Source organism: Apus apus, chromosome Z, assembly GCF_020740795.1.
Source record: "Apus apus isolate bApuApu2 chromosome Z, bApuApu2.pri.cur, whole genome shotgun sequence".
In the NCBI taxonomy this organism is placed as follows: domain Eukaryota; kingdom Metazoa; phylum Chordata; class Aves; order Apodiformes; family Apodidae; genus Apus; species Apus apus.
Window position 1 is genome coordinate 69,705,977 of NC_067312.1, and position 144,179 is coordinate 69,850,155.

The window sequence follows — 144,179 nt, forward strand, 5'->3', positions numbered from 1 at the left end:
TAACATATGAAGATCAGCTGCATCTTCAGTGCTTCAGGAATGTTGTAAGCTTATGTCAATCACTCGTCACAGAAAAACACTGCTAGCTGTGCTTATGGAAATATATTATGGATGTTGCCTGTGAACACCTCAAGAACAATTTGTTTTGCTAAGCAAGTTAATTATATTGGTTCTATTTTAATTAGCAATAATCCCAAATCCAACTCCATCCTTAAATTTTTCTAGAAATTTCATAAAGCAAGTAGTGAGCTATGAAAAAACTTCAAAATAAGTAGTTGGAAAAGGAAGAAAAATAATCAATAGCATCATTTGAATTGGAAACAGGTAATTTTAAGTATAAAAGTGTGGAGATCCAGTTTACGTATACACAGTGGACAAAGATTCTGTTATCAAGCTCCAAAGACTGTCCTTATTAATTTGCATGAATCAGCACACAAAACTAGGAAGTAACATCTCAGTAAAACAGTTTTGTCCTCTGGCAGCAAGGTTTCACTTCGGAGTACTGGTCTTAAAACCTCTGCTACTTGTTTAGGGGAACTCTGTCTGAGAGAAGAGCAATAAAATGAAAACACCATCTCACCTTAAGAGACAAAGAGAAAACCCACCTCACCTTCAATATATGCTTAACTAAAACCCATAAAAAGAAATTTTAGAGCAAAATTTATGTGAATATGTACCAAGAGAACTACAAATCTGCAATACCTTTAATAGGATATGCTTGTGAGAGAAGTTATAGTTTTCTCTCTGGAGCTTTAGAAGGAATGAAAGTTGACAATATCTGTACAGAAATCCTAAAAATAATAAAATATTTTCTATTTATAGGTTCCTGCAATTCTCAGAAATAAAAGAATTAATGAAACTCAACTAAAAAAGTAATTTAGACTCCATTATGGATAAATACATTACTAATATTCAAATTAATTAATTCTAAAAATGCAGCAGCAAATATATATATACGTATGTACACACACATATATATGTGTATTATTTTTGTTGCTTCAGAAAAATAAATGAAAGGCAGGCAAATTGGATATTTGTACATTTTTGTCCATAAATTTGTTCTTAGCTTAGGACCTTGCTATACCAAATTGCAGCCTGAAGCAAATTTTCATGGTTTAGAAGAAGTTATAAATCTCTAAAATTATGGTTTCATCATGGAAACTGTGGCAGATCCTTAGCTATAGCAGCAATAGCAAGAGATTTTATAATACAAATTAATACATCTCCCTAGAAATATATAATTACAAAGACATTAGGCATGAGGCTCTCTACCCACCAGCTTCCCAACCCCCTCAGGCAAATGTTGACAGTGATATTAATTTTAAATTAGGTCTGAAACAATCATGCTGGCTCTGCAGTGCAGCAGAATATTGGGTGTCTGCAAAACTGGCTCCATTTGTGCTGAGGGGTGGGGAAGCAGACAGGGATGTCCCTGACAATTTGCAGGATGACGGCTAACCACCACAATAGAGGGCTGCTTAACCATCAGCTTTTAAGAGTCTTTTGGACAATGTTTCTGGTATCTGGAGAATTTACTCCCTGTCATCAAGCTGTGGGGCAAAGTACCAATCAACTTGGCTTTTTGGGACCACGGTGTACCTATTAGTGAGTCAGAAAAATCTCTGTCTCTCCTCTCACCCCAATGGGTTGCACTGGCAAAACTGCAACATTAAAATCAGATGCCAGAAGTATTTCCTTGGTGGTGTTTTTCAGGATTTCATTACTATTGATGTTTTGAGTCCAGATAATACAAAAGGCAGAGTCCCTGATACAGTACAGTAATTATACAAATGAGAAGACTTAAGAATTCAGCTTCATTGGTTTTGTATTAATTGCCTGGATCCTGGTAGTTTTTGCCCATGGCATGCTTACATCACTAGCTGACTATTCCTGAGCACCTCAAAAAGCCAACATCATGGAAGTTCCAGTGCTGCCACTTATATGAGCAGTGCCCTGACTAATCGTGTTGAAGATTCAGTGGTCTGCAGACATGCAGAGTCTAAGAATGCTGTCTTTCTATCATCATCCCTGATGAAGAAATGACTGAGGAAATGCTACAAGATCAATGAACAGGTGAGCAGTCAACAAGAATTCTAATGAAGCATACTGACAAAGACTTTGTCTGAAAAGTTGAATTAATTCAAGAATCAATTAATTTGCAGACTATAGAAAGTGGCTGATGCTGTAAGGTGCAATAAATTCAGTGGATTGTTGATACATTTAATAGACTTCCACAATTCTTTGTGTAAAAAAATTTATTACCTACAAAATGTAGATTAACGGGGGCAGGGGAGGGGAAGAAAAAAAAAAATCACATTGTCTCTTCCAAATCATATTGCTAATGCTCTGGGAAACAGGAAATGGGTGACTGGGTCTAGAATGGATGAATTAACAGGTAACCTGAGTGGTATCTCCACTTTGCAGAAAATGAACATACAGAAAATTAGATAAGAGTGGGTTATATCTGTAGCACTCAGTACCTTATTCCAGCTAATGCAAGTTCTCAATGTGAAAACTGCCTCCCTGCTGTCGTGTCCTTCTGCAGGCTGATTGTGCTGCCCAGGATCCTTACAAGGTTTCCTCCTGTCCCTGCAGACATGCCAGGTCAGGACTCTGCAGGTACTTCATCAGCACAGGCTTTCCAAAACAAGGATTCAGACTCACCATTCCAAGATGAAAGCAGCAAAGGCTGCTTTAGAAAAGCTGACCCAGACCTTGGAAAATGTGGGAATTCCTGTGGAATTCATGCCAGGTACAGTGCTGGGTGCAGATGCATCATTGTCTCCTGCTGTGCAAAGCCTTTGCTTCCAGCTGCCTTGTGGCCCAGGGCAAACACCTTCAAGCGGCTGAAGAAAACCAGTCTCTGAAGCTCTGTTTTGTTTGTAGGTACCTCTGCAAATGCACAGGATAGTGGGCAGACATGGAAATATGTGCAAAAGTTTGTTTGTTGGTGTTTTTTTTTTAACAGAGCTAGTGTTTTTTTTCAAGAGAAAAGCGGTAACATATAGTTCCCCTTCTCACAGTAAGAGGGAAACATGTTTCTCTTTTTAAAAAATTATTTATTTCATCCAAATAAATTGTGCAAATAGCTCCTTCATTACTCTTGCTCTATAGATGTCTTTAAAAACCAACCAATTAAGCAGGAGCATTAGAAGATTACAGTCTAGGTTAGGACGGAGGAAGTCAAAATATTTTCAGAGTTCTGAATTTTGTTGGATGTAGAATAAGTTTCAAGAGCACCTGATGCAATAAGACCCTGCACGTCTTCTTAAAAAAATCAGCCAGATCTGTGTAGCTTTGCCAGTGCTCACAAGCTAAGGATCTGGCTGCAGAAAGCTTCAAAAAGCCTCTGAAGATTAGCTCTGGAAGGAAGATAAAACTGGGAAGGATGCTCACAGTAATACTCTTTTATTGTCGCTCTTATTTTGCCTTATACCCTGAAGAAGATGTGCATTCTTTTCAAATGTGCACAAAAAAGTTTTAACTTCATTAAAGCACATGTTTGGGAAACTACCAGTCTATATGAATGTGGGTTTGTGTGCATAAAAATCCTGAACCCTGAATGCCTGTTCCCATGTCAAAATAAATGCAATTGCTCCTCCTAGACCTGTGATCTTCCTTCCAGCTTCAACTAGTATATGCAAAATTATGGAAATTAATAATGCAGTTCCATATAAATCAAGGGAATTTCCACTCAAAATTACAGCATAGAGCAAAATAGGCAAGGATGCTCTGCTAAATTAGAGGCAGGAGACTTGTAAGTGCAAATGCCACCTGCTTGAGCAGAGTTATTCCTGCTCACATGAGGAGCAGAATGTACAAAAAGCCACGTGTGTTGTCCTGCTTTACAAGGGGATGTATCTATTAGGGCCTGTTTCAGGCTGTACTGCTTATTTTTAATCTCCAGCTTGAATTTGCTCTGCAGGGCCTGGATAGAAGCTGAATCGGAGAGGGGAATCTTGCTTGCAGAACGGAGAGAACATGCCCAGAGAGGAGCAGCAACCCTCAGACAGCAGAAATGTTTCTTCAAGGGGTGGAAGAGGGCAAATCTCAAGTACAACCAGTGCTACCTGAGCAAGTTGCACAAAGTTCTTGCTTTATTGGAAGAAAACTGAAGAATGAGCCATTTGCATGTAATACCACCATCCAGCAACATGATCTCCTGTTGGTTCCAGCTACCTCATGCAAGAGAATACACTTCTAGACCACCAGCAAACAGCAACATCTGACTCCTAGACACCCTTGGAAACCAAGTGACATGTGATATGTGTGAGACTGTTTAATTTTATTAATGGATCCTAAGGAGGAAAAGAATGTTTATCATGAAGGTAAAAGGAAAAAAAAAGAATAATGTGAAGTTTAAGATGACTCACCAAAACCAATCAAATCAGCCCCAAGGAAAGCACAGCTGACTTGCATATTTGTGTCTACTGGCTTTAAGGGACAGGCCCTGCTGCACAGGCAGAGAGAAAAATTAAAGACTCTAAGATGGAAGATGCTTTGGTTGCTTCCAGAATCTCTGTGTTGGCACACAGTCACACAGAGAAGAGGCACCATGCCCTCCATCCCATCTTCTGCACTCAAACTTCTACACAGACTAGCCCAGTCATACTTATGACAGCAGAAAATAAATAAAAGCCTGGGGACAATGAGAAGCCTGCTATGGACATGCCTATAACCCATCACCAACAGGTTTTTTAAGATAAAAAATTATTTTGTAGTCTGAAGAAGTCTGGCCATTTAGTACAACATTGTTTTCTAAAGACTAAATATTTTGAAAGCTCAGTCTTTCAGACTAAGTACTTTTGTTTCTTTCTCAAATCAAGTGAGAGCCTTCCCTGGTGCTGTAGCTACAGACCTGCAGCCTGTCCCACCTGATTGTGCTGCCTGGCTGAAGTCAGGAACATCTCTGTGTGACACAAGTTTAAGGAAAGTGTTCTATCATAATGTACTTGCCCATCCAACAGTCAGGGAAGCCAATACTCAGTCATCCTCTGGTTATGCTCATACTGGGACTGATGAAACACGGGAAAAGCTTTAGCAGAAAACACAAACAAGAGAAGTTGTTGCTTGAAGTAGAATTATAGCACCAAATACACAGCAGGAGCTATTAAGCTGAGAAGGAAGTGTGAGACATTTTCTCTTCTTCTCTCATTAATATGCACTCTGTTATTGCACTTAATCAGCTGTTGGCCTTTCTAGGTAAACAATTATTTACCCAGACAATCAATCACCTGTCTCCTCTTCAACCTGATGGAGGGAATATGTTCTTCTTTCATGTCTTGGTCCCTTACAACATGACACGAGTTTCTCTGAGTAATTTATTTATGCTTAATTTGCAACAGCACTAAGAGCAGAAAGTTACTTTCCTTCCTTCCCTGCTGCTTTTAACCAGCATTTACTCAATTAAGAAAGCAAGGAAAGAACTATATTGGGTATTGACTCTTTAAAGCTATACAAGTAATAATAATGGCTTTATTACAGAATAACAAAACCTCCCATGGGAAAGTAAAGCTCTTCAAGCACAAAAAAAAGAATCACCCAAACAGATATTTACATTCCATTTCAGAGCTCTTTATCGCTGACCTTTTAAAGGATTGGAGATTTGGTTTAGTACTTAATGCTCCTTGGGATTTTTGTTCTTTCAAGGCTCAATAGCCCATATGATTTATAATCATACTTCACACATTCCTGACAAATACCCAAAAAGAATTTCAGTTATAACTCACTCTTGGCAAGAGGGAGAATTGGCAGTAATAAAATTGTGATATAATTAGTCGCAGATCTGAAGAATGAATTCAACAACACATGGAGTGTGAACGTTTTACACACAAAGAGGTTAACAACAGTTGCATGTGCACACGGGCCTTGACTCAATGACATAGTTAAAGACTTCTGCAGCTCTAAACATCTTTGAAGCGAATGGAAATATGAAAAGACTTTATGTCAGATCCACGATAACAGTGCTTTGCTGAAAAATACTGAAAGATGTAAGGGTTTTTTTCCCCATGAAAAGTGTCTGTACTCAATCCCATCTCTTTTCAAATCACAAACTGAATGTGAAGAAAAGCATTTGCACTGTAATAATCAGATGCATTGAGTGTAAGGTGTTCACCTGTTGTGGTTTCTTGTGGGTTTTTTGCTGCAAATATTTGAATGCTAATGGTGGTGGACAAGGTATTTACAGATTTAGTTGGTTGGATGTAGACACACAGGTACTATAGCAACTGCATTTTTTCTTCAAATCCTTCTCACCTAATGGAAAGATACTCCACTTCTGCAGACTAAAAGCTACATTTTGAGAAATACATATCAGGCAATTCTGAGCTGTATTTGGTAAAAAAAATGGCAGGATTAAATGTGAAACTGAACAACCAGATAAAACTACCAGCTAAAGCTAAACCACTGGGATTTTTAGCTCAAGCAAAGTATTCCACTTAATTTTCAGGCTATTTTACTGTTTTTCATTTTCTGGTGTAATGGGCTGGTTTGATGAGACCAATGCATTTCAGAAACAAGAGACTTCCTGAAAAAAAAAACAACAAACCCACAACAAAACAACCAAACCTGAAATCAAGAATACTTCCCCCAAAGTCTTGCACCTAAAAATAATTCCCACACTCAACTTCCAAACCTAATTACATTGGAATACCCTGTTTCATAATATATACTGTCATAATTGTATATAGCTGCTGAAAAAAATAGTCACCCAGTTGCTGTGAGCATATAAAGAATGCTAAATTGCTCAGTTTTGTCTCCTGAAATGCAACTTATGACCATCAGCTCTAAGAATGACTACAAAAGCAATAAAATGGGCAACAGACAATAGTTCAGTTGCTGCGATTACCATTTCATTTAAAGACACTTCTGCAATCCTAACTGTGCCTTACAGTGTATTCTCTGTCTACAGGCTCATTAATTCCAGTGAATGTCAGTAGGCAGCAGCAGTCACATCCTTAATGCTTCAATCACAGATGTTTAAGAGGCCTGAGAGTATTACCCTCTAAAGTCTTTTCAAATTGCAGTAACACTGGAGACCGTGAAGTGCCTTCAAGAATCCTGTGTTTTTAATTTTTGTTCTGTAAGAGCCTTCTCTGTAGCTAAATTAATAGTGCCCTTGGCCCTAGGAAGCAATAGCTACGACCACATAAAGTTCTCTGTCAGACTGAGCTGAAAGGTTGAACTTTGGGGTTACCTGATCTGCACCCAAGGAACTGGTATCAACCAAGGGTCTCGTATCAACAGTCGTACAAGCTGCTTGCAACACCCTTTTGCTTCTGGTGATTCGAGACTGGGTTGTGTGATGGGTGCAAGCTCTAGAGTTCTCAGAGTGCCCAAAGCCTCTATTACCTGGAGTTTAAAAATGCTACAGTAGTGCTGTTGGAAAAGTAAAGGGCATTTTGTGCCTTCTAGATCTAAACACACAGAGAAATATTTGACACTCTCTTGCCTGGTCACATATCCAGTCTTCAAAAAACCCAAAATAATGACTGTGAGGCTGAACATTTGCATTTCATAAAATCTTAGGAAAACTGCTTTTTGTTCCATTTGGTGACAGAGTGATGACAAGGAGACCTGTCAAGGTGTCATCATGAGGTTCAGTGATTTGAGCCTGCTGAGGTCCAAAAGGAATCTACACCCCATGAACCCCTATTGTACTAACACGTCTCAGAGACAGCTCATCTGCCACTTCCCTTAGCAAGCTTGCCTACTCTTGACTGGGAAAATAAAGCTGTCTCCTTCAATCTAGCAAGTTCTGTGGGTGATGTTAGGTTCAAGCAAACATAAAAGTCTCCCCACAACAGCTGTTGAACCAACCTGATTGAAACTGCATAAAAACCTAAACATACATTTTCAACTGGTTCTTACCAAGCTCGTCTAACACTCAACCCCAACACCTCAAAAATTTTCTGTAATTCAGAAACTTCTGGACCTCTGAAGCCTGCAGTCTGAGTTGGCAATCAGCAAGAGCAGAAACATTCTCCCTTCTTCCATTGAGCCTTTACAAAAAGCAACTTAAGCTTTGCCAGGAACACCTGCCTTGGTAAGATTTCCAAATGAAGGAAGAAATGGATGAGCAGTTTTCTCTCATTGTGATTTAAGAGACTGTGAAACTGAACAACCAATGATAAACAAATAAAGAGCAGACATTAAAGGAAAATCCAGAAGTTCAGTCTAGCTCTAACTATTTAATTCTTACCAAATTTGGTCAACTATAAGGGTCTTTGACACGCCTCATATTCAAACAAGGCCAGAAATACCTTTGCTGGAGTCAATACAGAGGAGGGCAACGAAGCTGGTGAAGGGCCTAGAGAATCAATCTTATAAAGAACGTTTGAAGGAACTGGGAATGTTTAGTTTGAGAAAGAGGAGGCTGAGGGGAGACCTCATCAGTCTCTACAACTACCTGAAAGGACATTGTAGAGAGGCTGGTGCTGGTCTCTTCACAGGTAATTAGTGACAGAACAAGAGGGAATGGGTTCAAACTGCAACAGGGGAGGTTTAGACTGGACATTAGGAAAGATTTTTTCACAGAAAGAGTGGTTAGACACTGGAATAGGCTGCCCAGGGAGGTGGTTGAGTCACCATTCCTGGATGTGTTTAAGGGTCGTTTGGATGTGGTGTTGGTGGATATGGTTTAGGGTTTAGGGGAGAACTTTGTAGAGTAGGAATGATGGTTGGACTTGGAGATCCCAAGGGTCTTTTCCAACCTGAATAGTTCTATGATTCTATGAAATATCCTAACAGTACTATTCTTGTGATTATTTGCCATATAGACTCCCAACATGAATCAGAAAACAAAAAAGCAAAGTTTTTAAGTGATTGCTCCCATGTTGAAGAACCTTCTTCCTACATTTAGATGAAATGCTGGAAATAGAGACTCAAAAATGGACACATTATTCCTGGTGTGACCTGCTGAGTGGTGAGTGAAGTGGAATAATCACATCCTTTGATCTGCTGGCTGTCTGTGTTCCAGTTCAGACCAGAAAGCATTCTGGTTGATAAGGGCACAATTTATCTTTTATTGCACCCAGAGATTTCTTTCATGTATCTTTTTGTCCTGGAAAGGACTTCCATAATGTCTTGTTCCACAATACTGCCAGAGACTGAAGTATGGCTGACTAGTTTCTCAGTTAGTCCTTTTTTCACCTTTTCAGAGCTGGGCAGCCATTTACCCTTCTCCAGTTGTCTCCACATCCTCATCTTTTCAAAGATGATAGAGAGGCTTTGTAACTATGTCAGATAATTCTACTGACAGCCCAGATGACACCATTAGGTCATCTCTGTCCATCTTGTGCAAATGATCCCTTACTGTACCCTCCCTACTTGAAGGAAAGCTGTAATTATAGAGTCCTAGAATGTCTTGGGTTGGAAGGGACTTATAAAGGCCACCTAGTCCAACCCCCCTACAATACTCAGGAACATCTCCAACTGGAACAGATTGCTCAGAGCCCCATCAAGCCAGACCTTGAATGTCCCTAGGGATGGGGCCTCCACCACCTCTCTAGGCAATCTGTTCTTGTGTTCTACCCTCCTATTAAAGAACTTTTCCTAATGTCCAACCTAAATGTACCTTTCTCTAGCTTAAAATCATTACTCCTTGTTTTGTATTGTGAACAGGTCTACCCCAACCTTCTCTTAGGCTCCTTTCAGGTATTGGAAGGTTGCTATAAGGTTCCCCTGTAGTTTTCTCTTCTTCAGGCTGAACAATCCCAACTCTCCCAGTCTGTCTTCATAAGAGAGGTGCTCCAGTCCACTGGTCATATTTGTTGCCCTCTTCTAGACAAGCTCCAACAGATCCACCTTCTTCTTGTGCTGGGGCACCAGAGCTGGACACAGTACTGCAGGTGAGGTCTCACCAGGGCAGAATAGAGGGGCAGAATCAACTCTCTCCATCTGCTGGCCACACATTTTTGATACAGCCAGGATGGAGTTGGCCTTCTGGGCTGCAATTGCACATTGGTGGCTCATGTCCAGCTTTTGATACACTAGTGCCCCCAAGTCCTTTTCCACAAGGCTGCTCTCTAGCATGTTTTCCCCAGCCTCTGTTCATATCTCTGGTTGCCCTGGCCCAGGTGTAGGACCCTGCACTTGGCCTTTTTGAACCTCATGAGGTTCACCTGGGCCCACTTTTCCAGCATGTCCAGGTCCCTTTGGATGGTATCCCCTCCCTCTGGCATATTGACCACAACACCCAGCTTGGTGTCATCAGCAAACTTGCTGAGGGTGCTCTCAATGCCACTGTCAATATCGTTAAGGAAGATGTTAAACAGCACTGGTCCCAGCACAGATCCCTGAGGGGCACCACTTCTCACCATTTTCCATCTGGACATCAAAACATTGACCACTACGTTCTAAATACAAACATCCAGCCAATTCCTTATCCACCAAAAAGATCACTTAATCCTGAGTAATACAAGCTCAGGACTTAAATGATCCTGTTTTCTTTCTTAGACAATGATAGTGCCTTTCTACGTATAATTTAATGAACTGAATTGACTATTGGCTCAACTTATCAGTTCTCAGTTAATTGGAGTGGTCAGAGAAGAACAACACGTTTTGGATATTTTCCCCAGCTTCTGCACATTAGCAAACACATAGAGTCTGCTTCAGAGAAAGTGTGTTGAGGGAGGGATATACCAACATTTTCCTGTTCCATCAAGATTCAGAAAGCAGTAGTTTCTACCAACATGTTTTATAAATGTATAAAACTTGCAGATAATTGGCTAAAGACATTGACTTACCAGTGACTGTTTCTACCAAAAGAGACAGAAATGAATAAAATCCTGGATTTCAAACAAGGAAACTAAAAATCCCAGAAGACAACAATCAATTCGAGCAAAACAAAGACCATCTACATCCAGAATGTTTTGACAGAAATACAAAGATACTGACACATTTTAGGAAAAAAACAGACACAAGAACACCTCAGGGGAAGGAAAATTCAACAAGAGAGGTAACATCTCACAAAAAAAAAAAAAAAAAGAAAGAAAAAGAAAAAGAAAAAAAAAGAGAAGAAAGCAGTTTAATGTGAAGAGATTAGAAATTTCAACACAGCCCCTTTGACTTCATGTGTGTCTGGCAGCAGCTCGATAACAGACAAATATCCAAGTCTCTGCTAGCTGTGCCTGGTAGTTTTTCTGAGTGATTCTGCTGGTTTTCTGTTATTAGCTTGAGTTGTCTGGGTATCGAGCTTCATTTTGCCTTTCATGTTGGTACTCAAGAGTATTTATTTTTACTTTCCAATCCAATAAAGAGAATTGGATTAAAACCTCTAATAATAAAGTACCTTCAAAAATGAAGTTTTTGGTGAAACTCATAAATAGTAACCTAATTATCCCCATATGTATATAGTGGAAAGAAAAAAAACCCAAAGTGTTTGCTTAAGCAGACCTAGAAGTCCTGCATCTATACAGATCTTGGTAAAACTAGCAATTTCCAGGAGCAGTGAATGGAAATAAGGGTCACTGCTATAAAAATCTCACTGATTAAAGCTCCAGCTGTAGTTCTACCTATTATTTGGGTTTTAACTCGGTGTCCCTTATCTAAACTGGTTGGAAAGGTCTCAAAATTACCTGGAGACTGGGAAGGAGGGGCAGAGATGAGGGGAGACTAAAACATCTAAAGACTAGTAAAATGTCTTAGAAGACTCACTGCAGATTTTAGGCTGAAAATATACTCACTTTATATTTACGATCACATTGGTTGTATACGGAGTATGTGGGGAGGAGACTGGTGTTTCAAGTTCTAAGCATATACATTCAAAGTGTCTCATTAATTTAGTTCTTTAAGAAGAGAGAAGAAGGGGAGAGACTTTCCAAGTTGAAAACTAAACTAGACAGCTTTAATTAAACACTAATGATAATAGAAATATGCACAAATATATACAAGTATGTTCAGGAATGTGCAAAAGCTCTGTCACCTCCCCCATCCCCAGCAACTCCCCCAGCATCCCCTGAGCTGTGAGCAGCTCTGAAATGTCCCGGAGCTGCCGGAGAGAGGGCAGAGCAGGCAGGAACTGAGGGGAGAGTGATGAGGGTCAGGGATGCACGAGCCAAGGGATCAAAGGAGATGGACAAAGGGTGGATGAGGAGGCCTTGGTCTTAGCCACACAGCCAGGCTGTCTGGCAAACACAGAGTGTAACAGACTGAGCAGGAAAACAAACACCTCTCTCTGTCATGAGGCCTGAGTGTGTGGTGCTAGGCACTTGCCCATTCCACTCCTCACCCTGAAGGACAAAGTGCTGCTTTAGAAACCAGCTGGGGGGAAGTGTCTAAGGTCAATCTCTGTTCAGCCACCCTTTCCCTCCCTGTATCTGGCCTTAGGATAACCAAAAGATTTCAAAGAAAGATGATTCTGACTTCCGTTGACCCACCCTGAAGCTGCAAGAAAAATATAGTTATGAAAATGGAGAAGATGAATTGCTCTCTTATTTAAAAATTCTGTTCAGGGTTTACATGTCATTTTTAGTTAACACATGTATGCTGCACTCTTCTGTCTCAAAAAAATATGGAGCCAACACGGACCATGTGGTGAAAAGACACCTCTGGATTATTTGGTTTAAATTCTTGTTGGTTAAATTCTAAATAAATACACAGAGCAAGGTACAAAATACCAGGGTGAAAGAACAGCATTCTGAGAAAAAAAGCATATTTTAACTATATGAGATCCTGTGTAGTAAACACTACAGTAATGAAGCATTTCAAAATAAAGCACACTGAAATCAAGATTGACTGGTAAAGGAAAATATTACACAGCCTGCTCTGAGGTGACTGATTCTCTCCATGAGTGTAACCAGCACCCAAGGGAGACTGGAGTCCTGATTCTGGAGCCATGCCAGGCACAGGATCTGTAGCACTGGGACATCTGCTCTTCAAGCACACACAAACCAAAAAGTCTTTGGAAACACCAGCTTTGGTAAAGGCTTGTATGTGTAAGCCAACGCCTGTGTGAACTTGTACTACTGAGGATAAGATGTCATGCTCTGATCAATTGGAAAGGTGATTACTTTAAGATATTGAGTCCTGCAAGCTCAGTGTGTTTGTCCCTGATCTGGCAGGGCAGGTAGTTCAGATTCCTGGTTTATACTCATTTGACAGCACTGACAGCAGCACCAGGAAGCCCTTGAAAATCTTGGCAATGTATACAAAGACTTACAGGTTATGGACTCTGGACTCAGACTGTCGTTTCCTTTGCAAAATGAGATGAAATCTCATGATTCTTCAAAAATAAAAAGGGTGGGAACACTGTGAGAAACACCAGCATAAGTGAAGAAGATCATAGCTGGTGTAGGAGGGTAAGCAACTGAAAATAGATTACTTATTGGCCAGAGCAGTGTTACTGTGACAAATTGGAAGCACCCCAAGGAAATGAATGGTGAAGGCATGCACCTGCTAGAAGGGCACTGTAGCATGCCCTTGCAGCACGGCTGTTGTGTTTGGTGTGAGGGGTGGGGAGGTGCCTGTTGAATATTCAGCTGATCTACCTGGTAAACTCATTTAGGTTTTCCAGTGTTCCCAACAATGCAGCAAACGTGGCTCCTTAAGACATCACTACATGGAGTGACAGGTGATGGTTTTCAGAGCAATTTCAGCACTCTGTGGGCAGACTCATCTCTCCAGGAGCTGCACTGCTATTAATGCAGTGCTCTGGGGACTCTGGCTGGACAGGAACCAGGGCTCCAGAGGATGGCAATGACTGAACTGCTGCTTGATCATTCCACTTCAGGGTTAGTAAAGAAAGGTACTTAAAGCAGGTTGTGTTGAATTGCTACCCAAATCACACCCTGGTGATTTTTTTGACAGGAAAATAACTTTTGAAACTTTAGTCAAACCTGAGAATGGAGAGGTACATACTGATGCCAGAAAAAGATGCCCAAGGTTGCAATATTATTAAACCCAGCACCGCACATTTGATGAAATTCTAAGAATTAGAAGCACCTCTTAAATCCCAAAAAAGATACTAACTTGAACATCGTAATTTTTAAGGTACTTCATCTTGAAAATAGTGTTGGTTTTAAAGCCTAGTACCAATCAGAAAAAAAAAATAAACCAATCAAAACTAAATTCAACCAGGCAAGCAAAACCAGAAAAAAAAAAAACAACCCAAATGTTGTCTAACTCAGCAAATGTGTTCCCAGTATGTTTTAGGTCAGCCAGCTCATTTTAATAGAAAACAACCAAGATACAACTTTAAAGAAGTACAGGATTCATGAGCTTATATAGCAATATGAGGATGGTGTGCAGACTTGCTTAGAAAGAATCAGTCAAAGTCCCAATGCACAAGATCTGCTCAGTAAAATATTTTCATCCCAATTTTTCCAGAAGAGCAACACCTAGTGTCCTGGTTTGAGCCAGGATACAGCCAATTAGTGAGAATTTTAAACACTCCCAATTGACAAGTGCTAAATAAGGAACTGCATAGCCTCTAATATTTTAAAATATATAAAAATATGAACATCTTCCATTTTAAAAATACTCAGTTATTTTCCCTTCTTCATGTAATGCTTCATATAATGGCAACCCAATAGTGTCACTGAGATAACATAGACTGCTTCAATTATGAGATGCCTTTAAGAGATACTGAGAAGTCTAAAAGCATTTTTAAAAGATCCTTCAAGATTTTCTGGAGGACACATCTCTGTGGTGGCCGAGTTGCAGAAAACTGGCAGCTCCTTAGTCACTGGAACTCATTAATAATAAATTGTGTGTTGTAGATTTTTTTAAACTCACTCTGTGCAGCCATTGACAATACAGCATCTCCTGGGATTTGGTGTACTATGTTCTAGCTAACAGCTTGCCCAGCAGGTCTGTTAGAAAAGCACAAAGATCCCTCTCAGCTGAAGTACGCACACCATTCCACTTCTCCAGGGCAAACAAGGAATTGTGGAACCAGATGTGAACAAGCTGTTTGCTGCTTGTGCAGGCTGTTAAATCCATGGTTCCTTGAAACAGTTGAGGAACACACATTCCCCTTTAGGGGAAATTCTGGGTAACTGCATAAGATGGAAGAAAGACAACACCTTAACTTTGGGGCAATAGCTAAGCTACCCCAGATGCTGGGGTGAGGATGCCTGTGAGCTGAGCAGTCAGTCTGTTGAGCTTGCTGGCACGGTGTCTGGCATCTCAGTAAGACACAACAATTTTAGGAGCAGAGTTTTTTCCTCTTAAGAAAATAGAAAAATCTGGCTAATAATATAGTTGAAAGTGTTCTAGGGGCTATTATAACTATGCTTCATATAAAAATAAAGCTGTTTAGATATACATTATTAAGATTCAATTTGCAGAAGAGAAATCCTAATTTGCTGGCTCTCTGCAGTATAATTAATCTCCAAAGCAGGGGGGAAAATTGCAATGAACTCTAAAGGGTTCCACTCATTATATTTTTATTAGCCACTTTTTGTGTTTAATAAAACAAAGGAAAAAGCTTTTCACATACTTCAGGTAAGAGATCTAGAAATTAGAGAGAAAATGCTGAAGAGGGAAAAATCATTTATGGGTTCAGGGCTCACCAGCATATGTTTTGGAACAAGTCCCAGGGTATGTAACACAAAGGTGTGCACAAAGCTGTTACTTCATGTGAATTGGTATTAATCTGTCATGGAGTAAACGTGCAATGGATGGTTTCATTCCCTTGAGATACTCAAGCCAGAAGCAGGTTCGGTTCCATAAGGATCACAGAAACTTTGGCTGGGAGGTCCACACTACAGGGCAATGGGAAACACTTAGAGCATTACCTGATATTAATGGCAGTTCTGGGCTCTCCTCTGTCCCCCTTCCCAGAAAGCATCCCAAACCCACACCTGGACAAAAGTCCAGTGCCTGACTACTCTTTCTGTAAAAAAATTCTTCCTGATATCTCAACTAAACCTCCTTGGTGCAATTTCAGGCCATTTCCTCTAGTCCTGTTATTCATATAATTAAATGCTCACGTTTTTTTCCTCCTTGTGGACATCCAGAATACACACCTGAAGTCACTGAACAACAGCAGAAGATGGTTCCATCATTTTTCTCCATCTAAATCCCAATGTTGTGTAAACACATTCCCATTAAAGACACTGTTGGGTTCTCTCTCCTTTTCTGTTTCTAGATAATGAGCAGCTGGCGTAGACTCACCAAAGAGAACACACCATGATGGAAAGATAGGAAAGTTGCTTCCAAGATCTTGTCAGCATTTCTCTCTCTGCCACAGCAATCTGCTGGCTCTCTGCTGCCAGAGCACCATGGCAGTTTTGGTCACATTCATCTGTTGTGTTAAATGTGGATGATCGCATTGAAAGGTTGTTTTTTTCATCTCCTACATGCTAACAAATGTGTGGTTTTTGTTTTTTTTTTTCTTTCCTTGCTGGATGAATCCAATTCCCACTAAACTCTTGTTGCTAGCTGTGGATTTTTACATCCAACCTGTAGATAAGACATGAAAAAGCTTGGAAAAAAAAAAAAAAAAGAGAAATGTTTGGAAACCCTCCGCTTCCAAAACTCTGCATGACTGACAGAACTCAATGACCAAACTCTGAATTTTCAGTGGATATCCCTTTAAAGACATGAGATATTTACAGAGGGCATTTGTTGTCCTCAGCATTGTTAAATACTCATCCATATTACTTGTAAGGAAAGAAGGACTGACAGAGGACAATTATGCCTCAAGTTGTTAGTTTTTATTTGTTTCCATTCTTCAAGGCTGGTTTTGTTTACTAAAGACAATTGCTTCCATTTGCTGATTAATAATACGAAGGGTTGATTTCCAATATACAAAACTGTTTTGAAATGGCTCATTCCTGAAAAAAACCTTTCTGTAATAGCAGAACATGTGACACAAGGAAATGTGGTCTCCTGTATTTAGTAGTAGTTTAATAAACCAGCAAATTATTTTTCTTTATTCCTTGCTACTTTCTGCTTTTCTGGCTTTGATAATCTCTGTAAACAATACAAAAATTTATAAGGTTCTCTACCACAAATGTTTTCCTTTTTTTTTCTGGCTGAATGAATCCAACTCCCACTAACCTCTTGTTGCTGGCTGTGGCTTCTTACATTCATCCTGTAGATAAGACATTAAAAAGCTTGAGAAAAGAAAGCTGAGTTTAGAAACTGATAAAAATTCCTGAACTTGTAACTAACACAGAAGAAAGACCTTCCTGTTTTTCAGCTAGTCCCTAAAAACATAAAAAGGTGGAATGAAAATGAGATACAAACAGGGACACAAAATCCTAGTTGGCTGTGGATGATTGTCCATTTAAAAATGGATAAATAGTAGCAATAATGGTAGGTTAAAGATGAATGTGAATAAAAAACAGTTAGTGATGGGGATTTAACATCTGACCGCAGGAAAACTGAAAGCCTTCAGACTGAAGAAGATCTGAAAGAATGGAGAAAATAGAAATCTGTTGAGGATGGAGCTAAAGACTTGCTTTCCTCAGCAATGTTAGACATTCAACCATATTAAATTTATGTAGGAAAGAAGGACTGACAGAGGGCAATCATGCCTAGAGTTAATTGTTTCCATTCTCTAAGGCTGGTTTTGTTTGCTAAAGACAATTGCTTCCACTTGCTGATTAATAATATAAAGGGTGGATTTCTAATAAACACCATTGTTATAAACCCTTTTTGAAAAAGAACACATGGGATTGATCATTGGAGTTTATATTAGTAGAAAACTGAAGAGTTAGCTTGTGGTCTCCTGAACGTTACAGTAGTAGCAAACTACTGTGTTTTATTTCTTGCCATCTTCTCATTTTCTGGTTTTGATAAACTCCTTAACTCCTACAAAAATTTACTAGGTCCTGTTCCATGAGGAAGGTTGCAAATACATTATATAGCTCAGTACTGGCACATTGCAGTGAAGCGAGAGATTCTCTCTCATATTTTTAACTTCTCCAAACTTTCTAACTGGAACAAGAAGGCCCTGATTCAGGGGGAAAAAAAAAAAAATAATAAAAAAAGAAAACAAAACAAAACAAGAAAAAAAACCAACAAAAAAACCAAACCAACAAACAAAAAACAGCTCATTTTTACATACTCACTTAATGTAAACTATTACACCTTATAAAAAACCTTCTAACAGATCCCCTACATATTAATACATCGCATCTTACTTCTCCAAATCATTAGGTGATTTCTGGAAACTACTTTCCAAGGAAATATTTTCAACTTATGACTATTTATCCAGGAGCCATGGAAAAAAAAAAAAAACTGAGCCAGCAGTTAAAAAAACCTCTAAGGGGTAAAAAAAATGCTTGTAATGCCTGCTGTAGGTCTCCCAATATCTCCCTGCAGCTGCTATCCATGTCCAGAGAAGACAGGGTGGTTTCTCCACAATGCACTGAGGAAAAATACAGACTGTGCCACCCTTGTGCAGGGCTGACCACACTTCCCAGAGTCCCCCACATCCCTGGCACAAGAACAGGAGGTTGAATATTCCTTCACCACGTGGACACCAAACCAAGATACCTCAAAGGAGGGAGCTGATAAGAGTTCATGTTACCCTGCCCTGATGGGCCCAAGGAATCTGAGGTTTACCAAGAAAATCACAGCTTTCATAGCAAGGAGGTTGATATTTTTAAAGAAAATTTTCTTCTTTGTTTCAAGCAGGTAAGTCTGTTTCTTTTCCAAATGAAGGAAAGCTGGCCCAGGGAATGACGGAGGGTTGTAAGAGCTGGGCTGATCACAGGAGACACAAACACACAGGAACACCTGACTAACAAACAGTCTCTGTGACTCACGTAACCTGTGTTGACAGGGCTTCTTCTGCCAAGGCCACTCCCTGCCTGGGACTGCTGTTCCCAAATATAGATATTTGGACAACAGTCATAAAATGATTGTGCTTTAAGCTATCCTGAAAAGGAAAATCCTTGGAGTTTATTGTCCTGATTTAGAACAAAACAGGCTTGGAAAAAAAAGAGGTTTTCTGCTGCTTAGACCTTTATGTAGTTATGGACTGAACTATGTCATGTGCAGCACACCTACACTCTCTCAGGAAGACCTGAGCTTTCTTTTTCACACCTGAATCTTTCTGGAAGCTGAGTGGCCTCTATATGCCAGTCAAGGAACTGAAGTTTACACTACCACAGACATCGTTATCTGTTTATAGAGGACAATAAACAGATGACCTTAGATAGTTTAATTAGTAAAGCGTGGCTCAATGCTACTTCGATTCAGAAACAGAGTAATAAAAAGCTGGCAGTTCTATTTACTCTCCTGTTATTTCTTGAGGGCAGTAATTTCCCTTCTGCTGCTATCAGTCAGCATGGAAGTGTCTTGTATTTTCATCTGTGCCTGAAGAGGAAAACCTACAAAACCTACCACCTAAAAGTCCAAATAACATGCAGAGTGAACTTTTAAATTCAAGATGCTAACTTGTATTCAACAGCTAACAAGAAAAGGGTATAGATTTGGTATAGGTCTTTAAGTGCTGTGCTGTCCTGCCACTCTGTGTGTGTCTGTGCATGCAGAGGATGATGTTGCAAATGAAAAAACATGGATATATATGTTCATACGTGCTTATCTTGTCATTTGTCTTGAAACTTAGCTACATGGATGCTTTCCAAGTGCAACCACAATGTCATTGTTTGCCCTTTTGTTACTCATATTTTTCATATTAAAGTGCTCATACGTTGTGTCTACAAAATACTTACATATACTTGAAGTTACACTATTTTAATATGTCTATGTTTGCTTCAAGACAAGATAACATTATTTACATCTCAATGAGTACACTTGAGCTGATGAGGGTCACGGGTGACTGATTTATCTACAGCTACATCTTTTAATGATACACACTACTCCAACACTCTACACACATTGTATGGCAAGGGATACATGTTAGAAGAACCTTTTTGAACAAGCAAATAAACCAAACCCCAGAGTTTTGGTTTATGACAATATTTAAAAGTGGCATAGCATGGTTAAAAGCCTTTCCTAAAGAAAATACAGTAAAGTCACATCAAGGACAGACATGCTCCTCAGTTTGCAAAACACAGAATTTCACTTAAACCCCATTCAAATATGAGTAGCAGCCATTGGATTTTCTTTAATTAAAACACCACTCTTCCTATCTTCCATCCATCAGGATTAGCAGAAACAATCTCTTTTTGTTCTAATTACCACTTTGCAGAGATAAAAATGGACCCCAAACACTAGTTGAAGCCTTTGAACATAAACACGGAAACTACAGTACTGAATGCAAGGCAGCAAAGTCTTAATTTCCATTTTCCTTGACAGAATGCAGCTCTCTAGGTGGCCCAGGAAAAATGGGTATCATCTCTCTTGTATCCTCAAGGCCAGCAGACTGTGCTTGAAAACTTTAAAGCTGTTTGGCTTCTCATGTTTGTGGCTGTGGTTACAGCCATCACAGTGGTGAATCTATAATAAAACCGTGGTGGTGAGAATCTAGGACTGAAAGACAAAAACTTTTGGTAAAAAAAGTCCTGGCAGGCTCAATTTTGGAAGCTTGTGGAACTTAAATCACCCAGGTATGTTTACTTTCTTTCATCCATATATTTTTAAATATGAGACTGAACAGTCACTGATTCCTCAGTATGTTCCCCCATGTTTTTTTTTTCAATGTATTTGGCTTTACTCCTAGAGGTAGGTTCTTAACAGGGTTTTCTTTAAGGTCAGAGTCACTAATGACTTGGAAATTCTGCCTTCAAAGGCTAGTTTACCATACCTTTACCTATTGATCTTTCTTTCAATAAAGTAGACTGGTTTTGCTTCTTCACCATATGCTGCAAAATATTTTATTAATACATTAGGAATTTAAACACTTTTCTGTACAACCAGTCCAGACTTGCAATCTTGATTTCAGAATGCTGAAATCAGGTATCAGATCCCAGATATTTGTCTTAGGAAAGCTGTGTATCTCTTTCCTATATTCTCCTACTTTAGTCTATACACTCAAGGACAGGATGCTGTCCAGAGGGACCTGGACAGGGAAGAAGTGGCTGACAGAGACTCCGAACAGTTCAGAATCCTAGTGCGGGAAGACAAAACTGGCAGGTGGATGGATGTGATAGTTTTCCTCCACTTGTGAGGCCGGTTAGTTTTCCTCCACTTGTGAGGCCGGTTCTAGATGCTGCATCCTGTTTTGGGCCACCTGGTGCAGGAAAGCTGTCAGCAGATCTGACAGAGTTCAAGATAGGCCACTGAGATGCTGAGGTTGGAGCACTCATCGTGTGAGGAACAGTTGCAGAGCTGAGGTTGGTCCAACGCAAGTGGAGATGACTTCCGGGGAGATCTCATTGCTACCTGTAATCCAGCAGGATGTAAAGAAAATGGAGTGGGACCCTTTTCAGAGATGTACCGTGGGAGGAAGGAAGGCAGCAGGAATGGGTGGGTGCACAGGAAATCCCAGCTTTAGATTAAAGAAAAATTAGGACTGGGAAAGTCAAACAGAACAGAGGCCTTCAAGAGGCCACAGGATCTCCATCCCTGGGGACATTCAATATTCAGCTGGAGGTAGCTCTAACCCACTCACACTGGCTGGCGCTACTCTGATCAGCAGGTTGGACAGGTCTCCTAATGACCCTTCCCCCACCCTTGAATTTATAATTCTGTGATTCTAAAGAGCATATTCTTTTTTTTTTTTTTTCCTCAATTTGAAAGGGGAAAAGTTGTTCAGGTTTTTTTTAAGATACTATGTTGTATATTAGAGGCATTCCAGCCAACTTGTAAAATTTCTTTGCAAATGCTTGATCAGTTCTCAAACCAGAACACAAAGCCCTGCTGTCTGCTTGCTGAAGAACAGAAAATGGAAAAACAATAGCATATAGACATCACCCATTAAATCAATGTTACTTATTATTTTAAATACTTTTGTGTGTTCTGTATGTATGAACATTTCACAAGAGAGAAGTGGAAAACAGTTTCCATATACTCAGAAAACTGCAGATGCTGAAATGATAAATAGCTCAGGTTAAATATTGTTTCCAGCAGAATAAGGTGAACACTACAATTTCACCCCTTATTGCTCCCCCTTACTCCTGCAACAGACCAAGGCACTTTGATTAGATTCCAATTTCAGAGTTTGTTTCCCTGGGTAAGCATCACAATTATCAGCCAAATCAAGCAACTAGTGATAAGCAGAAATATGTGATGAGCACAGCGAGCCACCCTGAAAGATTTCAATTTCAGAAGGGCTGAGCAGGCAAGCCCTCCGTGTCTCTCTCAGACCAGCAGATTGATCTGTCAGACACAAAATCAATGCACATTGTGGGCCAGGGCACAGGCTCACTTCCAACAATGATACATCCCACCATGTTAAAGAGCAGAGGTGTCTCTGCTGCTGAATATGATCTCTTCAGTTTCACTCTGGGCAGAAAAACAGGTTTGGAAAAAAAAGCCACAGAGCTTTCACAAGTTGTACAGGAGTCACACTGAACATTACTGAGGTGAAACAGCAGGGCAAGTGTTTTTCCTGTGAAATACTGGTACATATCTTCTGCCACTGAAGCTCATCAGTTACTCTTCTGAAAGAGGAGGCTGTGGTTTGTAACAATGTCTTTGCCAGAAGTTGTAGTTATGATATGTCCTCTGGGACTGAAAATAATGTTCAAGCTTTCTTAAGATTCCTCAGCTCAAAGACTCCTTGATTGGAGTGTGAGGCAAAGAAACACTCAGAGCTCCGACATCTTGCAGTCGTGGAACTGTGAGAGGACATTGAGTCCTACACATTTTATGAGGAGAACTGAAAACTTTATGGAGGTTAAATGACTAAAATATATTGCTTCTAATTCTTAAAATCCATGTAAAATTATTGCATTCCTTAAACATCTCTTAATACAGCTCTACCTACTCTCTGTATACATACATAAATACATTATTTTACAATATATAAAATACAATCTTCATTCGATGATTTCAGAAGAAAATAGTGCATACTAATAGGAAGGCTGTGTGAACTGTTTATTTATTCATAATGTAAATAAATTACTTAGTATTTCTAATAAATTGAAATGTAATTGCTTATTATTTCTCCATTATAAGTCCGAAGAATCTTCTGTTATCATTGGTTTAATACTGTCAACATGAGACAATTTCTTTTCCTCACATCATGAGTATTGTAAATTTCATTCACCCTGACAAAGGAGACTTCCATGGTGTGATTATTTATCTGCTGACTTGTAATCAAGAAGAATTTCAGCTCCTCTAAATCAGAATTACTCTTCTGATGGGTTAGTAACTGCTGAAAGTCTGGTCCTGCTAGTATTTCTGCTTCCTTCTTCTTTAAAGATGGACACAAAATGAACATTTCCTACAATACAAAATATTGCCTGCAGATCAAGATTGAAGTTTTGTTGGTGGATGGATGTTTTGGCATTTTTACAACTTAGGGTTATTTCAAAATGTAATTTGATGAGAAATACTTTAAATGTGTGTATCCCAGTGCTTACTTGCCTCCATGTGTAATTTGGTACCTCTGCCTTCAATTATTGCAGCAATTAAAACATTGTTTTATTTAATGGAGGTTCCTTGTATTCTTTCTGCTAACGAGTATTTAGATTACCTCTGACTTTTATGCACATTGACTTTTCAGAGGAAGTTTGCTTTTGTTTACAAATTTTTAAAACAATCAGGTTTAAGCTGGCAAGTAAGTGCACACAGATGAACTCTTTGAGTTAAATTCCTGCTAACTAGACTTGATAGCTGCACACCATCAATAAGGTTTTAGTGGCACACATTTGTATATAAACTAATATTTAATCACATATTTTGCCACTAAAGTGAGATCAACCAAGGAAATCTCAAAGCATTAGACGTCATTGAGGAACTACTGACTAAGATTTGCAAATCTTAAAGCTCCATTGGTAATTTTCTGCTTTTTTTAGAGTTGACAAAACCAAGTTTTATTTTACCCAGTAACAATAACAAGCTAGTTCACAAAACTATACTCTTAGAACATGAGGATCAAGGACCTGTGCTTAATCTAGTTTTGTTCATCTGAGTGATGATTTTGAACACAGCTTTGTAATTTGAATTTTGCACATGAAGCGAAGAGGCTCTGGTTCTACTATGGGGGTGCCTTCAACATAATTCTATTTCAAGTTTCCTTTCAGCTCATTGACAGGAAAAAAAAAAAAAATCTTTCATTGAATCTTTCCAGATGAAAGCTCTTAGAGAAACTATAATTTCCCCTGATGACAAACAGCTCACCATAGTACTTCAGATAGATTCTGTTGGTGGAAGAAAATTAAAACTAGAACAACTACTCTATAGTCAAAGGAGTTAAAGTTTATTTTGAGTTCACATGAATTCTGGCCATAATCTAATAATTTTGTCTGTTCTTCAGACACTTGATGGTCCTGTCTGACAGTCCTGTCTGACAGCAGATGTTCTCTATTGTTTCATGTAATTTCTGAATTGAAACTCAGTGTAATATGAATACTGCAGATGTACATTTCCATTTTTATCTTTTCAGTTACAGTGAATTTCATATCCAATATCCATGGTAAATACTCATATTAAGGAAAAATTCAATTCAAAATGGAGTCCTTTTAAAGTTTTATTCATGTTATTTCCAAGATTCATTTTGTATACTCATAATTCAATACAATAAAGTCTCCAGTCCTGCATGTATCACTTTCTATTGCTAAGTCAATGCTCCTCACAAACCAGTTCAGGGTTTTTTCACACGTATCATCTCCTGTTCTCCTATACCAAGTGCTGCAATAATGGAATAGTCACTTTTGTCACAAGCCCATTTCTTCCTATGAGGCAATCTTCCTCCCTGAAATCTCTGAATTTACAGGAGAAGATTGAATTCATGAGAGAATGAGACCTGGTTTCACACCGTACTTATTATCTACAATATTCCACAATTAAATAAGAAATAGTCCTGGGGAGTGCTCTGCTCCACTGATCTTAAAGACATTTACATTCCTAAATACCTTACAGAATTAAGTATTTACAGTGAAATGATATAGAACCAACATTAGGAAATATCGTCCCCACCAGCTGTTATTCAGAGTAGCTAGAAAGCCAAGTTCTCTGTTTGAGTAAAGGAACAAACTGGAATGTAATAACTTGACTTTAAACAGCCATTTACTTCAGTTGAGATAATGGCAAGACTTTTGATTTCCTGAAAAAGCATCCCTCCTGAGTGTGTGCTGAGTGGGTAGCAACAAGCATCCTTCAAGGTGGTTTTGTCATTAGGCAAGTTGTCAACATTTTCCTCTTACAGAAAACAGCTCTGCTCTCTGCTACATTGTGTGCTACTGCTTCAGCTTTCAGTGAGAACGAGAACACTTCTCTGGGAGGATGAAAGAAGCCACGCTGTTAATTATGGACTAAATGGATGCAGGTATTAGCTAGTCTATGAGAAAGATTCTCCCACAGAATTCTTCTTTTAGACCTCCAGACTGCTTGGATACGAAGTCTGGTGGACCCACCTCCAGCAATACAAGTTCTCCTACCCTCACATCCTTTGTCATGGTAGAAGTTGCTATCTCCTCCACGGCAGGGGCCCTGGAGAGGAATGTATGGCTGTACAACTGCCGGGCCAGCTCACTGAGGTGCTCGAGTATAATGCTGACAGAGAAAGGCATCAGGTTGTGAGCTGAGATGGCAGAGATGTAAGTATAGGCATTTTTCCTCTTCTGCTTGTCCTGGTTTGAAGCAGGATAGAACCAGCATTCTTTCTGGTAATTTTACTTTCAGTCTTTTCTAAGCAACTGCACTTGCTGAAATGAATGGCATGTTTTTCAGCAGCGTCTGCTTCCAGGACTGATAACACTCAGATATTGCTGGAGAATGGGATGCAGAAGAGCTCCTGCCAATACTTAATCCAACAGGAACCAAGGTCACTGCTTGGTTCTGCTAAACATCTTATATGCCAGGAACAAAAGGGAGGAAAGGGGTGATACCCAAGCTCCTCCTGCAGGGAGGAGCAAAGCAGACAGGCGGCCCAAGTTGACTGAAGGAAGTATTCCATGCATACATGTCATACTGGGTATAAATCTGAGGGAGCATGAAGACCAAGTTTTCTTTGTCCACAGCTGCTGTCCTGGGAGGATTCAGCTTGTTCTTCAGCCTTTGATCCTGATCCATGGGTTCCTGAATCTGTACATTCCGGCATCCAGATCCTGTCTGCCATTGACTCCAGGACCCCAGCCTGGGACTATCCCAGATCGTGCCCTGCAGCCTCAGTGCTGATGTGAACCTTGCTGAGGGGGGGAGAACTCCAGTGGTTCTGCAGAGATTTGTATATATTTTATTTTCCTTTTCATTATTACTGTTTAATTAAAGCTACGTAATTCAGTTTCCAACTGATAATTGTCTCTCCCTTATTCTCTTTCTTTTCCCTTTCTGGGCTAACAGAGACCATCTGTCATTCATTTATTTGCCAGAGCAGAGTTAAGCTTTCACACCTCTGGACAGGTGGGCAGGAGGGGCACTGCAACATACTGAATGCCTACTGGAGTTTGCTGCACAAAACTTTAGACAAAACTTTGGGTTTTTCAGACTCAAAATTGCTCTTAAATACTTTTTTTTTTTCTCTTATTTTCTGTTTTTAAAATATATTTCTGATATTTAATGTAATGTCATTAAGGCAAAGATATTTGCATTTCTGAGAAAGAGCAGAGAGATAAAACACTGGTTTAATATCTGCAGAGGTCAATGCAATCTCAGCCTGAATCTGAGGGTTGCAGAGTTTCCAACTTTTCCTCTCATAAGTTCTAGAGAAATGCACCAGAAGCAATCTCAGAGAGATGCTGGTGGCCTAGATGCAGCAAAAGTGACTTGTCCCTACTTTATTTTTCCTTCTCATTTATTATTTTTTCGTGTTAAAAAAATTATCAGACACAGAAAAGGAGCCTAAGATGTCTACAGTTTTCATATTTTAAGAGCTTTCTGCTGAGGTATTTTCTCATTCTCTCTCTTCTGAAAGCCAAGTCCTACTGAACCACTGTTGGTAAGTGAAGGCCTGCCTGCCTCTTATCTTCTAGCATTTAGAAGAAAATACTCTTGTGCTTCCATGACCATCTAAAAATGAAAAGAGAAACACAACAGCAGTACCTCCCAGAGGGGAACATGTACAACACCCCCTCTGAGTCTCAAGTCCTCTAAAGTCAACCTTTCCAAGGGAAGTAAATGTTAGAGCTGGTTTGTTCACGGACTGTGTTTTTCAGATACTATTTCAGCAACAAACTGCTTCCCTGGAAAAAAAAAACAGAACAAACGAAAAACAAGAGGCTATGCTGAGGAAGGTTTGTCCAGGAACATAACCAAGACGCTTCCTCAGCTCTGTAAGAAAGAGGTGGTTTATACATTGTGTGTGAGCGTGTAAGGAAGTTTCCCCATTGAGAATGTGTGGAGCACCAAAGGCAGGGGGGCACTTGGGTAAAAAGCAAGCAAATTATCCCTCTCTAGAAAACTTTTATTTTAGCATTATCTACCATATAATAGGAAACATACAACAGCAGAAATTTTGTTTGTTTGTGTTTTTGCCTTCTGAAAAAAAGCAGAAAATTATTTGGGTTTAGGTTTTGGGTTGTTGCTATTTTTCAGTACAAGTGTGTGCTTCTCAGCCATCTGCAAACCACAGTTAGGTGGCTTTGACTCCCCTTGCTACAGAAAGGCAGAATAAGCTGCATAATTGCCAAGAATACTGGGATACAGCTGCCTGCATGAAAGACCAAAGGATGACCTTCAGGCACTGATGAAAGTTTCTTCAAGTCAGAAATGTGTCTTTTAGAAGAAAATGTAAGCGTGAAGCACCAAAACTGCATCTCTTGCAGGAACCATTCAAATGTTATGGATCACAAAATACCTCAACTCTCAGCTGCAACGTTTGGAATAATGTCCAAATATGTAAACGTTCCCAGGGAAGAGAAATCCCCTCTATGGTATTTATTTTCTGCAGTCTTTTGTGACACCATGTTGAGCTGGACATTTTCTTAGAAGCTGGTCAGAACAGAAATTAGACATCAAATGGCTACTGAATATTTTTTCTCCCACTGATAAGAGTCGCCTTAGAGAGTCTCTGCTTATCAGGGCCAGTGGTCGTGCTCAAATATGCAAACGAATTAATAAGTATGAAAAATATGCTTGGTTTGCTGGTGAGTTCTTCGGATGAAATGGAGGAAGAAAGATCTCTAAAGTAGTTAGACCCAGCCTCTCCTCTGACTCCCAAACACAACCCAGTCCCAAGACTAGGTTCCTGGGCAAACTCACCTCTGACATGGTACTGGCCCTGGACTGCCTTACTAATGTCTTCTCTTGTGATTTGTTCTTCCCTTTTCTTCACTCTCGTTTCTTTCCTCCATCAACCTTGCTTCTTATTTTCCTGCTCCATTTCCCACATTCATCTTCCTGCTGCTGTTGTGATACATTTGAGGTGGCTTTCTGTTCCTCTGGAAAGTCATGCAAGATCTCATTGAATTGCACTGGAACATGAGGAAACGAGACCTTCAGGCGGTGTTTTTGGAGCATCCTGACATGGTCATATTAGTGATGGCTCACGATAGACTTCAGTCACAGGCTGACACAAGGCTCCTTTGATCTCAGGCACTTCTGAGTGTTCATTCCCGTGAAAATCAAGTTCTAAGAAGGAAAAACAATTTCCCTGTTCTGATCCCTGAGTCAAAGCAGTTATGCAGACCTACCAAGGATGAACAATTTTTTCCCCATGATGCAAACTACTTTTATCTGATTCCTAATGGCCATTCCTCTGTTGGCCTGTTCTGCCAAAGTGGATGCTCTCTCTAGTGTCGTCTTAGATGGACACTTTGCCTCTTGGGTGGAACAATGGTGAGAAATGCTGTGCTTCCTACGTGTTGTGCTGTGCTCTTTTCGCAATCTTGCCTACCAAGCTGTGGATTGCAGAGTTAATTCATTAAGTGCTTAGGTCTGGTGTGTGTACAGCTGAGCAATTCTCTCAGTCGCTGCCACATGAGATGCAATTTCAGGCATACTTAGTACAGCTTTCTATCAACTTCAGTTTCCAGCAGTCATCATTCACAGCTGCCCAGGCTACTTGCTCCTGAAGCATTTTATGGGACCTATCTCGAGACCAGTCTGTAAAATTATTCAAAAATAGCTAGAAGATTTATTTCTCCTTAAAACTGTAGGACTTGTTTACAGGAAGGAGATGTGCAGAAACTTGAAATATCTGGGGAGTGCAGCAGGAGTGCTGTTTTCCTCTGACCCAGGAGGTTGCCTTTTTTTATGACTATGGTATTTGTTCTCACACAGGCAGGTCACAAAGTACAACACGGTTTCAGAACAGGAGGGCTGAAGGACCAGGATATATGTAAATTTGTTGTTAAGTGCTCCTTGTCTGCAACTTGCTTATAAAATGCACGTTAGGAAGGAACTACAGCATTGTATGGATAAACACTTTTGTAAGGGGAAAATAGCAACAACATCGCCAGACAGTCCCAACATCACCAGCCCCGTTAAGTATCCCCCCCAGATACGGCCGTATGTGCAGCAGGAAGCAAACTGACAGCTTTTGCAGTGCCACAGGCTGTCCTGTCCAACGGGCCATCTGTGGTAGTCCAACTGCTAAAATTTCTCAGGCTGCAAAGCCTCATTAATTCCTTCTATTCCTACATTTCTATTCACAGGTTCCTACTCAGCTCCTACCTACCCAGAAAATTGCTCTCTTACAGCTTACTACATCTTTCCCAGAACTCACTTTTCCCACTGGTAATTTCCTCATCTTACCTCTCTCTGTTGTCCAGAAGACAGCCATGGTTCAGATGTCCCCTCTACTTAAATCAATAGGGAGATTCCTGGCAAATGCAGCTTTGTTTCCTTCCCTGAATGGGCACTCAGTATAAAAGCATCTTCAAAATAATCTCAAGTATGTGCTTTTTCCCATGACAGGTTTAATCCTATGACTATGTCTAGGATACACTTTCTTCCTCATGTTTAATGGTGGGAATACAGCTGTCTCGGTAACATACACACTGAAATTTGTGCACAACCCTGTCCTTTCCAAGACATCATTTCCCACCACTTTGCATGGAAAATATGCACCAACATGAATCACTACCTAGGACACCATTCTAGACAGACCAGTTCTGCTGTGTCCCCAAACAAAAGTTTTCTGCTCCACACACAGACACAGAGAACAGTTTAACAAAGTAGTGCCTTTATGTGCCTCTGTGCACATAATGTATTTGTTGCATTTGGTTTAAAAGAAAAAGGACTTGACAATACCTTTTCAACAGCAACAGTGTATGGTGGGGGGGGGGGGAAGAAAGGTAAGAGAAAGGTTATATCAATAACAATTTGTTAATCTTGTGTTCCATTCCAAAACCTGAGAACACTAAGGAATATTTCCACTCTCTCCTTCTTTAGGTTTGGCTCTGGTTAACTGTACAGGGAAAAATGGAAGATTTGCATCAAAGTCTGGTACCCACAAGGGAATGACAAATTGCCCTGCCTTCAAGGAGCAGCAATGTTTCAGCTATAAAACTGGACTGTGGATGTAAACATTCTGCCAGGTCTGTCTTTATGAAGTTAGGCCATCTCATAGCAGCAATTGTATTCTCCCTCCTCACATTCTTACTGTTACAGAGCTGATCTGAATGGGAAACCAGAGCTTGAGTACAGGAGGTCTGCACCTTATCACCCTATTCTGTGCTTGACAACATCCCCTTTGGTTGCTGTTACCAGATAAGCAAGGCAGTGATGTTTGCCTGTCCTAAGGCCCTGCTGGGCTTTGTCAGCTAGAGCTCTTCAATGGTCATTTGATTAGTCTCCTTCCCCACTGAATTATGGTACAGCTCATCCAGCACTGGTGTCCTGCACCTCCCTGCCCTTGCTCCAGCTCACACAGACCCCTTCCAACAGACGTGGGGAGGCTGGTGCTCAGGTCCTTCCTTGTGCTGTCTCTGATGCACAAGGTGACAACAGTCATCATGTAAGGGTAGACTACAAAGGCATGAAAATAGTGTCACCGTGTTCAGGTAGGATTAATCTGTTTCCTAACTGATTGAACAATGCTTTGCATTTCATAAAATCATTGTGTGTCATCTCTGGGTATGCAGGAAACACAGCACTGGGAGGCTGTTCAGTACCATGATGAAGCAAAAATCAGTTGTTTGCTTGATTTTTCCTTGTGAACCCTCAGCACTGGCAGATCCTGCTCTGTCCAGCCTACTCCATCTTTAACTCACCTCCACTCTTCCAGTCTAACTACCTGAAATCCCCCTTGCTACTTTAAACTTATTGCTTCTCATTGTTTGTTTACACAGGACACCAAGAACAATCAGTTTCATTTTTCTTTTTCGCAAACCTTGACATATTTGAATGTTTTAATGTCTCCCCCAGGCTATTGTGTTGTTAACTAAACAATCCTGACACTTTTGATCTTTCCTCAAAGCACACTCTGAAGCTGTTCCACATCTTTATTTTGCATCCAGACAAACAGCTTCATTACCTTCCTGTGAAAATGTTTTGGAAGATCACAAGTTCACATCCTGCTGTCTCCTTGGTTAAAATTACAATTTCTTTTATACTTCTGCAAAAGAGAGAGATTTTAGAGTTTAGGGAGAAACCTTAGGTGGTTTTCTACTGTATGCCATATTACAAGATTGAATGGGGAAATATCATTAGCCTTTAGAGCCCAAGAAGACACCATTCCCTAAGAAGCCTCCAAGTTCCCGAAGATCAGTAGTTTAGGAGCTTAACTCAATCACTTTTTAAAGCAGCTGCTACTCCTAAACCACTTAGAGTAGTCATGGAATCCCTCCCTCTCCCATCCTCCATTTTCTAGTTATCTGTGCTTTGATTTTGCTGAGCAGGCATCCCCTGCACCGTCAGTTATCTTTGGGCTCTTGAAACACCAACAGTCTAATAAAGAAAACCAATTTGTGGAAGCATTTGTATTCTGCACTTCACATGTCTGTCTGAGTTAAAACCTCCCCACTATGTAAATAAGGTTTAGCATTAAAATGTGTTCAAAATGAATGCACAGCCTGCAGCTGAAACAGTCCATGTTAAAGAAATGCCACTCATCATTAAGGCTAGGTGACTGTCTCCTTCTCATGAGGCCAAAAATGTAGTTTAGTCATAGGCTCAGACCTCCTCCTATTCCAACTCTCTTTCTTTCTTTCTTTCTTTCTTTCTTTCTTTCTTTCTTTCTTTCTTTCTTTCTTTCTTTCTTTCTTTCTTTCTTTCTTTCTTTCTTTCTTTCTTTCTTTCTTTCTTTCTTTCTTTCTTTCTTTCTTTCTTTCTTTCTTTCTTTCTTTCTTTCTTTCTTTCTTTCTTTCTTTCTTTCTTTCTTTCTTTCTTTCTTTCTTTCTTTCTTTCTTCCTTTCTTTCTTCCTTTCTTTCTTCCTTTCTTTCTTCCTTTCTTTCTTCCTTTCTTTCCTTTCTTTCTTTCTTTCTTTCTTTCTTTCTTTCTTTCTTTCTTTCTTTCTTTCTTTCTTTCTTTCTTTCTTTCTTTCTTTCTTTCTTTCTTTCTTTCTTTCTTTCTTTCTTTCTTTCTTTCTTTCTTTCTTTCTTTCTTTCTTTCTTTCTTTCTTTCTTTCTTTCTTTTCTTTCTTTTCTTTCTTTTCTTTCTTTTCTTTCTTTCTCTCTTTTTTTTAATGATATCCTTATAACTACAGTAAAGGTAGGTTAGTTCATAAATCACAAAGAATGCAAACAAGATCCAGGGCAATATTCCTATTGCTGATGTTAATTCACACCTGAACACTGACCCTGCAGAACTTCCTGGCTTACAGCATTTGCAGAGCTGTGGACCTCAGCTCTTGCTGCTTCGTGATGCATTATCTCCCATTACCTCTCTGCAGACCCAGGAGAACCATGACTGGTGTGCAGTTCCTTGCCTGATTACAGGCTGTCCGTGGCTAATCTGAGCACCGTTCTACAAGCCATTTACAACACCCACTAAAATACACAAGCCTGACTAGGGTCACCTGAGTCCGTTTTCCATCACACAAAACATGTGCTGGACATGGTTCTAGGAGTGTGCTGCAGAATAATCTCCAGTGCCCAAAGCTGTGATTACCCCAGCAAGAGAAAGGCCCAGAGAAATGCCTTGCAAGCTGCTTTGGCTTAGCCTGTGTTGGACTGAAGGCTGTTGTAGGCACAAGAAATAGGCTGAAACCGAACGTGTATTAAAAGTACACACGAGAGGCTATGACTCAGAAAGGTGTTAGCTGATTAACCTCTGGGGTTGTTTCCTGACTCACTCCATTATTCACTGGTTAAACCAGCATAGATTAATGAGGCTCCTTCTTTGTCGTTAAACACTCATTAAAGTAAACAACCTTTAATGAACTTCAGATTACTGATTATTTCTTAGCAGAAAAGTGATATAAATAGAGAAATAATCACAGTAGAAACCTTTGTCTTACTAAAGTCAATGAGGAAAAATTTAATTGATTATGTGCCTATGGCCTCAAAGAGACAACGATTTCACACAGCCTGTACCATTAGTGAAAAACTTTTCACAGTCTAGTAAACAATGCATTGCTTATTATCTTCTGTCTGGCCAAAAATCCGCTGTAAGATATTGTCACAGTTTAATGCTGGGCAGGAAATCGTATGAATGAGAGATGGTCTGTATTAATCCCTCTCCCTTCCCAGAAATTGAAGGAAAGGAGTATAAGGGAGAAAGGCTTATGGGTTGCAAACGGAACGACACAGCTTTAATGAAACAGTAATGACACAAGAGAAAATAATGAAATATATACAAACGTACACAAAGCCGCTCTCATGCTTCCCCCCAGTAACACTCATGTGCCCAGTGGGGCTGCAAGGCAGGACCTGGGAAAGCCCCAGACAGGGCTCCTGGAGTCAGGAGAAGTTGGGAGCTGTATGCAGGAACACATGGGTGCAGGAACATGCAGATCGGGATCAAAGGCAGACGAGAAGACAGAGTTCTCCCAGGATGCCTGCCGTGGACAGAGAGCTTGACCCTCACGATCCCTCCAATTTATACTGAGTATGACAACTATAGGATGAAGTACGTTGTTCTGTCAAATTTGGACACCTGCCTGCTCTGCTTCTCCCCCCAGGAGGGTCTCAGGTGTGACCTCTTTACTCGCCTTTGTTTTGGGAGCATAAGGTGTTTTTCAGAATCAAGCAGTGATCTTGGTCCTGTATACCCCTCTGCAGCAGTAAGGATAAACACTGAGCATTGTCAGACCTTGAAGCAGGCACTGACTGAAAAATATGTTGTTAATTTCAGTAAGTGTAGCCACTTGGAAGAGACTTGACCAAAAATGAAACAGCTAAAAAAAATTGTTTCTGTCTTGGCTCAAACCAGGACAGATTGTTACATAAGGGATCACAGAATGCCATGTTGGAAGAGACCTCAGGGATCATCTGGTCCAACTTTTCTAAGTAAGAGCATGATTTAGATTAGACAGCCCAGCAGCTTGTCAAGAGGAGTCTTTGAACTGTCCAGTGTTGGGGAATCCACCACTTCCCTAAGGTCCAGCTCTTCCCATAATGAAAAATTTTCCTATGCTGTCCAATTGGGATCTCCTCAGGAGTAACTTGCACCCATTACCACTCATCGTTTCCATCTGACTCCTTGCAGAAAGAGACTCTCCATCTCCTTGCTGGCCACGGTTTAAGTACTTGGAACTTAAACATTGGAACATGACAATAAGGTCTTCTCTTAAACCTTCTTTTCTCCAGGCTGAACAAGCCCAGGTCTCTCAGCCTTTCCTTGCATGGCAGGCTTCCCAGTGTTTTGATCTTATTTGTGGTCCTTCTCTGGAACCTCTCCAGCCTGTCCACATCCTTTTTTTATAGCGGGGACCAGAACTGAAATGCAGTATTCCAGGTGTGGCCTGATAGGCACTGAGTAGAGTGGGATGATGACTTCTTCAGCTCTGCTGGCAATGTCCTTGTTAATGCAAGCCAGGGTCTTGCTGGCTTTCTTTGCTGCTGCAGCGCATTTCACTCATGTTGAGCTTCTTTCCTTACCGGGACCCCCAGGTCCATTTCCACAGAGCTGCTCTCTGGCCAGGAGGATCCCAGTCTAAGCTGAACTCCTGGATTATGTTTTCCCAAGTGCAGGACCTTATACTTGTCCATGTTGAACTTCATAAGGTTCCTGTTAGCTCGCTCTTCCAGCCTGTCCAGGTCTTCTTGGAGAGTGGCTCTCCCTCCTACAGTGTCTACTTCCCCACTCAGCTTGGTGTTGCCTGCAGAGGAAGCACTGAAGTAGTTTACCAATTGAATGTTTCTTCTTCTTTTTGTGTACTCTTCTGAGGCAGAGATATATCTAATAGAACCTGTAATTTGGTTTTGGTGAAGCAGTGCCTATTAAAAAAGCAGATGAATTGAAACCACAAAAAGCTCGTTCTCCACAAACACGCCACACAGAACGACAGTTTAAAATGGGGGAAAAACCACAACAAATCATTCAATAGCTTTGAATTATTGCATAAGCAGTTCTAACATTAAATTGAATGAACTCGGGCATATATGAAGCACATCATCATAACATTTTATATATTTCATGCAAAATTATTACAAAATTAATTAAAACATTACAATGCTATCCTTCAAAATTTGTTTCAGTTTTGGTATTGACAGGTACAGACAGAGTTTGTTGATTGATTTAATATAAACGACATTGAAAGAAAAACAGTTGAGTTTATTTTACCAATAAAATGCAGGTGACCAACACGTAAGTTCTTTTTACATTTCAGCAGTTGGCAACATTTGCTCTTACCCCCAGCACTGCCAAGCAGTGATGACAATGATCAGAGGCAGACAGCTTGGGGAAAGAAGTTTGCATATTCAGAGAGAGATTTTCTGCCTTATGTGCACTAATCTTTGGTGTCTCAAATTGTCACATGCTAATTAGACTTGCTCCTGGCTTTGAAGATGCTGTCAGTGAAGATTTCTCCTGAGCTCACTTCCTCTCAGCGACAACTGGAGACTCTCACCCTGCCCCCAGCTGAAATACCCACTGTCAGTTCTATCCACCGTAGTCTGCACAGCAGCTGGGGTGTCTCATTGTAGGGAGTATCTCCAATATATTGTAACTGAGGCAAAACATGTTTATGGAAAAGAACGTCATGCTTTACCAGAAAACATGTTTGATGCCATCCTCTCATTTCACTGGGATAAGGAAGCAGGAAAAATAAAAGACAAAGTCTGAAGTTTGGAAGAATGAATTGCTTTTTTGAGACATGTGGAAAAACATGTAAGTGTGCTGATGGGCTCAGTTTTGGCACGTGGCTCAGCTGGGCCAGTAGTCTTTGCATCTTTCATAGAATCATAGAACCATAGAATCATAGAATGCTGGGTTGGAAAGGACCTCAAAGATCACCTGGTCCAACCTTTCTAGGTAGTGCTATACTTGACATGAGATGGCTCAGCACCCTGTCAAGCTGAGACTTCAAACTGTCCAATGTGGGGGAATCTACCACTGCCCTTGGGAGACTATTCCAGTGTTTGACTGTCCTCATGGGGAAAATTTATCTCTTTTGTCCAATCAGAATCTCCCCAGAAGCAACTTGTGCCCATCACCCCTTGTCTTTTCCATGTGACTCCTTGTAAATAGGGAGTCTCCACCTTCTTGGTAGCCACCCTTTAAGTTCTGGAACATGGGAACAAGGTCTCCCCTTAACCTTCTCTTCTCAAGGCTGAGCAAACCCAGTTTTCTCAGCTTCTCCTCATATGGCAGGTCCTACAGTCCTCTAATGATCCTTGTGGGCCTTCTCTGGACCCTCTCCAGCCTGTCCCATCCTTTTTGTAGAGCAGAGACCAAAACTGAATGCAATGCTCCAGGTGTGGTCTGACAAGGGTCAAGCAGAGAAGGGTGATAACTTCTTTATCTCTGCTGGTGATGCCCAGCAGAAAAGCTGGCACATGAATTTAGGTGAGCTAATACAGTTTGGGCAGAACCTCATCCTGAAAGGCTAGTGATTAAATATGCTACCAGCACCCACCATATTAATTATGAGGTATAATGAGGAAAATAAGGCAAAGAGGAATGGCTGGTTCCCTAGTAACCACAGGTAATATTTTTGCTGTAATAAGACATTGCAATTAGTAAGACATAACTGTAATTCCATCTGTTTAATGCTGTTTTAGAAACTCAAAGCTTATTCTTAGAGCTGCAGTCAGGAATCTCTAAATATTTGGGGGAATTATTTAGATAAACACATGGGAAAATGGCCTCAGATGTTCCAAATGTTGACTGAAAGCCAGAAGGTTATTACCCCTACCCCTTCAGTGTTTTTCCTTCTAATAAACAATTTAATTATGTTTATGGAAATGGCATATTCTCAGAGAAATTGATGTGGTAAGTGGGATAGATTGTTTGTGTGCAGAGAGATTCTAGATAGTGATTGGAATTGGCTAGAACAGATGTCACATTAACATTTGACTGCTGAGATGACAGATGAGTGTTTGCAGCATGGAGATGTTAAGCAAGTTGATAATGGGTTTCCTGACACATACTGAGGTCGTTTCGTATTGCAGGACTGAAAGAGCACCTCAACTGAGTAGAGGAGTGAAGCAGAGGAAAGGCACATTACATTCAGCCATATACCACAACCTTAAGCAGTATTCAATAATATTCAGTCAAGTTCAGCATTTCAGCCATTTCCCTATTTATCAAGCACTCGTCTATTATGATCTAACCCAAGATATGATTAACTTACTGGAAAAAAAGCAAGTCCACAGAGCAAGGGCAAAAAACCCAACCCCTTGAGAAACCCGTGTTTTCTGCTAGAAGGTTCCTGTTTAAGTAAGCAGCCATACATTTCCCAATGTAAAACAGAACATAAACAAAACAAACCATGAAAAAACCCAACAACCAACAACCTAGAAAGCCTCACTCATTCAACAAGTAATTATGTTTTAAAAGAAGAGAATATTTCCAGCTGGAAGAGACCTGCAGTGATCATCCAGCCCAACTGCCTGAGCACTTCAGGGCTGCCCTGATACTTAGTTAAGATGCTATCCAGGCTAGGCTCAGTTTTTTTTAATTTGGTATAAATCCAACTCGGCCAAGTAAAGCAGCTTGATTTTATATCCCCAAAGATTCAACTGTTCCACCCTAGAACAACTTCTAAGTAAGTGATAACTTGATCTTGGTTGGGATCTCTAAGGTTATTGTGACCACAGGCTCTTGTGATCACCCAGTAAATGACTACATTTTTTCCAGAGGGAAACTGTTCCCAAGACAAATGATCCACAGGGGTGAAAATCCTAGATGACTTTCTGAATCTTTCTTTCCCCAGACTAGAATTTTTCCAGCACTTCAGATATGAAGGTCCATGAATTAAATAAGCCTGGTAGAACTGTGGGGTCCCTTTCCCTGTGGACTTGCCCCACTGTAGGATGGCAAAGGAAGTCCCCAGGGTATCCACCACCTGATTCCTACTGCTAGATAAATAAATTCTAACATGACACCCCCAGGAAAACTGCCTCATGAAGGGCTTGCAAGTGAACGAGACTCTATCAAAGTAAAGACAAAACATCAAAACTAAATATATATTCCTTCCCACTGAAATCTGACTTATTAGATCATTTCCACAACATTGACCTTCGTTTCTAGACTTCACATCCCATTGGCCGTTTTGTGTCTTTATGGAGTCTTGATCTTTTTGTGTGTTATCACTCAGCTACTTTGCATCTGCCTGACTTAACAACCCAGAAACAGCCCCATACTGGCAAGGCTACTCAAGGTCATTTAGACGGTTCAGATGTTGTCTGACTGTTGTTTGGAAAGTACACAGATTCATTATTAAACCTGATACTTCAAAGGCTTGTACTGTATCCATTCAGCCTTTACCTGAAATGTTATTTTCAAGTCTGCTTAACGTATATCTGTTAATTTAATGGTCAGATCTTACAGAGTATTTGGGCTTTTCTTCACAGGTAGAATTTTACTCCAATTAGTGAAAATCTCTGTTTCAATTTAGGTGATGACTATTTGTCTGCTAAGTGCTGTGGGAAAAATAGTGAAGCGACTGTTTTCTAGCTTGTTCCAGACTCTAATTTCATTCCTGATGTTATTTCTTCTAGCCATATCATTTGTTAGAATATTACCTTTTGTAAATACACATAAAGCCATTTGCTTTTAGCTAGTGTGAAGTGTGTGTGTGTAACAATTTTGATTTTGAAATAGAAGTTACACCTGAACAACCTTTACAAATAAAGCATGACCACTGAAAACTTCTTAAAATTTCTCTGTATTAACCCATGCTGACAATGAATAAAAACAGTTCATATGAATGGATGCTTTGGGCTGGACTAGGTGTGCTTTATGTATTGTTTCATATTTTGATCTCCAGTTCCAGCTGGGAGCTTGCCGGTTCTGGGAAGACTGAGAGGGTCCTGTGTTTCTCTGACAGTCTCACTGCCCATAGCAGCAGGTTTGCTGATGTATTTCCATTAACTCAGCTGCCACATTCAGGCTGAATCTCTGCAAAGCCAACAGAGAAATCATCTACTGCTCTGGACCAGCTGGAAGCAACCTCTCCTCCTTGCAAGGCAGCCAAATGCAGGGAGCTCCTTTGAGCCACCAGCAACAAAGCCACTTTCTTCCTGGCTCCTGTGCCAAGACAGCCAAGGAGGTGGCTGAGGACCAAGCAGCTTGCTCCAGAGACTGTTTGTGGTGCAGGCTCAGATTCATACCTGGAGAGGAAAAAATAATACTTGGAGCACTACCGGCATTAATGGTGGCCACTGCTATGTGCCTGTCAGTGAAATCAAGATTGAAAAAGGAGAGGAATTGAGATCAAATTTCTTAAAGCAGCATTTCTGCTACCTGTAAAGCCCATTAAGTACCAGTTCCAAAGCTCCTCTTGGGGACTTTTCATTGCACTCATCAAAATGTAGTTTTTCTGAGACAAAAGCATGAGGTCTAAAGTATTAATTCTTCTCCTTATCCATTTTTACCACTTCCCCTTTTTCTTTCACCATTCCTTTTGCTTCATTGATATTCTACCAGGTTGTCTTCTTACAAATCTGAAGCAGACTTTGAATCAAGCTCTTGGCTTGTTTCCCTTACCGCAGAGCTCACACGCTCTTCATTAATCAAAGAAGGAAAAGGAGATTAAAGCATCAGGTGAAATGAACTATGTGTATAAAGAGAAGGAAACAAGACTGGACAGAGCGGGTACAGGAGACACACAAGGCACAGCACAGATGCCATCTGTGCACTCCCCAGGTTTTATCTCACATTACAACAAAACTTTCAAGGCTTAATAATTCACAATGTATCATGCAATGACACGTACCCATCAGCTGTAGAGATGAATGCCTTCAGATAAGATTCTTATTCCTGCAGTTTGGTTAGTGAAAATTGTTTCCTGCGTGACTCTAACTGGAGATCACAGTGTCCATTGCAAGGAACCTTTTAACTGTCTGAAGCTTGTCTCTTTCCTCTCTTCCAATATAAGGTCATATATCCAGTACAGTAATTTGCACTGGGAATGCTGCAGGGACAAGGTGGCTTTATAATCCTCCAGCAAAGTATGAAGTCTCATGTTAGGGGCTGGGAGAGTTCTGCTCCTGACTTTCCCCATGACTTGGAACAAGTTATATTCAGCATTTTCATCCAAGTCCCTTCATCTGGCTGCTCCACAGAGGGAGGGGATCCAGGAGTGGAGCATGGAAACAGGTCAGGTGTGTTTTGATGTATGTTAATGGAGAAACACAAACCACCCGACATCTATGATAATCTTATGGAGACAGAATTTGTTTTCTTTGGTTTTGAAGGGTCATTTATTAGTCCTCATTAGCATGATTTTCCCTTTAGTTTATATGCATAGCTTTCTGTGCAGCTGCAGGCTGGTTTTATGTGGTTTCCTGCCATTTTATTAATTTCCATTCAGTGTTCGTACTTGCTCTTTGCGACTGATGAAGGATTGTGTTCATGCACCCTTACAGCTGTCAGGTCTCATACAAGGTGATTTATCCCAGCCATTTCAAGCAGCACTTTGGAGAACACCTTAGCACAATTTGACACCTTACTTCAGAGATAATCTCTCTTGGATCACAACTGTGCCTTTTATTTATAGCATCTGCTGCAGAGGATATCAAATGATGTTTTGTTTTCTAAAAACAAGAGCAGCACAAAACCTTTTCTTTTTGTGTTAGAAAACCCCAAACTGAAGCAAGAGAAAGACACTGGAAGTTTTAAAAGTTGTAAAACATGAGAAAGCAAAGATTTGTTCCTGGGAGTGACTCCAGCATTCATGATCCTGCTTGTGTGGTGACAGCCACCTCTAAGTAAAGTAGACCAAGGTGCATCAAACAGGTTTTTCAGGCAGCAGATTAAATGCAGTAAAACTAGACTAATTCAAATAATCACAGTTGATGTTGTTGTACAGGAAAGTAACATTATTAGTGTAAGATATCTCCCAAGTACACCTGTAGTCAAGTGGAAATGCTATTTGCCTTGCAAAAAACCAAGGGAACAAATTAGCTTAACAAATTGTGCTATGACTTAAAAAGGATTGCAGGAACATTTGCCATCAGTCTGCAAAAATATATGTTCTGATGCATATTAATTTAGTGTTTGCTTTTCTTAAAAAAACACCACAAAAACAACAACAAAACAACAACAACTCCTCCTCATCTACTCTCCCCTCATAAGACCACATCTGGAGTCTTGTGTCTTCTGGGTTCCCCAGTTCAAGAGGGACTTGAGAGAGTCCAACAGAGCCTACAGGGCTGATTAAAGGACTGGAACATCTGCCTTACGAGGAAAGGCTGAGACACCTGGGGCTGTTTAGTCTGGAGAGAAGACTGAGGGGGGATCTCATTAATGTCTATAAATACATGAGGGCATCAAGAAGGCAGGGACAAGCTCTTTTCACTTCTGCCCTGTGATAGGATGAGGGGCAATGGATTCAAACTCAAGCACAGGAAGTTCCACCTCAGCATGAGGAGGAACTTCTTTACTGTGAGTGTTACAGAGCACTGGAAATGCTCCCCAGAGGGGTTGTGGAGTCTTCTTCCCTGGGAACTTTCAAGACCCAACAGGATGCCTTTGTGAGTGATCTGCCCTAGTTTTTTGTTCCTGCTCTGGCAGGGAGGTTGGACTCGATGATCTTCAGAGGTCCCTTCCAACCACTAATATTTTGTGATTCTGTGATTCTGTGAAAACAAACAAACAAACAAAACCCTCACACTTTCTATATTACTCTGAAAAATATCTTTTTTACTTATTCAATCCTGATCCTTTGAAACTTCTATCACCTCAGGGAGCAGATGCCTGGTTCCATCTTCTCTCTCAGAGGCCTGAGACCCTCCCTCTGCCCAGGTACACACACTAGTGACCATCACTGTAACCATCGCTGTGGAGCCCAGTCAGATCTCAGGGTTTACTCTTGGGGAAGACGTTGAACAAAGAGGGAGGAGTTATTTCTTTGGCTTTTACCTTTTCCTTCAGAACAAATGCATGTTTCCAGATGTTTGAATTCAAGCTTGTCCTGCTTCCCAGGAAGTGGCTGTTTTCCTTTGCAGTCCCCAGTTACACTGGAATTGGAAGTGCAGATTGGTTTTGGAATTACTCTCAAACTTCAAAGTCTCTTTCCTTATTCTCTCTCTCCTTTCCCTGTCTGGAAGGGAGAGGGGTTAAAGATCATTATTGTCATTGGTTTAATTGCCGGTCCTGTGTTAAACTGTGACAAGCAGATACCTGCAATTTATGACTATGCAAATTTCTTTCCTTATATGTAACTACTTTCCATGACATTTCTCTTTCTCTTCTTCAGACAGTTGAAAACTCTGTAGATCCTCACGGAAGCTCCTGCTTGTTTATGGGCTCTAGATTTTTCACAGGATAATGAAAATGTCAGATTTATTTCAGTACACATACTTAAATGTGCAAATTGCACCTGTAATAATGTGGTGTGCTGGGAGAGCAAGGGCAAAATCACCAAAAAAGCATGCTTGCCTTTCTTCCAGGGCAATCAATACATTCCCACCAAAGAACCACCTACTGAAGGGTTTTAATATAAAATTAATCTCAAACATTTAAATTACACCGATTTTTTTGGTGTTTAATAGTACTTGCTATTGATATTCTGTTTAGCTTGTTTTGACCTTTTTATTTGTATGGGTTGTTTTCTGCCATTCTTCCTCATGTGCTATGCATGAGTGTGACAGGACACAACTGGCACCTCTGTGACCAGTTTCTGTTGGTAACAGCAATGCAGTGAGCCTGTCTCAGCCCTGCTCTCTGCCAGTGACGCTGTCTGATTCTCCTGGGTACTGGTAGCACTTTTTAGCCTCCAGCCCCAGGAATATTCCTCAGCTTTTGTTTTCACTGAATCTTCTGCTCAGAGAATGGGACATTTTACTTGCTAATGACCTGTGAGGCTGTATCTCAGAAATCAAAGAGTGAATTTAGCTGAACTAGTTCTGCAGTCTTTGTTCCATGCATTATTCCTCTCCATCCTCAGCAACCAGAGCAGCTGAGACTCCAGCATGCCCAGGACAAGCTCCTGCAGAAATAGAAGTCAGTAGCTTATGACTAAGCTGTGCATATGGAGAAGTCTTTCCCACTGAGAGTCCTTTGTTAAAGAACAGGATGATGTTTATATTTTGAACAGTGTAGCAACCAGCCTTTTGTGTGGCATTGTCAATCCTGGGATACCAGGATTTGTCTCACAGATGCTGGAGAAAGACCCTTGTCACAGGTCAGCCAAAGGTATTATATTTTTTCCTTGGCTTGGTGGAATATCAACAAAGTGTGTTAGGAAAAGCTGTATTTATTTACATCTTGATCAGGTAGCCTTCCAATACACAGAATGAGTCCTCTAAGAAACCAGTAAAACTAGAGAAATGAAAATAATCACAGTTCCTATTATAGTACCAGAAAGCAGCATCATTAGTTTAAGATGATATCTCCCCAAGAACACCTGTAGTCTAACAGAAATTTTTGCTTGTCTTGCAAACAAACAAAAAAATTAGCTTAACAAGTTGTGCCATGACTAAACAAGGATTACAGGACCATTTGACCTGTCTGTAAAAGTATATTCTGAAGTGTATTTAGTGTTTGCTTTTCTTAAAACAAACAAACAAACAAAAAAACCTAAAAAAAACTAAAAAAAATGTTTTTAAGACAAATTAAATAAAATGTGAGAATTGAAACTAACACTGATTTCAGCTTACTATGAAACTAATGTTGGATCACCCAGAACATGGAAAAAATTACACCAGAAAACTGCTTTGAGAGATCCAACTTCAAGAGGGAAAAAGAACAACTTGAGCAGTTTATGTGACCAGTTACATAATTTGTTCAGAAATATACACCTACACATTTTTTTGTTTCATTTTGGTTTTGATATTTTCTTCCTTAAGAAATTTCAACACAATATTTCCATGTGTTCTCGTGAAAACATTCTATATACTGAATATTCAACATAATCAAGGCCATCTACTCTTTCTTCAAGCTGGAATAAAACCAGATCACAATCAAGAAACATTTAGTATATTCAACCTTAAAATATTAATGTTTATCTGCCCTTTTTCATTAACTCTCCTTGACAACAACCTTGAAAATCCAGAGGTTCAATTATGGACAAGACACTCTATTTTTCTCTTCCATACCTGAAAAAAATTTACAGCAGAAAAGCAGGTGAGTATAATATACCTGCCAGATGGGCTAATGTATTCACAGTACACTAGAGAATGGTGCTTAAAGAGACTGCTGAAAAATTGTGCTAATGCAGTTCTAAAAATGCCTTTGCAACTGGCCCATTTTGTGTACCTGGAGCCTCACTTGTAATAATGCCATGAAGTGACGTTTACCAGGGCACAAAACAGATATTGGTTTGGTCTGCTACATATGAGGAAGCAATAAGCACATCATCAGAATTCGGAAGATCTCACTATAAAAAAAGAACTGTAATTATTCCAAAGGGAGTGGTTCATTTCAACCTTCAACACAACTGAAAGAAAGATAATTGCATTTTGTAATTATTTTTTTACAATCCATTATTTCAATTGTTGAAATTTAATTGTCTTGATTCATTCAGTATTTTCATTATGAGTTAGTAATTCACTCTCAGAAAAACAAAATGCAATTGTAGAGATTGATTCGTTTCTAAATAATTAATATTTCTAGATCTACTATTAGTCATGTAAGTAGTTCTGAAATCACCATCATAACACCAGATGCCGGTGAGTTATCATGTCTCCATTATTCTGGGAACTGAACATACCCAAGTATGTTTTCAATGGACACCTTTCAACCTGTAGAGATACTTAAATTTGAGATGCTTCAACAATTGGTGTTACCTCATAATGTGAAAAAGCCATTAGTCTATTATGTTGCCAGAGTAGAAAGTTCTATAGAAACTGTTCATCACTCTGAGAACTTGACTGTCAGTTTCAGAAGGATGGGAGCAAGGGTAAGGCAGAGTACTTTAGAAAACTCATTACCTAGATATTCACACAAACTTGGCTGTTCACACATTCACTGTGGCTAAGGGAAAAAATATCATTCCCTAGAACCCCATTCCAGGGCTATTTCAGGAAGAGTGCAGCTGCCTGTTAATTCACAGTGTGAATTTTTCTGTATTTTCTCCTCTGAGTGCTCCTCTATGGGGTAAAGCCCAGAGGACATTTTTATGACTTCCTTTACTTTCCTCTGTGGTTCCCAAAATCCTCTTTTAGGAACAGATCTGGCAGCAGAGGCTTTTACTCAAGCTCTCAGTACTGGCAATCACTCTGAGCTCTTGTGATGATACATTCAACAAAACATGAACATAGGCCAGAAAATTCTGACTTTTGTATCCTTCTTGTTCTCCCAGTCCCTACAGGGTCACCCCTTCTACATGCTGGTGACCATTGCTCCAGTGTGTTTATAAGGCTGGTTGCTGATAACACGTGCACACTGGGCAGCTCCTGTGTCAACACTCCCATCTCGTAGTCGTCTGATCTGCAAAACGATAAACCCCTGCCCAAAGTAAAAATGTGAAGTGAGAGGGTTTATAGATACAGAGTGCAAGCAAATACTACAAATATTTCTACATCTGCTGATTGCTTCCACCTCCAGCACATTTACAGGCTGTTTAAGTTCTTCTCACACCACAGCTCAGCTAAAATTACCCATGAAATTTGGTGTTCCTTGGTATATGTCACCTTGTGCAAAGATCTAACCAGTGTCTTTCAGAAAAGAGTGGTGGGCAAATAATATGGTGGGCAAACTGGGCTGTAAGAACCATGAGATCAAATGCCAAGACATGAAGAGAAAATTCTTGCCGGAATTGTCTTTTAGTTTCAAAAGGTAGGCTAGGGAACAAAGCAGTAGCCATCAGTACTTTCAGTATCATGGTTGGAAGAGCACATCTCTTGTCAAAGTTATTTGCCCTCATTTTCAAGTTTTTCCCTCAGATGAAGTTTAATTCCGGAATACTTTCTCTATGTATGGAGATTTTACACACAATAATTTTTAAAAGAACTGTTGATTTATTATTTTTTTTAATTAAATTAAATGAATCCTTTCTAAGGAGGTGCTTGACCTACAAGCTATTGTATAAAGGAAAGAAATATAGTACAGTAGTGTTCTATGCTTGCTCTGTTCTTCAGTTTTTCTTTCTGTATCTGTTGTTTTTCTCTTATGCAGACAGGCTAATGAATGGCAGAGTTAAATGAACATTTGGTCTGACCTAGTAAAACTATTTTTATTTCCTTGCATTTAATTCTGGATTTGTGGGATTAACAGTCCCAATTGAGTCTTCTGTTGTTGATGGCTATTCATGTTGACTCTATTTTGGACTTGACATTTGTAGACACATAGTTCTGTAAGTGCAATACCCAAGAGGGACCAAGAACTTCAGTTGAAACTTTACCAGAACAAAATCAACAAGAGTACAAGCTTCTGGACAGTTAAATGCTTTCCCATTTCTTGTCAACACAAGTGAAAGGCTTTCCTACAAGACCCACTAGAGCTGGAAGAGAAGTCTGCTTTTTGTAAAGAAGGTCACCTTAGGTTAGCAAGATCTATGAGAAAGAAACATAAAAGCAAAAAATCTCTGCATTGTACAGATTTAAGAAATTACTGGCAGACAGGTAAAATGAAGGCTTTAGACAAGCTGTGCAACATTGACTTAAGTACCATTTCAGGTGAGATCTCATAATCTTTGCATGTCTGTGGGCACCTTTGAGATTAATTAGATAAATGGCCCACATCCTTGAAATGTTTAAACAAAACCAAGAAATCTATTTCCCCTAGAGGAGCTAAAAGTTATTAATCTTTTATGCTATATCAAACAGACCTTCTAATGTGCTTCAGAGCACACTGGCTTCTCAAAAGACAAAAATCACCTTTGTATGAGAAGAAAGATTTTATAAATTTTGACAGAAAGGTGAGACAACAATGTAAGCATCTTTGTGATGACAGTTTTGGAGGCATATTTCAATTTAAAAACAAACAAACAAACAAATTTTTAACATTTATAAAGGGCAGCTAAATAGTAGGCCCAATTCAAAATATAAGCAAGTAACCGACAGGGCTCTCTCCAGCTTTAATCTATGTTCTTTCTCATACTGTGAGTATTGTCACAATGCACCAAGGGCAAAACTGCAGCTTTATTTTCTGCGCATGCATACTTTTTCATGCTGTGCACTTTTTGGTCCATTCCTCTTGGATTTTTGCTCTGACCAGTCTCTAGGCTGCTTGCCAGCATCCATAGACATCTCTTTGCTGTAGCCTTCTTCTTAAAATTTTGCAGCACACACTGGGTCCTTGTCACTATAGCAATTCCCATCTCGGCCTTGTCTCTTCAACCTTCTGGCACCAGGATCTCTGCAGTAGTCCCATCAAGCTCTACAGGGAAGTGAGCAACAGGATATTAACCCCAAGGTGTTCTGCCACTCACTGGACTGTGGTTGCTGTGGCTGACCACCAAGACACCTCTAAAGTGGAAGAAGTATCAGTGGAGATGAGCAAGAGCAATTTGCCTATTAGCTCAGGGAATAATGTAGGATGTGACTGAACACAGCTGTTGCAAAGAAAGCTGACTTTATCTCAACATAAAGGGAACCACTGGAGAGTGGTCTTTGTTTTAAATAAATAGCTGTCAAAGTGGGTCACCTGGCAGTGTAAATATTTCTCCTTGAGTTCACTGAAACAATGTGAATTTCTCTAAGAGTTACCTAGGCTAGTGTGGAGGGACTGAATATGTGGCTCAGCTTAATGCAGACTATGGAAACTAAACAAGGAACAATAGAATATTGAAGGCAGCAATGACCTTTAACCCATATATTCCTTCTCAGTGACTGGGGATACTTGGTATCCTGCTGATGAGCAAAATGGAGAGATGAATAAGGAGAATCACTATGGTGTTGTGTTTGAACTGTGTGTTGCAATTGCTCTTTTCCTAAGTTTAACTTATATTTATTTTGTGTATTCTGTATATTTTATATCACTCTGCTAAATCAGAAATCCCATGTAACAGCATATGTCCTCAGATAAATAAATATATTAAACCCTATACTTTCCATGTGTCAAATATCTAAAAGAATTATACAGAGAATCAAACTCTGACACCTGCACAGAAACGTATCTACCAATCTTCTAGCAACTTCACTGCACTCTTCTAAACCTCTCTTCTAGGCAAACACAGCTCCTTGCTGTTCCTGAAACTCACACATTTTCTTCTGTATTTTCTGGAAAAGGGATAAAGCTGTGTTTGTCAGCATCACACGCTAACAGGAGACAACTTTTGTATCTAGCTGGAAATTAAGTGAAGGTAACTGGGAGATCATGAGGGAAGTTTTAACCAAAACTTGACTGCTTTATTGCACTACTGATGTCAAAATCTTTGAAGGGTTTTGTCAAAATGAGATAAGTTTCAAAAGTTATTCATAGTGTACTGCTTGATTGCTTAAGAATAATTAATTTAAGGCTCAACAATAAGATAGAGGAACAACTAAACATTAGAAATAGGAATTTTGAGTTAATTTGAGCAATCAGTCCAAGGCACTGAGTAGAACTGTTTAGCTCAGACAAAACACTGTTCTTAGAGTTAATTTCACTATTATAATATGAAAACCTCACCCTTAGAAGTTAGGGAACCCACCTCTGCTTGAAGACCCCTACCCACTGAGTTTGCACAGTGGAATAACAATGTAGTTTATCTTTCAATGAAGACAAAGAAAATCTTAACCAATAGTCTGCAAGTATCAGATAGCAGTTACTAATGCATATGTTAATAGATTGATGATTATTATTTTAAATATTGTAACCTGACAGTGTTAGGTGTGTTAGCTTTGTGGAATTATCACAAGAACCTCTTTCTGTGCACATGAAGGAATTAAAGAACTAATATTTTGAGTCTGTGTGTTGTTGACGTGCACAGCTTACACCTTTCATACTGGGATGAAAGTTAGTCTGACAAAACTGCAAAATTTAAATCTTTCTCTACTGCAGGTTCTTAAAATCACTGCCTGTATTGACTGGTCTCTTCCAAGAATTTTACCAGAAGAACAGCACTGTCCATCTGGGTTTAGCTGCTAAAATTGTGTCTTTCTAGTCTTCCTTGTTTTTAGACTTCCTTGTCTTACTGTCATATGTCCAAGGAAACCTGAGGTTTTTGGAATTGTTCAGGATAATCCAATCTGTAAATAATTCAGTCATACAGAGAACACACAGGACCATAATACTTTGCATCTGATTTGACCTAAAAGATATTTCTTTGATTTCTGAAGAGGCATTTTGTAATTTAATGGGTCACATGAATTCCTTGTCCTGAAAGACTAAATTTCTCATCAGCACAATGAAGTAAGATAGAACCATTCCAGAATTTCTCCAGATGAAACTAGCCATGAGAGTACTGCACATGTGTGTGGAATAATCACTTTTCTAAGAGAGCACTTTCCATGCTTGGTCTTACAGAAAAATTAACCAGCTGAAAAAAAATTGCTGTTATCGAACGGAAAGCCTGCTAGGTAAAATCTAGTCCAAAGTATAGTTTTAATAAGGTTACCTATGAAAGAAAACATTGGTATTGTCAGTCACTCTACTCTCAATACTTTGTGAAGAAAAAGCCATAATGGAACTGTGCAAAGGCATTCTGTTCTTCCCCCAAATAAATATTATTGTATTCAAAACAAATTGAAGACCGAGGCCAAAATTTAAGGTGATCTTAATACAATCAGCTGTCTTAAATTATAAATAAATCATTATTGTTCTGGCAAAAGAGCTCATGCACTCACTTAGTCATTTAAAGACAAACAGGTTCAGAGGGTCCCTTGGCTAACTCCAGTCAAAGATCTTGGATTCTGAAAATTTTCAAAAAGATGTCCTTGATTTTGAGAACTATCACAGAAAATATGTTAGGACAGGAAAAAGAGAGAAATTTAATTCAGACACCACTTCACCCGCTGTTAAACCACAAGTATAGACTCCACCCTTCTCATTATTACAAATATGAGAACACTGACAGCATTGGTTAGGATAAAAATTTAATAAAAAAACTAGCATTACCAGTGACCTCACTGAGATGAGAGCAGTTAAAGTTGGCAGGGCAGCATCAGAAATCCTGTTTTGTTCTTCATTGAAGTCTCTAGCCAAAATATTTATTGTATTCATTTTAAAAGGAGAAAAATGCAAAATAAAAAAAAAAAATATTTACCCCCAGTTGAGCTACTGTGAATATAAACTTACTTATATGTTTGTCATTCAGTTATTTGTAACAAAAGGGAAGGTAACATGGATCCCACAGGAAGCGCTTTCTTTTATCCTAATGAAACTGTTACTTTATTGATCATTTAAAATTAGTTATAAATATTTAAAATATCTGTGGCTCTGCAATCTCAAGATTTATATCTAGATTTCCTATGCAATTCCAATTGTCTTTTTAAAACTGTAATCCTGTCCTGAGAAGTAATATCCTGTAACACAGCTAGGTGAGAAGAAAACTACACATTAGGAAAGTCTCAAAAGGCAACAGCTAGAACAAACAATGAAGGTGATTTCTGAAATCCAGACTACAGACGGTCACTTTCAAAAATGATAAGATATACTTATGTTTGTTAAATCACCACTCACAAAATGGAGGTAAATCTGAAGAACCCTGAGAGACTCTGTTTTGATAAGTCATCCCTGGTTTTGAAAGGGATGCGTACAAAATACATGTTCCACCTCTATATCTTGAACTGCGCAACCTAAGCCTGGGTTATCTCCAAGTTACTACAGTTGTGAAATTTTGATTAGAATAAAAAATATCCAGCATTTCTTAGAATACTAAGTTAAGCCTCTTTCCTATGCACATGCCCTTTTCAGTAGGAATACTTGCTACTCCTGGCTGATCTGTTATCCAGTGCTGTGGAAACTATTTATTTTTAGCCCTTGGAATAAGTATTTCCTGATAGTACTCTTTCTAAGAATAATTTTGTAAATTTTTTGTGCAGTTCAGCTTGCAAGTTGGTTAAGAGATTCAATCTCCTTCTACTTTTAAGAGTGGGAGATGGAATTTTGTAGCCAAAAACTGGGTGTAAGATTCGGCCATTGTTTATGTCACTGTAAATCTGCCACAATCCCATACAAGTCCATTTGTTGTCACCGAGCATTTGACAGTGGTTGAATTTACTCAATGGTAACAGCCCTTCTCCATTATAATTCAACAGTATGATGTCTTGGAAGGGTACTGAAAATTATAACAGGCATAGTAGAAATTGGGTAAAAAAATATTATATCAACAGGGCTCACTTTGAACTGTGTTTTTCCATCTTCCTTTCTTCCTTTCCAACCAACAGATGAGATGAGACGTGTGCTCTCTTCCTCTGTGCTCATGTACTGACAGTTTCAGTAATTCTGTTATCAAGATCTGAGCCAGAACACTCTTGTATCAAACAATACTGCTCTTAAAGAATTTCAATGGCTGTTTGAGAAACTGAAGTTAAAGGATGGTTTGTTGCAGAACAAAATATAAATTCATTCTTTAGCACAGAGGCCTTACAATAATAAAAGAAAATTGTCATCTCTATCTATTACAATCATGGCCAGAAATTGCAGACATCAACTTTGTTTTTGTTTTTTTTTCCCAAAACCTCTTAGCATAATTAGTCCTGTTCACAGTATCTAATATTTGAAAGATCAAGGATCTAATTGACATTAGCAGAATTATTATTTGGATTATTAGCTCCTTGTTTAGCTGAATTAAAATTACATGTTTAATGGGAACAGTGAAAAAAACAAAAAATGCACCCAAAAAAAAAAAAAAAGAAAGAAAAAGAAAAAAGAAAAAGAAAAAGAAAAAGAAAAAGAAAAAGAAAAAGAAAAAGAAAAAGAAAAAGAAAAAGAAAAAGAAAAAGAAAAAGAAAAAGAAAAAGAAAAAGAAAAGGAAAAGCGGAGCCAGCTGTCCTATGCTGGGTTTCCTTTACAGGATCCTGTCAGAAATTCAGAAGCACAATGACAGTCCTTTCCTGGCTAATTGTAAAATCAACGTTCTATTATACATGCTCTAGAAAGTGTGGGCCTAATGAAATGACTAATGTGCTGTTAAACATTCATTATCTTGCTCATGGTCCATTAGATGTGCCTCTTGCTCTACAGGTTGTGAGCTGTCTTGCATATTCTCTGCACAGACAGTGCAAGAAAGAAAACAAAGCTTGAGGTTTTCTTACATGCAAGGACCCACATGTGTTCTGCAGACACATCCTTTGGGTCCCCAAAAGGCCAATGGATCAGATGGCAGCAAGAGCTGCTCAGCTCTGTGAACCAACTAACCAGTACCATGGTTTGAGCTCTGTGAGTGAGTAGAAACTGTCATCAGGATCGTGGTGTGCAGGGGGAAGGGGGCTGGCAGCTCCAAGGATCTCTCTGAAGGGGGAACAACATGGATGCAGTTATCTCTCAAGCCCTGCCATGGGGGGAGATGATGAGCTGTCTCCTCAGTCAGGTGTGGAAGAAGCGTAATGCTGGAGGAAGGCCTGGGAAGATGAGAAGGCTGTGCAGGGAGTGACAAGGAGGAGTCCAAAGCAGCTCCTGAGGCTTTGGCTCATCACACAGTGACATGAACCCAGGCAGCCACCTTTGGCTGGTCTGGAGACAGTTCACTGTAACTGAGGTCATTACTGCACCGGTTCATTAAATTATTCTTCTTACAATTACAGAGAAGCCTCTACACTTTCCCTTGCACTGACTTTGATCTGCACTTTCCAAACAAGCATTTTATTTAATTGGCAGGTTTGAAACCTAGAAGCGATGTTAAAAAGACTGACACAGAAATCAACACTGCCTCCGAGATACTTCCCTGAAACTTGTGTGAAATCAAAGACAAACAGCAAGTTAGAAAGTATGAGCTTTTATCGACACTTGGAACCACAGAGATTCTCTTCCCAAGCTCTTGTAAGAATTCTCCTTCTTAAGTTGGAAACGGTCACACAATCTTCCCTTCTTTAAAAGGAACAGCTCTTAACGGTCGAAGCCTGCTTAGCCTTAGAGCAACAAAGGGTTGCTCTTATCCTGGTTTTTTGGTGTTGTTTTGTTTTTTTCTTACACCTATCTGTCTGTTTGGTAAAATAAGAGAAAAAAGAGAAAGGAAAAAGAAGCCAAAAGATCAGACAGCAGGGCTTAAGGTCTCTTTATATCTACAAAGTACTGCTACATATTCATGAACCATTTTGCCCCTCAAAGTGCATTAGAATTCCATAGTTCACCCATGTATTAATATGACAGAGTCTGCTTCCTAATTTCCTGCACGTGGCATCATTAGGTTTGTGTCTCTACATCCTCACTGCAAAGAAGTGTTTGGCATCTGGTTTTGTTTGTTTTCAAGTGCCACCAAAGGCATGTAAAGCAGAGTGTGTTGGCTGCAGTGTCTGACCATGTAAAGCAGCTGATCAGGATCTGGAAGCCACTGTCTGCACAATTAATGTCACAGTCTGCAGCTGCTGTCCAGGAGCCAACACTGTGCAGGAATTGCTGGTGATGGCTCACGCTTCTCCCTTCTGCTACTCAAGTTGTTTCCCTGCTCTCAGGTGAGAGCTGCTAACACAGATGCACCAAAGGGGGACCTTTGTAACACCTTATCTCTTGCTCTGATATTTTAAGTGATTATATTTTTACATGATCATCCTTTTCCTATTGTGTTTCCAAAGATAAGCTGCATTCTTGATGCTCAAGGTGAAGCTGCCTGTGAGGATCAGCAGGAACCATGGACAAGCAAATCTTTGCTTCTTCTGTTACCTCATGATGGGCAATGTACAGCAACCAGCCATCTTTTTTCTCCTCAGTTTCATGCAGAAGGATCAAGTCTGTGTTTAAAGAGTAGCAATCTGCTGATGCCACCAAGCAGAAGGCATCCGACTTCTGTCCTTTGCATTTTAATGACTGACTCTTGGCAAGAAGAAGGCAACTTCCACCCCTAGTCCTGAACTCCCTCCTGGAAGGCTGACTGTGGGTCCTTGCCTTCCAGATGTACCTAGAAATGTACCATGGAGGTTGTTTCTAAATTTGTGTGTGTTTCTAGTCCCATAGGATCTGGTCAAACCTTCAGCTTAGTGAAATAGTGTCAGAGTTCTTGTTTGCACTAGACAAGCATAAGGAGTTTTTAAGAAAAAAAGCACAGCACAAAACTGTCACCTATCAAAAAAAGTCTATTGGCCATCAATAGACAACATTTCAAATCAGATACAGGGAACATATCCATTTTCTGCGCATTTTTAGTGGAGAAAATGTTTCTCTAGCAATACATTTGTTAGGAATATAAACCAAGGGATGGAGTGTAATGCTCTGCCAAGACACTGGTGGGACCTTCTAAGCCAAATATTCCCCAGGAATAAATAATCTTCTTAGAGACTGCATCTAAAACACAGAAAGTGCCTGCCTAATTTTAAGCTCCCAGGTTTCTTCATTTGCTATTAGTATTTTGAGTACTTGGAAGTAGTGATATGACATGAAACAGTAATTTGCTTCCCTCTTCCCAATCAGCCCGCCTGCAATTAGGCATGCAAAAGTCAGAGGACCAGCTTTGCCTGAGAACGTCTTTAGGAGGGGAAAAAATGAAAACAACTGCCTTCATGGAACAGTGGATGTTTGGTAATGCCTGTTATGGGTACTGCAGGAGCACGTGATCCTTCTCAGCAGCTTCTAATGAAAGACACACACAGGGCTAGTGAGAAGTCTTCACTGCCTGATTTAGACAACACTGGGCAAGATGCTACCAGTAGTAATATCTGGCCTATTCTTCTTTCTGTCAAGGCTCTTGTATTTCATGTGCTTCTGGAGACATCTTCTCAGTTAAAACATTATAGCTCAGTTTATCCTAACTGTTTTAGGACCAGAGCTTCCAGCCTTCTAAATCAATGAAAAAAATGAGGCTTTATATGGGAGAAGATGAGAAAAAAATAGCAGCTTGTCCATTTATAATACACCTTCCCCTTGGGCCCAGAAGAAAGGCCATGTGGTAGTAAAAATGCCCAGGGCTATCTGTGCACAGTCCCATTGCTGAGACCATGCCTGTCTGTGTGATCAGTAACACACAGGTTGTCACAGCAATGTCCTGAATATTTACCATGGAAAGGTGTAGCAGAAATTACCACAAAGACCATGAAGGAACCAAGCCAAGAGTTTCCACAAATCTCAGCATCCCTGTGCTCTTCTTCTTCAATGAGAGTACAAGTGCCAAAGGTTCATCTCTGCCACATATTCAAGGCAGTCCAATCTGTTTCTTTAGGTATGGGTTGTTTTAAAGCATGTTGGCCTGAATTCAGAGCTTCCTTGGAGCTAAAGAAAATGCAAAGATTATAATGTGCTTTTTCCATCCCTGCATCTTGCTCTGTCCTCAGTGAGCAAAGCTCTGAACAAGGCTCTTTAAGGTTGAATGGAGAGAAACAAGAGACAAGAGTAATTTCTGCAAAGTCTGATTCCAATAAGATAAGTAACTACCAGGCAGAGAGGAAATTTCTTCAGCTGACAGTTTGATTTGAGTATGAAAAAACTGCCGCTTCCAGCAAACACTTTGTCACAAACAAGAGATTCTTGTCAAAATAACTCCTGGGTGTATAAATGAGTGTGTGTTTGTGCTTCTGTGTGTTTGGGGGGAGGGAGGGTTATACAAAGAAAATGTAAATGTTCCACAGAAGTAAACTTTAATAAATGTATCAGGTTACACAAATAACAGTATTGGCAAAATTACCAGAAGATTATCGAGTCATTTAGTTAATCTGTTCTGAGTCAGGTCATAACTCGATAGAAAGTATTTCTAAAGTAAGGAAATACATAAGAAATCCCAGCATTCAATCAAAGTTTGGGTTTGTTTTTCCTAGATTGGAATGCTAAAATTCCATCAGAGGGTTATTTTTGTTCCCTTTTTTTTTCTAAATTTGCTGTTTGTCTAAAGATAGCCTTTCCAAAAGAACATGTGCAACAGAAATAAAGGAGTTTTATGACTTTATGAAGTGAAGTTTAATCTCCTCTGAAGCCTTGCATAGCTCTGAAGTCCACTTATCCTTTAGGAATGCTATGTCAGTTACAAAAAGACAAAAACCTGCTGAAAGTTTTTAAGTTCACTTCACTGGCTGCATACACTTTTTTTTATCATACTGCAAATGTCGGTTAGGAAAAGAGGAAAAAAGTGCTATTTTATAGAATTACAACCTGAAACCTCAGGGCTAAGTTGAAAGCAGCACATGTCCTGGTATCATGGATTGTCAGGCTGTCTGGACCTGGGAGCAAGTAGTAGCTCCCAAAGCTGTTTTAACAGTTCCCATTTCTCCAGGGGAACTTGTGCAAGGGGTTCTTTAAATTTCACCTTTTTGGGAGAAGATTTTAGGGCAAGTGCAATGTCTTAGACAAATACAGAGATAATTCTGTGTTATTTGAGGTTGAGAGGGAGAGAGAAAGACACCAAGATAACTAACAAGTTTTGGTTTGTGTAGTTTTGTTAAATGTAGATAATCTGGCACAGGAGTAACTGTTAAAGGGCATTTTACTCAAAATGCTAATCACAAGATAAACTGAAAGACTACTATAAAACACAAAATATTGAGGAGTTAACAAAAAGCATGGTTAGCCTGTACATCACATTAAAGAAAGGGCAGCCTATTTCATGAAGGGTTGACAAGACTTTTTAGTTTCTCCTTTAAGTAGCAAAAATTAGTAAGATATAAAAAGTGCTTGAATAGCTTTTGTAGAACAATGTGTACAGATACAACATATCTGAGAAAATGTAACTGGTGAAAGTTTATAACTCAAAAACCCAGTGTAAGATGAAGTTGCTAGAACTCCTAGGTTGAGGAAAGGTTTCATCTAGGGAGTCAAAAATGAGATTCAAATGCTAGGCCTCTGTCAGGCTGTTTTTAATTTCCCACATCAAGTGTAATGACCACTTTTCTATGAAATTCAGACCAACATAATGGTTTTATTTTGGTTAGTCTAACATGGAGTTGTATTTAGTGTGGCACGTTTATTCCTGATCCTTGACAGAAATGAGTCATCACAAATATTTATTCAGAATGATAGAATTTGGTAGTGTTTGAGTCAGTCACTGAACAGACTTTGGCAAGTTCTAATTTGCTTTCAAGTTAGCAATTAATTAGCACCTCAGTCAGCTTTCAGAATTATCTCCTGCAAAACCCATTAAGTGAAATCCCATCTGCCTTCCCCATCCTGGGTGGATGTGTAGTCTGACCCTAAAAAAAGTAATGAAAAACACTTCTGCTAACAATGAAAATATAGCCTCCTAGCAAAGTTTAAGTCTAGAACTGTCACGGCATACTTAAGCATATACTGCCTTTCTGACTTGCCACATACAAGAATAGTATTGATGATGGTTGTGAGAAGAAATTCTAAATTAAAAATTCTCTGACCTCTCATGATTGAGAGAAGAAAGTTAAATATTACCACTCATTCAAAAGAATCGTAGAATCATAGACTCACAGAATGTCTTAGGCTGCAAGGGACTAGTCCAACCCCCCTATGAAAAGCAGGGCTATAGAATCATAGAATCATAGTGGTATTCAGGTTGGAAAAGACCCTTGGGATCTCCAAGTCCAACCATCATCTCTACTCTACAAAGTTCTCCCCTAAACCCTAAACCACATCCACCAACACCAAATCCAAACAACTCTTAAACACATGCAGGGTTGGTGATTCAACCACCTCCCTGGGCAGCCTATTCCAGTGTCTAACCACTCTCTCTGTGAAGAATTTTTTCCTAATGTCCAATCTAAACCTCCCCTGTTGCAGCTTGAAACCATATCTCACACTAGAACAGATTGCTCAGAGCCCCATCAAGCCAGACCTTGAATGTCTCCAGGGATGGGGCCTCCACCACCTCTCTAGGCAACCTGTTCTGGTAATTCACCACACTCGTATTAAATAACTTATTCCTAATGTCCAACCTAAATCTACCCTTCTCTAGCTTAAAATCATGACTCCTTGTCCTATTTTCACATGTCCTTGTGAACAGGTCTTCTCCAGCCTTCTTATAGGCCCCTTTCAGGTACTGGAAAGGCGCTATAAGGTTCCCCTGGAGTCTTCTCTTCTTCAAGCTAAAGAACCCCAACTCCCTCAGCCTGTCTTCATCAGAGAGGTGCTCCAGCCCTCTGATCATTTTTGTTGCCCTCCTCTGGACACGCTCCAACAGGTCCACATCCTTCTTTTGCTGGGGGTGCCAGAGCTAGGCTCAGTACTCCAGAAAATTAAGCCAAATCTCTGCTCATGGTTTTAAACACTAAGTACCACCATTGCATTTCTCTGAGATGTTGATATTGCAGGTATCTTCTCTCTCTTCTTTCATGTATTATTTATCAACTCAAGAAGAAACAGGAAGCAAAAACACAGGATGAAGAGGAATTAAGGTTTTCAGAAGCCTGATGACAGATGCAAAGTCCTTAAGCTCTGACTGTATATTACAAAACCCCACTTAAAATGGGATAAAAATGGAGTAAATCAAAGGGCACCAATTTTCTTTCAAAATTATTTGAGAATTTTAAATGTCATCTATGTCTTTCCACACAGGTACCCAGGAGTAGATATAGGAAAGGGCTGTTCTGGGAAGGAAAGACACTAGCTCTGTCCTTAACCCCAACAGATATTTTCATTCCGTATGAAGAAACATGCTTCACACATAAAGAAGAGTGGCAGGTTATGTTCTTTTACACAACAGATTCATGTCAGACGTGTAGCTCTAGTTTCACTTGCATTCATTCTGACTTACATTTGCCTACAAATAATCTAGGAGATGAGTCGTTGTGTAGTGCAGCTATCAACCAGCCTTGCATCTGGAGAATGCAAGTGTGAAAAACAGGGAGCACCTAATGTCTCTTCCAAGCTCTCAGGCCTGTTGCAAATGGTGAGCAGAAGTGCCCGTTTGTTTCCATTTCATTAAAATCCTTGGCTCTGAAGGGTTCAATGAGCTTGCAATTCCAAGAATATTAGTTCACCTCCTCTTTTGCCTCTTTAGAAAAGATGAGTGCTGGTTGCATTCCCTCAGAAAAATCAAGTATTTTGAAGGTTGAATTCAAAAGACAAGTGCTCCAGATCTGACATTATATAGAGACAGCTGCATCTGAGAGACAGATTTCTTTTAATAACTGGGTTCTAGCAACCATCACACTTAAATACTTGCTCTGTGAATTTCTGGATGTACTACTACAAGGAATACCAAAGAAATTGGATTAATAAGACTGGATTGTGGTTTTCTTGTCCCCTGAGAATAGAAACAATCAATGTAGATAGAAATCCTGGCTAATATCATCATCAAGACCATGTGAAACGTTATGCATTTCTTAAGAAGTAGAATAATCATAATAAATTCCACATAAGATACGTTGTTCCTCCACTTGACCAGTTATTTGTATTAATTCTTTGAACTACAAAGAGCAGCAGGGAAGAGAAGAACAACAATATTTCTGTGGAGAAACTGCTCCCCATACTTTCTTCCTTGCAACACCCTGCCCCATGTCTGCTTTCTCTCAAGGTAAATAAGGCAGTGCATGATTTTAAGCTGCAAACTCACAAGCTTTATCTGCATACTCCAGAAGACAAAGTCACCATCTACAAAACAGGCAATACTTCCTTGCTCTCTCTCTCTCACGTCTGTAACTCCTTAGAAATCTGTTCAGAGTCTTTGGTTTCCCGCTTTGCCTCATTTGGCCAGATAGTGTAGATAATGCACAAAACCCACAAAACTCAGCCTTCTAAAACATCTGCGTTATCTGTGCACACTCCACCAGTACCACCAAGTGTTAAAATAGTAATTGAACTAAACAGGCATGTTGTCTGTAATCTGCCTCCATGCAGGCCTCCTGGCATTCTTATCAATCTTTATGTTTGTTGGAACATATTTCTTCTGGGATTGGAGAAGCATGACCTCTCATAAACAGTCTAAGAGGAGTTTTAAAGTTAACAATGCTGCAGAAACAGACAGAACTGCTAACCCTGTTTAGAGCTACTCAGCTGTAGTCCCCAAGTGGTAGGATGTGCACGTGGAAATGGTAGCTGGATGGATTTTTCTGGGCCTGGAATCCATGCTGTACTCCGTGACTGAAATATGTGTGCGTGTTATTAGAGTGGTGAAACAAGTACTTATCTGAAGATAAAAAGGGTTGTGCAGAATTTAGTGGAAAGATAAAGCTGTTTTTTCTGGATGCTTGTGTCACTGGTCAAGGAAGTTGAGATGTATCTCTGTATGTCATCAGGTGGTACATGCAGATGAATCTGTAGGACAAAGTTGAGTTGTCAGACATCTTTCACTGCATTGCTTCTTCATTGGGTAGCTCTTCCATCACTGCCCAGTTTTTCATGCTGGTGTAGGAGCAGATGGAAGACAACTCTATCAAATTGTGCTGCCCTTTCTCAGCCTGTCACTGACTGTGTAGAAAATTGAGTCCAGATGAAGGCTTTCAGCTTGCAGAGGATCTGATCATCTAAATGATGAACACATTTTCTCCTCCCTGCTGTGGGCAGAGCTATTTCTCTTACTTAACTTTGATTGATGTTCCTATGTGGGAAAAATAGTGGAATTGACGGAAAACAACCCATATTCACAGTGTGAATATATGGCAATAAAATTAATCATCTCCCACAAGCAAAAAGGTACTTTTGCTTTTGAGCTCAAATGCCATGAATGTGGAACATTCACCTACAACTTTTCTTTCCATACAATTATTAAAATTCTGATTTCTATAAATGGACAAGACAATCCAAATCATATAGCTTAGTATGTAAATGCTGCTTGCCTGTGTTGATGTTGTGCTTTGTTTTATAGAATCTTCCTGCATTGTGTCCCAGTTCCCCAGAGGTAAGAATGTATCGAGTCTTAATTTGCTCCAGGGACAAGAATAGTCCTCAGTTTCCGTCTAGACATTTTCAGCATGTTGAGAACATCTAACTGACTAGCATTCTGGAACAGTAAAAGCAAGAACATAAACCTGAGAGTACTGTAGGGACACAAGAAGAAACTTCTTTTCCTAGGAAGGAGATAAGAGGGGAGGGAAGGGCAGATATTTAAATGGCAATTTGTCTGCCCATAACAATGACAGATTCCTGTGAGGTTCTTTGAGTACTTCAATGCAGAATTGAATTCAGAGGGCAAGATGGAACATGGAGCAAGGAAAAGACAATTCATTAAAAGCTCAGAGAAAGTAAAAGTCCTGTGAGACACATTACAGCACTGGAGTGTTATGAGAGGTGAGCGAGGGAGATGAGGTCTCAACTCTGGACTAGGGATAATCTGGGGACTATTTCAACCCATAAGCACTTTCTTTCACCAAGTCAGAGAAGAGAGGCTTCTACATTCTTCCTAACATGGATGGTACAGTTCTCTTTAGAGCCACACGTTCTGACTTGCATACACATATGCAGACACGTAAAGCATTCCTTCCCACTCTCTGAAGGGATGCTTCTTACAACATAAAGCACAGAAAGATTTCCTTTTGACTCCTTGACTCCAAAGACCTCTAGACAGGAGGAAAACCCTGTGCTCTCTCCTTAGATGACTGGCATGTCAGCTAAGTAGAATGCCAACATTTGTTAGACACACATAACCTGATCTGTCTTTGAATCTGTGGAAGAAAAACTATGTAAGTTATTTTTTAGGACCAACCCTAAAGATGATCTTCGACATATGTCTTGTTACAGGGAAAGCTGGATCAGAGTCTGTTAAACACACAATTGCAAGGAGGTAAATGCATGGCTTTGAAAAGATGCTGACTTCTCTGACCTTGAAATTGGTCCAAAATCTCAGTCTGACAGAAGCAAATGTTGTAGTCCATCATTCATAATCAGCATTCACATTCTACTGTGTTTAGATGGGAGATTTACATCCAGCTGGCCAGACCTTTTCTGTGACTAACCAGAGACTAACTTGAAGCTACTGAGCATCAATCCCAGGGAGGCTGTGCTCTCTCTATGCCTGGAGTTTTCAAGACCCAGCTGGACAAAACCTTGAGCAACCTGGTCTCATATCATGGCTGATGCTGTGCTGAGCAGAAGGTTGGACTAGAAACCTCCATGAGGCCTTTTCTCACCTGACTTAGTCTGTGATTCCAGGTGCACGACTTCAGTTTGAACATTCCTACCCAAGTGGCAGACTCTGCTACATCTGGGCTAACAGAAGCCAGCTTCATTCCCACAGGCTGACACTGGGAGTCAAATCTAGTTACCCCCAGGAGTAAAGAAGCTTGCATGCAGAGAGTCAGGCTTGCAGAAGGAGGTTTCTCAGGAAACTTTGGGTGTCAGTGTCATGCAGAAACAGCGGGTCTCATGTTCCCCATTTGCAGCCTTGCTAGTGAGTTGAGATCACAACAGTAAACAAAAAAAAAAGAGGAGCAAACAAAGAGTCTGTGAGTCTCAGAACTACACAGTGTGTCTCAACTCACGCTCATTTCCCAGACACACTCATTTATTTCAGGAGTGCTTTCTTTCAGGATTTATGGCTGTGGGAATCTCCATAAGAGGACCTTTGTGAACCACAGCTATCAGTCTCTGAAGTCTTTTTTGTTCTGATACCTGGGCATGAGTGTCTACATGCATCATCTTAATTGATCTGCTTTCCATTTCAAGAGAGATCTGATAGCAAATGAGGCTTGTTCTTCCCACTCATTTGCTACTGAGGAAACAAAGGAATGCTTTAGTAGGTTGTCTAAGCAGGCAAAGGAGCTGAAATGGCAATTCTGAAACTCTCTGAGGACCTATATACTTAGATGCTTGCCTATATTTCTCCCTTTGTGTACATCCAGATATGACAACTCATGATTTTGTTCAGGAATCATCCATCCATTTACATGGGCCAATGGCAGATGTGCTGAATTTCCCTATACATTTACATTCCCCTACTTTCCAAATCAATTTAGCCACTGTTTGGCTGGTAGATGCATGTTAACATGCAGCCTGGTTGCTATTAAACACTAAACAAATCATGACAAATTAGAATTCCCACCCACCCAGGGGAAACAAATTATGAACAACAACCTCCAAATTCCAATGGAGAAGCAGAAGAGTTGGAGCATAAAGCACGAAGGAGGTGAAAGGGGAGAATCAGGAGAAGGCACATGGATCATTTTAATGTGTTCTACCACTGGGATTAGCTCAAGCCAGGAAGATAGCAGCCTAAGTTATTCCCCAAGGAGATAAACCAAAGGACTCCTCTGTTCCACTGGTGATGCTCCACAGGTAAGATCACGTGGTCTATCCCAGCTTAGGTCTTTCACACATGAACTGAAGATACTGTCAGTTACAGTTAGAGCAGCATTAATGGTCTGGCTTTTGCTTGCATTGACCTGGGAACACAAATGACTTCTTCTGGGGAATGTGGAGAGATCCACTCATGCACATGTAAAGACACGTAAACCCTTCTCTGGAGATATTCAAACTCACCTGGATGCAGTTCTGTGTAGAGAGCTCTAGGACATGCTGCTTTAGCAGGGGAGTTGGACTAGATGATCTCTAGAGGTCCCTTCCAACTCTGACAGTTCCATGTGATCCTGTGTGTGAAGCCCAGCCTCTGTCTCAGTTCTCTCTAGAACCATTTTCAGAACGGGAAGTCAACAGCAGAGAGAAGGAAAAAAAATGTTGTTTTGTCTTGAAACAAAACATCAAGAAACGGAAATAATTTTATACAAAGAAGAGCTATTTTATCTCTCCTGCCATTTGGCCAAATAGCAAAATGAGCTTCATGTGTGAATTTGCATTTATCCACATCCATAGTTTTTTAATAAGGCACAGAGGGAGAGAGCAGCAGCTCTCCATGACAATTGACAGAGCTGCATGGCCAGCAGGCAAACAGAATGAGACAGGGACTGAAAACACCCTCATAAATTCTAACTGAGAAACACCTGAGAGACTTTTCAGCTTTCCAGTTAAGTTTTGCATTCTCTTTCCATCCTGCAGTAATCTGCTGCTTGAGGGATAAGCCTGATAAACCTTGGTGGCTGGAGGGTGAGTCAAAACTACAATAATGAGGCAGACACACTCCTGAAGCCTCAATGCAACCCTGTGACTTCAGGCTGCCTGAAACAGCAAATGCCAAAGTACCTGAACAAGGGTTACTGACATGGAGGTTTGTGTGCACAGCTGCACACAGCACAGCTTGTGGGCCAAGGAACAGAAATGCTATGGACCAGCACTCTGTTCAGAGATGGCCTGTCAGCATCTCCAGGAACAATCACAGAATCACAGAATCACCAAGGCTGGAAAAGACCTTTAAGATCATCAAGTCCAGCTTATAACCAACACCATCACATGGGCCAGACCATGGCACTAAGTGCCACATCCAGCCTTTCCTTGAACACATCCAGGGATGGTGCCTCCACCACTTCCCTGGGAAGTCCATTCCAATGTCTAATCACCCTCTTTGTGAGGAATGGCTTCCTAATATCCAACCTAAACCTCCCCTGGTGCAGCTTCAGGCTGCGTCCTCTCATCCTGTCCCTAGTTCCCTGGAAAAAGAGCTGAGCCCCACCTGACTCCAACCTCCCTTCAGGGACTTGAAGTGAGTGAGAAGGTCCTGCCTGAGCCTCCTCTTCAACAGACTAAACAATCCCAGATTCCTCAGCCTATCCCTATAATACTTTGCCTCTGGTCCCTTCACCAGCCTTGTTGCTCTCCTCTGGACCTGCTCCAGCACCTCAATATCCTCCTTGAAGTGAGAGGCCCAGAACTGGACACAGAACTCGAGGTGAGACCTCACCTTTCTCAGGGGGAGAATCACATCCCTACTCCTGCTGGCCACACTATTCCTGATACAAGCCAGGATGTCACTGGCCTTCTGGGCCACCTGGGCACCCTGCTGGCTCATGTTCAGCTGGTTGCCAACCAGGGCTCCCAGGTCCCTCTCTGCCTGGCTGCTCTCCAGCCACTCTTCCCCCAGCCTGTAGCTCTTCCTGGGGTTATTGTGGCCAAAGAGCAGGACCCTGCACTTGGTCTTGTTGAATTTCATGCCATTGGCCTCCGCCCATCGACCCAGCCTGTCCAGAGCCTCCTGCAGCTTCTTCCTACCCCCCAGCAGATCGACACTCCCCTCAGCTTGGTGTCATCTGTGAGCTTACTGAGGGTGGACTCAGTCCCCACATGCAGGTCATCAATACAGATGTTGAACAGGACTGGGCCCAGCACTGATCCCTGGGGGTCACTGGTCACTGGGTGCCAGCTGGAGGCAGCTCCATCCACCATCACTCTCCAGACCTGGTCATCCCACTAGTTTTTGACTCAACAAAACAACACTGGAAACAAAATGTTTCAAGTGAGGCAGAACCCCACTAACAGGTCCCTGAGATCTCTCCCATCATTGTCTTGGAGACAGTACCTGCCATCCTGGCTAGGTGAACACATGGAACAGTGTTAAATTCCTTTGCTGTAGACTATGTTAAGCAATTTCATAAGGCTTTTCTAGCCAAAATAAGAGAGAGTTGCTCAAGCCCAGAAAACACTGGACAGCATTTGAGCTACCACTTTGGCATATCCTCACTTTAATTTCACTTAGCAATGCAAATGACACCATAAAAGCATCATTCACAGCACCAAGGTTATTTTTTCCTTTGGTAGAAAGGATTTTATTTTAATAGTCAGTTGTCTTAGTCCAAGGCAGATCTGCTGCCACCCAGAAAAACATGGGTTTGAGCAGGTGTGAGATTTTAATAGCTGAGCCTTTGACTCATAATTAAGATTCCATCTTATTAGATGATTTGCTTTCCACTATCTGTCTGTCTGTTGCCAGCTGGGTGAACAGATCTCCACACCTCTCTGCCTTCCAGTTTAGAGGTTGAATGAGGAGCCAGAAAATCAGACATTTTATGCAGATAAGAGGCAGAATGTTTTCAGAATGTGTTCATCTTGGATTAGCCTTCACAAATGCATTTAGAAATCAAGACAACCATTTATTTTCTTATGCACTGGAAATTAAAAAAAAGAGTCCATCCCCAAGCACACTAATCTGTTCTTCCCTCTCTGAAGCTATTCTCTGAAGTCCAACTGAATCTTCTGGGTTTGGCCTTTCCTCTTGAAAGTGATTTAGTTCTGCTGCTAATTGGCAAGCAGCAAATTCTTAAAACTTTTTGAACTGCTTTCATTTCTTCCCAACAGGGAGATGAGTCATAACTGCTTCATGTTGAGGGGCCAGTTTGCAACTGTCACCTGAGGATGGGCTCTGATCACCCTTTACCTAACAGACCTCAACCTGCCTGTTGTCTTCATTGACTTGGTGCAAATCTTCAGGAAATTATACAATAGATTTCCCATCTTTTATTTCCTTTATGAAGCCTTTCCTTTGAGAAGTACTCTCTTTCCATGTGGATTCAGGGAATTTCCTTCCATTCCTTTCATACAAATTGTTATTTATGTTACTTTCTGCCAGAAGCTGGACTGCAGGTGGTGGATTACAGCTAAGACAGTGTCCTGAATGCCTATCCAGAAACGTGAAAAATCAATCAAATAAAGTTTATGGTATTCCCTGGGCTTTTCTTCCCCTCTTACAATGATAAAACAACCCCTTTGTTTGCCAAGCCAATCACTCTGAAGGACAAACAACCCCCCAACATGGCAGATAAATATCAAAACATACAGTGCCTCGAGTACAAAGATTTTACAGCCCCTTTCTCCAGCAAGATACTTGGCAGGTTGAGCTTTCTTCCGATTCCCTTCAGTAGCACAGACTTACAGTCCTGAGGTCTGCTTTCTTTCCTGGTAGGTAGCAAGGACTCAATTAAGTTGCCACTTACCAGGTAGTGCCAGCTGCTCTCAACTTTGTTATTCTTAAACATGCTCCATTGCACCAGCTGTTCCACCCCACTGGGCTCTCCTAGCGTGTCTCTCTTTGCAGCTTGCTGCTCTCACTGGTGATGTATCACCCTTCCAGCAAAAGGTGAGTGCAGCCTTCAGAACTCACACCATCTTCCTACAGAGAGGAAATGTCAGAATAAGACACACCTTTCACTTACTGCTACGTTTCCTACTACTGCTGTTTCTCAGCTACTGGAAAACTCAAACCTGAATTACTCCTTTTCTTTGGCACCACAATCCTGAAAACTGTTCACTTGGTCAAGGGTGAGGATCTACCTGCTGTGTATTTAGAAAGGCTCTGCCTCCTTTCCTGAGACCTACAATTCTTTCCTCACTTTGTGACATGCCTCTTCTTTTATCAGGATATCTTCCCTAACATACCACAGTGATATGGGTGATGAATAGCCTGAGAGCAGCCCTGCAGAGGAGGATGGGAGATAGTGGTGAATCTAAAATGGTACGTGAGCTGGAGCGGTGTGCTTGCTGCCCAGGCACTATCTGCATCTTTACACTTCAGCAACTCTTAAGAGCAAAACAAATTTCAATTCCAAATGGAAAAGAGTAGGAATTGCATACTTTAATGAGCCCTTGCTCGAGAAATGAGAAAGAACCCTCTCAATAACAAGACACAAAGTCCTCCTGAACAAAATTCCACCTTTGTTCACGCAGAGGTTGCTAAACAGCAGTGGATGGTCATGGACATCCTCCATTTGCATAGGTTGAGAGAGGGAGATCTCTGCACCCTGGGGTACAGAGAAATACTCTATACAATTAAAGCCTGCATGACATGGATCAGTGCCAAACTGTATTCTGTTCTTCTAACAGAGACTGAACGTTCTAGCAAACAAGCAAGGTCTAGTGGGAACCTGATCCTGCACCACAATTTTATCTCTCTGTTCCAAACCAAATTATTTCAGCAAGGATTTATGGTTATTGAACAATATTAGTGAAACAATCAGTAATAGCTCTGGCTCCAGCCCCTATTAAATCTTGGAAACCCACTTAATAAAGCAATACTCTTCATTTCCTCTTAATATAAAGGCTGGAGTGGACCAGTCTGAGGGAATTCACTGAAATTGTATGTGAAGTAGATACAAGAACCCAGGAGGGTAAAATGGAGAGGACTTGTTGCAGAAAGAAGCTAACACAATAGGGGTGAGCGAGAATCTTGCATCTGGCAGGATACATGACCAAGATTAATGGGGCCCCAGGAGTTCAGCAGCAGAGGACTCTATTATGTTGTTCAGTTTAAAAGGGACCAAAGTTTAGAAATCACCTTGCCTTCTAAGAAGAGCTAAGAAAATATCTTTTTTTTATCTTCTTTTTTTTTTTTTTGAGAGGAGAAAAAAAGTTATTTTAAAGATCTTGTTCTTTTGAAGCATTTAAAAACAAAACTGAAAGAAGAGCAGACATTTTAATTCTGTAAGGGAAAATCTACCAGCAGGGTGAGTAATGGACAACTTCATTGTCAAACATTGCAGACTGCAAAAACCAGTGAAGCAGTGTTGACCATCAGTCACTAATTAGTCTTCAGAATCAACTCTGCTGTGTTGATCCAAGTGCTAGAACTGTGCAGTCTCTGCATTTGAAGTATAAAAGAGAGGCATTTCACTTGAAACATGCTTCCAATGTACTTGCATCATGCTGTGCTTGGTTTTACTAGTGTAGAGTTAATTTTCTTCATGGTAGCTAGTATATGGCTGTGTATTCAAATAGTGGTGAAAACAGTGTTGATAACACAGGTGTATTTTAATTTCTGCTGAGCAGCTGCTGAGCAGTATCAAGACCATTTCTGCTGCTGACATCAGCCCACCAGCAAGAAGGCTGGGAGTGCACAAGAAGCTGGGAGTGGACCCATTCAGGACAGCTGAACCCAAGTGACCAAAACGATATCCTACACCATATGATGTCATGCTCATCAGTAAAACAGAGTGTAGGTTATCTTGGCCAGGGGGCTGCTGCTCAAGGAGTGGCTGAGCATTTTCATTTGAGTCACTTGTCTCTCTTTTTTATTTCCTTTGCATTACAATTTATTATTTTTAATATCATCATTATTATTAAGGTTAGAGGTTTTTATTTATTTCAGTTATTAAACTGCTTTAAACTCAACCCACATGTTTTCTCACTTTTATCCTTCAGAATCTTTTCCCCATCCCACTCAAGTGCTCAGTGAGCAGCTGTTTGTGTCTTAGTTGCTGGCTAGGATTAAACCGTGACAGATGAGCTCCTTTTTCCTGCACATTGGCTAAATACCCTAGGATGAACAGATTCACGTTCAGATACCCTGCATTTATAGCAGGAGAGAAGGAGGACAGAAAGACATTAAGGTTTATGGCAAATATATAAAAGGGACATTTGGACATTTCTAGCTGTACTGGTGGAGTGGAGAAGCCAGCTGGAGCACTGTCAGTTAATTTTATTACGAGCGCCACTCAACAATAAATTAGTGTTACTAATCAGTATTTATTCATCCATTTAAATTTAGAGAAGGCTAGACATCTAGGAAATGCATATTTGCATTAGCCTTAATCCAATATTCAGCAATGACTATTTGCTGAACCAGATTAGAAACTAATAATTAATAGAATGGTGTAACAAACATAGTGACTTCCTCCTTTCTAGTTCCCTGTGTTGCTTTCACAGGATCCAATATCATTACAAAGCACAATGCAGTTCCACCAAAGACATTATCATCATCTATAACAATGGGAACAAGAGAAGGGAGAACATTTTTTGAATGCACATGTCTCCACTAAAAGATCTCCTGATCAGCTATTAATATTTAAGGAATGAAGGTCTCTCTTGCACAGATATCTCTTTCTCCCACAAAAAGTCTTCTGTGTCACAATAGCTCTCACCAAACCAAGCAAGATGCAATTTATTGCTAAACAAACCCCAGGAATTTTATTTCTTTTGTTTTCAGGCACAAATACTGAAAGAATATGAAATTAATCCTGCTAAGAGTCTCATATAGTGAAATGGCCTGATTTTAGACTAGTTAAAATACAGTTTTTCTGATTTTTCATGTAGGTCTCACATATGCAAAAGTCCCACCATTTACAGGTACAATTTTATTTAGCAAACTTTTATTTTCCTGAAGTATTTGTCCTGTTCTAACACTACTACAGCAAACAGTAAGCTAGTTACTTCAGTAATATCTCATTCAAGCACAAGGTCATTTAGGACAAATACCGAATTCCTCGTAGCAAAGTTAATTTTCTGAGATTCCCTCTACAGCAAATGGCAATTCGGGTATGATAAACTTAGTTGCTGAAGTGCCTTAAAAATATCTGTTTCTCTCTGCTGACTACAGTGTATTTCTAAATTAATAATAATAACAAAAAAAATCAGTCACTTTAGTCTAGTCACTTTGAGTTGCCTCCTCAGTTAGATCTTTCACCTGGTTGTCACACTTACAAAGGATCACATTTGTTCCTTTGAGGCTGAAGACTAGAGATGAGAATTTCGGAACTGCTGTCATGTCTTGAAGTCAAAGTTCAATCAAATCCCAAGAGGCTGTCATCAGACCTTCTTTGTTTAAAAATAAAAATTAACATTAAAAAAAAAAAATGTCCCCTTGGAATGAAGAGTTTCAGTATTTTCTCAAAACAGCAGGATTCACATCTCTGGTTTTGTTATGCCTCTTATTTATCTACTCTATTGCCTAAATACTCTCAGATAACTGTACTAAATATTGCTTTAACATATTGTGTTTTTTAAAAATACCTCCTTCCAGGAAGTCTGCACAGAGGTTTTTGAAGTTCTCTCTTTCTCACTGAAAGTTTCAAGTACAGCAGCTACTTGCTTTCTGAGGTAACACAAAACATTTCTATTTCACCTCCATCTGCTACAATTTCACCAGTAGTACCAAGTCTTCCTGAGGGAAGACCATAGACAGCTTTTAAAATTCTCATTGATACATCCTCCTTGCAAATTACATCTGTCTTCTAATGAGTGTTTTTTAACACTGTCTCCTAAAGTGAATCTTTCTCCAAGTGAAAGGCTTGGCAAAATCCAGCTAAACATCAAGCGACAAGACATAGTCTGTACTCTTCGTAAATTTACTTTTCCTCTTACCACCTCTAAAAACGTATGTATTTTTCTTACCTGTTTGTTCTCTAGAATCTATAACCAGAAGACAGGAACATTTTTTTTTTCCTATTGAAAGATGTCATATTGATGTGTTGTTGATTAGGTGTTCTCTTGCCCTTACCATAAAGCAGAGACACCAAACTGTAAACATATTACCAGAAACCTCAGGGATTTTGTGGCAGGAGATAAAACACATAAAACCTGTCTCATCCTTTAAGTTTTCTTGAAAAATTCTTTCAGTTTTAAAAATACACAGGGTTGATCTAATAGAGAATTAATATGAGTAAAGGAACTCTCAGCTGGAGTTTAAAGTGTGGGAGTCCCTGGAATCAATTATTTTGTTCCAGTGACTGAAACAAAGCCTTCTTGATGGTGCTTTCTCAGTAGAAGACAGTCTTTTCCAGCTGACAGTAGAGGAAATTCAGCATCTACAATCATGCTACACAATTTAAGTATCAACTTACATGGGTAGAAAAAAAACACTCAGTTGCATTTTAAAAGCTTCAGACTTACAAAGACTCTCAAGTGTAACTTACAGGAGATACCAATTAACGGACCCAAAAGAATTACAGTTTCAAGTGGGACCTGGTAGAAAAAGTGGCTCAGAAAGTGACATAAAACTGCCTAAGACAAGTACAAAAGCTATCCAAAGAATCAAAAGCTTTAGTATCCCAGGCAGTACTCTTGTCTCTTATCTATGTCTCCTGTGTGGTGTTCACATGAGAACAAGACAAGACCAGAAGTGCTCTCATCGCAACACAATCCCAGTCTCTACAGAACTTATTTATTCCCTACCTTGTGGCCCTGTTTGCACCCTACTGAGCTGAGTACTCATATTGTGCTCCTCTCCAAGTTCATCCACACTCACAGTATGTTGTAGAAACTTTACTGCTAAAGACAATAGAAGTACTTATCTTTACTTCCTAATATTAAACATGAGTATCAGGAAAGGTAGAAAACACTCCCATTAGAATGCATTTAGTTGCAATTAAGTTGATCCATTTTGTGAAGGTAGGAGAGCAAAGCTGAAGTGTAGACCTACTTTTATGGATATCCCTTCTTTCTTATGACCAGCCATGAAAACTGCCCAGTGGGGGGAAAAAAAAAAAAAAAAAACAACACGTAGTGGAAAAAAACTCATAGTGGGGAAAAAAACTCTGAGTAGGAAGAGAAATCAGAGTTAAAACAAACAAGCAAACAAACAAAAAAATAATGGAAAAGAAACCTGAAGGACAAGGAGATAATATTTCATGTGATGTACAGGGGTGATTAATCTTCATTACTGTTTTCCCACAGGAATTCAAGGCATAACATTAGAGTTGTAATTTCTTATCTAAAATATAAAGCTTACTTAATCTTTATTATTTCTAATTATCTCAATCCATCTGCTGAGCTAGTTGAGAAAAAAAATGTACAATGAGACTGGTTCTACGGAACATTGAAATTCCAGGTTCGACTGGCCGCATTTGATATGAAATACATAAGGTTAGATATCCAGATGCCACTTTTATGCAAACTAAGCACCCTGTGTTTGGATTAACAAATTTAAAAGCCAGAAAGGCTCAAATATTATGGACTGAAATGGATGGGACTGCAAAGACTCAGTGACATACCATAAGGCTTTTCACTCTAGTATGTTAATATTAATCATTACCATATTGCATGCTAAAATTTAGCACTTGTCCTACACGATTTCTCTAAAATATGATAAATGCTAAAGATGTGAAGGACATCTTCCTGAAGAGTTAACAATAAATATTTTTTTCCAAAAAAACCCCATTCAGAATTCCATGCTTCCTGTGAAGGTGTGGGGTCCAGCTGCTTCCATAAATTTGGAGTTCAGCTAGAAGTTCCTCTGAGATATCTGTAGGGAAGATGCCAATTACCTACTGAGTTCCAAAACATCATCGATTACATCCTATATTTCAGTTCCGTTTTTCCTTGTAATTTCTTCTTGTTTAGAAACACTTTTCTTCCTCCTTCTTTTTCCTAAAACTGCTTCTGTTTTCATGGATAGCCATTGAATTTAGATGATATTGTTCAAGAAAATATTGGTTTGGGAAGTAAGATAGATAATATTAGATGAAAACCTGAGTTGCTACAACATTTTTATTACCCTTTTTCACCAAAAAAAAATATGATCAATGTCCAGTAAATACTACTACTACTTATAGCTCATATTTATAGATCTTTATCTGGGTAATGATGAAATGCCTACAGCTTAACTTCAAATAGCTTAGCAAAACAACACATTGTTATTTTGGGAAAGAAAGAAAATTATATATAAAAGGAGGAAAAGAACAAAAGGTAATAAATGGTGTGAACTCATTAAAACACCAAAGTAGTATTTTCCCAAGCTTTTCCCTTGAAACAAGTGGTTTCTAGAATGCTTTTGAAGGAATGAAATACTGAGTAATTTAAAAAATCTGAGTGCCAACAGTCTTGTCACAGGATATGTGTAAATCCACTATTATTAAAGAATATTTTTTCGTTTTCTGTTTCCAGTGAAGAACTGCTAAACACATACAAGTTGTGATTTTTCTTATGTTCTTATACCAAACATATGTATCATTACATAAAGTTGAAAAAAAAGTTGTACTCCAAGGTCTGCCCAACTGAAGCATTTAAAAACATTATGCAAAGAAAATCTACTCTTCTACAAAGAAAAATCTGTGTCTAGATGATATTTATAGATAATTTTATTGGAGTTAATTATACATATTAAGATTTAACATTAAGTTTAAGGCTGTATATTAATTTCATAATAAATGTCTTTAATGTTGCAACATCAGTATAGTGTGCCATAGTTTGAGACAAGCCTAGCTGTATTGCAAACATGTAAGTTGTAAGGGATGGATATATATTGAACCTGTTGCTATATCATGAAAACCATTTCTAAAAGACACAAAGTAATTTTAAAGCTTTGTCCTGGTTTGAGATAAGATGAAGCCAATATTCTTTTTACTGATTTTCTTCTTCTTCAGTGAAGTCTCTTCTAAGCAGCACACTCACTGAAATTAACAGCAAGTTTTCCAGCTAGAGTACTGATAGCACTCAAGGTTTAAGTTACTGCTGAGAGATCAAAGACACTTGTTTCTGCTTGTTAAATAAGCTGCTTCACACACTGGAGCAGAAGACTTGTATCTAGAAAGCTCCTGTAGGGCAAAGTGGACTAAACCAAAGGCAAAATTGGCCAGAGTATTCCATCCTGTTTATATAGATATACATCATGCTCGGTATAAATTCAGTGATAATGGAAGTGAAGCTCCCTCTTCCTTTTTATTCTGTCTAGGGCAGGCATCTATCCATCTCCTTCATTCTGTAGTGTCATGCATTCCTGACCCACATAACTCTTCCCTCAGCTCCTCTCTGCTATGCCACTACCTTCAAAAGTGGTCTGGGACATTTCAGGACTGTTTGCAGCTAAGGAGAGTGCCATGGGAGTTGCTGGGGATGAGGGAGGCAATAGAGGTTTTGGTCATTCCTGCACAAATTTGTGTATATTTGTACATAAACATATATAAACTGAGACAACCTTGTTAATTATAGAAATTATTTTTAAAAAGCTGCTTACAGCTTGCAGCAATAATGACAATTTCATACAATATGTTAATACATTTTTTCACTGATCTAAGAGTCCTTTCTAAAAAATGTTAATTTTCCTCCAACTTTCAAGGTTTAAAGAAAATGAAATACTTAATATCACTCTTATACCTCTCAGTCATTTTTAGGAGGAATCCCTGCACACGGAGTTGTGTTTTACAGGCAAAGCCATCTACTAGAAATTATGTTCAGACAAATAAGTAATTTCTTAAGGATTCCATGGATAGCTGACTATTAAAGATTTCCTGTGATTTAAAGCTCATCTAAATCTTTCTCAGTACATTGTATTTCTGTATATTCCTTCATTTAGGCAGACTAGAATTCACTAAGTGAAAACCCCAAAAAGAGAATATCAGGATACTGTCAGTGTCTTACTCCTTTCAGGAAGAAAAATATCAGTGATTTATCTTATATTTCCATTTGTTTCTTTGGAGGCAAAATCAAGCTTTGAAGTTTCTTGCCATTTCTTACGTTAGAAGTACCCACTTCCTCTTTCTCAAGACATTTAAAAGCCACTTATATGAAATAGGAAAACTTTAAAGTCTGCATAACATATCACTTCATTAGAGCCTTGCAATTAGCTTGCCTCGAGAAATTCTAGTAAAAGCAGCATGTTCTCAGTAATTAGTAACAGTAACAGTGAGAGAAGATTGGAAGACAGAGAATCACTAAAATCCCATTATAGCAATATAATCTACTTTCCTTCTTCTACTCAAGTTAATACATGCCACAACAGTACAGATTCAATACTTCAAAATGTATTTCATTTTCTATCAATAAAGAAAATAAGCAGCTAAACTCACTTAAAACAAATGAAATAAACAAAAAATAAAAGTTCCTTTAGCTTCTCAGAAAAATCATGTAGACATTTGCAGAGGAGCAGTCATTTCCATTAAAGGTTATTTGATGCTTGAGCTTTCTCTTTTCCTTTCTAAACTGGAGGCCTTTTAAACATTTGCATTTAATATCAGTCCCCACTGGGATAAGTCTCATTACCTGTATATATTTATTTTTGTAAACATAGTAAAATACTTATCCAGCTTCTTAAGGCACACATCAGCTTTTTATATCAGCTTCAGAATTCTTGATATGCTTTTTCTTGGTTGTAAATTCTATACTGCTACTCAGTTACAGACTGCCTATAATCCCTTCAGCATTCCATATGTTCATCCTTTTCAATATCATCCTGTTCTTATTTTTTTACAGTTTCAGTAAGTTTGTATTGCCAACAATGACATAAATTGAATGCTAACATCCGTGTCCTCTTGATAAATATCATTACTAGAAATAGATCCTTTAAGCCAGAGGCTGAAAACTATTCATGTGTACATAGGTTATATGTGTATAGCATACATGCATATAGCTATGAAAGTTATATATTAAAGAGTCAAATGCAATGGAAAAACACAATTCCCCACTATTCAACACTTGTGAGACCATATCTGCAGTTCTATGTCCAGTTTTGGAATCTCCCAGACTGACAAATTGGGGTGAGTCCGGTCAAGTGCCGCAAAGATGGTTGCTGGTCTGTGTAGCATATAACAGGATGGGACATCTGAGTTTATTTTTTGTGGGAAAAAAACCTGAAAGGTGGGGAGGAGAATCAATTGATATATTTAGCCCCTAATGGGTCGTAATAGATAAAGTGGAGTCAGATTCTTCTTAATGCTCAGCAAAGAGATGTGAAGGAAGAAATACAATCTGCAGTAGGAGAAACTCCGATTAGCTATCTTTGCCATGAGGAGGTCGGTGCAAGAAGAGCTCAGAAAGGCTGGGAAGTTACCACACTTGGAGATACTCAAAATCCAGCTTTATATGACTCTAAGCAACTTAAGCAAACTTCCAGGTTAGTTCTGTTATGAGCAGGAAGCCTGGGTGAGATGAGCTCTGGAGGTCCTTTCTAAATGGAGCTATTTTATGATATTATGATTTACTTCACAGGAAGTTGAAGATTTCATCTAAATATCATAGTCCTAAGAAAGTTACTATTAACCTTAGCTTAGTATCTAGGCAGCCAAGGGCTCTTTTGGCCATGTCTAATGGTCATTGGCATGACTTGACAAAGGGACCAGCAGTGGAGTTATTTGCCACTATTCTAGAGTCCTTAATGTTCTAGTGTCTTGAGCAGCATAGATGCAAATCAACTAATCTCGTAGAAGAGATGATGATGTGAAGGAAGCTGAGATGGCTTTAAAAAAAATTCACTGGGTTTTTCTAGTATGACAAGGCAAAACCTCTCTGAAAGTTTCACTTAGGTAAAATGGACCTTTTTATATCCACCCACTGTAACTCAGCAGATGATTGTATATGCTGGAAAAAACAAAGAGCAAACACAGTAGTTACAAGGCTTAGCCAAACTTCTATACTACATCTGCCCCACCCTGGTTTAGATATGCACAGGAAAGAAACAAAGTGCAGATGGACTTTGAACACCTTCACATCCTCATGATACATTTGGAGTTGGAGGGCAGAAGGTGATAGTGACCCAGATAACAACTATCTGTTAGCTTCTGATATGGAGAAAGGTAAAGAGATTGTCCTTGCATGACTTGTCCAGCAAGGCCATTGGTGGCTTATGCCAATCATCTAAGAGGGAGAAAGCAAAAAAACAGTTAAAAAGAGCCTCTGTAATGAGGCACACATCACAGACATCCAAAACCTTTCAGAAATCTGACTGCAAAGAGGAACATGAGAAAGGCAGACCACCAGCCTGAACACCAACACCTCGACTGGCTGGAACACAATTCTTGTTCCCCATGTCAGTGGTGCTAGTCACAATCAGATGTGATGCCTTAACCTGTGTTACTTCTCTAAAGAGCGTGGAGTGTGTGTGTGGGAGAGAGAGAGAGAATAGAAATCAACTGGATGTTACTGATTTCACTCAGTAAATACAGCTTGGATGTAGGTTTTTTTTCATCCTTGAATGCTGTGACATTGTCCTTGTGACTACTACATGCATTCCCCTGTGATGACTAACATTGACACTGGCACACTCTTCACTCTGCTTCTTAAAAACTAATCCAACAGGTTTGGGGACCATTTTTGCCTTCTCAAGAAAATCCACAGACATCACCTAAGACCAGATTCTGCCCCATGCTGCCTGTATGCATTCTCTTCTCCAAGACAGTGTTTCTTCTTGGATGCTCATTAAACAAAATAATGAGAGTTGCATTTGTCCAATCTACAGTCTTTCACACCGTCTTTTCATGGAACATTGGCATCAGGCATTGCAGAGGATAGGTAATCTACCTGAAAGGACTTTGTAGCAAGGTGGGTCACTTTTCCCAGTTAACAAGATAAGACAAGAGGGAACAGCCTGATGTTACTCCAGCAGAGGTTTAGACTGGGTATTAGGAACAATTTCTACACTGAAAAAGGTTATCAAACATTGGAACAGGCTGCCCAGGGAAGTGGTGGAATCATCATCCCTGGAAGTTTTTTAATTATGTGTACATGTGACACTTAGGGATATGGTTTAGTGGTGAACCTGGCAGTGCTCAATTGTATTTGATTTGAGTTGTTATTTTCCAGCTTAAATTATTCTATGATTCAAAGAGATCCATCTCATTCATACTCCAGGGATACTCTGCCTTTTTACACCTGCTTAGAAGACAAGGATTATTCTACTACAATGAAGTATTTTACTTCATTGCAAAGACAGGTTATTCTGTCATAAAACTGAGTTCAGATGGATGAGGAGCACAAAAAGTATGCAATGTTCAAGTTAGCTGTAGAAGCTGAGCAGGATTTCAAACAATGGCAAAGACTAAGCAAGGTGATTAGTCTAAGGATGCCATTACAAACATATGGCATGTGCCTGCAATGCTCATCTCTAGTTAGGAAATCACTGCTGTGTATGCTATTGAACAGCAGATCTAAATTTAACTCACTAATTAACCTACCTCAAAATAGGAGATCAGATTTCCACACCACATGGAATCTGAAACAAATAAACAAGAAAATATCCCCATTTTGAGGGTGTGTGGAGGCTAAGCTGAGTAACTGTATCTGACAAAGAACATACTTGTTAGAAGATTATTTCCTCACTCATCCCAGAAGCACTGAAATTTAAAGTAACTTTTCTCAAGACTTTAAATTGTCCGCTGTCTGCACAAAGCAATCTGCTATTCACCTGCTTCTAATCACCCTCAAAATGGGAGTGTTTTTTTGTTTATTTGTTTCATTTTCCATGTGGTATGGAAACAAGATCTATTTTTAAAGCCTGTGCTAGGATACACTTTCCCGTGTGCTGCTACACATCTCCTTGTGACTGTTACGTGCTACAGCCTCACCACAGAAAGATACTTAACCCATGTACCTGTACCACTCGTACTAGTGGTGTCATGTACACTAGGCACAAAGTAATTAAACAGAAATCACTAACTAATGAAAAATATCTTTTCCTCATGTAATCCTGCAAAAGTAATGGGTGGAGATTCTTGCCATTGAATTCACAATGCATCTGTTCAACTCATTTTCTGAATGTCATTGCTGAGACTCTGTGGGCTTGATTCTCAGTGGGCAAAGAGTTAAATGGTTCACAGACATCCAGAAAACAATGAGGAAAGCACATGCCCCTCCTGTCTTCCAAGTGGCCAAGAAGGAGAAGCCTGGGAGCTATGGGCCTGGCACCTTCTCTTCAGTTTTAGTCCTGTTCAACATTTTCATTATTGATCTGGATGGTGGGACAGAGCGTGCTCTTTGAAAGTTTGCTCATGACACAAAACTGGGAGGAGTGGCTGAGAGCACTAAAGGATTGTGTTGCCATTCAGAGGTACCCTAACAGGCTAAAGAAAGGGGCCAACAGAAACCTCATGAAGTAGAACAAATGGAAGTGCCACATCCTGCACCTGGGGAGGAACAACCCCAGGCACCAATAAATGTTAAGGCCCATTCAGCTGGAAAGCAGCTTTATAGAAAAGGATCTGGCAGTCCTAGTAGACACAAATGTGTCTGAATATGACCCAGCCAGCTTGCTGCAAAGACAGCAAATGGTATCCAGTGTTTTTAAGCAAAAATATTACCAGCAGGTTGAGGAAAGTGATCCTTCCCCTCTGCTCAGCACTAGTGAGGCTACATCTGTAGTATTATGTCCAGTTTTTGGCTCCCCAGTACAAGACAGACAGACTGGAGAGAGAGCAGGAAGGGGCCACAAGGATAATGAAGGGACTGGGGCATTTCTCCTATGAAGAAAAGCTGGGAAAGCTGGTACTATTTTACCTCAAGATGAGAAGGTTAAAGAGATAAGAGCTCTTACCAATAAGTAAAAATACCTGAAGGAAAGGTGCAAAGAAGATGGAGCCAGGCTCTCTTCAGTGGTGTCCAGTGATAAGAGCCAGTGGATGAAAACTGAAACACAGATGCTTCCATCTGAGCATCAGAAAACACTTTTTCTCTGTGAGGGTGACTAAGCCCTGGCACAGGTTGCCCAGAGATATTGTGGAGTCTCTGTCTTCGGATGTAGTAGCAAACTCTCTGGACAGGTTTTTGAGCAGCCTGCTCTACGTGTCTCTGCTTCGGTATGGGGGTTGAACCAGATGACCCTCAGAGGCCCTTTCCAGTGTCAAGTATTCTATGGTTATACACAAGGCCCATAGTTAGGGTGAGAACCAGCTACTTCAGGTACTAAGTGAGAAAGAAGTCCTGAGAGTAAGCGGTCTTGGACAAACCCGCTAAAGGCCTTTATAACATGCACATGTACTCCAGAGCAGAATTAAGGTGATGCAGGCTAGTTTAATTCTGATATTCAGTACATCTCAAAGGATCAATTTAGCATTCAAAACCATTAAAGAAAATTAGAAAAATGTTTCTGAATTGTATTCCTATATTTCCCTCCCATCTTTGTTCACTGGTAAGGTTTAGACTGCTCAGTCTACATTACAGAGCTCTGCTCATTTATCTTAGGAAACAAAGGGGACTGTCTGTGCTGTGTCAGTATCACTTAGCCTGGGAGGATAATGGAGAGCAAAGTGCCAGGCAATGTTGTGCAGTTAGATCCAGAGTTTTTTTTAACTGTTGAAGCCATGGAGAAGTTTAAAATTAGTTGACGCTGAATATCTACTGAGGAGCAGAAGAAGAAAGTGTCACTATTAGTAGGTTTCTCAAAGTCAGACCAAAAGGAAAAGAAACCGAAAGAACTGTGACCAGCTTCAGTTTGACTCCTGCCTGTTCCTGCGTGAGGAATGAGACTCTAATTTACAGTCTTCATCACAACTGGAGCCAGTTACATTTGTTTTCTCTGTCTTGAGGCATAACAGGAGACACACCATTTTCAGTGGACCTGATGTGGATGGATTTTATAAAATGAACTCTTTCAGGATTTTAGGTGGTTACACGCAATTTTCTAGTATAATATCCAAACATTTTAAAATATTACTGTCTGCTCAACTCATTAATCTTTTTCCAGCAATGAAGTGCAAGCAAGTTACATAGCAATAGACTATTGATTTATGTCTAGGTCAAGACATATCATCAGGATGCTGGAGTATAATCTAAAGATTGAGAAGAAAGCAACTCCTTGAGAAACACTTATTCTCAAGCATCATGCATTCTATCCAGCTCTTATGTACTCCCACTTTCAGTTTACCAGTAAAATGAAATCATTATAATAATGATGTCCAACTGCTAGTTAGACCCAAGACAGGAAAATACTGACATGACAATATGCTGTTAAAATACACAGAATTGGCAAGATACTAAATGATTTGCATTTCCTCCCTCATTCACAAGACTGCAACAAGAAGTTAAAACTGATGCTTTAGAAAGGTTTGGATTGTTAAATCCAATCTTATTCATATCACACTTTAAGTAGTTTTGTTGTGTTTTGGTTGTTTTGGGGTGGGTTTTTTTCAGAAATTGATTTCACTGTCAAACACATGATGTGATAAGGGAATAAATATGACACCCCTCTAGCTGCAAATTGACAGTTCAGCTTTCAATAGTCTAAGGGAGAAAAGAACACAAACAGTGTAATGATCTTGTCAGACAAGTCAGGTGTTAAAAGCAATTAAAACACTGATTTGTCATGCTTCCTTCCCCATTTTGACTGCATCTAATTCAGATAATACTGTTTTTAACTAAGCTTCAAGAAGAGAGAAGTGTCTAAAGACAGAACATTCCTAAGTTTCATAGAAACCCAACAGTCCAAGAGTCACAAATTTACAACAGCCAGGGAGACTAACCCATATTAGTCTTTTAACCTTCTGTCCCTCAGGGAAAAGAGGCACTTGAATGGGTCACCTCAAATTAGGGGAAGTTATGAGCTGAATGAGTGATCCAGTGGTGTGGGAATGTCATCATCTCAGAGGAACACCTATGAAGTGTAAAGGCAATATAAACTTGTGGTTCTTCAGAGCTTAGTTCCCATTCTGGACCCATAAAGACCTTGAAATACAATTTTATCTAGTCCATTTCCAGCTACTTTCCCATGTAATGCTATCCAATCAAAATAGAAGGAGCATAACAAATAGCTTCCGTAAAGCTATCAGCTTTCATAAAATATTTATTATTTTAGATTATATGCACAGGGATCAGATGGAATGGAAAGAACATAAATTATTATAAAACATATAAAATACCAGAAAGCACTTCTAAGCAATCTGTGTATCATTCTAGGAAGGAGGTTTTAAGAAACAGTAACATGAGAGAAGAAATAACTTCATAGAAAACTTTAAGTTGATGTTTTCATTGAATTAAAAATCTCACAGGTGCTTTCCCAAAGAAGAATGTTACAGTAGTTTTGTTCTATGTCTGAAGAATACTTTTTATATCTTGTTATATCGACTCTTACATAAGCTAGACACCTTTAAAATCGATGTTAAGAGTAGAGAAAGATGCCACTCTTTCACTGATATTATTATTAAATCATGCAACTCTGCAGTGGCTATATTGACAGACAGGCTGAGACATAATTCAAAAGCAGGGTAGATGTCAGTTGATACCTGCGTACCTCTAATAACACAACATCCATCTAGTTGGGTCAAATAAGAAAGCACAAAAGGGAAATAGCTACAGTAAGGTCCTGTTACTGCAGCAGGTGTTGATAAGGCTGTAAAGAAGATTAAAGAACAAAAATAAAGCATTAAGAATAATTAATAATTAATAACAAATAAAGAAAAAGGTTTTCCCTTTATTCCTCATACTACATGTAGGAATGGAATTAACACTTGGGCTTCTCTGTCAGCAGGCTTCCTGTCTGTTTAACACAAGCTAACAATTAATGAGTCTCTCAGCACACTGTTGAAGACGTTCCAGATAGGAACAGTCCATCTCTACAGACAAGCAGACATTTGAGACTGAGATTCTGATTCTGGCTGCAGGAGTCAGAAGAAAAAGCATCTGTGACCAACCCAAAAATATTTTAAAGCACTTTCAAAACAGAGGCAAAAAATCTAAGATTAGACATCTCTTTGAAGAAGAGACATTAGATAAGTGTAAGTGTGATACAGAAGTTACTGAAAAAAAGTTCTTTGACCTATGACATGGCAGATCAGCTAAATGACTGAAGAGACTTTCTGGAAAATGCCTATATAGGGACCAGTCTATTCCACACTCAGAGGAAAAGAATTGTCTGGCTGTAAAACAAGAAATAGAATCCAAATAATGGGATATTTAATCATGTGATTCATGTAAGACACTGCCATTTCCTTATGTCATTCATTTCTACGGTGAACTAGTAATCATTATAATGTGCAACAAAAATTACCTCAATGAGCTTCAAGCCAGAAAACATCATCTTCTCTGTGTCCCTGTTCATAATGAGCACAACAGAAAGCCCAACAACACCATATCAGAAACCCTACACATAATTTGGTTTGTCTTATTTCCTTACATTATACACTTTCTTATCCATCTCTCAGCTTCAACAGTTTATTTTGAAAAATTGGAAATTGATTACTACGTATTCAGTTTTGTATCCTGATCTGTCTTTGGGTGAGTGTCCAATGAGTGCCCACATACCAGACATTCAGACATTAGTAATGAACCACTCTTTACCCTCTGAGGAAAGGCATGCAGATGAAGAAGCCTCCTTCATACTCCACTACAGAAAGCTTGCTCATCAAAGACGAATCCACTCCAGATCTGACAACAATGAGCCACATAAGCAGTGCAGGACACTGAAAGTTATGTGAAAAAAGTTCTTGGTATTATATGAGCAGTCCTTGAACAGGTATAGTTGTTTCCCAAAATGGTTTTCTTTTGTAGTTGTTGGGTTTTGTTTGGTTTGTTGTTGTTGTTGTGTGCACCCCTAAAATACAATTGTAAATCTTCTTTCAGAGGAGGAAACCCCTGTGACTGCGAGCCCTCCAAAGGGTTATCACAGTGCTTGTTTAAAACAGATGAAGCCTGCCCACAGCAGTAGGGGATCTCTTGCACTTCTTTGGCTGCAGTGAAAAGCCAGTCTTTAAAGTGAGCAATAAAATTAAAAACGCTCCACAGGAAATGAGTTGGGGCTGACTGGCTGAAAAACAACCTCACCTTTCCAGTTTTCATTTCAGCAATTCTTAGCCCTAGAGAGCCATAACTGACACAGTGAGTCCCCATGAAATTTGAGGAAATAGTGTCCTCTTATGAGGTGATGATATTTACTAAAAAACTCTGTCAGGGACCAACAACATCACTCGCAGCAGGCCGGTATTAGTCTTATGTGGGGGTAGAAAATGGGTCATTCTCCACAAACACCTACCCCTTCTCTGCATGTAACATTCTGATAACTTAGCTGTGTAGTGTGCAACACTCATATTAAAAGAGCAGAAATTACACAGAAGAAGGTTCCATATGTAAATTAAAAACCTCTTGCTTTCTCTTATTTCTTAAGAGGAACTGGAGAAAGCTGGTTTTAATTCCCATATCTGGCACCCACCTTCAAAACTACTCAAAAGCAAGCAGAAGTTTTACATGTAGGGGAAAGATGTTTTAAAAGCCTTTCCCACAACGTCAGGAACTTTCTCAAGAGTAAAGAAGCACAAGTTTCCTTCCCTCCACTAGATGTGATTTTTAAAAGGCTTTATATCAGTTTCCGTTAAGAGACTGAAATAAAATGTTACAGCACACACAGACGTAATTTCATTTTATGAATTCTTAGCAGTATGGAGTGCTATCCACTTTGATTCAAATTTATTTTGTGACCAAGTCTTTACTAGTACTTAATGTTCTAATGCTTTGACATCTGACCCAATTTTCCAAGTAACTTGCATCTTCCAGGACAAGATTTATGCCTTGCTTATTCTACATTCTGCTTTGTCCATGTTCTCTTTTTCATTCATTTGCTTATTAGAGACCCAGAATGACCATTACCCTGACAGAAGGCAAACCCTTTCGTCAATGAGGTTATACTCACTGTAACAAAAGTGCCATAGAGGTCTTGGCATTACGAAATACTGTATTCAGCTCCATGGCCTAGTTTTCCTGTGTGGTTAAAGTTAATGTTAACTCTAAATGCACGTGACATATCTGCTAATTTTACAAGATAAATTCACAGCTCAGAAGGTAACTTATTTTCTGACTGCCTGCTATTCAGAAGTCTTTTCTAGCTTGGCTGCATTGTATCAGCAATAATTAATGGATTCCCTGACCTGGTTTTATTTGAAAAAGAAAATTAATCTCAAGCATAAGTAATCATGGATAACACCTGACTTAGTTCAGTTCGGGTTTCCTGAAAAAACTCAAATCATAGTAATGTCAAGGAATAATAAAAATGTTTTGGTAAGAACTTAGAGAATGCAAAAGTGAGAAGTGTTTTAAACAGTAAGATGCTAGTTACTAGAAGACTGACCATGGAGGGTAATAGAGTGCATGTGAGGATGAAGAAGACTTGAAGTTTACAAAATTTTAAGCAAAAGGAGAGCAAAAAGTGGATGTCAGATTATACAAACACTTCCACATCTTACTCCCTCCAGAAAGACAGTGAAAGAATCATCTGATGGAAGAGGATAGCTTTAAAAAAACTTAAATACGATATAGTGCACAGCTATTTACAAATATATTAAGAGGAAAACACAATAAAAGTATGCAGCAACATGTAGATATCTTTTAGAAATGTGCATATATAACATGGTTTCAGCATCCTCTAGCTGCCAAAAGAATGTTAATAAGAAAAGATATGAAGTGCAACCTTTTTTTATAGCTAAAATAATTACTGCAGAATGCATTTAAAAACAAGGATGCACATTGTTTGAAAACATTGCTTGAACACCTCAAAGTGGATTCTAAAAAGTTAAAATATTGTAGGTATCAAAATTAAAGAAGTGTAAAAACAGAAGGACACATGCAATGTAAACCTAATGAAGGATTTAACAATAAATGAAGTTAGTAAGTTTCAGAAAGACAGTGGCCAGATTTCCAGTGATATAGTAGATGTCCCTTAACACCTGACTATCAGGGACAGGGAATTCCAAAATGCCTCCAGAGACCAGGAAAAAATTAAAACTGTGGAAATAATAGTAATGCAGTACTCTGACTTGCTGCACTCAGACTGCGGTATGTGAGACATGATTTCCTCACAAAACTCACAAGCTGTTTTCAGAGAAAAGGAATAACTGTGATTAGTGCCACCCTCGTTAATCCATCCTCAGATGACTAAGTGTTAAGTTCCACCTTCCAGTCAAAACTTGGTTAGGTATTCACCAAAATATGGTTTGCAGTACCATAGAGTTCTTGCTAATCTGAGATGCTTTTCAGAAATTTTGTCTCCACTTTGCCTATTAAAGGAAAGAATAAAAACAAGTTTTATTAATCTTTCTTCATCCTGATGGCATGTAGGTCTGAAGCATCTTTGCCTGCTTTTATTTCCTTTCCTGAACACCATCCAAAATAAAGATGAAAAAACAACAACTTAGTGTTATCTTGCTCCATTGAGCTTCACTTAACTTAATAGGTTCATGGAGGAGCTTGTTGTTTCAATGTTTAAGCTCTTTTATGAACCACAAACGCTACCACAAACAATATTTTAGACCCATGGAGTAAAATGTACAGTATTTAGATTATCTTTTTCTTGTTCACAGTCCCTTTCAGCTGTGGAAAACTAGTAACTCTCAATATTTATACGGCAATTTTATGTTTAGTTCTGTCTATGGAAATGTTAACTAAAAATCATTGCTCTCTACAGTTTTTCCCTTAGCAAAAACAAACCAAAAACCAAACCAAACCAAAACCAAAACCAAACTGCCGGCGGCGAGGGAAGCAAGCAGTCCAGAATCAATGTGATTGATAAAGCAAGCTTCGATTTATTGAATACACAGTGTTACTTTTATACCCTTTTCCAAACCTACATGTAGTGAATTCATTGGATAGTAACCACGCATAGTGAATTCATTGGATAGTAGCTACTTGTAGTGATTTCACTGGACGGCAACTACTTGCAGTGATTTTACTGGATAGTAACATACATCTGAGTTCCAGGGTTCTTCCTTGTTTTCTATCATTCTACTTCTCTACTTGTCCTTGAGTTAGTTTAAGCTAACAGAGATTGTTTATACTTGTGTTAGGCTAAAAAAAGAGATTGCTTGTACAGCTGCTGTTTGTGCTACACTCTCAAGGCCTCTCGAGGAGATAGCAGGGGCCCATGGCCCTGCTGCTCAAGCCATTCTGCAACACCAAACCACAAAAAAATCAACAACAAAAATCAACAACCAAAGAAAAACCAAAGGAAACTAAAGAGCAAACCCACAACTCAGTAAGGTAATATTTTTATCTCCACAGAGAGAGACAATTTAATACAAAAGTAGACATAGTTGAAGCTCTTCAATATAATCTCATAAATGCATCTTATTCCATTTTTGAGCCCCTTCAGTCTAATATCAACATTCTGTCTTTGCACATATAGTTTAGATCAAAGCTTTCCAGTGGGCAAGATTCAAAAGTGAAGGAAACCTGCACGTTACTATCAAAAAATGATGTACCTTTTTCAGCTCTGCAATTCATCCCTCTGACCCTGCTTCAAAAAGGTGTTTCTAAATGGTCATGCAGAAGGGTGTCAAGGAAAGGAACTGGTGCTCTGAAAGGGCAAGTGAGCCAGGAGCAGGGTTTGGGCTGGTGTGAGCAGTGAGCTCACCAACAAATAGTCAGGATGAAGAACAGCAATCCCAGGACAGGGCAAGAGAGAGCAATCAGGGTCAGGAACAGAGCAGAGACAAGGCAGTCAGGGGTCAAGGCAGACCCAGCCAGCAGGTCTGGTCAAGATGAAAACTGAGTGCTCAGGCATTTACTTACAGAGCTGCATTGTAGCACAGGAAAGGACCTGCCACAGGGCTGGATGGCAAACAAGACACACGTGCACAGATCAAGAGGTATTGCATATAACTTTGGGGTCTTGACTCTTTAAAATAGAAGGCACAAGTACAACAAAAGCCCAGGGAAATCAGGAGGTTAGAACAGAAGTTGAAGTTCAAATGCAAAGGGTATCTTAACAGTGATTTTTACTACTTATAGTTAGATCAAACAACAAAGGTTAACCATTAAAATGCCAGCAACTTACTTATTATCAAGTTTTATACGACCTAGAACATTATTTATCAATCTTAAATAATTCTATAATCTTTAAACTTAATGATGAAAATTACTTAACTTTAAGTTTGCTAATAAAGACAATGAAAGAGCTAATAACTCTCACCCTTGCCAGGCTACAGCTGGTTGTCCTTGGGTGGATCATGATTCTCAAGAATCAGTCTCTCTGGCAGGTGTCCTCATTGGAGAAGAGAAGATCCAGCAACCTCTGATCAGTGATGGGACTAGGCTTTTATAGAATGAAGTGAATTGACTACTGTCATTTAACCATTAGCCATACCTCCAACATAACCCATTGGAGAATAAAAGGAAAACAGTAGAAAAAGGCCCTATTTTCACCAAGAAAACTCATTTGTTTAACTGTTGTTTCTTACTTCATCTCTGTTTCAGGCCTACTTGTGGCCAGGCTGGGCTCCATGTTCTTCAACACCAGAGACCAGCTGGTGTTATGAACATCAACTTGGCCTCTGTTTGTGCCTTTCAAGGTTGTTACCAGCTCAAGTCTTGTTTAGACTTATGTGGGGAAGAAAATAACATTTTCCCACAGTAACCCTTCCGTGGAAAGGATCACGAGGAGCTGAAGGCAATAGAGGTCAGACATCAGCTCCACATGTAGCTGCTTTCTCCTCTTCAGCTGAATACATGCCAATGACAACTTTTCCACACACTCTGCAGTGTTTCCAAGTTTTGCTCATTTTGATTCACTGGGCTGTAAATCAACCCTATCGTAATTTCAGATCCTGTTTTTAGCTCTCCATGCAATTATAGTGGCTCATTATAATAAAGATCAGGTACTGTGGAAAGATTTAACAATACAAAAACTAGGAAGTCTCAATACTACACTGACATCAGCTCTCAATCTGAGACATAAAAAAACCCCATTACTATGTAGAATATGTACGCTCAATTTTGATTCCTTATCTTATTCAATTTTAAGGGTGTTCACTCTCTAAAAAATGTTAATGTTTTAGTTTTATGAGCCGTCCACTTTTTTCTCATCTGCATTTTCCTCTCTATCAAGTAATCTAAATGCAGAGTAGTAAGTCCCATGAATTATAAGCCTCAGTGTCACTTGCTTTTCATTTCAGTTTCTTTTCTGTCTCTCCATACCAAATATACATAACCTCTGAAATTAAGGTGAGCTTTAGCTTTCAGCTTTTTATGGCTTCCAATTTGCACAGCTCTGCCTCTATGTGAGCAGTTTGATTTACCCAATTGACAGTAGTGCTAACAGCCAAAGAGTTCATTCTCCAAACATGCTTTAGTTTTTTTTTACTCTATTCCACCCTATGTTTGAAACTTAGGTGAGCTAAAATAAACAAACAAATAAATAAATAACAATATTAAGAGTAATGACCTGCTTCTTATAAAGAAATAAAACCTTTTCAATATCTCATGTCCTCACACTTACTCTGCTTCTGCATTCTCATAAATTAGTGTTATTTTCCTCACTGCCAAGTAGTCTCATATTGTTTCTAAACAAGTCCCAGTCCTATTCCTGTCAGTAAATCTTCAACTTTTGCATTCCCCCCTTTCCCTTCCAATAACTTCTTACAATTTTCCTCATCAAAACACACACACACAAAAAAAAAAAAAAAAAATCATGAATTTATGGCCTTTCATGTAAACATAAACATGTTTATATTTCTTTGCTCCACAGCTCTCCTTTCTTTTTGCAGCATATTTTTTGCAGCATAAAATTGTCTTGCTGACTCCTTGTTCATCACAACAATCTACAAAATATAGACAATTGATTCAGCTTTCTCTTTCCACATCCTTTGAAGCATTCACTGCAAACAGAAGAGAGTTTGGGATGAGTGGGGAGAGGAATTCTTCAGAACTTTAACCTGCATCATTTTGAAATTCTGTAGGAATTATTTCAACATGTTCTACTTTCCAACAAAACTCCACAGAGACTAGAATATTATAATATCCAGCTTTTATTAATAGAAGTATTTCATTATGACTAATACACTCATATATGCAATGATGTTTTAACTACTTTATTATAACTTTTCAGTGATGTTACCTGGCTTTCTCAGATTAAATGGTTCTAGGCATTAAAGCAGATGGTGTCTAGCCCAACAGATCCAATAACCGCACTGAGAGATATCTATGAGAATTCTATGACTCTCTTACCTCCATTTCATACTGAAGTACTTTGACAGATCATTAAAGCTCATCAAATTAACGTGCAGAGCTCAATGTGGGCATGGAGGCAGGCCAGCAGGAAATGGACATTCAAGTTCATAAAAAACAGGCAAAGGGAACCTGGCAAAAGAGGAATTTGGTATTGGTCCTTTTTGTGCTGATTACATCCAGGAAAATTTGATTGTAATAACAGAGGCTTTTTCTGTGTTTCATGGCAACAAGAATTATCAGATACCCAAAGTTTCTCTAGCCACTTAGAAGAAAGTGCTCAAAATGCAATATATATATCTACACATAGAGGAACATATTTATTTTTCAAGTGCTGCAAAGATCAGAGGGGAGGGAAGAAAGACGCTTTCTTTTGTTGGATGGTGTATTGCTTATATAGAAAGAGAATTACTGCAATGTTATCAAAACATCACCATTTGAAAAGCTGTGCAAGATTTAGTTTTGATCATTGTTGGTTTGTAGTTTTTTTATGCCTTGTTTTTTTATCCTCCCCCGTCCTTAATCCTCAGATTGTGAAGATGCTAAATTATTACCTTGCCTGTCGTTGGAGAAAAAACAGATAAAGCAGACTCCCAGCACTTGCAGTTGTAGAGAAGATCTCATTATCTATCTAGATTCCAGAGTCAGAAGGCAAATTAAATCGTTTTAATTTAATATTGGCCTCAGGATTTTTATTTTTTTTTACATCAGCCAGAGATAAGTCCTGATGGAAGCCAGAATCTGTAAGTTTCACCTCTATCCTTGAGCGTTTAGCGCACAGCAGAAATTAAGCATAAACTGAAAGCTGCCCAACACTGTCTTAACTGTGTATGAAAAACTTTGATAGGAATATAAATGGGTCCAAATCAGCTACAGGTGCTGAAGAGAAGAATGCTGGTCATTGAGTATTGTTTGGCTCTCAGCCTGAGGGATTTATTTTCTGTTGTAGTTTTCAATTTCATAGGAAATAGAAATGGGTAGAGGGTAAACAGCTTCTAGATGATTGCTGTTTTATAGACAAACAGCTGGTTTTGGCAAGAGAGGAATTGTCTGAATTCAGAGTGGAAGCTTTGGTGATGCTACTTATACCAAGAATATGCAGAAAAAAATATTAACATTAATTAAGGAATTAAAGTAATAGGATTACTTTAAAGGTACTGTAATAAAAATAGAAACTGAGCTATTGACCAAATGTATTTAAATTGTGCAATACAATTTACTTAACCTTAGTCATTGTTGCTGAGTTGTAAAGGGACAGCTACCAAACACCTAAACCACATAAACTCAGATAGCTTTTCATTATTTTTTTTCTTTTCTCTTTTTGACATCTTCAGTCAGGTGGCCAGATTGATTGAAAACATTATACAAAAATCCAAGGACGATATTTATTACATCCTCTTATGACTTTCATAACCTTCATACTAGGAATTATGTGGGCTTGAACTTTTGCAATTGTTCATTCCTGTAACGGAGAGCTTATTAAATTTATAATTCTTGACTAGTTATATCTAGAAATATAAAAAGGAAATAGCTCTGGCAACTGCACAGACAAGATGTGAAGCATGTCATAATATATTTATTTACAATTTAAGTATTCACAACTACTTATTTCCTCTTTTGAAGCTTTTCAGGCATCAGCAGAGCTTTTCTGAATGTATTCCTACTTTGTCAGGTTTTCCTTTGGCCTCTTGTTTTCTAAACCCACATTTATTTGAATTACAGGTCCTCTTCATGGTTATCTACCATTTCACTTTTATTTTAACTGTACCAGAAAGTATCTTCTTCCCTCTCAAAAATAAACTCAGATTAGACCTACCTGAATCAGACTGCAAATTTAAGTCCTTGCTCAAAACATAGTGCTTACCTGTTGTCTTAAATAACCTCGTGCAATATACCTACCAATGTATTGCAAATTTATGCTCCTAAAAGTTAGAAACTCATCAAGCTGTGTTGCTTGGCCTACAAAATGAAAGATTCAGCTGAAGATGATTCTTATTTCTTCCCAAAATAATTTACTTGTTTTTCTCCCCACACCCCTCTCACCCCCACCTCATTTTGTTCAGGTTAAAAAGGAAAAAATCTGATGTTAGTTTGTGCAGTTTTTTGGATAATTCCATTCATGTCTAATAGCCCATATTATTTTTCAAATCCAGTCAAGTAATTCTTAAAATATATGCAGCTGTTATCTAAAAACTGGAATTTTTTAGTAAATAGGAAGAAAAAAACCAACAACAATGGCATTGAAGACATTAATAATAGTAACATCTCTGGGACCATAATACTTTTCTAACATTTATGAATAAATTCCAATAATTAGGTATGGCCCATGGGTTTTTGTATGGTATCTTATTTGTCTAGGTCAATGGTGCTTGTCTGACTTCCATATTTGTGAGTCATTTACTACTCCATTCATTAGGGCGTATGACCCAACTGAGGATGCTTAACAATTTGTTATGCAGGAAGAAGACATAATTGAAGCTACTAGTTATGACAAAACAGCTATTATTTCCATTAGTGCTTCAGCTCTAGCATGTCTGATTTGAAAATAAATTGTACATCCAAAAAGATGAGGGGGAGGTGGGAGCATCTGACATACAAGGAGAGCCTGAGAGATCTAGAACTGTTCAGTCTGGAGAAGAGATGGCTCAGAGGAGTCTTATCCCACTGTACAAATAACTGATTTAGGGTAACCAAATACTTCTCAGTGTTGCCCAGTGACAGGACGACGGACAAATTAAATTTCTCAGTTGGGCTCAAATTAAAATACAGGAAATTCCATTTAGCATAAAACAGGAAGGAAGGAAGGAAGGAAGGAAGGAAGGAAGGAAGGAAGGAAGGAAGGAAGGAAGGAAGGAAGGAAGGAAGGAAGGAAGGAAGGAAGGAAGGAAGGAAGGAAGGAAGGAAGGAAGGAAGGAAGGAAGGAAGGAAGGAAGGAAGGAAGGAAGGAAGGAAGGAAGGAAGGAAGGAAGGAAGGAAGGAAGGAAGGAAGGAAGGAAGGAAGGAAGGAAGGAAGGAAGGAAGGAAGGAAGAAAGAGAAAGGTCTTCCTTCTTGCTTTATGTATCTCTTCGGCAGGTCTGTATCAAATCCTACAATTTATGATTGCAGCCAAAACATTAGTAAGTGAGAGAGGGAAAAACAATATGACTTGTCCTTTAAGCCTGTCCCACAGATTTATGAGTGATCCATAAGAGGATTAGGACCAGAGAGACATCTTCTCTATTAGGATGTTTGAATGTTTGTACTTCTGACTTCAAAAAGTGAGCATTTTTAGTTAGAAGCTTCTGGATATTCTTGTTCTCTATAGATGAGGTTGCTAAGTGCATGATAAGGCAGTGCTGTAATCCAAGCCCTTTCACAGACTTCAGCCCAGGTTCTGGCAATATCTAATACCTGACATATCCATGTGTTGCCTGTCATATTGCTGAGATTTCCCATTTTTTCCACCTGGAATATTTGGGAAATATTCCAGAATACACAGAAACTTCTGCAGCACTGATGTAACACTGACAAAAAATAATTTATCTCCCAGAACTATGCATTTCATCTCTTAGTATCTTATATATGTCACCCTTATCATATATTTAGACAGAATAACTCATAATCTTAAATGTTATTAGGAGAACTGAACAGGGAAGTACATCTAGTCTTATCCTCAACTCATAGCTACTGAACAGAACAAATAGTTTTCATTTCTGTGAAGGTTTTTTATCAGCCTAATTACTAAAACAATATTTTTAACTTTTCCAGCTGCATCAAAAGCGGAGCTCTGAAATAGCTCAGTATTGGTGTTCTCCAGTTCCCTTCCAGCCAGAATAAAACCCACTTTTACTTGTAACGAATTAGTCTCCACACTTACTCACTAAGGAAGTGCCTATGCTAGTCTGAAGACATAATTTCAGTTTATATGACTGGATCAAAAAAGGAGCTGGATTTTGTAGCACATGGGTCTATACACCAACTAGGCACACAAAGTTTGCCTCCAATCATGGGCAAATATTTGAGCCTGTCAGGGTGTCAAGCCAGCACTACAAACTGGTATCAACAGCCAAACTAAGCAGACAGTTATGAAAAGCCAGTTCATTTATGCCTGAATGGAACACAATCTCACCATATGGATATGCAGTGAAGCGATATTTACAGGATTGAGACTACAGATGTCAGGGCTTAAAGCTAGAGAGGCACTTTGTTCTTTCTACTGGCAGATTAATAAATTAACTCAAGTTTTAACAAACATTTAAAGTTAACTGCCTTCTCTGAAGTTCCTAGACCCAGAGCTCTTATATCAATTTCTAATCTGCCGTAATTTTTCAGATAATGAAACGGTCTGCCATGAAAGCAAAAATCTCTCCTGCTCTGCAGGTAGGTTTACATTTTTGCAACACTGTTTTGCTGCTATCCAGAAATGCTATGCCTGTATTGATTTTCCTCTGCATATGTGTAGTAGAAACAGTTTACAATTTAACGTCAGTGTACATGAAAATTCAGATAAGACCATTGTCATACCAGGACAGATTCCTAGCACAGAATAGTCCAGCTCATCTACACACATGAAAACAAAGACCTGTTGTCCAAAAAACTTTCTGGAACAATTGATGGATACCACAGGTGAATCACTGGGAAAATATCCTAAGAGCTTATCAGTTATTTTTGAACTATCATAGAGTTTCAGCATTATAGTGGAAAGATCCCTTTCTCCTTTTTTTCCCTCCTGTTGCAAAAACTTAGTGAAGTCCTCTTTTCTTCCTGCATTTTCTACTGTTGTTCATGAAAATTCCGAAAATTCTTTAAAATTCCAAAAAGAGAACTTACAATATTTTCTATGGTGATATATAACACAGATTCTAGTGCTCAAAACCATTAGATTCACTGGAATTGGGTAAAACACCTAAAAATATATGTCTGGCATCCATTTGAGTATTGCCGATAACGGAGAATCCAGCACAGCCCTGCATATATTACTCCAATTGTTTAATCCTTTTTGAGAGCAAAAAGGAAGAATATGCTTTATTTTCTGTCTGAGTTTGCTAAGTTTCAACTTCTACACGTGGGTTTCGTTGTAACTTTTTACTGCTGCAGTAGATGTGTAGACACATTTAAGACTGTAAGGTCTTTCTTTAACTTTACAGATAATTAGCATGTTTTCAGCTAAGTTGAAAGGGCACCTTGTATAGCAAGAACAGGCATCTCCATAGAATGCTTTTATAAATTCATGGTGCTGCACTTCTAAGGTATCATAACTAACAATTACCATTGTCAATACACTTAAGATTTTTACATAGCAGATCGGATTCTAGGTCTTAGGGCTTTTGCCAAGTTCTTTCCACCAATTTTCATTTAGATGTATGTGGCCCCATCTCATCACAAGAAAAACTCATCCAAATCTTACTTAATCTTTGTAAATGAAGATATAATCATTGGATCAATACAAAAGACAGACAATTTACTGGTCACAAAGGTTTTGCAGCCCTATAGGAAAGCGTAACACAAAAGCAAGCAACCAGATTCCTGCAAGCTTTTAAAACCTTTCTAAGCATATTCAAATTTTACACATTAGATGAGGATCATAATTATATTAGCATAATTCAGATTGAAAGTCAGTAAAATGGGAATCAAATGGATTGTTCTTTGTATCTAAATTGAATCACTTCTACACTGGTATGTCCTTTCAGACCTATCCAGTGGACAGATAGTATAACTTGTTACCTAATATCTGCTTCTTTATAAAACAAATAGGCATTGCTAAAGTATGTGTTTCCAATAAATCAGTTTACATACTGTACCATCCATTTCTCAGAAGTTTCCTGCGCTTTTCTAAGTGACGTATGCAGTTTTGTTAAATTATTTAGATGTCCCCTTGTCTTTACGGTTTGCAAATCAGTGTCAGGCAAGTTTTAAACAGTGTACCCATGTTGAGCAGACTAATGGTGTCTCTGTACCAAACAATCCAATGTGGAGATAAAAGGTTTGGCTTCCATTATTTCTTCCCTATTCATTGGAATTGCAGTTACTGTTGCAAGCACAATCATAATCTCAATCTCAAATTGCAAGTACACTGGTGGAAAATTGAATCAGAGCTTAAGCACTCTAATAGGAGAAACAATTGTATGTTTACTTGTTATAGCAATTACCTCCCTAAAATGGACCAGAGTTGTAATAGAAAGGTTTTGGGAAAAATGGCAAGCATGATCTGAACTGAGCTGTATGACTATAAAAAGAACCATCTTCTGGAAGAAACCAGAAAATCTGATTTCCCCATAAAGCAATGTATCAAGCAATTTCTCCAGTTTGTACTTGTGTCCAGAAGAAAGCATAAACTCAGGAAGAGAAAGATGTCATTTATATATGTAAATCCTGATAAAATAAGGATTCCCATACAGTTGTGGCGTTCAAGAACATAGGAATAATTCTGTTCATTTAAGAATTGTGAGTGTGGGGAAAACTCACAGTCCTCACTAAATGTTTACCAACTCACAATATCGAAGCGTCTGAAAGCTGAAGCCTTGGCTGATGATTAGTAGCATTGTGACTTTGTTCTGTGATTGTCAGAATCAGGCTACAGACGCTATATTTTGCTGAAAGAATGGAATAACTTGGAAAAAACTTTGCCTCTTTAGGACTGGCGTACCTGAGACAGGTATGATCATGTCCTGGAGGAATGTCTTTCATGGCACCTGGGTACAGGTACAGCTCTGGGGGTACTAGTAAGGTGTAACAGCCCAGATGAGCCATCTCTGGAGTGTCTCCCAGCCCTCCATGGTGCCAGAAGCCAGGGGGTACTGACCAGCCCTGCTCCCTCCCTGGCCAGTGAGGTCCCAGCCCTGCCTGTCCCCAGTGTGTTCCTCCCCTCAGGCCCATCCCTGCAGCATCCTGGTACAGCCAGCCTGCATCTTCCCTACTTCACTTACATTTCTGCCTTGAAGTCTGCCTTCTCTGCTCTTCTGTCTCTTCTACAACAATTTATTAAGCTAATGGCTGATTCCAGGAAAATTTGGGGAAAAAATAGGTTTTCTACAAGCAACAGGAAGACGAGCAACTGTTCTGGAGGAAGAGGGAGAAAGACCATCTGACACCTTCATGGAGGCAGCGGGATTTAGCTGGTGAAATGTTTGACTTGGCAGTAACCAGCTGTGCTGACACCACACAGGTAGATGATACAATCTGGGTTGTCTCCTGCCTAGTGACCAGGTCATACAGAAAAAAAACGGTTATTTTTAGAGGATCACAGTACACAGGCTGTAGAAAAGAAAGGCATTTTTTGTTGCTTGTGTTGGCTTTTTGGTTTGGTTTGGTTTGTTTGGTTTTGTTTGTTTTTTTCCTATGAACAGTGCAGACAAACTAGTCGAAACAAGCAGCCAGCCTACTCAAGATACTGTACCCTTGTAATTGTCTCAAGGCATATTACAGAATATATGTGGGTAGTCTAGAAGTTGTCTGCCACACTTCACTGATTTCTCTCTCAACATCACCTCTCCTTGCTTAAAATACTTCTAACTTTACACAAATTTACAGAAACTTTACACAAAATTTACAGGCTGAAAAGAGCAAAAAATTGGTTTAGGCTTAAGCCTTCAAAAGAGTCAAGCTGACTCCAAAAACCACATGAGAGTTAAATGTCAGGATTGAGTTTCCTCAGTGCCTTTAAGATTTCTTCTGAACTGGGATTTCCCAGCTCCTGGGAGAGAAAGTAACAGTGGAAGAGACCAGAAAGGTCTGGTGGAAGGATAGTATTACTTAGCAACCTGAAAGCACCAGAAACCTGTAAATATCTCCCAAGTATCTAAATAGTACAGATACTTATGGAGGGGGAGTTTTTTTGCACGGACTTGGGCTTACCTATAACAACAAGATCATAAAAAGGAAGACACAAAGCAGCCAATGCCATGCAGCTACATCTCAGAGAATGAGTCCAGTTGTCAACAGTAATAATGTGGACAACTACCATGACTAAGCAGGAAGGACTGTAGTTGAGTATTTTATCCTGAATCTGAAAGCTGGAAAATCACGTTGCTTTCTCCTAGCTTTTTGTTGTGCTACTGTTCTTTTACAACCCCATATCCTAGTTCCTTTGTTTTACTTGTAACAACTCTTAGATTATTACAATACCCAAAGCAGCTGGTTTCCTCAGAGGAGCTCTTTCTCAGAACTGACTCAATCTGGAAAATGTATTTTATATAGTCTCCTGTGCTGCTTGGGAAGCTAAATCTATAATTGCCTTCGGTAATCAGAGTTAGAATTTTGCAATAAATCTTCTCCCAGAACTACATTTACAGTGAAATTATTCATCTTTGGAGCCTATTATTGCCTGAACCAATTAATCTGTTGACAACATTGTGATGCTCTGTAAATAGTCTTAAAAGATGGAGGTTCTGAACACTGCAGTTCCAAAGATTCATGAACAACATCCTGGATACCAGGCTTTAATGATGGCAGAGTGCATTTGAAAATTTTCTATGAATACTAATGAGTTAAGGGCCAGGTTCAGTCTTCAATGGAGTAATGAGGGGAAGAACCTGGCAGTAAAGTTTTTAACTTTATTACTTGCAGTCATGTACTATTTAGGCTCTGCATCTTTATGAGAGACAAGTTTGCTTGCTTGCTATGTTTTTATAGTGTTGTTCCACCATCTCATGGGTTTCCACATGAGCAGCCCAGAGCAAACGCCCATCTATTCCAATAGCTGCAAAACAGGCTGTTCAGAATGTCATCCACTGACACTCTGATGCCAACTGGGTTGCTACCCTGGACTGCAGGAGGGGCAAAGCAAAGTCAATGCTGAGGGGTTTTAGAAGTTTCTAGGAGAAATGCACAAATATGGCTGTGTTGTTTCAAAATTTAAACTGGACTGGAATTCTGAGCCAAAATCCACTTACAGCTTTTAAAAAGTTGCATATAGAAGATAAATGTCTCCTTTGCAGATAATTTTTATAACAATTTTAGGCTTTACCAGAGCTGCTAAGATTCAGAACAGAGTTTTAAACATGTCAGAGTTCAGACAGAAATCTTTTCAGCACAGTATGGGGCCATCATAATCCAAACCACTTTTACACTTCTCTGACATCTGTCTTCTGTGCATGAATTTTTTTACTTTTTCTGGAAGCATTTTATTTACTTATTTGTTTGTTTGTTATTTCATTCCAAACCAAAACCAAAACAAAGAGAAATAAAACAAAACCAAGGATGGTGAAAGTACCAAACAGTTGTTCATTGCAAGTAAAAAAGTGGTGTAGGAAGCCTGGTTTGCACATTATCACATTAAGGGACAGGAATCCTCTGCCCCTCTCCCCTCTTCCTATCCATACTTTGTAACTTTTTATTTGTTAGAGTTGTGAGAAACTGCAATCAAAAAGTGATAATTTCTGGCATCTGAACAGAAATCTGCAAGACTTTGTTTGGTTTTTAGATGGAAATCATCCAGATTTTGAGAAGAAAGTTTAAGAAATAAGAAGAAAAGACCAATTTAAGGACTCCTTTATGGGAGGCAGTAGAGATTTTACCCACGTTTTAATCAGTCTTAATTCTTCAGCATATATTCTCAGAAAAGAATTTGTATTAACATAACAAAGTCTGTTTAGACTTAAAAAAAAAAAAAAAAAAAAAAAAAAGAACAATGTGGTGGCTAACCTGTACTTAGACAGCCTGGTCTTCACACTAAACTTATTCTTTAAATAGAAAATCTGACCTTAGGAGTTCAAGATTTCCTACAGGATTAGGAAAAAGCATGTTCTGAGGATGAACCAGAAGAGTCTGTGTCTGCTTCAGAAGAGAAAGCAGAGGAGAGGGTAGGATCCTGGGGAGCCGGTCTTGCTCCTCATGCCAAAGTGGCCAGAGGACACTGGAGGGGCCTGGGCAGCCCCACTGGCTGCTTTTTGAAGCACTGCCAGGTCAGCAGTTTCTGCACATTCCATTAACCCCACTGCAGCCAGGAGGAAGACTGGCTTTGCAAGGTTTTGGCATGAGAAACACGGTTAGAGAACCACAACTGTTGTATTACCTACCCTAGAAAAAAAATATTTATTTGTATCTTTTTTGTTTTATTTGAGCCACCTCTGCTCTCTTACTTCCCTGGAGACAGGTTTTGAAAGGGACAAAACACCACAGGACAAAGGACCAAGTTCAGTTAGCTAACAGTGCCCTGAAAGCACACCATTTCTCTGGAAAATGTATGTATTTCAAAAGAACAAGAAAAAAATGGCAGATTTTGTATTTCACTTCTATATTTAAAAAAGAAAGCAGCACTGTTCAGCTTTAAATTGCTTTTCTAAGCTACCTCTAATGCCCCCAAAAATGTAAGAAGTTGTCAAAAGAGAACTGAAATTTTTCAACATATTAAATTATCTTTTTGTCACTGTTTAATTTTCTTAACTGAGAGAATCACACATACACATACATATGTATGTATAGTATCTCTTGTAAGAACATTTCTGATGTTTTGATTTTAGGGGGCTGGACAACCTAGGGACATCCATATGTGCATGCAGATAAGCTATTAGGAGAAGTGATGTTTTCCTTAAAGCCTGGATTAACATGCCATTGATGAAAGAGATATCATTGTGAGGTTGTTAGATATTAATTTCATCTTTCGAAGTATAAAAAAAGTACTTCCCTACAAGTCAATCCTGTCAGTGAAAGTTACACATCCCTCATTTCTGTTGTCCCACAGCACTCATCTGCTAAAACACTTATCAGCTCAGCTGGGGACATGGATGATATTTCCCTTGCAAGACACGTCTTCTGTATTTCACTTTGAACACTATTTGTCAAAGAATTCACTTACGTTTAGTGACTTGTCATGCTCAAATCACTGTTCAGACAGTATGTGATGCTGCATTTCAATTTGCTTAATTTTAGGTTTTCCATACCATCTCCACCCTCAGATGCCTGTTATGAATTATTTTCTCTTTTAATAGTGATGCTGGAATAAACACATGTAATGGGTTTTGTTATTAGGTTGTTTGCCTTTTTAATATGATGGAACACACATAACAGAAAATAAATATTTATCAGAATTATTTAAATACAAGCTTCTGGAAAAGAAAACTTACAGGTTAGTTTGAAAGTGAAAATACTTAGAAAAATATTTCCATTAAGTATCCATTAATATTTCCATTAAGTTCCTTTTGTCCCCTTAAAATCAGCTTTTCCAAAGCAATATAAAACCCTTACAAACCAGAAAGCACTCTTAAATTTATTAAAAACCTCAAACATGTATGTTTTTCAAATGAAATCTTTGTCCCTGAAACTTCTCCCAGTCTCAAAAATGCTGTGCTAAAGCTGCTATCACTTGTGTGAAGCCTTATTCAGGAAATTTCTCAGTAAGTAAAAAATTGGCAGTGGAAGGAGTAGTGCCCTAAGTGGTTCAAGTGAAATTTTATGTTTGCATGAGATTCATGAAATCAAACATCCTTTCATTGTTAGCATAGGTTTTCATGCAACAACTTTTAAAGGCAAGTCAGTAGCAAAGTGATTGTAATAATCTAATGACTGCACAGTCCAGCCTGTGTATAATTTGGTCATATTTTTGTAGGCAGCTGAGGTTAATTCGAACTGAGTCTGAAAACCTCAATTTTCCACCTAAGTGACATATTATTCTGATGGCACAGAACCAACAACAATTTCACGCAGTCTGAACCTCTGTGGAAACTATTAACTAACTGTATGTCACATTATTAACAGAGCTGCCCAAAAAATAGCACAAGGTGGGTTTGTTTCATTTTCCATAGTTATCTTTTCTCATTTACATTAAATGTGCTTAAAGCAAAGATGTTCAGAGAGAGAGAAATCCTTTTCTCCACAACAGTTTCACCAAGAACCTACAGGGAACTTTCAGAGTGTAAAGCGTTGGTACGGGATATACTAAAAGCCACTATTTTTTACTAGAAAGATCCACATAATCTTGTTATCAGCTGATAGCAAGAGAAAAAAATATAGGTAGATGCATGTATTGGTGTCAGCAGTACGGGAGAATGATAGCCAGCCTCATCATATCACCTGAGAAAAATCACTATAGTCTGCAAAGTTTGGCAGCTTTTGGAAATATTATGCACATTTGGAATCCTCTTTGTTTTCGGAAAATATTAAAACAAGCATTAAGGCAGCTTGTTTGTCTCATCCCAAGCTAAAGGGAAAGAAAGTAATAGGAAGGAACTATATCAAAATAAAAATTTGTGAAATAATGCAGAATTCACTCTTGTATTTACTTGACATGCCATCAGTTCAAAGATACATTGCTGTGACTGCATAAAGACCCAAACAATTAGGTCTTTTTTCAAAGTTTTCTACCATGCTAAGAGACCACATGCAATAAATCACTTAAAGTCAACAGCTGAAATTCTACAGTAGGGCTATTATGAAACCATAGCTGCTACTTTTAATTCTGAGTATCTTACCTGTGGAGAGTCTTGCTTTTGCAGAAGAGCTTTGGCCAAAGAAGGAAATTCTTTAGTGTGAGGGTGGTGAGACACTGGTCTAGGAAGCTGTGGAAGCCCCATTCCTGGAAATGTTCAAGAATAAATTGGGATGGGGCCCTGAGCAACCTCATCTAGTGAGAGTTGACCCTGCTCTAGCAGGTGGGTTGGACTCATTGATCTCCAGAGGTCACTTCAAACCCATACCATTCTGTGATTCTGTGACTGTCATCTAGCCCGACATGCATGCACGCATTAAATGATCATATACTCTCCACCTTCCTTCCTCATTTCCACTGCAGTTGCATTGAAATACTGTTGCCTGTCCCCAGCTTTCTAGAATTTCTCTACCACCCTGCTTCCTGAGGTGACCCTGCCACCACCTACAGCTTGCTCTGAAGCAGATGTGTTCTCCTCGAGAGAAGAGCCGGGACCTGTGTTGCCGTTCCAGGCTGATTTCAGTGATTGTGGCAAAGAGTTGTGTCTCTGCTTGGGAAAAAAAGTGACTGCCTGAAGACAGAGCTCTCCTCACATTTTCTGTCTGTCTCCCCCCTGCTCACAGAAACAGGATGGCAACTTGGATACCCCTGGCATTTCATTGCAGCTGAACTGCCACTCTCTGACCACAGCCTGGAGGTAGGTTATGAGACAGCATCTCAGCACATATGTGAAGATTTAAAAAGCAGACAACCACATGAAGAATGAATGTGCAAGAACAGAAAGCACTGGAGGAGATTAAAATAAAACTAATAAAGGACAGAACCTTCTGAGAAATCTGCTCATGACCACCAGGGAGCTGAATTCCTGCATGGCAGAATGTGAATTAAGATTTTTAAAAGTACCAAACAAGAATAGAAGTACCAGATTTTTTTTTTTTTTTGGCAGAGAATGTTACTTAGAAGTAATATATGAAAGAACCTCCTGGAAGCAGAAACACCACTAGCCAAAGCATAGATTTCCCTGAGATCAATTCCTGCAAGGTGTTCCAACATTGTCAAACCAGATGCAAAACACAGGCTTTACTGATGCTCATTCTGTCCTTGTACTCATTTATGAGAAGTATATGTACACATTTAAGCTTATATATAAATATATATCTATACACAAACATAAACATTTTCAAAATCATACTACACACACATATGTTAAAATACAATCCTCAGTTTTACAGCACTATCATAAAGAAATGGATCAGCTTTACAGAGGTGATCAGCTTCCACTTTGCTGATTTGACACAGCCATCATTCCCATCACTCTCTACCCATTCCTCTAGTAATCCAAATCCCTTGCCACTTAGCAACCTATCCTTCACATCATCTCTGCAATGTCAAGAAAGAGTAACTTCATTTTGCAAGCGGAAGGTGAGAAAGGTTAATTTTAGCAGAGAGTCTGAGTCAGAAAGAGTTTTACAACCAAGCCTTACTTTTCCTAAAGAAAAGTATTAATGATTGCCATCATGCAACAAAGAAGCTATGCAAAGTAATTTCAAATATGTAAATGGTAAGTAAGTTTATATATGACACACAGAAAGGTTAAAGGATGAGACAGGGTTTAAAATTTAAGGCCTATGTCCTTTTTAAGGAATACCTCCTACTATGTTCGACACTTGCATGCAATAAAGATGGGATTTTGCAAAGAGTTTTAAAATGGAAATGTGAATTTGTGCTTAACAACAACAGCAAAACTACCAAACCTCAGACACCAGTTCATTATTTAACAAACATCCTAGCACAAAATTCCACCCTGGATACAGTTCTGGGAGATACATATGGACATAAGATTAACAGTTGCCGAAATGACAGACAACTTGTGCCATACACAGACGTTCACCTTTCTCAGAAGATCTTCCTTATATGCACCTGCTAATGGGATGAACCAAGAAGGAAGAGAGTCACCTAGTGGCATATCTGGGCTGTTCTTTTAATCATATGAAAATGTTCAAGTAGAAATATTCTACAGATGATCCACCAATTCTTTACAGTATTTTCTTGTTATTATGATTAAAAGAACATGAAAAAAACATAGAGGATTTTTTTCTTTTTTCTTTTTTCTTTTTTTTTTTTTCCTTCAAGACTAGCAATCAGGACTATTTGAAAAATACATGAGAGCTTCATTTTTTGTATGTAGTTCAACAGCAGTTCCTGGCATTTTTGTTCATCTTAAACGGAGAGAGGCCATGCCAAAAAAGGTCAATGACATTTTTGCCTAAGAAAGCATTTATTAGACTAAAAACACCTGTGTGGTTCAGCACTTGATAGTCTACAGTTCAGCTTCTGGAACTAGAGAAGTAAAGAAAAATTGTCCTGACCATCCTTGGTAAGCAGAAAATAATACTAAGGAATATCTACTGTGATTGACAGAAAGCTTGCAAGTGTTAAAGTTATGCTGTTCTAAAGATCTTGTCTGTTAGTGTATATTACTGTACATTAGTAGAAATACCACGAAAGGACATTATAGTAATACACATACCTGAAAAAAAGACAAGGATAAAGAACTAACCTTCTCAACTGAGACTTTTCTGAAGTCTTGTTGAAGTCATTCTTATCACCTAGAGCTGTCCAACAGTTATATTTCTTTAGCATTAAACTGATTAATTCTTTATGTTGTGAGATACTTTAATATTAATGGCTACTTAAGATGCTTTTAGCCTTGTTGCCAAAGGTTTCTAGCATCATAAACATGGATTTTAAGTGAAAGTTTGAAGTCAAAACCTAATAAACTAAAAGGGGAAAACCATAAGGAAATAATGTCAGTGTTAAGATTCATTATAAGGGGAATGGAAAATGTTCCAGGCACAGTACAAAGTATAGAGAGCTCAAGTTCCCTCAACTGCAAAGGCAAATCCAGTTTTGTTACCATGGGGTGAAAGCCCAAGGATAGTACAAGCTTTCTGGAACAAGAGGAGAGGCTGAATTCAAAAGCAAGCTTTTACACATGTTACTATAAGAGGAATAGAAAGATGATCTGTCAAAATTTCAGGGAGAACAAAAAACAAATTTACTGCAGGGACTGTTTTCAGTGCATACAAGTGTGAGACTAAACTGTTACTTCATCTGTAGATTACTTTTCTCTCCTTGTTCTTAGGTAAAAATTCTTAGGTGAGAAATTATTTTTGAATGCCATTTTAGGAGAAGCTTATTTTCAGAACCAATTCAAAAGTACCAGTAAAAACCTAGTTTATCAGTTATGCATTTCTATTATTATGTCTATTATTATCATCTTACTCTGTTAAATCAAGAGCTATGAGAGATCTCAAAGCAGAAAATTAAACAAAGGCACAACCATTACTGGGACCATTAACTGTTTAATTCTTTTATCCAGGAAGAATGCAAAGCAAGCAGCAGTGGTGACAACTACTGATATGTGGATTCAGATTATATGAGTTTTTTGCTCCTCAAATGTGCACGCACACACACACACACACGAGAGACATACATAGACATATCCTTCCTTAATATCAGTTACAGCTTGGGGAAAGAAAAAACAAACAAACAAACAAAAAAGATTACTCATAATTCTTCAGAAGATATCAACTGCTGGATGGGAACATTTTACTAAAAATAAACCAGCATAGTTGATAAATCACTTCTACAAGGCACACATCCTAGTGGCCTTTTTTTTTTTCTAGCAGTATTAATACACTGGGAAGCATATGCATAGTCATCCCTTGGTCTGGACAACATACTAGGATTTTTCATAAAACACTAAAGAACCACATAAGAACTGTTTGCAAGAGAGAGACTGTAAGAAAAAGACACATCACGTACTCAGATTAATGACTTACTTCTCACTCCATTGAATATGTTGTGTGGAGGTAGAAGAATCAAAGTCTCCTCTTACCAGTTTGAACACATTCCTAAAATCACATTAACATTATATTAACTGGGTGGCATGGCAAGCAAATAGATCATGTTGCAGTTTAAAGTTGGGACCATTTCAGTGGTACTGTATGTACTAAGGTAAAAAGCATCACTTCTTCTCAAATTGATTTATTATGTAGAAGCAAAATTGCAGTATTAAAAATTCAAGTGAAACAAACTAGAAAATGTTACAGATTAAGTAATCGACTTGTCAGTTTATAAAACTGAGAATCTAGAGGGTTTTATGTAAGCTGGTATCTACTTTGCCCATCCCACTTAGGGTTAAACAGAAGCCTGGCAAAAAGTTGTCCAAAATTACTCCCAAAGTGCACATATAATGAACATATAAAAGTGGAACTTGGGGATTTTGGGGTAAAAATATAAGATATCTGCAGGTCTGTACATCATTTAACATTGGCAGGAGTGGAGAAAGTGTTTCCTTTGCATTAGTGCGTGCTTTACAACATTATATGCACTATCTTACATTAGGCATTGAGTAGAAATATACAATACAGATGAGAAGTTATGGTTTTGAATTCATTCTAACAAGGGAAACTGGTTGTTATTTCCTGGCTTGATGTTTGCTCTGTATTTCTTCCTTGTAATGGTTTTAGTTGTGTAACATTTTGTCTCTTGCTATTGTCAGGTTGCACATCCCACCTTGAACATTGGGCACATGATTGTTTCTTTATCCAGAAGACATTCAGCTCCTCTGAAAAGTACTGTGTTGCGACCAGGATGAAACTTAATGCAGGGAGGAAAGGAAAGGTGGTAATTTTGTATTTTTCCTTTCTTTTTCCTTTTTTTTTTTCTTTGTTTACCTGCTTCAGAAATAAAAGAACCTCAGACTGAAAACACCTTCTTTATGACTTCAAAAGGAATCTCCTGAATATGGCAAACTAAGATCCAGTTACTTCTAGCACTGACTAGCCTTCATTGAACTATTCCTAACAATGATTGTAAGACTATGCCTAAATGCTTGCAGTAACTGTGGACTTCTGTCTTCTGAGTGTAAATATGTAGCCATAATGGACATCATGGGACTCCTGTTGTCATACCGATAAATGATAATTACTTTTGGTATAGTGTTCACTCCTCTATGAGTTTTTTCTGGTTTGGGAAGATACAAGCTTTTTGGAAAATCCCAGTCATACATAATTCAAGATTTGTTGAAGTCACTGTATGACTTTTTTGTCCTTAAAAACTGCTTCATAAATATTCATTAACAAAAGTAATAAAGCTACTTAACTGAGGTATTCTCATAAGGAAAGCTTCACTTACACAAACCTTCTGAACCAACAGATTCAAAGTTAATTCTAACACTGCATGCAAGAAGAGTAGACAGATGAAAAGAGACAAATTAAAACAGCAGTTTAACATGATAAACTACTCCATTAAGTTCTGTCATGAATCATGACCTTAACTTTTCTTAAATATTTAATGCCAACATGGGACTGAATATAAATATTTTACAACACTGTGAATCTGAACTTCAAAAAGAATTAGTTTTCCAGAAATTCTTGAAGTATTTTCATTCAATTCAGAAGTAGTAGCAAATTTTGGATAACAATCTGGAAAAAGAACTGAATTGAGGAAAGACATAGCGACACTGGATTCCCTGTACGTGTGTATATATTCTGTTACCCCTCCTTCAGCAAAGGGAGAAGTGTCAACCCTGATCCCTTTAGGGTATGGTTTAAAAATCAGGCCCAAACCTCAGGAAATAGATCACCAGAAACTTTTCCTTGTCCACCACAAGCTACAGTTGTTGTATACATTTCATCTTGCTTCTTTGAAGCTATGGGCAAAGATGAGTTTCAGAAGAGTGGCATAAGTAGAGGTAACAGTTCTCCTTCAGTTATTTGTAACTGTAAGAAACCACTTTCTAACTGCACTTTCTAACCCATTCAAGTAAAAACTAATATTGTTTGCAAAACCAAAACATTTGAACAATTTAAGCCAATCACACCCAGAGGACAGTAACTTTCAACCAGAATGTACATTTGTGGACATACTCTTTTTAACTGGAAGAGGCCATCTGACTCCACCATAAGCATAAACTAAGTAGGATATGAAGCAGAAAGTCTTAGACTATCTGAAAACTGACACTTCTGCTAAGCCCTCAGTAGAAAACACTCAGCTTGGCTGGACCACCTCTTCCTCTTCAATTCTTTTTTTACCCAAGCTCAAGGGGATGGGAAGGAATTTAAGTTTATTAAAAAAAAAAAAAAAAACAACTTCAGAATACTGAAGAATTTTGTCCTTACCTATTATTAAAAGGCATTTATAAATGAGACTGCAAAGAATTCTGAGATATAGGAAATTATATTCTGTGTACAAATAGTCAGATAACTAGGTAGTAATTTCATAACAATCTTTACCTACAAAATGTACTCCTGATTACTAGGATCTTCACAAGAGAAACCTCTATTGTTATAGGATGATATGACCAGAATGTGACTTTCTAATTATATTGCTTTTATTGTCAACAAGGAGAAAATGGTATTCTTTTTGCAAATCTACATTACAATGCAATTAATTCAGCTTCTTTTTAAGACTTGGCATTGGTGGAATAGATTTGATGATGTTTTTTATGAGTACATTTAATCCTTTTTACTGCTTTATTTCATATATTGGTGATAGCTTTTCCAAATAAAATGTTTTAATCAAAATTTGTATCTATTGTTAAACGAGTCAAAGACTAAAAGCTATCCTTTTTGTTCTTCCTGCTAATGCATGTTTTATTGAGAGTGCCTAAGCTAATTGCTTTTTTATTTCTTTTATTTAAGGATTTATGCAAACTGCATCTAACAAAGGCTAGTTATTTACCTTCTATTAATGTTGCAAGCACTCAAGCAATTTCTGGCACTTAGTAGAACTCCTTGTGAAGAGGTGGTGGAAATGAACATAGGTCACTTGAGGATGTCTTGAGACTTCCTTTGGAGTAAAAGATTTATACCATGCTAGCTTCACCTCACCAAAAAAACGTTGTCTCTTCTTCCCTGTGCAAAACTGGGGTAAGTGCACACCTAGCTGAGAGGCAGTCTCAGATTGTTCTTCAAGTCAGTTTAGAGCACACATTTAAATGTTAGTGTTTTATATATTGCTGAGAGGTCTAAAATTTGTTATTGGATGTGGCTAAGAAAGAGAAAAACTGACTGAAGATAACAGACACATCACTAATTTGCAAACTCTGACTTAGCTGCTTGATGCATTTGACTGCAGGACAACAAACATAACTATCCTTTTCCTGAAAAGAGATAAATCTTTATCCAGATTGAAGCTAAGCACTTAAGGTGTCAGAAACATGGACCTGAAGGCCCAATATGTTTAGGACAGATAGTGTTCCATTCATTATTTTAATAAGCCCACTAAAAGTCCCTCTTCTTTCTTTGTGCATTCTTGATTGCCTTTCCTGGGAAGAGATGAAACTCAGTGCTGTAATGCCTCATTCTAAATACCCTTTGTGATCTAATTTGATTTTCAGTGCTTGGACACTTTGCTCCAATGACAATCATTAGAAGCTAGTTCTCATTTTCAGGCAGTTGTTCTAATTATCAACTATTTTACATCTTACAGCATGCTTGGAAAGCTACTTTCTTTAAAAATGTGGCTATTCAGCCTAATTTTCTTGATGTTTAGTCTTGGAAGAGAAGCAAACACCAAGTTCAAGAAAGACCAGATACAGTCGAATCTTATTCACCATGTTAACGTTCCTACTCAGTTTGGTACCTCATAATGCTCCAGTTTCCATGCTTTAGCAGTATTCAAGAAATTCAGTGTAAATTAGACAAATCATGTTGTGTTGTTCTGACCTCATATGCCATTAGTTCTTATGATACACGGTATTTACTAATAACATTACCCTTTGCCAAAAATATCTTTTTCCATAATGCTTTCAAGGGTATTAAACAATACCTGTGGCATTTCAGCTAAGAATTGTAGGTAGTTGCTGGACTGGCATCTCAAAAAGTGGCAGAAGGGAGATTTGACCCTCCAGTAACTCACACCAAGTTCTCTCTGTCAGTACTACCTTGCATCATACCACAGGGGAAAAAAAATAAACCACCTTTCAAGTTTGCCCAACTAGAATAGCTCACTTTAACACTTCACAAAACTTGGAGAAACAAACCCATGATGATAAATAAAAGACAGTACCATTCACCAGACCCAAATTAATGGGTCAGTTTATTGAAGACCCCTCATGTGGCTTTCCTATGTGAGTTTTCTCCATGAAATTTCTCTCCCCATCTCCAGCTTTAATGCAAGCTCAGACATTTTTGTTTTCTCACTTGAGGCATCACACAGACCCTAAGCAAGTCCCTGGTAGAGGTACCACAGAGAAGTTCTTGCTTGAACATTAATGTCTATTACATCTGTCTTTGCATATCACCTTCATTTTTCTCTATACAAAAACCAACTGAACTAACAAAAAAGGTTTTAAAAAAATTCATTGAACAAGCAAGTTCAAAATTTCACCTAGAAGTATTGTCAAAACTCATAATCAAGCAGAACAAAGCAAAATCTTGCTGTCAGCAAACTGCAGCTCCTCTGTTATTTGCATTACTGAAGTCTCTTGTAACAAAGGAACCTCATCACTGTAACTCCAGATAAGGCACAAAATTAAGACCCATTCCTGATTGCAGAAGGTTTATTGTATGAAGTTAGAATCCTACCAAATTTTTAGTTGATACTTTTATATATATTTAAGAAAAAAATGTGCAGTATTATACTAAAAAACCTGAGGAAATAAAGGAAATTGCTCCTCTGATGCTCTAAAGGCTTGTTCTGTCCCTCTTGGAGAAAAAAGGCAAGTGACTATTTAGGGTTCTTCATGGTAATCCCATCACACAGACTGTTTTTAATCTTTTACAAGCAGCGTACTGTGTAAAGATTTCAACATTTTTGAGCTAATTAGCTAAATTATTAATTAGCTGATAGATTTCTGACACTTATACTGCTTTTTGTTGGATAAAAAGTCTTCTGAGACATACGTTTAGTTAAAGTAACGAAGATAGTCATGGATCATCACAAGTTGATTTGACAATAAAAAAGACGTATTATTCTTGTTGGACAATGTGGAGAGAATTAGATTTACGGAGTTAAAGCAAAACAACCTGTTCACCAGCAGAGTATATCCCAGTCTAAAAGGAGGTTAATATGGAAGAGGCATAAATCAGAAATTCTTTTACTCAGTAGGGCGTGGTTGAACTATTTAGAGGAGTTGTAACAACCTGTTGTGTATAATCTGTTTTTCCAGCAGCTGAAATATGCTTTCATGTTTCCAATTTGGATTTAGCTTTGCTGAAAAGGTAAAAAAAACCTTTAAAGTTAGTTGCAGATTTCAGGATTGTAGGGATCCATCATTCAACTCTGAATTCAGCTCTCCAAATTTCTGTTTAAAAATAATAAAACCAAAATGCAGGGAAACTGAAAAACAGTCTGTGGTGCATGTCTGGGATGTCTTGCTTAACTTCTTTTAACATAAATATTGAAAACATAAAAACTTCACATTTTTCATACAAATTTCAATTTTGAATAATCCCAATAGCTGTGGCTTTAGGATTAAATTTTAAGGTTCACAATACAGTCATGAGATGTGGCAGAACCCGAACTGTAGATGAGGGTGCTCCCAGCACCCAAAGAAGTCAGGAAGCATGTAGCTGTGCAGGACAGCAGTCTAGTAGGGTGTTGCAGTCTAGTAGGGTGTTGCAGTCTCAATGCTGCCAAGGAAAAAAAAAAAAAAAAATTGACCAGCTTTCTTTTACAATGTTTTCTTCTTCAACACGACTTTCTCAATTACATACCTCATGATTAATAAAATTGATATAAACATTATATAAACTAATAATATAATAATAATATTATAATAATTTAAATAGTTGCATTCAGATAAGGCTTTTATGATGCCACTTAGTGGATAAGAGTATAAATCTTAAACCATTTCAATGCATTTGGAATATGCAATTGTCAAATTCTGATAAAAATTAAATCCTTTACAGTATTTACAAACTGAAAGACATGAACCTACAGACATGAAGAAGGACAAGACTTTTGGAGCCAGGCTGAAAGGTTTCAAAGAAAGAGGTATATGAAACCACCTCCTATATCTTTGCAGAAAGAGATTGAGCACCAAAATTGTATCTCCCTCCTGATATCATCGAGAATACCCATTTAAAAATAACAGGCTAATTTACTACTTCAGTGCAATATTTTCATTGTAGTACTTCTTTTGTTATTATTTACGGCATTGCTTGTCCTTTGTGACTGTAGCTTATAAAGGTGCATGGCAAAGAGTTAACTTAAATTCTGTGAAACCAACTGATTGTCTAGCACACAAAGGGTTTACACTTCAAATGAGCTGTCACAAGTAAGTGTTTTATTTTAGTATATAATTTACTAAGGGTTAATTGTTAGCTGATAAAAATTTGTGCTTTGGTGAGCAGAAAGGAAAAATGTATCCAGTCAGTCTACTCTTTATCTAAGATTTAACTAGGCCGTAAAATCTTATAATCGTTATAACATATTAAAATTTATGGATTTAACATTAACACTCAGAAATATATGAACAATTATTAATTCATCAAACCGGCCTCATACTAAAGCTGTTCAATATTAAATCATATGACATTTATACAGATGTGACACAGATAGAACAAGTCCAACAGACGACTGACTGAAAGTTGCCAGAACACTTCAGTTAATATAGTGTGTTTCAGTACTAGCAGACCAAACAACAGAACTTGAAAATTTGTGAGGTTCTTGCTATGGTTTATGAATATTAGTCCAGATAAAAAATGTACTGACTTGAAGTTCTGTTGCTCTGCAATGTTACAAATATTTCAGACTGTCCACATCACAGAGAGCAATCTCCCAATTCAGGAAATGACATTAGGTTGTAACACTTAGGATGGTACTTCCTAAGTCACTGATTGAAGACCTATGGCTTTGCAGTGATTATTTTACCTGTCGTCACCTCATCAGTGTCAAATCAGTAAGTAACAGGAAGTGAAAAAGTAGTTGCTGTATTTCTGCATTTTCCACAGGTTTGATTTTTTTTTTTTTTTAAATAGCTTATTGAGCTATTGAGTTTGTTGCAGTATCTTTTGAGCTTCATTTTTAGATCTTCCTGAGAGTACAACCACTTGTGATAATTAAGTTTCTCACTGCATATCAAACCTTTCAGTATAAATGGTACATACTCCAGATGACTGATGTTCCATAATTTTAGCAGATTATGTCCATTTATACCACAAGCAGAGAAGTCTCTGAGAAGAACCTGAAAGTTTATTTTCCCTTTCTTTGAGATATGTATAAAAGTACCTTTCTCAAAGGAAAAGTATGGGATAAAATGTCATGCTTTATCGTTGCAACAGTACTTCAAATATCTATCAGTTCAGAAATGCATTACCAGCTTTCAGTTCTCCCAAGTGATGCTTATTTTTCAGACAACTGCTTTGTATCCTTAGTCATGTAGTAATTTACTTCACAATAAGTAATTCTGATTTCTACATATTTTGTATCCTTCTGTGATAAGAGAAATAGAATTTTCAGATGTGTTTGCCACAAAGATGGCAGAATTAGTCCAATTAAGCATTAAGCTTTGTGAAAAGCAAGCCCCGTAAGATATTTTGTCTTGGGAATTTAAACATCAAGGCATTTCAGCTATTAGTCTCTTCTGAAAATTTTAGTCTCATACTAAATAAGACAAATGAGATGCCAGAAATTTCAAGGAAGTAAAAAGGAAAAAGAACAGTCTATCTTGCTAGAGCATTCTCTGTTAAGTATCCAGGGCATTTAGTTTAAAAGCAGAACAAACGCAACACTCCCCAAACAGAAAGCTAACAAACAAGAGAACCTTTGTATTTTGAGTAATTTTCTTTCCTTTTTCTTTCAAGCAGGAAAAATCTCTTTCTTTTTTTTTTTTTTTCTTTTTTTTTTTTTCAGGCTCTTGGAATCTCCTTTTCACTTATTAAAATAGTGTTTTTACCAACTAAATACTTTTGTGTCTTGCAAACTATGAAAGCCACTGGATATGTTGATTAAAAACTATTGCTGATCTGATTCAAATGTTGAGAAAACTGAGCTCTCATATGGACATCTGCAAGAAGAAGCATTAAACAGTTGATGACTAAAACCCCTGTTCATTTTTCTGTCTGTATTCCATTCAACATCCAGCCCCTATCTCTTATTTTGTTTCATTTCACTTCACTCCTGCTGGCTGATTTTGCTACAAACCTGCCTCTTTGCAGTATGTCTTGGCCTCCTGTTCCTGCAATTAACAGCCACTGCTAAATCCTCTCAGCTGCAGGCCACCACGTTCTACCATTCTACTCATTCTACTCATTCTACCATAGTAATGAGTAGTTATCTAGGACATCTCCTTCAGTCAGAGTGCTCAGTGATTCCTCCTACATTTACACTTCAGTATTTGCACTGCTGGGACTATTAAAAGATAACGGAGACATTTCACCATTAAAATGTTGCACTTCCAAAACTCTTTTCTTGCCTTCCAACTGTAACCTGTTCCTCAGAAGCTGGAAAGTCAAACAGACCAGGAAGCAGCAAATAATTAATTTGAACACGCAAATCTAGACTGGAAAGGTAATGAGAAAAAGCTTTCTGTGAGTGCATATAAAATGAGTAAGACTGGTACTTGTGCTATAGCTTCTGTCAGCTCCTGACTGACAATGGACTTCACCAGGCTAGAGAGTGAATAGATATGAGACACACCCCCTGTAAAAGAGACAAAGGAAAAGTCATAGGACAAACAGATTTCTAATTTAAAGATTATCAAAACCAGAGTATTTACCAAAAGCAGCAATAGAAACTCCACCTACTGAAAGACTCACAATGCAAAGAATCATGACAGAAAAAAAGGTTTTATTTATTTTAATTATTTGAGAGAAAAGCTGTATAAAGCATTTTCAAGGCATTCTGATGAAAATAAAAGTACTTATTCTTTTGAAATAATTTAGCTCCTAGACTGCCATTGAAAAGCTATTACAAGTATGTAGAACTTAGTGCATTAAAATCCAATCTTTTTCCAGGGATACCCAAGTAAACCTCAATGGCATATGTTAAAGCTCATGGAACATAATCACAGAATCACAGAATCTTAGGGGCTGGAAGGGTCCTCGAAAGACCACCCAGTCCAACCCACTGCCAGAGCAGGATGACCCAGAGCACATCACACAGGAATGTGTCCAGGTGGGTTTTGAATGTCTCCAGTGAAGGACACTCCACAACCTCTCTGGGCAGCCTGTTCCAGAGCTCTGTCACTCTCACAGGAAAGAAGTTTTTTCTGATATTTGCGTGGAACCTCCTATGTTCCAGTTTGACCCCTGAGGGACTCCACTAGTCACAGACCTCCAACTAGATTCTGTCCCATTGACTACAACTCTCTGACTTCTTCCTTTCAACCAGTTCTTGATCCACCTCACTACCTGATCATCCAGACCACACTTCCTCATTTATCTACAAGGATGCTGCGGGATACAGTGTCAAATGCTTTACTGAAATCAAGATAAACCACATCTACCACTCTACCATCATCTATCCACCTAGTTACTTCCTCATCGAAGGCTATAAGGTTGGTCAAACATGACTTCCCCTTGGTAAAACCATGTTGAATGCTCTTAATGACCCCCTCATCCTTGATATGTCTAGAGACACTGTCAATAACAAGTTGTTTAATCACCTTTCCAAGGATGGAGATGATGGTAACCAGTCTATAGTTACCCGGGTCCGCCCTCTTGCCCTTCCTGTAGACTGGAGTGACATTTGCTATCCTCCAGTCCTCATCGATTTATGGATGTCCAGATTGCTTAACTGATCCCTAACCCAGTCCTCATCTACCAAAGCAAACTACTCCTTTATCCTGACTCCTTCTGGGGTGTTAGGGATCTGGGGCCCCTGGGGAGAGTCTGCAGGAATAAAAACAGAGGCAAAGAAGGCATCAGCACCTCTGCCTTCTTTATATCTTCTGTCACCAGGGCACTCACCTCATTCAGCATTGGGCCTATATTGCCTCTAGTGTTAGTTCTATCTGCAATGAATTTGAACAAGCCCTTTCTATTGTCCTTGACCTCACTTGCAAGATTAAGCTCCAAGGAGGCCTTAGCTCTCCTAATTGCCTCCCTAGATCCTCTGACAACTGTCCTATATTCCTCCCAAGTGGCCAGCCCCTCCTTCCAGGACCCATAGATTCTCTTTTTCCACTTGAGTTTGCCCAGCACTTCCTTGTTTACCCATGAGGGTCTCCTAGCTCCCTTACTTGATTTCCTACCCATTGGGATGCTCTGATTCTGAGCTTGACCAACTATCTTGAGCCCCTTTACCACCTAGTACCCTTTCCCATGAGACTTCCCTTCACAATTGATTGAGGAGGCCAAAGCTGGCCCTGCGGAAGTCCAGGGTTCTGGTCCTGCTAGATATTCTGTTCCTCCCACACAGGATCCTGAACTCCACCATCTCGTGATCACTGCAGCCAAGGCTGCCATTGACCGTCATTGCTTCAACCAGACCCTCCTTGTTGGTGAGCACAAGATCCAGCAGCGCTCTTCAACTGGTTGATTTGTCCACCATTTGCATAAAGAAGTTATCATCAATGCACTGGAGGAACCTCCAGTTTTAATTCCTCGAGGTCTCAAAAGCGTGAGCACTTTGACCCTCTGCCTCTTGTCCCTATGATCCCTCGTTTAGCTTCTTACAAAGCACTTCTTGTTAGGAAACAAGAATCTTGAGGAGCATCAGTCATGTTAAATCCAGGCTCAGACAGACTGTTCTGTTTCCACTTGCTATTTCCACTTGTTTGGAAAAGGGAACAGTAACTTGAAGTGAAAGGGACAAAATGAGACCAGCACTCAGAGACTTTGTGAAAGTTTTCCAACTCCAGGTTTCCCCTTCGTCCCGACCCTGCATTCACAGGTACCTAACAAGATAACTGCAGATTCTGGAGAAGGAAGCAGTCCTTATCAGTGTTTCAGTCAACATGCCTACCTGTGCCAAAGAGCTGTCTGAAAAGAGTAGCTCAGGCCAGTATTTGCATATTATTTCCTCTGGGGAGCACAACTTAGTTCCCTGCTCCAGCCAAGAACTCTCCCGCAGGAGCCCAGACCTGACGAGGAAGCGCCTCCAGTTTTAATTCCTCGAGGTCTCAAAAGCATGAGCACTTTGACCCTCTGCCTTGGAGGAGGGAACAGGGGAAGGCTGCTGCTGAGAGCAGCCACATGCAGGTCTCTGGCAAATGGCTCTGAAGCAAAGAGCTGTGGAAGCAGAGGAAAAGAAAGGCAGAGAAACAACTTCTTCCCAAGAAGCCTGGCAAGTATTCCAACACTTGCACCCGGAGGGGTGAGCGGGTGCCTTGCCTGCTCGAAGGCTGGAACTTTAGAGGGTGATGAACCAGCAGATGTATCATGTTTAGGGCACTTGAGAGGTTGCCACAGTGTGCTCTGTGAATCTCGATGGGATGTAACGGCGCATTCTTCCCTTGTATCCCTGAACCCTGCCAAAGTGGTGGATGAAAACTGTTAGTGCAGTTTTCCTGAAGCAGCTAGGGATTTGGAGATGTGAGCACCTCCTGGTTTCAACGTAGCCAGCTGCTTTTGGCTTCTAGTCAGAGTGAGGTTTGAAGCGAAGGCTGAGGATGACTCAGGCTGTGGCCCTGAGCACCCGCAGCAAAGCTGCCTCTCCTCTGGCTGCCCAAGTTCAGCCTGGCTTCTTGCACAGGCGGCCCTGGACCCTCCCCCTGCCCCTGCCCTCCCTCTGCCTGCACCCCTGCAGGGCCAGGGGGAAGCAGAGCTGGGGGCTGTGATGTAGCAAGGTGGTGCTCCGGCATCCCGGTCACCGCCTTCATGGCCTCTCCCTGGGGAGGGGGGAGCTGGTTGGTTTTGGGCTGTTAGTTTTTGTTCTTATATGAATCTCACTTGAAAGAAAGCACAAGCAACCCAAGCAAAGAAACGTAATCTGCCAGCAAGAAAGAACAGGGGGACAGTTGTTTATTGCTGGTCCCTGCCTTTTCTCTTGGCCAGGAGGATGTCCCTGGCAGGGCAGGGAGGATGGGGCCGAGCCCTTCACTGCTGCTGGTCCCAGCTGCCTGGTCACGTCCTCAGCGGCCGCAGTCGGGAGGGCTTGGCCGTGAGCGGAGGCAGCCGCCTGTCCCATCGGCCCTTGTCCAGGTGGCCATCCTGGCCCACCAGCTCCAGCTCGTCCTGCTGGGAAGGAGAACGCAGGCTGGCTGAAGGCCGGGGCCCAATCCCACCTTTCCAAGTCCCCCTCCCATCCCCAGCTCTCCCTGGGGAAACTGAGGCAGGGCGCCCTGCAGAGGCGCAGCATCTCCCTTCAGCCCCGCTCATCTCCTCTCCCTCCCTCATCCCTACCTCACTGCGGGGCTGGAGTGGTCCCCGACGGATGGGAGGAAGGGACTTGAGGCCTCCGAGTCTCCGCGATGGGCGGGCGATGGTGTCCAGGCCCCCGCAGTCCTGCGGCACCCTCAGCTTCCCGGACTGGTCCGCCTGCTCCCTGCGGGACGGGGCACGGGGGTGCTCAGCGCCCAGCACCGCAGCACCCCAGGCATCACCCTGCGCCAGGGCCAGGCCCGGGAGGTGCTCCCTGCTGGGCTCCATCCCTCCTGGCTCCCCTCGGACTGCTGCAGGAGACCCCCAGCCAGCCAGCCCAGCTGGAATCTCTCTGTCCCCATGGCCCCGGGCACCTGTGGCCAAGGCAGCTCCCTCTGCCCCCATCCTACTCACTCCGTAGTCCCAGCAGCATCCTCAGCCTCTGAATCCGTGCTCTTCCCGAGCTCCTCCAGCTGCTGACAGGAAGGCTCCCACTCCAGGTAGTCCAGCTGGGCAGTGACAAACACCCTCACCCAGCTGCCCTGGGATGGCAGGGGGAGCAGCCGGGCGGGGAGACCTGGGCAGGGACAGGGGCCAGTTTTGGGTGGTGGGGACAACCAAGCACTCACCTTGGAGTCCACCTCCTCCATCTGATCGTGCCCCAGCATCCAGCGCTCCAGCAGCTTCTGCCGTTCTATCAAAGCCTCTAGGTGTCTCTGGCCGTCTGGGCCAGCCAGGCCGCCTCTGTTGCCTCTCTAGCAACGGGGAAAGGCAGGAGAGCGTTGGGGAAGGGATGGAGGCAGGAGGGCCGGGCCAGCGGGTGTCGGGGCAGAGGCAGACGCGGCTCTGTGGCCCCGCTTGCCCCACCGCCCCCAGGGGGTCGGTGCCCCCCGCCAAAGGGAGCCGGGGGGCTGCAGAGGGGCCTGGCCAGGGACGGCAGCTGGGCTGGAAAGCCTCCCTCCCCCAGGCCAGTTCTGCCACCGGGCACCCAAGGGGCAAGGGCTGTTTGTCACTCTGCCCAGGACCCGCTTGGCTGGCGCTGACTTGTCCAGGCCAACCTGGGGGCAGCAAGCGCCAGCAGCCAGGGGGTCCTGGCAGCCGCCCCCCAAGTCCCCCACACTGGCACTTTCATACCTTTCTCTTCCTTTCCTGCTTCTTCCTCCCCCCCTTGCCCACTGCCTGTTGCAGCCTCGAGGCTTCCGCCAGCTCCTCCAGGCTGCTGAGCCTCTGGGGGGCATCCTGCGGCTGCGGGCTGGGGTCTGTGTTGGGGGAAGGGCAGGGTCCCTGCTCCTCTGCTGGCTGCTCCTCCTCCGAGCCTTCTGCCCTCACACTCAGCACCTCCTCCTTCTGCTGCTCCTTCTGCTCCTGCTGCTCCTGCTCCTCTTCCTCTTCCTTCTCCCCCACCTCCTCCTCCTGCTTCTCCTGCTCCTGCTGCTCCTGCTCCTCTTCCTTCTCTCCCACCTCCTGCTTCTGCTCCTCCTCCATGTATTGCAGCAGCAGCAGCAGCAGCCTGTGCAGCTCCTTCTCCATGGTTTCCACAGACGCACCCTGCCTGTCGTGCTCCTGCCTCAAGTCTTCCACTGTTTCCTGCAGGTAGCTCTGCTTCTTCCCCATGCCTTTCACCATCTCCTGCAGGTTGTGCTGCTGCTTCTGCAAACCTTCCACTGTTGCCCGTGTCTTGGCCTGCTCCTTCTCCACATCTCCCACCGTTGCCTGCAGCTTCTCCTTCTCCTGCCTCATCCCTTCCATCACCACATGCAGCTTCTCCTTCTCCTGCCTCATCCCTTCCATCGCCACATGCATCTTCTCCTTCTCCTGCCTCATCCCTTCCATTGCCACATGCAGCTTCTCCTTCTCCTGCCTCATCTCTTCCATTGCCACATGCAGCTTCTCCTGCTCCTGCCACATCTCTTCCATCACCACCCGCAGCTTCTTCTTCTCCTGCCTCATCCCTTCCACCGCCACCCGCAGCTTCTTCTGCTCCTGCCTCACACCATCCATCGTCGCCTGCAGCTTGTTCTTCTCCTGCCCCATGCCTTCCACCGTCGCCTGCACCTTGTCCTGCTCCTGGCCTGCCCTGTCTGCTCTCAGCTGCAGCTTGTCCACCTGCAGGAAGGGGAAAAGGAATTGGGTCTAAGATAGGACGCATGTGGCCAACTTGCCTGGGTGCACTGGAGGCTCCTTGGCCCCATCCAGCCAGGGGACTTGGCCTGGACAACAGCCAGGACCACCCTGCTGAGGCACAGGGTGTTGGGAGCGCTCTTCCCCACCGGCCTCACCTGCTCCTTCAGCAGCTGCATCATCTTGAAGAGGCGCTCGATCATGGCCATGCTCTGCTCCTGCTGCTCTCCTGGCTTGATCCCTGGCAGCGTGGACCTGAGCAGGCAAAGGGAGGCACGGGCAGCCTTAGGCTCTGTGGGGCTTCTCAGGGGGTGTCTCTTGCCCCCAGAGCAGGCTTCCCCCAGCCACCCCAGCCTCCCTGAAAGCCCCACGGGGTAGGAAACCCTCTGCCATCCTTTACCCCAGTTGCTGGGTGATCTGGTCGCTGGCATGGATGTTCTCCTCTGCTCCAGCCACCCCCAGCTTTCCGTGGGTGTCCTTCGGATGCCTGGTCTGGGAACAGCAGCAGTGACACAGTGAGGGCTTGGCCCCCCACCCATCTCGTCCCAGCACCGGGGCCCTTTGTCTGCCCCCTGCCCACCCAAGGCCCACAGCATCCAACAGCCCCCTTGGGGGCTGCTGCCAGCTCAGCTTCTTCTGGCACTGCTGGTGGCTGGGCAGGCCCTGCAGGGAGGAGGACCCTGGCTGTGTGCATGGGTGGTGGTCTTCACGCCAGGGGACCCTGTCTGTACCTTTGTGATGGTGGCCTGGGTGCCACGGGACACCGTCCGCACCCCTGGGCTGGTGGCCTGGGTGCCACGGGACACTGTGTGCATCCCTGAGTTGGTGGTCTGGGTGCCACAGGACACAGTGTGCATCCCAGGGATGGTGGCCTGGGTGCCACGGAGCTCTTCCTTCATCCCCGGCATGGAGGTCTGCACACCACGGGACCGTGTCTTCACCCCCGGGGGGGTGGCCTGGGTGCCACAGGACACAGTCTGCACAGCAGGGATGGTGGCCTGGGTGCCACGGACCTCTGTCTCCATCCCTGGGACGCTGGCCTGGGTGCCGTGGGACACTGTCTCCACGGCTGGGACGTTGGTGCCCCGGGCGGGCTGGCCCTGGGTGTCCACGTGTGCCATGGCAGGCACGGGGGGTGTTGCCTGGCCCCCAGAGCCCTGGGCAGGGGAGGCAAAGGGGAGCAGGGTTACAGGCTGCCGTGCAGCAGTGAGGACAGAGCCCAGGGCCGCCCGCCATGTCCCCAGCCCCTGTCCCCAAGGCAGCCCCCAGCTGCCTGGCCCCAACTCCAGCCATGGCCGCGGGGCAGGGGCTGGGGTGGCCGGGCGAGAGAGAGAGGGGCCGGCAGGGGCTGAGGGCCCAGCTCCCTCCCGGCAGCGCTGGCAGCAGCTCACCAAGGCCAAGGGCTCCGGGATGCTGGGAGAGCTCTCTTCCAAGGAGGCAGGCGCTGCCGCCATCCTCCTGCTGTCCCGCTGGAGACGCGGGGACACGGCCTTGCCCTGGGAGAGGAGGGTGGCAAGAGTGAGCCCCAGGGGAGGGCCTGGCTGGAGCTCAGGAGTGGGGAAGGCAGGGATGGAGGGTGGGGGGGCGGAGGCCCAGGGGTGCTGAGCCTGCGGCTGGCAGAGCCCGGGGCCCCGGGGGCTGGATGGGACCCAGCACCAGCTGCTGAGGAGGGCAGCGCGGGGAGGAGCCCGAGCAAGCAGAGCAGCACTTTGGCCTCAGCTCTTGCTGCCCAGAACTCCATCCCTTTCCCGCGGGAAGCCCCAGGTGCCGCCGGGAGCTCAGGCCTAAGGCAGCCCATGGCGGAAGGGCAGGCACGGGCAGCGCAGAGCCCGCAGGAGGGGGTCGGGCAGGGGAGCCCCCAGGGCACCGGCCAGAGCCTCTACCTTGGGGATGATCTTCCTGAAGGCTTTCATCTTCCTGTTGCTCTGCCCCATGTCCGTGGCCACAGAGGGGACCTGGTGCTGCCGGCAGTGCCCGACTCGAGCGAGTCCGAGAAGCGGCGCAGCAGCTGGACGAGGCAGAGGAAACGCAGCAACTGCTTCCCTGAGCAGAAACACGGATCCAGTCCTGGGGAGGACGGGAACCTGTCTGGCTTTGGGAAACGAGACTGAGTGAGAGGGATGGACAGCCTGCAGCCTTCCTCCTCCTCCTCACCACAGCAAGTGAGCTGAGCAGGGGGGACACGGCTGCTAAGGTGAGGGCAGGGGCTGTTGTCACAGGGGGGCCGGTTGTGATGTCACCTCGTTCTAGGCAACGCCCCATGGAATCCCTGGGGTGAAGGTGGCCCCAGCAATGGCAGATGCCCAGAGTCCTTCTTCCTTCTCCGCTTTCACACCTCAGAGGCAGCCAGGGACATCTCCTGGTTGGCAGCAGCTTCCCGCAGCCTGTGCCCAGAGGGACGCAGCTGTGGGAACACAGATTTCTTTGGGTCATTCAGCCATTACCGTGGTTCTCTTGTACCAGCCTTGGGCAAGAGGGCAGGCTAGTGCAGTTTTCATGTTTCAAGTGTCATGAGCCTGCTTAGAACCAGTCAGCACACAGCTTATGACCTAGTCCCCCCTGGTCAATAGGTAGAATATTATCTTGTAGCATCCTCCAGTTTTGGAGGAAGAACATTCCAACTCTCCAGATGGGTTGACGGGCCTGAATCCTTCTTCCTCCCTTGCCAAAGAGGGATGCCCCTTTGGTAGGAATAGCACGATCAGCTTTCCGTAGACTGGAGTGACATTTGCTGGCCTCCAGTCCTCAGGCACCTCTCCTGTTGCCCACAACTTATTCAAGATGATGGAGAGTGGCCCGGCAATGACCTCCAGCGGCTCCCTCAGCATCCATGGGTGCATTCCATCTGGACCCATCAATTTATGATGTCCAGATTGCTTAACTGATCCCTAACCCAGTCCTCATCTACCAAAGCAAACTACTCCTTTATCCTGACTTCTTCTGGGGCGTTAGGAATCTGAGGCTGCTGGTGAGAGTCTGCGGGAGTAAAGACAGAGGCAAAGAAGGCATCAGCACCTCTGCCTTCTTTATATCCTCTGTCACCAGGGCACCCACCTCATTCAGCAGTGGGCCTATGTTGCCTCTAGTGTTAGTTCTATCTGCAACGTATTTGAAGAAGACGTTTCTGTTTGACCTCACTAGCAAGGTTTAGTTCCAAGGAGGCCTTAGTTTTTCCTAATTGCTTCCCAAATCCTCTGACAACTGTCCTATATTCCTCCCAAGTGGCCAGCCCCTCCTTCCATGATCCAATATATATAATTATTTCATTTTGATGAGGAGGAAAGAGATTTTCAAATGCAGAAAATCTACCCTGAAACAAGTATGCCAAAGTTGCTGTATCTAACAACTCTTCATTTTAAGGGATATTTCTTCAGGTTTTCTGGCTTAAATTTAATAAATCCATAAGACGGACTTCCTGGCAATGTCATGACCTTCTATTCTGGTGAATTATTTTATAAAACTGTCAGGGTTTGCAGTTTTTCAGTACTGGGTGATGGGCTTAGGGAGTTCAGCCAAAAATTACTGTGAAATTAAACATGGAAGAAGTTTAACCATAAATTAAAATTAAATTTAAATTCAATAAATCTCTTACTTTGCCTCTTATACCACGTATTTGAATGTTCAGAAAGTTTTCTGTATCGTTACGATCTGCTCATAATGATTGACAAAACAATTGCTTTACAATTAATATTTTTTTTTCAGCTTAAATATGGCAATTCCACTCACTTTTCTTAAGGATTTTAAAGATGGTCAGGAACTAGAGGTCACCAAGGATTACTGAATGTAAAAACCTGAAATGCATACTTTCTAGCCTACAGTAATAATTTAGACAAGCAAACTAAGCCACATTATTTTTTTATTTATTTATTTTCAATGTCCTAACATCATTTTTTGAGGAAATGTGTTGCTATCTCCACAGGTAAAAGACTTCAGGGAGATTAGATCTGTGACGTCCACAAAATTCAGTCAGTTCTTAACCATGTATTAAATACCCATGCCACCCCAATAAAGAAGGTATAACAATTGGTGATCGTTTTATGCTATGGTAAACCTGAGTTTCTTCTACTCCCTCCCAGTCACTGCTCTGATCTGCTTTTCTTCTCAACATCTGTCGCGTTCTCTCATTCTCACTTGTGAAAGCTCTCTGTGATGTATTCTAGTCTGACAGATGTGTTGTTATCTGTTTGCCACAGATAAAAAATGAGTTTCATTACTGGTGCTACAGCTTTTGACAGTCACATTTTCCAGCCCACACCTTGTTTAGCCCTTTGGGGACTGTGGAATGGGGAAGAAAACAATGTGCTTAGTTTTGGTTGAGCTCACGCTTTGCACACCTAGACATGACTCCCTTCTCCATTTCAAGAATTAAAAGAGATTATGCGGTTTTTTTGTGATTGACATGAAGAAAATGCCTTTGTTTCCATTTTTAGAGAAGTCAGTTGCATTGAACCCGTTGCAAATATAAAACATAGCTGTATATTCCCCATTTTCATTTGACAGTATGGAAGGCACTTGAATTAGGTGCACGAGGGGAAAGGAATTACATGCTATTCGACTTCCTTCTTTCTCCAGCTCCTACCCATCAGTTAGAAATCCTTCAAACCATTTGTCAACCTCCTTCCTCCAAAAACTTTAAAATAATTTTCTCACTGAACTCACAGTATGGAAAATTGCTGTTAGGCTGCCACCATGTGTGGGCTGAGACAGACTTTCCCAGAGACAGCAGTCTGCTGTCAACTCCCACCAGAACTCCTCACTAACAGCAAGGTACCTGGGGAAGTATCAGTGCCATAATTAGATATTTTTCCCAACAACACATCTGACAGGGAAGGGTTTCCAAAGAGAAGAGGCAGGCTGTCATCATACCCAAATCAGAAGTTGCCCCCAGTGAATCCTAGAACACTGATAATTAACATTGCTGTTCTGCTGCATGCGTTACTAGATGGTTTCAAATAAGCATAGTTCTTCCTCTGCTCCATAATTTTTTTCCTCTTTCTCCCTACCAGCCAAGTCTGGCATGAACTAGATTATGATGGTGATTTGTTCTTCTTCTCTTTCTTCTTCAGGTAGGCAAAGCCTCCAGGACAAGGGAGAGCTACAGCCCCAGTTCTCTCAGCATGAAAGGATTAATCCTACTTAACAAAAATAGAACTTCTTCTCACAAATTTAAATAATCTGCATATATATATACTTTACTCTTTGGACACACAGTACTAATATTTGTTTTGGTTTTAATTATTTACAGCCTCAGAGGTTACAGTTTTGAAGGAAGAACCCAAAAGGCAGGGTTTTACCTGCTTTAAAGACATTAAGAAAGAAAGTCAGCTTGCATTTCTTTTTTCTTTGAAACAACAATAACAATGACAAAACCAGCAACAGCAGAACAGTCACACAAACCCACTTACCACACAGCAGTTGACGCCTCCTACAGCCATATGTACTGAATAAAACTGTTCTCTCAGCCACAACTGGTATCACCTCCTAGAAACATCTATTGTCTTGGATAGCTCAAACTAAAAGGGGCTCCTGAGCTGGAAATTGAGGATACCAAGAGGCTCATTGCAGAAAATGTTTTGTAGCCCTAAAGGTACAGCTGCTGTGGTGCTTTCTAGAGAAATGAACATACCAGCAGTGACAATTAGTAACAGCTTTGCTTACAATGAGCTTGCAGCACAGGGGGGACTTTATCAGGTTCTGAACACAAATTTTATCTGTATCTGAAAGCTCCAGTGCTCTCATGCCATCCGGGAGATTATAATAGTTCTACATACATATGTTTTCAGTGTAATTAGAATAAATCCTCTTTTTATTCTAGCCATTTGTGCCACATTAAAAGGAGTCATTTTAAAAGGAAAGGAAATAAGCAAGATGGAGGATGAACAGCTTCTCTTGCCTTCCTGTCTCTTCTGAGCACTTTAGGCACGCTATGCTCTGCTTCCTTCTGTGCACAGAACACTGCCACATTCATAGAAACACAGCCAAGGTAAGGCAAAGGGCACTGGGTGTGCATCCAGCATCCACATCCACACTCTTCAAAAGAATAGGAAAAAACACATCAGATTGCTCTAGAATGCAAATGCAGCAAGTCATCACAGAACAGAAAGAAGTTAGCAATCCCCTGGCTTGATTACATTGTTGACCTGCACTGCTACCTTTTGCAAATTTTATTCCCTTTCTTTCCTTTTTTTTTTTTTTTTTTCCCCTGTATAGAGAGAGTTCCTGGTCCCACTAGAGGTAATAATTCAATAGAAGTTATAAACTTAGCTTCATCTGAGAAAGCTCTTGATTAAGCAGGACATTAGTGGGAGTTTTCAAAAAAGCCTGATGGTCACTTGGGCTCCCATTATAATTATTCACCATGCTGCAGCAATCTGGGACTCCTTACACCAGCAACTGGAAACCCAATATTATTTAGGAAGGTACTATTCAGCTGAGACTTTAGCAGAGCAACACATTGTTTTTCAAAACTGTAAGTATTTATATGCCAAAAGGTAAAAAGTTTTTTTAAAAGCAGTGGGCAAAACTCTATTCAAACCCTGTGGAGAAGGTAATTTTGGAGAAAAGTTACTTTTTTTTAAGAGATATTAAAAAGTTCTGTATGCTTGTTACCATCTTTCCATGTCAGTCATAAGGAATGCAATGAAATTGAGTGCTTCAGCTTTTAGTGAGAGTCTGTATTCACACTGGTTAAAAGAAAAATGTTACAGAATCTCAGGCCCCTTTGTTTCTGTACCTTTCAAACTTTCTCTTGCTCTCCTGATGTCCATTCTTTTCCTTTCAACAACAAGCAAGAGCACACATTTAACATTGGGATCAACCTAGTAGTTCTTCTGATGTAAGAAGTGATCATTAATGGTTGTCAATCTCAGTACAGGGACCTATGAAATGACTGAAGACCTGATGAAGGAAGAGATCTCTTCCATAACTTACTGAAACGTATAAGGAAGGACAGGCATTCTGCCTTGTTGTTACTATATATATATATATTTATACAATGAAAAAATCCCACCTTTTTATTAAAAAAAAAGTGGAAAAACTGTGCTCCCCATCCTGATTTCAACTCTGCATTTTTCCTTTTTTCCAGGTGCAAAGTTAACTGAAGTACTTTCTTGAAACACATTTACAAAGAGAAAAAAAAAAAAACAAAAACCAGAACAAACTAACAAACAAAACTTAAAGGAGCAGGGAAATCGTGTTCTTATAAAACTGTTCTTTACTCATATGAGATCTTTAATACAGTACTGTTAAAATATACATTTATTTTTTTATATGTTCTTTTCTCATAATTATATTTCTGCATGCCAGTACAAAAGAGTGGTAATACCCTATTAACTTGGTAGTGAACCTTCATCTCTGAAGAGCAAAAAAAATTTCCTCAATTCTTAGCCTATAATGATGGCAATTAATTGCTATTCAACTGAAGTCTGTAGACAGATTAGCTTTAAATAGCAGAGCACCAGAAGGAGCAATACATGACAGCTGCAGCAGCTGGGAAGCAAAGGTTTGACTATAAATTGGAAAGACATTGAGTTATCTTTCCCTTTCACAAAACAGAAGAAAAGCCTCTCCTTTAGAGAGAGGCCAGCAGCTAGTGTAGCAAAAGCAAGAATATGAGGCTGCAGGGTAGAGTGGCAATGTCCTTCCCTGATCACAGCAAGGAAATGATTATTCACAGTCTTGTCCTAAAATGGGTTTTGTTTACCCAGTGTGCAAGCCAATATCAAGCAGAGAGGAGGCATTAGCAATTTACTAGCTGTTCTGCACAGAAAGAGGTACTAGGGGGTATTCCCACAAAGCTAACATAAACAGCATTGGAACGGTCATAGAGTTATAATTTGTAAATTAACATATTTAGCATAGCCGTTATTCAATAGGTGTTTACTGGTGCTTCCAATCCCTTATCTTAAAGCTGATTGATGCAGGGTTTCTTTTTCATCTTTTAAAGGTACAGTGTCTTTTAATTTTACTGCTCAGACTCAGTAGGTGGGGGTTGTGAAGAGGAGGTAGGTATCTTAAATTCTGGGTAGGAGATTTTAGTATTAGAATTAGTCTAGTTCACCAGAAGGGCACATTTTTAGCTGATTTACGCAGTACTGCCAAGCTTCTTGGGAAACCAGCTGACTAACGTTTCTTGTAGCTGGTTTTGGGTCTGTTTGCTCCTCTACCCCATTGTCTTGTCAAGAGATGATTTACATCAGTTATTTATTTTTGTTTCTTAAGCTAGGCCAGAATTACATCCACAAAGATTTCAACATCAATATTATGGATGTCAGCAGTAGGTACCAGGGTATGTGTAGCCAACAAGGTAGCAGAGCAAGAACTTAAAAAACTTGTATAGTCTATAACTGCCACTGAAGCTTGGCAAAGCAAAAGTCCTCTAGGTATCACTATGGAGAGAAGAAAATTACAGTAGAAGTGAAAGTGTCTTTAAGTGTCAAGCTTATATGGTATCTGTAATGAGCTCTAAATAATACATTGTTATTAAATGAAATCATGGTTTGGGTTGGAACACTGGAACAATATCATTATTTCCTGTTGGAAAAGACCTTTAAGAGCATCAAGTCCAGCTGTTAACCCAGCACTGCCAAGCCCACCACCAAACCACATCCCTAAGCACCACATGTCTTTTAAACTACTCTAGTGATGGTGACTTGACTACTCCCCCGGGCAGCTTGTTCCAGTGCCTGACAATCCTTGCAGTGATGAAAATTTTCCTTATATCCAATCTAAACCTCCTTTGGCAAAACTTGAGGCCATTTCTGCTTGTCCTATCATTTATTACTTGTGAGAAGAGACCAGCTCTTTCACCCTGGTTTTTACATGCCCTTCTTTTGTTCCACTGTTCTAAAAGATCAACTTTAAGCAGGTACACTTCCAATTGAAAGGCAGACATGTCACCAACACAGTGGTTGGTTTTTGAAGGTACCTGTTTGTTGTTACTGATGTTATACAAATGAACGTGCGTTAAAGATTCTCCAAAATACTGCTGTAGAACCTCCTGCTATGCTATAATTTCACCAGTCAGATGTAAGTCAACAGAAAAGAGAGGAATATCTGCCAAAATCAGAGAGCCTCTTCTAAAAGCATATAAAACTAAACTGGTTGAATTCAGCTGGGTGGGAAGTCTGCTTCAGAGAAGTGCAGATCTTCAGGTCATACCAGCTTCTCTATGATAGTGGTGGATCATGCTTGTTGCAGTCTACAGCCTCATTACACTGAAAATGTTCTCATTTATTGTATTGTGACATTTTTAATTCTTTTTCAGAACGGCTGTCAAATTATGCTGATAGTTACAGAGTAAAAAACAAAAAGTGCATTATATTGCCATACTTCTTCTGTATACGAACAACTTCTTCAAAATAATCTTGCATTACATTTGGGTTATATCTTATTTATTTGCTAGGATTGTAATAAAGTCTCTTCTGATGTCTAGCTCAGAAAGTTGATTTAGTAAGTTATTTTGTTTGCTAATTATTGAAACAAGGTAAATTGCTTATTATTCTAGGTCAGAGGATTTGTTAAATGACCAAGGCAATAACTTTGGACCTCAAACTTGAATTCAGATGCCAACCCACAGTGACCATAGATAAACAGTTGAGCCTCAGTTCACCACTTGTGAAAATACAGCTTGCTACATGCAGGAGAGATGTCAGGTGACACACAGTAAGAACTGCAACTCTGTAGTGCTAGAATATTAAAAATAAGAATACTGATATAACCATATTTTCATGAAAGTAGTGAAGTCTTGGAAATACTTCAGCTTTTAAGATATCCTGAGCAGATCTGGAAAATAAGACAAACTTGCAACATTTTTTGGTGTTGAAGATATTTAACATTTTCAAACAAAGTCTCTTTAATTTAGGATTCAGTTTTTATTGTTGAGCAAAAACCTTTAGTAATGTTGTCAAAGCACATAAAAGTCCAAATCCCATTAATGTTGTAGAGTCCTAATTTCAAAATATATGAAGTCATCCATAAAAGCTCTTCTCATCCTAAAATCGAGACAACCTAGCAGTAACCATGATATTATCACAGCATCACTACTCATATCAAGGTCAGTCATAGGGTCAGCTCAAGATGCTCAGAGCTCTGCATGATTGGGTCTTGAAATCCTCCAAGGATGGAGACGACGTAATTTCTGAGATTACTCTGAAGTGTTTCAATTTTTCTCTAGTGTTATATACAACGTTTAGAGACCTAAGCTGTGGGTGAGAAATCCACTCTATTAGACCTTAGGCTTAGGTGGTTTCTGGAGTTTCTTTGAGCCCACTAACCCAAACAGCAGACCTGTGCTGCTTTGTACTAGTCTAGGATACAAGAGAAGACTCCTGGCTTGGGTGAATTCCCACTCTTATCCATCTCCCAGAGCAGAGGTAACTTAGGCTATGTGAGTCTTAAACAACTGTGCTATTCCCTTGTCATTTTTGACAGCGGTTTTGACTCTGCTGACCAGGTAGAAAACCTTACATTTATTATCTAGCCTCCTACCTCTTCTAAGTGTGGTTTTAACAGTTGAAAAAAAAAAAAAAAAAAAAAAAAAAAAAGGTCTTCTTTCAGAAAAGCATAATAATTCCATGTTTTGAAGGAGGTACAAATAGCAACATACATGATGGGTCCCACTCGCTTTATTTTTTTGTTAGCCCGGGACAACCACATTTTATTTGAAATTAATTCAAATGTATGCACTGTTCTTTGTTTTTCATAATTAAAGGATTACAATATAAACATTTTTTTGCCTAAGGCTTCTCAGATCACATATTTCAGAAAAACAACTAAGCCACATCAGCTTGTTTCCTTTATATGATGGTGAATGTATAATTAAGTCTTCCATTCTGAGAAGAGGCCTGAATCCTTTATTCATTACTAACAATACCAAAAGATAACAATATTTTTATAATATTAGGATTATGGAGGATAGTTATCATTTAAAATAGCCCACTTGAAAGTCTGTTTTGAGTACTTTATTGGCAAAGTGTGTAAAATTCTGAAGAAGCTAGAGGAAGCATTAAAAAAACCAGTTCTGAATACTGAAAAATAAAGGAGCAGCAGCAGATATATAATAGAGACATATCTTCCCTCCTCCTATCTTGATTTATTAAGTGTTGCTGACACAAGAAATGCAGTGGCACATCTAACTACTTGTGGTGGCTTAACCTTCAGTACCAAACAAACTCCCACCCAGCTGGTTGCTCACTCCCCATGCTCAGCAAAACAGGGGGAGAAAAAAAGAAAAAAAAGGAATGATGAAGCTCAGGCATCAAGATAAAAAAAGGGAGATTGCTTACCAGTTACCTTTGTGATCAAAGAAGACTCAGCCTGGGGAGCCTTAATTTAATTTGCTGCCAGATAAAACAGATTTGAGTAGTGAGAAACACAAGACAAACGCTAAACCACCTCTACTTCCCCCTCTCCTGGGCTCAAGTTTATTCCTTCCCTCCAGACTACTCCTCTTTGTGAGAGGGGAATGCGGCAGTCAGTCTATTGATTACTGCCCATAAAAGACATTGACTTTCTGTTACTTTGTCCATACTGGATAGTCCTAGTCTATTGAACTGCTTTATACTTTTGATCAGGATCAGTCCCATCCTCCTAATCTTTTTCTGTTATAATTTATCATTTTTAATGGACTGAAGTGGCTCAAAGTATTTGAGATCTGGGCATATGGTACATATAAATAGCAGCAACATTTCATTCTCTCACTCCTTATTACTTCTAATCAATTCACTTATTTCATTATTTCTGAGCACAGTCATTTTGTGCCAGCAGCTATCCTATCGCTTAAAATCTCAGCAATAAGAACCCCTCACTCTGTAGGTGACATTAGGAGGGAGGAATCTAGGCACCAGATACAGGTCAACAAGTTAGGCCAGACACTGACACCTTTAGACCTCAGCTAAAATATAGACAATGCTGTGAAATAAGGTTCTCAAGCACAAGAATATGGGAGAAAGTCAAATATATGGACTGTAGTGTAACAGAAGATTAAATGCAAAATATTTTTCTGTACTCATCCACAGACAGACAAATCCAAAGCAAATCATGTTGCCTTTTCTGAGTTGTCTAATCCTCAATTTTTGAAAACAGCTTCTGAAGACAACTTTGTCTCTCAGTCTTACACAATATTTCACAAATTGCCTATTCGCAATATTCAGTTTCCTTCTGAGTTACATCTACTAAAGGCTCACTGATCTTCCCCAAAAATAAACTATATAGTAGGTCCAGACTTGTCACTGTCCTCAAGATCTTAGCAATAACAGACTCTGACTTCAGATTTCATGTCAGGCATTGGATGAGTAAAAACCAGCAGAACTTAAAACTTATTTTAATTACTCTCCTCATGGGGTTTATTACAAAAAACTTGGAATCATTTCTGCTACATTAAGACTTTGATAATCCACTGAATGAGTAAGAGCAAAGGCATGGAGAAAGAAACAAGGGAAGAAAATAAAGTGTTATGAAAGACTTCTATACACTAGAAGGAATCTTTTTAAAGATTTTAGGTTCTAGATGATGGTAGGTCTAATTATTGTAGTTAGTAATTACTGATACTGAGCTGTCTTAAGGATATTTATGTCTTTCTTGATTAGTCTTTTTGCCTTGACTAATGTGTTTGTCAGTTCTAATGCCAGCTGTGTTGTGAAAAGAAGACAGCCAACGCTTTGGTCCAACTGATACAGTGACAATATGTTCAAGGGACTGGGTGCTCTTAATTAACTTGCTGCAAGGCCCACACATCACCATTTGAAATGTATGAAAGGACTGAAGGATGGCAGCTTTTTATCCTCTTTTAATAAGGTTTCTGTACAAACCTTTAGAAAACCTTTAATTTTCGTGGGATCAGAGTTCCAGCATAGCAAATTTAGAACAATTGACTTAAATGAAATCTGATTTATCCCACTTCCTATAACACAAGCCAGTTCAGATAACCAGAGACAGAAGCATAGCTGGAAATCTTTGTTCCTGCTGCAAAATTGTATTTAATACCACAGCCCAGGATAGTACTTGCTCACTGATTCAAAGAACTTGGGTAGTTACAGTTTAGTAATCAAAGGTGGTTTGTCCTCAATACACAGATGAAAAGAATTACAATCTGTAAGAGTTAAAAATGCTCTCCCAGATATTTCTGACTGTGCAGACTACAGGCTTTTCTTCTTATATTATTATTAAAATAAAAGATTGCATTTCACACTGTTCAGTTACAGATAGAAAGAAAAAGGATGACAGATGAGAAATTTGCAGTTGTCTCTTTCTGCCTGGTTACAGTAGCAGAGTGTTTTATACTGGAAAGTACCATGCAAGTGGGAAAGACTCAACTGGATTCTAATGTAATAAAAAAAAAAAAAAAAGATTCAGATAAAGTCCACGTAAGTCACCTCTTGGCAAAAAGACTGTCAGCTGAACAATGTTCACACTCTTGCAATGATGCTGCAAACCCTGCCCAGCCTATAGCAGACCTGGGTTGTACTATCAGCCAAATTCAACAAAGAAACAACGACCTGCATCAGTAGCAAACTGCTGCACTTGTAAAAGGGTTACATGGAAGGCCAGCTAACGCAAGAATTGAATTCTGCCCCTTGACATTTAAAAAATGAATTCCTATTGACCCATTGACCTGTGAGAAAAGAAAAATCTTAAATGAGGGGTTATTCTCTTGTAGAAAGTTTTTTAAGAAGGAAAATAGAGTAATTCTGGATGGTAAAACACTTTTCATGTTTGTTATCAGCAAGAAAAGAATGAAAACGTCACCTGAAGGCATGAAGCTCACACAGCCTGTGTCCCACTCTTCATATATATTGCACTGGCGAAGGTAAAGTTGACCCTCCACTTGTCCACAGTCTGTACATTTACACTGAGGACCAGGGGAATGCTTTGCTTTCTTGAATATCAGCTAGAATTTTTCTAGGCATTGCTCAGCAGTCACGTAAAGACACATCTTTCTTCATCCCATTCTATATCCATATGTACTGAAAGGAGGAAATTGGTGCATATAAGATGGACTGTTCTTTCCGTCTGCAACACAGAAATACTAAACAATGTCATTGCACAGGCTTACCATGAAGAATCACTTACAGAAGACAGTTTGATACCCCTCCCCTCTCAACTGTCAGATCACTTTCAAACCTACCTACCCCAAACTATAAGACAGACTTTGTATGTGTAAACTGCATTCACACCACACCAGAAATAAAAAGAGAATGCAAGGGGAGCTGCAAATTATTAATCTATTCCCATAGACAGATATTCTAAACAAGAACCCAAGATGAACATACTACAAGTCAGGAAAATAATGCCTTCTTCAGTTTTATACTAAAACTCTTATTGAAGGATGGATTACAGCATTAATAGAAAAGTCCAAGTGCTTTCCTAGTGAAAGTCATTCCAGCTATTTGATCTGAACAGTCAGTCTTTTATGGAAGAAAAGAAATTCAGAGAGGAAACAACTCACTAGCCCCTTCAGGTTTAGACTTCTGCTATTATGAGAGACCCTTGGACACCTCAGGGATTTCAACCATGCTATATGAAGTGATATATGAGTAAAAGCAACAGCCTGGCTTTAAAAAGCTTTGCAGTTCACTAAGGAAAGCTGTGAAGTGAGTCAGTGCAGTCACAGAAGAAATTGTGAGGCATCTACTTGGGACCTTGCTACAGCCGGTTTAATAACTGTATTTTTTTTTTTTTTTTCACTTTTAAGGCTTATTTTTCCCCATGTTTTCCTTTTAGTGAGGAAACCACAACTATGCTTAGCATTCAGCTCCACTCCTTCCATATTGGAGTGAAAGGTTGTCCCAGTACATATGCCCGTTTATTGCAGTTTTCTTTGTATTGGTTACCTCTGGAAGAAAAAGTTATGCAGAACAGCATGTACCAGAACTCAAAAACAAAAGAAAAATCACATAGCTTTGTTCATGCAAAGATCAATCTCACGAGAATTAATCATGTTTACAGAACTGAATATTGCTTGAAGCTGTTCCCAAAAAACAGAGCAAAAAACAACTTTGTTTAATGGACTGGGAAATGCCATCCAGTTCAACTGCCACTTTTTCAAACATAGCTGCAAAATTTTCTCGAGTGTCTGAGGAGAAGTAAGAACATTTCAAAGTCAAGCAAGCAAATGTCTATGATCTGCTGGGCTGTCCAGAGGTCAGGACCAAATTATTAGCATGAAATCCAATCATATATATTCATCTTTGGGAGAGAAGAAACTTGTGCTAGTCCCTTTCATGTACCCAGTTCATGTTGAGTTTTGTTTTTCATGTTTTTCAAAGACTTGAGATGGAGAAAGTAGCTGAAGTAAAATTTCAACTTTTCTTTTAGGCATTTCACAGTACAACTTGAGGATTTCTAGGCTTTTATTGTTAAAAAAAAATAAAAATTAAGTTCTCACAAAACATATGCCACAGCCCCTGAATTTGCTTCAAGAACAAATCTGCTTTGTGGTCCTAAAACACTGACAAGGAAAACAAAACCAAACCAAAACAAAACAAATAATTTAAACATTGCCCAGTGGTATTTGTACAGCACACTGATGGGGACAGAAGGAATACAGAAAAACTATTAATTGAACAGTAATAATTAATTATTGATATTAATGCATTTATTTTGCTTAGTATTCAAGCATTAATTAAAAGAACACCATATTAATTGTTCATGTATGCATATTTCTCATTCCCTTGATATTTAAGTTTCTCAGGCTCTCTGAATTAAAAATAGTCTCACTTTTCCAGGCTTTAGCCTAGCTGGAAAGCCTTGAGTGAGTTTGTAACACCCAGAAACAGGGCATTTCAGCCAATATCTGTTTTGGTTTGGAATGTGCATATAAAAGGACAAGGAAAATAGCTCTGGTCCTTGTCACTGTAGTCACAGGGTAGTTTCACTATTATCTGTAATTATACTCTGTTTTAGGATGGTGTACAAACCCAAGGGTTTTTATTGTGTTTAAAACTATAGTTCCCTGCTTTGATGGAAGACTTCAGGAAAACACATGTAGCAAGGGAGCTGGAATTAGATGACCTTTAAGGTGCCATCCAACCCAAACCATTCTGTGATTCTGTGAAAGATCTGGGCATAAGCTGAAATACAAGAGGCTCCACCTGAACATTAGGAAATACTTTTTTACTCTGAGGGTGACAGAACAGTGGCACAGGTTACCCAGAGAGGATGTGGAGTTTCCATACCTGGAGATATCCAAAAGCTGTCTGGACGTGGTCCCAGGCAGTGTGTTGTAGGTGACTGCTTGAGCAGGATGGGTGGACCAGATGACATCCAGAGGTTGCTTCCAACCTCAAACATTCAGTGGTTTTGTAGTCCTGTGAATCTGTGATCTGAGCTGCATAATAAATAGGTAAATACGAGCAGTACTATGAGCAGTTTCCAGCACAATCCTTGATTTAGGGGCTCAAAATTAGGTACTAGGAGACAAAGAGAATACATTTAGGTAAATATTCTGTTAATGAAAAACAGTTTCACTAAGCTGGTGGGCTGGGGATTTTTGTTTGGGGGGTTTTGTGGATTGTTTTTCTTGGGGGGGAGGATGTGTTTTGTGGGTTTTTTTGTTTTGGGTTTGGTTTTTGTTGTTATTGTTTTGGTCTGGGATTTTGTTTCATTTTTAATCATGTATATAATATAGAGATTTTTAGGTATTTATTGTTTTGTCCTAGTGCAAAAACCATACTAGATACTACAAAAAATAGTGATCTTCCTAAGCAGAAAAGCCAGAAGCAGAAGCATATTCTGATGAATAATATTATTATTAAAAACCTGCATGAATTTGCTGCATGCACAATTCAGATTAATATTCTCTGCAGCTTAAACATTTGATGATTAAACACAAACTAAGCTTCATGTATCAAATACAGCAAGAGAGAAGCATGTATAATTTGGCACTAATATTACAGGAACTGAAAAGAAAGAACAATTCCTTGTTTCAAATATGAGCAGTGAGAATTTAGACTTGCAACTCTAGATTAATTTCAGGTGCAAAAGATAAACTGCCATGTTTTAAATAAAAAGACCTACAACAAAACAAAACATACTGTTTCCTTCAGTATCTTACACAGCTAATGAACATGATTGAAATCCAAGTAGTTTGAACCAAACTATTTGAAGTCATGATATATTTTCATTCTGAGATTCTTATACACTTTCTCTGAATTGTCAATACCAACTAAGCATCTAAGTTTGCATTGGTTTTGGTATAGGCACATTGCAAATGGTAGGGCTGAGGAGTAATATGCTCTGATGATGTACAAGTGGTGATAAAGAGCCAGAATAGTAAATGGTTAAGAATAGAGAAATTGAGTAAGCAGATGAGAAAAAAATCATGGCAAAAGCAAGAATGAGATGTTTCTTTAAGAACCATCAGTGTCTAGTTCTGAGGTCACAAGGTGTTGGTTTGTAGACAAAATTGCCTGGATCACATTTTCCATGTACAGAAAGATTATATTTAACGCTTCTGCACTAATACCTGTTTTCCTTCTAAAATGTCCTGCTGTTTTTTAGCTTGTTTTCCTGAAGCTACTGTGACCTTCTTTCCAATCACAATGCATCTTAACAAATAGCAGACTCCCAAATTACTGTACAGCCTCTGATTTGAATGTCTTTGCACAGCAGCTACAGGTGCGGTCGCTGATGGCTACCTTGATTGCTCTTACCATAGTTGCTCAGCAAGTTTTGCTTGTTATAGAGGAGATGTTATATCATGTGATGCTGAAATACTACAGCGTCTCTGCATACCAGTGATGATTAATTAACATTTTTTTCCAAATTATTTTTTTAAATTATGTCTGTTCAGAGTATGTAATCAGGAGCAGTGTACAAAAAAATGTAGTATTCTGCACAGATTTTTGAACCACAAAAGAACATATCACAAACAGTTTGCTATGCCACATCCAGATATTCTAGAAGTGTGATGAAGAACAATTATGTCCTTAATGGCAAGTTCTGTATCATGATCTTAGAAAGCACACAAATTTACTAATATTAAAATTAGCCCATTGTTCCATCAATCAAGTGCAACTCTTCTCTTCCCATAGAAGATAATTTCTTGCTTGTACTCAGGGTTGCAGATGAAGGACAAATCTGTACACAGCTTGTTGCTATCGATAGGGAATGTAAAAAAGTGTCCATATACAACCACCTTCTAGGCTCAAACACATGGATAATTTAAGCATTCGTTAATTTTCCAAGAAAATTTAATAAACACCTTGTTTGTTTTGGGTTAGTGTAATTAAGATAAAGTCTCTGTTATTTATCAGTAATTAATGGGAAGAGATTTGAACAGAGGTCATATTATAGCAGAGCGTTTGTACTCAATGCTGTTGGCAGATACCTCATGAACAGATTGAAATAAAATTATGAAAAAGCAAAAGAAAAACTGTATCAAGTTAATCAGGACAGAAAATGCTTGATTGCTTTTTTTTTTCTCCTTTTTTATTATTATTTTACACACATTACTTGAGATTTTGTGGTGGACTTTCACAGCATACACATTAACTGCGTTTATCAGACTGAGTCATTCTCATGGTACATTAACAGGATCATAATATATTTCACAAGACAGTAAACAACCCAAGAGGAAATTCTAATCAGTCTTCCGTTACACAGCAAGATTTAATTTTGTTTCTAAGTCAGACTGCTGCTACTCAGATCTGAAATTGCTTCTTTTGCAGGTTAAGAAATAAAAATAAAAATACAGAATAGGCACAGAAGCTGATTCCATCCACATTGCAGGTCCCTGGGTCCTTACTCTTTTCGAAATTTAGTGGAGCACTTACACACCTAATTTTAGGAAAAACAGTAATCTTTTTAGAACTTATAGCATGTAAATATTATACTGGATTGAAGTTTATGGTTTTCTTCAAAATGCATGTGAATTTTCTGGGCATCTGTGTTATGAAATCTTTGTAATTAGTTCATCACTTCAGTGCTAATTTGTTTCTTAATGATAATGTATGTTAGAGTAGAATTATAGGTGCTCTGGTTTGGTTTGGTGGGTTTGTTGGTAGTGGGGGAAGGGCCCCAAGAGTGACTCAGGTAAGAAGCTGAGAAGCTCCCCTTGCTCCAAACCCAGCCAAGGAGCCATTAGAGGGACAAGGGATGCACCTCAGTGGTTGACATATGAAAGAATTGAGGTAAGACCTGAGTAGAGAAGGAGACAGGGAGAAGAGCTGTGCTGGAGGAGAAGAGCTGTGCTGGGGAAGGAGAGCTGGGCTGGTGGTTGGTGAGGAAGAAGGGGAAGAAGGTGCCCAAGCAGAAGTTTCCCTGCAGCCCATGGCGAGATGGCAGCTGTCCCCCTGCACTCGTGGAGGAAAGTGGTGGAACATTCCCTGAAGGTGCCAGGAGGGGTGAGCTTGGCCAGTGGACTTGGATTTTGTGGCCAGAGGATTTGCTGCCAGTGGACTCTGATTACTCAGCTGTGGAAGACCCCAGAGCCAGGGGAGGTGCCTGTTCCCTGAGCAGCCCGTGACTCTGTGGGAAGCCCAGGCTGGAGCAGCTCTGGACCTGGTGGGAAGGACTCGTGAAGGAGAGGTTCATGAAGGACTCTCTCCTGTGGGAGGGACCTCATGGGGAAGCAGGGAAGACTGTAAGGAATCCTTCATCCTGAGGAGGAAGGAGTGGCAGGAACTTATGCTCGGTGCTGTTTCTAGGGATATTAAGGATAAGAGGGTCATTAGGAGCATGGTTTTGCCTAGGGGAAGCCATCCTGATGGCCTTTTATGAGGACATAACCAGGTGAATAGATGATGATAGTGCAGTAGATGTTGTTTATCTCAATTTCAGTAAAGCATTTTACACTATCTCCTACAGTGTCCTCGTAGCTAAACTGATAAAGTGTGGTCTGTATTATGGGATAGCGAGATGGATTGTGAACTGGTTAAAGGAAAGAAGTCAGAGAGTTGTGGTCAATGGAATAGAATCTAGTTGGAGGCCTGTATCTAGTGAAGTCCGTCAGGGGTCAGTACTGGGACTAGTACTATTCAATATTTTCATCAAGGACCTGGATGAGGGAACAGAGTGTGGCCTCAGCAAGTTTGCTGATGACACTAAACTAGGAGGAGTGGCTGACACACCAGAAGGCTGTGCTGCCATCCAGAGAGACCTGGACAGGCTGGAGAGTTCGGTGGGGAGAAATTCAATTAAATACAAGGGCAAGTATGGAGTCTTTCATCTGGGGAAGAACAACCCCATGGACCAGTACAGGTTGGGGGTTGACCTGCTGGAGAGCAGGGTAGGTGAAAGGGACCTGGGGATCCTGGTGGACAGGAGGATGACCATGAGCCAGCAATGTGCCCTTGTGGCCAAGAAGGCCAATGGCATCCTGGGGTGCATTAGAAAGGGTGTGGTTAGTCGGTCAAGGGAGGTTCTCCTCCCCCTCTATTCTGCCTTGGGGAGGCTGCATCTGGAGTATTGTGTCCAGTTCTGGGCCCCTCATTTCAAGAAGGACAGGGAACTGCTTGAGGGAGTCCAGGGCAGATCCACAAAGATGATGAAGGGAGTGGAACATCTGCCTTATGAGGAAAGGCTGAGGGAGCTGGGTCTCTTTAGCTTGGAGAAGAGGAGACTGAGGGGTGACCTCATCTATGTTTACAAATATGTAAAAGCCAAGTATAAGGAGGATGGAGCCAGGCTCTTCTCAGTGGTGTCTAATGATAGGACAAGGGGCAACAGGTACAAGCTGGAGCATACGAGGTTCCTTGAGGAAAACTTTTTTCACTGTGAGAATGACAGGCTGCCCAGAGTCTCTTTCTCTGGAGACATTCAAAACCCACCTCATTGTGTTCCTGTGTGATGTGCTCTAGATGACCTTTTGACGTCGCTTCCAATCCTTAACATTCTGTGATTCTGTGTAATGAGTGGAAAGATTTTAACACAAAGAAACACTCTAGACTCCCAGTTCAGTAGTACATAGCAAAGCAGGTAATGTGCTGATTTCAGTGGATTTGCAGGGTAGCTTAATCAGTGTTGAATTTAGTACAGCACTTGCCTATTTCTAGTTTACTTCTTGCTTTCTGTATTTCTAAGGCTGAGGAAACTTGGCTGTAACTGAACCTCAGCCTAAAATCTTGCTGTGAGGGGGAAACAGTATAAATAAAAGTGCATTCAGATGGGAATTGCTTTGAGGTGGATAATAAGTTCGTATCCTGGGATTCATGTGAAAACTGGAAACACAAAAAAAAAAGCTGCTATAAAAATGTAATTATATTCTATTGACAGAGCAGTATCTTTTTATTGCATTGTTTATGAATAGAAGAGACAAAGTAATCTAGCTAGAAGCGTCAGTGTTAAAGCCACTGAATGTTTTATACTGGATTCCAATTTGCCCACTTTGCCATACACACACACATTAAAATCTTGCCAGCAAGATAAAAACATCTGAATTTATAAGTAAACTTAAAAGTCTAAGCTGCATATGCTAAAATCTCAGTGGGTATACAATATGTGCTCTCCTTTGTTATAGAGGGTGCCTATGTAAAAGTTTATTGAAACAACTGGACTAAATTCCACCCTCAAACCAATTAGGCATCCATCTGTAAGTGAAAGCAGATCACACAAGCTTTCTGCTATGCAGGAAACTGTGAAGCTTGATATAGCCTGTCTCCTGGAAGATGGCATTAGCTCCATGAGATAAAGGGGTAGGTCCTCCTTGTAAAATTTAATCTTAGCATAACTACTAACTGTGGACTTGCAGTAATCTGCTTACCATATCCTTTTCTTGTGATTTAGAACAAATTTCTCTGATATATGCATTTCTACATTAAGAGATCTCAATTAAAATCATAATGCTTAGAATGGAGCTTGGGATTTTATTGTGTGAATATTGCAAATATTCTTTTTAAGTGCATTCAGATTTGGACTACATATATTTTTTAAAATTTTTATGGTTTTTTTTTTTAATCAGTAGCAAAATATATGTCCTCCCTTGCACACTGACCAAACAAATACCTATTGAAACTTTCTAGGAGGTCTACATGTGAATATACGTCCCTGCTTCACATTAATATTCATAGCAAATACCTGCTTAAGAAACATAAAATTGCTGCTTTATTTCTTTTTCATAGGTGACTGAATGACTTCCTCACTGGATATCTGGATCACTTTAACACATGGGATATGTTTATGCTCTGCAAATTACTTCGTGTCTAAAAGACAAATTCTTCATCTGCAAAATATGCTCAGAGCACTTCCTAGCTTTGCAAGACTATCTGCTAAAAACCTTTGCTAATGTCTTTTCTTCCAGTACATGAAAAGTGATAACATTTTACAACATCATTACTAGGGATGTGAATGCAATATGGGACAACATAACCCTTCATTGTATTCCATCTTTCCGCCCTAGTGTTTTGATGTATTCATCATGAAGTGGCACTTGAGTCCCAGTTATTTCTCATTTTGTAAACATGAATCTGTGACTTGCTGCCTTACAAGTCAGATCTGCTTTGACAAGGGTTGTGAGCCCTGTTTTGTAACACTTACCTTTAAGCCAGTCTTATTGCTTAATGTATGGAGCAAAGAGTGGTCAAAAAGCTGAAGTTGCTGGGCCACCCAGCACACAATGCATTTTGGGTGCTGTTGAAAGGATGATGAGAGTTAATTCTTGTACTACAGTCTACAGACTCTCTTGATAGTGCTGGTAATGTGAGGAACAAACTGACTTTACTTCTTTTTTCTTCATTCTTTCCAAGAGGAAGACTTGTTTTTTTTCAGGATTTGAGTTATTTGGTTGGGGGGATTTTTTTATTTTCTTTTTTTTGTGGGAGCGGAGAAGAGGAGGATGTGGGTTATTTTTTTGCTTATATGCCTCTTTTGGTAAATGACTGGTCATGTATCCTTAAAGGTAAAACCAATCTAACCAGAATAATCTTTCCTCACTGACAGCAAAGGCCCATTGTTGGATTGGACTTACCTAGCAAATACTTACAGCTTTGTAAAACTAAAACAAAAAGCTGATTTTCTGCTGCTTCCATAGTATGTGTGGTGGTTCTCCTGAAACTGCTCACT